The sequence below is a fragment of the Neovison vison genome, chromosome 3 (assembly GCF_020171115.1).
Source record: "Neovison vison isolate M4711 chromosome 3, ASM_NN_V1, whole genome shotgun sequence".
Taxonomy (NCBI): Eukaryota; Metazoa; Chordata; class Mammalia; order Carnivora; family Mustelidae; genus Neogale; species Neogale vison.
Window position 1 is genome coordinate 76,664,562 of NC_058093.1, and position 144,179 is coordinate 76,808,740.

The 144,179-nt window shown below is 37.5% G+C and overlaps 1 protein-coding gene across 3 annotated transcripts; it reads left to right on the forward strand.

Annotated features, from left to right (window-relative positions):
- The first annotated feature begins 2,314 nt into the window (after positions 1-2,314).
- On the forward strand, positions 2,315-90,358 carry UBE2E3 (ubiquitin conjugating enzyme E2 E3). Of its 3 annotated transcripts, none has more exons than XM_044242465.1 (6): positions 2,315-2,654; positions 3,706-3,924; positions 5,727-5,777; positions 83,619-83,751; positions 88,379-88,526; positions 89,720-90,358. In XM_044242465.1, exons 2-6 carry the CDS (start codon positions 3,731-3,733, stop codon positions 89,815-89,817), a joined length of 624 nt encoding a protein of 207 aa, XP_044098400.1. In that variant the 5' UTR covers positions 2,315-2,654; positions 3,706-3,730; the 3' UTR covers positions 89,818-90,358. The 3 variants fall into 3 exon arrangements, with proteins under 3 accessions (XP_044098400.1, XP_044098402.1, XP_044098401.1); XM_044242467.1 differs by lacking the exon at positions 2,315-2,654 and adding an exon at positions 2,967-3,070; XM_044242466.1 differs by lacking the exon at positions 2,315-2,654 and adding an exon at positions 3,157-3,259.
- The last annotated feature ends 53,821 nt before the right edge of the window (positions 90,359-144,179 follow it).

The following is a 144,179-nucleotide window of genomic DNA, read 5'->3' on the forward strand; positions in this document are numbered from 1 at the left end:
TGACTTATACCCCAAGTTGAATTAATAATGCCATTACTGATTAACTGATTTTTTTATTAACTGATTATTAATAACATTCTACTCATCCTGTTCACTCCTTTAATGCAACACTTCTTTCCATAGCCTACATTTCTAACTATCCCACTACCTACTGAACTTGGTAAGACCAGTGCCCATGTTTTATTCCAATTTCCCAGCATCTGGTAGTTCCTAAGTGCCATATTCTGTTGAGTGAATGTTAAGTGGAATTTCATGACTTCAAACTCCATTGAAGAATCATGGAATTGCTGAGCAGGAGGGCACTTGGAACTTTTGCTATCTACAACGTTCTTTCACATATGAGAATTACGTTAGAACAAGTAACTTGCCTGAGGTGACGTAAACCTGGTGGAATGACATTAGAATCCAGTTCCCTTGCTTTTCAGCCGAGTACAGATGCTAAGGAAACGCAAGTAAATATCTTTATTTCCCAATCTCCTGGCCCCACCCAAATCCTATCAGCAATTGGCCTTTGGACCTTCAGGCTATTTCTGAGACATATATTTTCTAAAAGAACCCACTTTTAAATACAGCTTTTCTTTCGAAGCTCCCCATTCCAAACAAAGCCCAAATTCCAAATTGGCTGGCTTGCACTGTAGCATCAGTGTAAAAGTTGAAACGGGGAGGCTTCTGTCTATACTTCTACTAACAAGCTCTTCCCACAAGCACCCTTTGATTCACACAAATCAGAATGCTTTTCAACACACACACCATGCTTTCCTCCCATTTCTTGAGACCATGTTCGATGTTCCTTCTGAATAGAGTATCCTTCCTTCTTATCAGCCTGGTGAACTTTAATGATCTGTTCCCCCTCTGGACTGGGAACTTCTGGCACAGAACAGAGAGAACTGGCTTTAGCTTCACACAGCATTTGGGTGGATTTTGTGTCCAGCACCTAGCAGCAGCGCCCTCAATAAAGTTCACTGCGTGATTCTGTTTGGAAAATTACAGAAATGTAACTTACTCTTCAGGGTTGTAAGCAACTGTTAAACAAAACTTTTCTGTTTAGAGGAAAAATAAGTAAATATGTTGGCTCATTCAGTCGTCTTCTCCTTTTTTCCTTTCAGTCTGCTTCATCTGTTAGGGCTGCCATTCTTACTCCCTCTGTGAACTGCACATTCTCCCAGCACCCCTGCCCCTGGACACTTGTGGGAGAGGAATCCACAAATTCCTCTGGGGCTCCATCAGTGGAACAAGTTCTCAGTAGCTGGAGGAGATCTGGGTTGCAAACAGGAAGTTTTCGTACTTCTGGCTACTTTGTGCCTGGGGCAAAAACTGCAGAGTCCACCTGGACACCGTAAAAGAGAATGACAGAACAAAAGTAACCTTCATTATCCTCATCTGAAGTTTTTTCTGTGTGGACATTCTGACCCAGTATCACTCGGGGCTTCCTTTGCCAGAACTGTTGTCTAGCATGCCCATCAGAATAGACCCGCAGGAAAGTCAGGTTTGAGCACCGCCCCCCCAACTCCCTTCCTTCACTTAAAAAAATCTTGAGCAAGACATATAAAATAATGTTTTGGATTTTTAAGTTTTTAAAGCATTCTGAAGGACTTCCCTTTGGAGGCTGAGGGCCAAAGAGAAGCAGAGATTGGTCCCCTCGTCTCTAAATCCCTTTTTCCTCCTTCAGTGCCCTAGACCCCATCTTGGCCCTTTGGCTCCAAGGGGCAAGAGGCACCTTCCCTCCACGGGCGTTCCTGGCCTCGTCCACGACACCCATTAGTTTCCAGCCTTCTAGGGCATTGGGGGACTCCCGACCACGCGTCCACGGTCCTTGCCCAGGCGTAGGGGCCTCGGGGTCCACGCCGTCCCCAAAGCAGACAGAAAGGATGTGGCCAGCCCTAGGGATGACCTCGGCCATCTCGCCCCTAAAGCACCCTGGCCACAGCCTGCGGGGCGGGTAGCCCAATGGGCAGCCTCGCTCCGGAGGCGGGCTCAGGCCGGAAGCCACCCCGCGGCACAGCGGCCCCACGAGACGGCGCCCGCGCCCCCGCCCTCTCCGGCACGGGCTCCACGGCCAAGGGCGGCAGGGGCCAGCCCGCTGGGTCCCCGCCGCGCTCTTTGTCCTGGCCGCGCGCGGGCGGACGCGTGCGCCCCCCGGGTGAAGGGAGGCGCGGAGAGAGCGCGCGAGAGCGCGCAGGGAGAGCTCGCGCCCGCCGGGCGCCGGGGGCGCGCGCCCCTCCGCCAGGCAAGCAGCGAGCACGCGCGCTGCCGCCGCGCCCGCCCCTCCCCCCCGCGCTCGCCTCGGAACTTGCTGACTGCGCGGCCGGGAGGAGCCCAGCCGGGCGGCGGCGGCGGGAGGCCACAGCGCGCGGGGGTCTCCCGCGTCCCCTCCGCCTCGCCGAGAGCTCGCGCCCTCGCCCAGCCGAGCTCCTACCCCCCCTTTTTTCCGAAGGCGCTGGGCGGCGCCACCCTCCGGCCGGAGCCCGGCACTGCACAACCCCCTCCGACTTTCAATGTTCCACACTCCCCGGCCAGAGCCTCCTCGGCTTCTTTTTTTCCCTCCCCCCCCCTTCCCCCCCCCCAGCTGCCTCCATTTCCTTAAGGAAGGGTTTTTTTCTCTCTCCCTCCCCCACACCGTAGCGGCGCGCGAGCGGGCCGGGCGGGCGGCCGAGGTAAGGCGGCGGGGCCGGGGGGCCGCGTGGGGGGCGGCCGGGGCGGCGGCGGCGGCGGCGGCGGTGGGGGAGGGGGCGGGGGCGGGCAGCTTTGTTCGCGCCGGGCGCCCGCGCCGCCGGTGTCCGCGAGCCGCGGCGGGGCCGGCCGGGCTGCTCGCATCACTTGGCGCCCGGCGCGGCGAGCGCTGCCCGCGGCCCCCGCGCGGCCCTCCCCACAAAGGGCCGCGGAGCTGCGTGGCCGCCGCCGCCGGCCGCGGCTCGCCTCCGCGGGCGCGGAAATTTGTTGCACTTCTTGGGGCTTTGTTTGTTTGTTTTGCCTCCGATTTTTTTTTTTTTTCGTTATTTTGGACAAAATGTCGGTCCGTGATGTAAAAATTGAGCGAGGAACCTTGATGGCATTGGGAGCTTTGCAGAAGGTGCAGTTTGGATTCTGCTTTTCCCAGGGTGGCAGCTCGGTCTTGGCCGGATGAATCTTCGCTGCTGGCCGTGGAAACGGCTAGAGCAGCTTGTTAGTTGATTTTTAAATTCCTAAGTGTTGTATTTAAAGGCTTACGTGCACAGAGGAGGAATCGCCACCTTAAATAAGCATATGGGCGATGAACAGGGTATGTTTTCCTCTCGGAAGGGGAATTTGGTAGCTTTGACCAATGTCAGTATGTAAATATTTAGACGTTATTAGTGACTTTTTAACATTTTCAGCGAGATCTGTTATTTACAGTGTGTCATATGTTATTAATGCTCGTTGCCTAAGTTCCCTGGCAAATCTGTTTCATGCCTTCTGAGAAAGTAGACAATTGATAGATTGTCCAAGGGATGGAAAAAAATGTGAGTGGGTTTTCTAACTTGAGTTCGGTAAATCCTTGAACGCTGGCGTTGCGAGACACATCACCTCCCCTGTAACCTTGCTGTGTGCTGAGATAAGTGTGAACACTTTGATGTGTTTTTCATTAAAATACGACTTCAGGTGAATATCGAGAGTAGAAAATGCAATTGGTTTATTTCTTAGACTTAATATTTTCCTCCCTCCCCCTCCTCCTTTTCTCTTTAAAAGTTTTCCAAGAAATAACTTCACCAAGATGTCCAGTGATAGGCAAAGGTCCGATGATGAGAGCCCCAGCACCAGCAGTGGTAGTTCAGATGCGGACCAGCGAGACCCAGCCGCTCCAGAGCCTGAAGAACAGGAAGAAAGAAAACCTTCTGCCACCCAGCAGAAGAAAAACACCAAACTCTCTAGCAAAACCACTGCTAAGTTATCCACTAGTGCTAAAAGGTAATGTGTCAAAGGATAAAGCACATTATCAGGTTGTCTTCCAAATGGTTGAACACTTTTGTTGGTTTTACAGAGCAGTGGCATTGGTTCAGAAATACTTCGTGATCACTTTTATTTGCACTTGAATGAGTTGTCATTCTTTAGGTGGTATATAAGCCACCTCCCTGGAATTGTACTTTTAAGTGAACTTATTCTGTACTTTGGTAACTTCAATAAGAGTGTCCTTGAGTAGAGCCTGGACTAACATTCTGACAGATTGTTTTAGGAGTTGGCAAGGAAAATTTGGTGAGCCCAAATTAGCTGGTACATTGAGGATGTTCCTTTTTATGAGTCATACTCTTCTTCATTGAAATTGACACTTCTAGAGATCAGCAGTGCTTCTCCATGAAACTTAATGATTAGAACTGATTATGTTTGCTAGAAAAATTGTAAATTCAAGGCCTTGGCTATATTTGAAAGCACGTTTAAAATTGTGCTCCAAATTTGCTTTCAGTTTTATAAACATGACTTGAAGTCATGCATCCCAGGTACTACTTTTTTGTAGTTAACTTATGGTTATGGCTTGTATTCTTGTGAATGCAAATAAAACAAAAAAGTAGCCATTTATGATTTTGGATGGTACTTGGCTATTGAAAACTTCATTATATTTGTGACTCTTTACTCTGAAACTTGTGGATACGCTTGACATGTTAACACTCAACAGCAGAAGAAACATATTTTGTTGGGTATATATGAAAGGTCATTTGTTTTCTGTTGATTTCTATTATTTTTGATGGCAAAAAAAAGAAAAAAAAAAAGATTTTGTCAAGGGTCTCCACTGTAGTAGTAGGGGAATATCCATGAAATCTATTTAATTATATATCAAATGTGTCTATAGCATTCGCCAATATTGACATTTTGTTGATTTTTATTGATCACAACTAAAGGAAAAAGAAAATACAAAAACTGTTCAAATATTGCATTCTGTAGTGATTTAGAAGTAATCTTATTTTTCTATGAACTTTCACCTCTATCAATAACCAAGTATTAATAATTTGAGAATGTTTTATTAAATCGCAGCAGTCTTTTAAATAATTTAGAGTCGTCCTCAATTTGCTGTAATCTTGCTGAGGAACATGTTAAACACATCTTAAGTTTTGAAAGCATTTTAAATTTGAATAAAATCGGAGAACTGCTTTTTCCCCCCTTAAATAGGCTGTCTATCTTATTATTTCTTTCCTCCCAGATTTATTCAATTTTAGGGCTGTAGTTAAGATTAAGGAAACAGAATTGTTTAAATAAGAATGTCAGAGTCCTTTAGAAGTTTTTCACTGATAAAGATGTTTGTAAATTTTAAACTTTTTTTGACATAAAATATTGTCAAAACTGTTAACGTACTCATGTAATAACTTGTTAATTCTTACCTCTGTAAAAGTGACTTGAAGTCATTGTCAAATATTCTACTGCTTTCCCTCCTCCCTTTTTATCTCATTTGCATATAAGCTTGAAAAGAGAATTTCTTTGGTAAAAAGTGTTTTAAAATAGATTTTATATCCTTTATTGAGTACTAATAGAGGACTATTTCTCAGATCAGGTGTGAATGTCATACTTATTTACAGTAGCAAGTGAGAAAAAAGCTGCAAAGTTTCTGTTAAGGGATTTGGGTTATGCCTCTGAGAACAAAGAGGAAGCAGCCATGTTAGCATTACTGAAGGCAAAGCCAGCCTTGCATTTAACTGCATGGTGGTAGAGGGCAGTGTAATTCCCCGGTTATTCTGTAGACTATCTCAAATCCTTTTTGTCTGTTCTCATTTCACTAACAGAATTCAGAAGGAGCTAGCTGAAATAACTCTTGATCCTCCTCCTAACTGCAGGTAAGAAACAAATTTTGTTGTTTTGATGACAAAATGTGGGAAAATATCAAAAGATGAATGTATCGGCTTTGGATATGTGTGCTGCAGAAGAAGCTGCGTTTGCTTCTCTTCAGCTTTGCAAGTGGATTAAATAAAAATTGTCTAAGGTGACTTAAACAAGTTTGGGGGAAGATACTCCTTAGCATGTATCATACATTTTAGATTTTTGAATATACTGATTTTGTGCTTCTTACTGAGATTAGTGTGAATGGTGCTGATTTTTGTTCTGTTGTAACATTTCTGTAGAGTGTTTTCTCAGAAGTACATTGCAGAAACTTCTAAAATTTTCTAAGCTTTAAAGTTACTGCTTGTGTGCAATCTGAACTGACCTTCCAAATTTAGAAATTGCTGAATGTGGTGTTACAAAATGTAAATGCAGTAAACAAGAGTATAGTTTCTGTTTGATATATTCAGTAATGTGCCTTAAGGACAAATTTTTAGGTGCTAAGCTAATGCTTTTAGTTGTTTTCTAGAGAATGCATTGTTGAAATTATTTACATTTTAATCAAATGTCTTAATTACTTGGGAAAATTCTTAATAATTTTGGTTCTTGAAATATGTCTATGAAAAGGAGTAAATGAATTGGAATTTGTAGGAGCAGTTCATTTCAATGAAACTCATGTAGAATAATTTAAAATTGTTGGTTGGTGTAAGGTGCATTAAAAAGTAACTGGTTGACAATTTTGTTTGTAAACGTTTTTTCAGTTGTCATACTTAGTGCTTTATTTTCAATAGTGACTTTATGGCTTCCAAAATTCATCAAACTCAGAAAAATAGTTTTGTAGATAATTTACATACAGATATGTGCTCAAGAGCGATAATGCTGGCTAGAAATAAGGCAGTGTTAAGGTTTGATATGAAGATGTTTTCTTGTCTTACCTGTGTTTTTGCTCTGTGTTGTGTTCACTTGTGATGATCAGACCTATCTCTGCATTCTACTTGAGATATAATTGGGATTAATTCAGTTGCTTCTTGTGTGTATTAACCAGATCCTTAGATAAGGTGATCTGCTCCTGATTTATTCAGTGAATTAACAGTTTTGCTCATATTTATGATCAGCTATTTAGTTGAAAAGGCAAACATGAATGAAAACTAATTTTAAACAGGTAGTGGTATGTCAGATTTCAAAGGATTAAGATCTGTGCTGTCCAGTAATGCCGAGACTAGCCACTTGTGGCTATTGACTGACCACTTCATTTGTCCAAAATGAGATGTTCTCTAAAGGTAAAATACACATTGAATTTTGAAAATTTAGTATGAAGAAAAAAAATGTAAAACACCTTATTGATTTTTAAAAGTATGTATTACATGTTTAAATGATAATATGTTGGATATGTTTTTATATACAGTGTTTTAAAGTTTTATTTTTTTACCATTCTAATGTAGTTATTAGAAAATTTAAAATTATGTGTGTGACTTGTATTACATTTTTTTTGAACAGTGCTGCTTCAGAGAATAAATAAATCAAAATATTCCTTCCAGCCTTCTCATTGGTGTGTCAAATCTATAGCCATTTAGTGAGGTCAAGTTAAATTTGCTCTCTGGAAGAATCACTTAACTTGCAGAGTATATTCTATTTCCCTTTATAAAAGATATAAAGATCTGTCAATTCAATACTCTTTAATGTTTCAAAATTGCATGTAAGGTCAATCATTTTTAAAGGTTGCTGTTGATTTTTTGCAAATGGCAAAAACTAGTGTACATAAATCTAGAGCATAAATCTAGAGAGCCCAATAGACAATGTGTTGAATGCCCTTGGAGCAGAAGTGTAGTGTTGCAGTTGCTGAAGAAGTATGCTTTACGTGTTTAACCCAGGAGTGGTTCCATAAGGTCACTGAGGATTCATCCTGTAGATGAAGTCGAATGTTTCTAGGAGGCATAAAGTTTAACTTGTTTGTTTTTCTGTTTGTATGCCATATTTCATTTCAGTCCATGAAATAATGCTTCAAGTTTAGTGATCAGTGCAATAGCGAACCTGTGGGCTTGGGAACAATAACATGGACTGGATCATCTGTGCTTTCCCTGGTCACAGTTTGGGATGATGGCAAACTTTTTCAAATTACATATTTCAGGGGCACCTGGTTGGCTCAGTGGTTTAAGCCTCTGCCTTGGGCTCAGGTCGTGCGTGATCTCAGGGTTCCGGGATGTAGTCCTGCCTTGGGCTCTCTGCTTGGTGGGGAGTCTGTCTACCCGCCCCCCCCCCCGCCCCCGCCTCTCTGCCTTCTTGTGGTCTCTGTCAAGTAAATAAAGAAAATCTTAAAAAACAAAACAATTACATATTTCAGTTCTCTAGTTCTTTTAATTTTTAAATTTCATTGTGGCTGTGTGACTAAAGAAAAAATAAACAGATAATTATGAGTTTTAATAGGGAACTGGGAGAAATGTCTTACTAGTTTGGGGATGGTTGTTTTCATATGTTTGATGTGTAAAATAGCCAGGTATTTTTGTGTCTTTTATTCTAAGTGTCAGATTTTTTTGGGTGGGAGATGATCTAGTTCTTGTCCTTGACAGGAATTTGGAATATTGTTTAGTGGAAGCATTTTAGGATTTTGAGCTAAATCTGAATTTGTGTTGTATTTTTACCTTCATATCAGATATGTGATAGATTGTGGTATTGTAATTCACAAGTGCATGGGTGAGAATTTTAGCTTTACAGTGATTGTACAGTTTAAATTTATTAATTTATGTTATAATTTAAGATGGGACTCTGTATTAATAAATTCTAAAATGTGTGAATTCATATTGTTTGAATCTGTGAAACCTAATACTTTTTTGACTTTGATGTTTGACTTCCATATGTAGCTAATTAAACAGAATTCCATTATGGTTTTGAAAATAATTTTTACAAGCTCATCAAAGTATGTGACAGATTTAATTCTTCCTTAGGGAAGAAATGTAAAGTATATCTGTGTACATTCAGGAAAAAGTTGATTGAAATACAACAAAACTCAGCAAAACCAAAATTACTCAGATGAGATTAAGAATTCTCTTAGATCCCTTACTCCCTTCCTGTGTTTTATTAATAAAATACCCTTTTTCTTATGTATTTCCTTATTATTACATAGCTGCATCTAATACGTATACACCACGAATGATTTTAGGATAGACTTAACTTTGAATTAAGTGTGTAGCTTAAATAGATTTGAATATATTTTGATAGTAATGATACTTCTTTTCCCGATAGTATAAAATTTGATAAAATGTTATTTCCAGTGATTTGATGGCATTTCAGTTTTTAGGTCTTAGAGTTCCTTATTAGGCCAGAGCATTCTATTTTTTTATAACTTTTTTTTTAAAAGATTTTATTTGTCTGTTTGAAAGACAGAGATCACAAATAGGCAGAGAGGCGGGTAGGGGGTAGTGCGGAGCAGGTTCCCTGAGGAACAGGGAGCCTGACCTGGGGCTCGATCCCAGGACCCTGGGATCATCACCTGAGCTGAAGGCAGAGGCTTTAACGCACTGAGTCACCCAGGCGCCCCAGGGCCAGAGCATTCTCAGCATAGGAATTTAATATTTATGTAGTGGCTTTAATTTATATTGTTTACATATTGTATTCTAAATTATGGTATAAATATTTCATACATCAGTGAGAATGAAGGAAAGTTGTGTTATGGGCATTTCCCTATATGTTTTTGGAGAACGTGATTGACTAGAATTGTTGAGTAATATTCTATTAAGACATTTACATTCCCACTGTTTCCCGGAGGGTGCCCTTGTCCTCTCACAGTAACCACTAATTCAAGTGGCAAATGTTTAGGAAATTGTTGGATTTTTAACTCTACCTTTAATTCTTTCCATATATGAAAAGGTACAAATTTATACTTCTTAAACTATTCTTCAATATATTGAGATTAAAGAATCTGTGTTAAAGTTAGGTATTCAGGAGCATTTGTACATAGTTTTTGGATGTGGGAAAGGTCTTCTCCTTGGAGGGAGATGTAGTAGTATCAGGTTATTAACAGTATTAATAATGTGTGTGCTTGTAGAGCTGAAAGATACTATAATACTTGCACATTTTGCTAACATCCTTCTTTTAAAAATAAAATTAATACAAGAAACAATTAAGTTCTAAACCAGAAGCTGGCAACTCTTGTTTCCTCATAAACCTCTCATTGTCTAACTGTGGGTAAACTCCCTTGTGTGGGTTACCGCTGCTTGCCACCATTTTCTAGGGTAGACTAGAACTTTGCTGCTCATAGGGTGCTCTTCAGATCAGCAGTGTCTACATCACAGCTAAGATTGTTAGAAATGTAGAATCTTGCCTCTGCTGCAGAAATAATGAATCAGAAACTGAATTGCAGCAAGATTCCCAAGTGAATTGTATGTATGTTAAGGTTTTAAAATATTGGTCTGGGTTCAAATCCCTGGTCTGCCTCCTATTATATTATTTTAGATCAGTTAGGATATATTTCTGTCTTTCAGTTTTCCTAAATGTAAAATGGAAATTAAAATAATCCCCCACAATAGGTTTATTGTGAGGATTAAATGAGTTAGTATGTTTTAAAGTTTAGTAATGGTGTAAATTAGATCAGTAAAGTGACCACAGCATAATTAAAGGGAGAGAGGCAGTTTAAACACATGCCCTTATCTTGCTAGCATTTTCTCTAGTGGGTCAGCATCATACTATAGGAATAATTTTACTTTAAGCAGTTTAGTGTCTATTTGAGAACACATCAAACAAAATTTTGTGTGTGTGTGTGTGTGTATGTATATATATATATTTTATATATATACCTTGGAATATATATATTCCTTGGAACTTCAGTAAAAAAGAAAATCTAAGGACATTGGGCAAAGATGAAAAACTAGTATATCCCTTTTAAAGGAATATGCATAGAGTTAATGATACTTAATTCGATAGGGAATGCTCTCACTCTCTCTGAAGTAAATTGTAATGAAAAATTTTAAAATAAGGGTGACAGTTATGTTTTCCCTTTTAAATACCCTGTTAGAAAAATTTGCAGTTTTACTGAGAGTGAGATTATATAAATATTTGTAAAATTAAGATTCTGAATTGATATAGTTTGCCAGTTACCTAAACAGAGCAATTTTTTCCTTGTCTTTAATTTTTGGGAGCTTTTTGTAATAATGAAACGTAATAATCAAAATAACGTGTGATATCTACATAACTTAGTTGCTTATACATCCTTTTATTTTGATTTTATTTTACTTTATTTTGGGGGGAGGAGAGAGAGAGAGAGAGAGAGAATCTTAATAAGTAGGCTCCATACCCAGAGCAGAGCCCAGCTTGGGGCTCAAACTCAAAACACTTAGATCATGACTGGAGATGAAATCAAGAATCTGTATGCTTAACTGACTGAGCAACCCCCTTGTCCCTACAGTGCTTGATTTTGAAGTCTTTCACATTTTTTTCTGATTGTTGTTATTGTTATTAGGCAGTGTATGCTATGTGAAGGAAGATACCTCTTTTGTAAAATGAAATTGTATCTCTTTAGTCATCTAATTCTTATATTTTGAAATCTTAAAAAAATTCTAGAACTCTTTTTTATAAAAATTAAATCTTAATTGGAAGCTCTTTTTTTTTTTTTTTAAGAATTTATTTCTTTATTTGACAGACAGAGATCACAAGTAGGCAGAGAGGCAGGCAGAGAGAGGGAGGAAGCAGGCTTCCTGCTGAGCAGAGAGCCAGATGCAGGCCTTGATCCCAGGACCCTGAGATCATGACCTGAGCCTAAGGCAGAGGCTTAACCCACTGAACCACCCAGGCACCCCGACAGCTCGTTTTCTTAAACAGATAAATATGGAACTACTCTGACTGAAGATGTTTTCCATACCACCCCTCTGTGGTCATCCACTGATGGATAGCTCTTATTATTTTATTAATTAAATATTGGCATCTGCACAGACTCTGAAATATCATGAGGATTTTTTTTTTTTGGAAACTTGGGCATTATTGATAATTTTAAATGATGTTTTTTGTTTCATTAAGCTAATATGAGCTTCTACACATGAAATATGTAATACCTTATGTTGATGCTGTATACTATAATTATTTACTTGTCTACCTCCTGCAATAGTAAAGCATTCCTTTGAAAGGAGGATGGTCTTACACATTTTTGTAACTCTTGCTTTTAGAGTGTTTTGCATTGGAAGATTTGTTATATTAGTAGATAAATTGAAGTCTGTCAAATTGACAGGAATAGAAATTCCAGGCAAAACTGACTTTGGATTGGAGAAGGTCTACTTAAAATTCCATGTAGGTGCACCTGGGTGGCTCAGTCAGTTGAGTGGTTGCCTTCTGCTCAGGTCGTGATCCCAGGGTCCTGGGATGGAGTCTTGCTTCAGGCTTCCTGCTCATGAGGGAGTCTGTTTCTCCCTTTCTGTGATCTGTCTCTCAAATAAATAAATAAAATCGTTTAAAAAATCCCATATATTCTTTTCTTTTTTTTCATAGTTATGATTTTTAGTAGTATAATTATTTGAAGCATTTAGCTCCTGTTTCTGTTATAAAAGGAAATTGATAATTAACAGTAAGCTTAATTATTTGGCTCATACGTGCCAACATAGCAGGAGGACCCAGTGCTATTGTGACCAAAAATTTTTTCCAAAAGAATGACTTGATTGAAAACAATATTTTAACCCCAAAAGGTCACGTTTTTATTAGGGACCTATTATGTTCAAAGCATATAATATAGTTAGAACGTAGGTGAAAACCGTCTATGCATTTACTACCAATTGTTTTGTCACTTTTTATAGTTAACCAGTTGGTACCTTATTCCCTCCTTGAAAAGAGTTGCTCTAACGACAGATGGATATGTTTAGTTACAAGAAAATCAGCAAATTTTTCTTGCTTTGAGTGCAGGGGCATTTGGATTGAGAATGGAGAGCTTGATTTGCCATTTTCATCTTCCCTACAAAATAGAGATAAAAAACGTGATAAAACCACTTGTAGATTGAGAGAAATAGAAATGATTTTTTTCTTCCTATACTGCTTTTGACAGGGAAGTATATTTGACATTTTATTAGAATCTAGAAGAAGAAGGTCTCTTTAAACTTATTCTTTCTTTTGCCTCTAGATCAGTAGTTTTCAACTGGGGGTGATTTTTTGCCTCCATACTCCTCCCTACGAGCTCCACCCCCCTCAAAAAAAAAAAAAAAAGTCTGAGGAACAGTTGTCAATGCCTGGAGACTTTTTTTTTTGCTTTCTCAGCTGGGGGAAGAGGAGTTGCTACTGATACTTAGCGAGTAGAGGTCAAGGATCATGCCCTGCAGTGTGTAGGACAACCCCTTTACAATGAAGAATCATCTGGGCTAAAATGTCCCTAGTGCTCAGGTTGAGAAATCCTGCTGTAGTTACTTTGATACCTTGCCACCTGAATTGTTGCATAGTTTTCTTCTTACCATTTTCCTGTCTTTTTTTTTTTTTTTTTTAAGATTTTATTCATTTATTTGACAGATCGAGAAGCAGGCAGGGGGTGGGGAGTGGGAAGCAGGCTTCCCACTGAGCAGAGAGCCCGATGCGGGGTTGATCCCAGGACCCTGCGACCCATGACCTGAACTGAAGGCAGAGGCCTTAACCCACTGAGCCACCCAGGTGCCCCCCATTTTCCTGTGTTTAGTGATGACTGCTTAGTACATTCTCATACACCTTCCTCTTCTCCCATACTATGGTTTACATTTATTGTATATTTTTTGACATGTGTGTATGTTGTTTTTTATGTGAAACCACAGGAATGGCTACCTTGAATACCTGTTAAATTATGGTCTATTGAAGCCAGAAATGCTTTCGGCAGTATTTTCATTTCTTTTCTGTCTTCTACCATTTAATTATACCTCTGCATGATCTAGCTTTAGGCAGTTGTATCTGTGTTCTACCAGAAATACTGAAGTGTGGTGCAACAAGGAGAAATACCATAGGAAAAATCATTAAAATTCAGCTTTACATTGAATTTTAAACAGGTTAGAAAGCCATGCTCTTGATTTGGTTTTTAGTTTCATCATTAAGACAGTACAGAGATTATTCACTTCTGTTATTGTTCTAAGTCCACAATCTTTTATTTCCAACCCTTGGGGCCAGTTGTGTTTCAGAATACAGAAAATTTTAGATTTTAGAAAGGAAATGTGATATGTTTGCTGTACCTTATGTCACAACTCCAGTGGGATCTTCAAACACATAATATATCTACACCAAAAATGTATGAATATTTATATTAAGTGGATAAACAGAGAATACAGGTAGTTTCAGGTTAGTTCATGTTTGGTGTTTCTGCCAGATTATTTTTCTCCAGACTTATTTTAAAAACCTTTGGTTTTTAGAGCTTTTGGGATTCCAGAATTGTGGATCAGTTGACTGCAGCCACTTACACGAAAGAGTGTTTTGAAGTTGGTCTGCTTTCCTTTCTTTTACCTGTTTCCTAATAGCAGTTTTCAATTTCTTACTTTTTATTTTTGGATAATTGCTTTTGTTGCTGTTGTTATATGACTCATATGTTTAATTAGAAAAAATTTTAGACTCTTGATTTTAGAATTCTTTCCTGTTAAGGTGAAACTGTAAGTATCAGTTTCTTTTTAAGTTGTGTATATTGGATTACTTTTCTACTTGGTTACTAAATATTGTCTTTTAATCATTCCATTTTTTTCTATAAAGAATTATACCAAAAGCAAGACATCCTTTAATACTTAAACATAGGACTTGCGATTTTTATGTATGCATTTTGTCCTGCAGCATTTGAGTACAATTGGGCAATAAAAGGATACATTAAATTTTGCTGTGCTAACAAACCAACCTAGAAGTCTCATAAGCATAAACATAAAAAGGTTTATTTCTCTTGCTCATATGAAGTCTGCTGTAGGTTTAGGAGCTCTCCTGGGTAGCTCTTCCACTTGTGGACTCAGATTGTACTTCTTGCATCTTGTAGCTCTGCCATTTGAAGCATGTGTCCAGGCAAGAGAGGTAAAGGGTCATGTGCCAGCTTTTAAGAGCTTTGGTCTGGAAGTAGACCTGAGTTAATCTCCTGGCCTCAGCTAACAGCAGGGTGGCTGGAAAATGTGGGGGACCATATGGATATTCAGTGAGAAATCAGTTTTTCTGCCAGAAAGGATATATACTTCCATTAATAGATGACTTTCACTCTTACTTCAAAAGAGGAAATAATAATTGAGCATCCAGCCTGACACTGGACTGGATTCCATAGTATAGTACATGTTAACACACTAACTTGTTTCATTCCTAGAAGAACCCTCTAAAAAATCATTCTTGTTAAGATTTCAAACCTGAATCTTAGAGTAGTTGAGAAGATTGCCAAATGTCACGTATGTAGTGCATATACATAAGAGATGCAGGGCAAAAATCTAGGTTTACTTTTTGACATAAAAGTAAGGACTTCTGCTTTTGTACAGAACTGCTTAAGAGATCTGGCAAAAACATTCAGAGTTGATTATGGGTCTGTAGGTGCATGCTTAGTTTAAGTACATCTCCCCTTTGTTTGTTTATAGTTCCTTGAAGGATCCAAAAATACTGCTTGTTGTAGGGTTTTAGGACCTGGTATGTAAGGTCCAGATGGTGAGTTGGAGAAAGAAAAGTGTTTCCTTCTTTGGCTTGGGGGTGCTAGGCTTTCTTACCTTTTTTTTTTTTTTTTTTTTAATCATTTAAGCATTTTTTTAAATAATTTAAGCTCCCACCCCCCCACCCCCCCCAGCCAGGAGCATTCCCCAGTTGTCAGCTCTCTTGCCTTATTCTCTTCTCCTGTAAGAAAGAAGGTCAGAGACTGAGTATAGTCATAACGGAAAAGGCAAATCTTTGTTCTCTGCCTTGTAGTTCTTTGTGTATGACTTTCCTGTGGGCAAAGGAATATCTTTAAATCTACCTCTGCTTTTTTCTCTGGAGTATTGTGAAGCAGTCCATGTTTATGAATTGCTTTGAAGTTGGAAAAAATCACTCTGCAGATAAGAATTCCTGGCTTTATGGAGAAAAGTCCCAATCACATAGGATTTTAGGAGAATTTGAATGCTGATTTCACAACACCGTATGCACTAACTGTTTTTTGATACTGGCACTAGATCCACTTTTTAACAAATATGGCTTCATGTTAGAGTCCTCTTAATTTTGTCTTGTTTTTTATAGTTTCATAGTTCATTTAATCACTTTTTCCTAAATTTGTGGATTTGTACAGAAATTATTCCCAGACAGTAGTATGGGGATTTGCTTTCTTCTTATGAGTCTCTTTGGAAAAGGGGCTGGCCCACTTGGCAAAATAGACCTACTGATGTTCTCAGAGTGACCTGCTAGGTTTATATGGTTTATTTTATATTAATGAAACTGAGTTTTATGAATCAGTCTGTGCCTTGCATTTTGTCTAAAGGCGGTCTTAAAGTTGGATTCTAAAGCTTTGACATTTTTCTGTTGTTGACATTTCATTGGTTTTATAAGGGTGTGTAGCTAAACAGCATAAGCTTATTAATAACACCTGTCTCAGATGTGATGGTCAGTCGGAAGCGATTAACCTCAAGAGTAACAGTAGTAGGGCCAAATTTCTAGGATCATTACATTTAAAAAATGTTTTAGTCCCTTCTTGGTCCTGAGTATATGTTATAATTATTTTAATTTATTGGTTATTTGCAGCAAACAAAACTGAAAGGAATTGCGGTATTTCCATCGTCATTCATTGTCTGTGGTTTAGTCTGCCTGGTTTGGAAGGATTTGGACCAGTTATGCCCTTCCAAAGTTTTTTTGCTACTTCACTGTCCCAGAGCAAATACACTTTGTCATTCTGTTTAACTTCTAGCTTGTCTGGGGAAAAATAAAGACATCTCTTGTCTGAAATTGCTTTTGGGAGTATAGCTCCACATGTTTTGGTCTGAATGAAAGGCCTAGGGAAACATGAATTTTGTTACCTTTTTATTTTATTTTCCTTTACTTCTAAATCATCATGATGATCCTCCCTTTATATCCATGCCTCTCACTTTTTATAAACAACATTCATTCCCTTTCAGAGGGTGGTTATTTGTAGTTCGTTTTGCCATTTACAATCTTATAGGTCCTTTACAAATGGATCATTTTTTCACATTAAATTTTAGTAGGTCAAGAATCCATTTATTCAGGGTCCCCCAAGAGAATCGATCTCAGAAGATTGTGGCTACATATTTTTTATGGCTTCCTATTGCTTTCTGTAGTCTTCTCAATTTAAACAGTAGCAACAACAAAATATAGAGGGCACCATAAGGCCTTGGCTTTATGGTTTTATTTTTGTTTCACACTTGCTTCTAAGGGTATTGGTAATATTTGTTGGATTTGTGATATATATGCTTCTGCTAAATTTACCTGCTATCACAATGAGGAAAAAGCTGGCATTTGATGGGTTTGAACACGAACTTAGATGCATGTGTTCCATGTGGAATTCAATGGCAGTTTTAACTAGTATACCTTTAGATTTTCTTTATTTTATTTACACCACTGTCTGTTTAAAATTTTAAAAGACATTTCTGTTTTATCTTCCCAGATGCTTAATATCCTCATATCCATTAGAGGACTATGCCAAGCATTCATTTTGTTCTTTTTTAAAACCCTAAAATAAACATGTTGCAAATGATTGCTTTCCCCTCCTGCTGAGGTTTCTTAGTTTTTTTTAAATTAACTTTTTATTATGGACGATTTGAACATCTATGAAAGTAAATAGACTATTACGACGAATCCTCATGTAGCCTTTATCTAGTTTCAGTAGTTACCAGCCATTGACTAGTTTTGTTTCATCTGTAAGTTCTTCAGTTTTACCCTCCCGTATTACACTGAATCAGCAAATCTCCGACATCATTTCATCTATGTTTTTATTTTTAATTTTTTTTAAAGATTTTATTTATGTATTTGATAGACAGAGATCACAAGTAGGCAGAGAGGCAGGCAGAGAGAGAGAGAGAGGGAAGCAGGCTCCCCGCTGAGCAGAGAGCCCGATGTGGGGCTTGTTCCCAGGACCCTGGGATCATGACCTGAGCCAAAGACAGAGGCTTTAACCCACTGAGCCACCCAGATGCCCCTTCATTTACGTTTTTAAAGAGCAGATATTTGGCTGTGTGTTTTCAAAAAATATGGACTCTTTAACTTAGACTCTTTTAACTCTTTTAACTTAACTTAGTGTCATTAACACACCTACATTTTTAAAATCTAAGTTCCTTAATTGTTCAAATTTACAAATGTCTCGTGGATGTCCTTGACAGGTGTCCTCTCAAAACTTACCTGAATCAGTATCCAAATAAAGTAGACACAGATATTGGTTGGTATGTCTTTTATATTTCTTCTAATCTGTAAATTCTCTCTCCCCCTGCCCCCCCATTTTTGCAATTTAATTAAAGAACTGGGTGGTGTTTCTGAGAGTCTGGATATTGCATTTCTATGGTGTAGTTTTAATATCTTTATTTGTGTTTAGTATTTCCTTTAAATTTGGGAGTTAGGTCAAGAGGTTTGATCAGATTCAGGTTTGATTTTCTTTCTTTCTTTCTTTCTTTCTTTTTTTTTTTTTTTTTTTTTTGACATAACTGCCTCATAGGTTGTGTGCTTTTCTATCAGGAGACGTGTAAGATCTGATTTTCTTTTTGTGCTGTTAGCAACCATTGGAATAGTTCTCTAAAGTGAATCTTAACCGCATCTTGCATTTGTTTACCCAGTTGGGTGAGTTACCTAGTGAAGGCTGAGTTAAGTGTTTAATTTTTTTTCTTATTTACCAGTTTTATTTTTAGTGCTTTTTCAAAATAATAGTTTCCTAGTATCCTTTTTAGAATCATTGTGAACTCAAATCTGTTGTGTTTCAGTCTGTTGCAGTACTTCTGTATATTGCCATTATAATCCTTATAGACCTTATTAATTTTAAATAAACTTCATAAATTGCTTAAATTGCTTTACCTTAGGGAACTTTAGATGTATAAAAATTGCCTGGACATACTTCATGGTAAAAAATAATGCAAAGGCAAATACATACATTCAACTTAACCATTGCCTTAGATATTATTTAAAAAACTGAATACCTAAGCTATTGTTTTAAACATGTGATATTCTCCTAGCCACCTCTTCATCATTTGTCAAGGGATAATTAGTAAGTCTTAGCATTAGGATGACTGAAATACCTTTATTGGAACTACAGATCTGTTTTTAAGTTCTGAATTAAAATAGATCAAGGTGGAATATAAAGACCTTTATCAGAATCAAATTAATTTATCACAGGAAATGAATTTAAAAATCAACCCCTTTGTAATGTAAATATACAAGATAAGCAGGCTTACTCTCTACTTATAGTGTTTCTCATTAGGGCTCCCCTTCGTATTTTGGTCTGGATTGTGCTGAGCATCCTTGGATTGTGCTGCCTAAATGCTAATAGTGCCTGTCCCAGTATAATGGGCACCAGAAACTACCTTCTCCCATTTCTAAATGTCTTAAGGAGGGAAAAGGGGTTAATCACTTCCAGTTACAAATTACTGGTCTAGATTCCACATTGTAATGATAGCTAGTCATAACATTGTAATAAAATTGTGTAGCATTGCTTCAAATAAGGTATAATAATTTTTAGTAAATTTCTAATGTAGAATATGTCATGATCAAATGTGTGTGAATTTACTGCCTATGTAATTATCTTCCATACAAAAAAATATAGATATTTTCTTCCTCTAGCATTTTACTTTTTATAGCTCCGCCAGATTCTGAACTATCATATTAATCTTGAACTTTGTGCATGAGCTTAACGTACGTATATACACACTCTCTTGAAGATATGTATCTTTGAATATTCTTTTGGTCTTTTTATTATTTAGTGAATTTTATTTTATTTAGCGAAAAAGCTGTATACCTAATGGAATTTTTATGCTGGCCCATTGCCTCAAACTGCATTGTTCTGCTTTCTTTTATTTCTAATCTATGTTAACCTCTCCTGTTTTTCAGAGATTATTTAAAAGCCCATTTAATTCTGTCCTCTTTTCTCTCATTATCTTCTCTCTGGCATCTCATTTATCTTTATTGAGCCATGTATATAGTTACGTCTCTACTTTTCTGTCTTGTATGTATTTTTTTCATCTTTTTGTAATCTGGCTTTTTGTCTTCCATTTTATTTAGGAAATGTCATTTGGCAATCTTAGCTGTCAGTGTTTTCTTCATACAACTTACTTGTAACTTCTTTTTTTGTTTCAAGTGCTCACCTTGTTAACGTCTCTTTACTTTTCAACTTCTTTTCTGTTTTTCATGAAATTTTTTTTTCTCCGAATTACTCTTCTTTAGTATTTCTTCCTACATGTGATACTGTTCTTTCTTCACCTGTGTATCTTTTTTTTTTTTTTTTTAAGTTTTATTTGAAAGAGAGAGCGCACAGGTGGAGAGGAGGGGCAGAGGGAGAAGCAGCCTCCCCACTGAGCAGGGAGCTCTACCTGGGACTTGGTCCCAGGATGACCTGCGCTGAAGGCAGATGCTTAACTGACTGAGCCACCCAGTGGCCCCATGGATGTATCTTTTATTTCTTACCTCCTCTGGGCACTCATGTCACACTGTGTCGGAGGAGCTTTTGATTACAGAATTTCGGAGGAGCCTTTGATTACAGAATTTCCTCAGAAGTCTCAGTGGTTACAGGGCACCTGAGTGGCTTGCTCAGTAGATTAAGCATTGGACTTCTGGTTTTGGCTTAGGTCATGATCCTCAGGGTCCTCAAATTGAACCCACAGCCATGCGGTTCCATGCTCAGTAGGGAGTTTGCTTCAGATTCTCTCTTTCCTCCCTCAGGCCCTCCCCTCCCCCTTCTTACATGTTTGTGTGCTCATTTTCTCTCTCTTTCTCTCAAATAAATAAAAAAAATCTTAGCGATCTCAGTGATCAAACTTTTGTTCATTTGGCTCCTGACTTTTTTTTCCTGTTAATGTATGCAAAAGTCCTGTGCGCCAATGAAAATGGGTCTTTATCCCACCTTCTGGGCAAAACATGGATTTTCTAGGCTCCGCATCTGTGTTTACCTCCTCTCATTGCCCAGACTGGCTTTCATCCAATTACTAGTGATCTTTTAAGGCCCATTTCAAATCTTGCGTATTGTGAAGTCTTTCCTGCATATCTCCTTTTTGAGAGGCTTATGTATTATTTATTCTTTGCTACTTACTACCTCTTGTCATTTGCTCTTTCTTCCCAGCTAGACTGGGTACCAGAATTGGGTATGGGTTTCTTGTTTCTTTGTATTTTCGTCTCTTAGTATAATGTTCTTGCATTACATTTTAGAATAATTTCAGTAAACTTGTTAGTTGAAAGTGGTTCTGAAACTAGCCAAATTCTCAAAGTATGGAGCACGCTATAGAAACCCTTCTTTGACCATACATCCCGGCTTATAATTATTAGTAGCATTTATTTCACTTTCAGAAATTGCCCAGCCAGTATGCTAAGTCATCTTACTCTGGTGCTATACGTGGGCAGTGTTCTGGTTTGGCTTGGCGAATTAAGATTCTCATAATCAATTATCCAGAGCAGAGATTCTGATTTAGTAGCTGTAAGAGTGGCCTGAGAATGTGCATTTTAAGAAGCATGTCTTAGGATTCAGATACTGGTGGCCCTCTAATAATTTTTTGAGAACTAGCACTCTTGAGACTTAAGGTCTTAGTTGGGATAGAGCTAGTGGGGAATGGGCAGAGGAGATCATAAAATGCCATTTATTTTCAGTAGAGAAGAAGAGTTAAGCTCGTGTTTTTTTACTTGATTATAATGGCTAGATATTTTAAGCGTCACCTATACTTTGAATGCCAGTGTCATAATACAAAAGTATTAGTAAAAGTGTGTGTAGGATGAGTCTACTAAACCTAAAGGCTTTGTGTGTGTAACTAATGACTTAATCAAGGACATGAAATTTTAGTGCAAACAGCTGAAAATAGAAGTAAATCAAAACCTAGTAAGATGCAACTTTGGAGGAAGATGGCTGAGCTAATTATGCCAGAGACATCTCTAAATCTCATTCATGTGTTTCTATTTAAAAAAAAACAAAATAAAACAATGTCAACAGTAGTCTCTTCAGGTAATTAACAGAAGATGATTCAGTCAAAAACATTAAATGATTTGTAGAATAATCTTAAAAATCTTATACTTCTGCTAAATAGTTTTCTCTCTAGATTTATGGATGTGTTAAACTTCTAAGCGATAGATATTTTCTTACCTGTTATTCTAGAGCATAGATGTTTTCTTATCTTTTATTCCAGAAATGAAAAACTACCTTAAACATGTTTTGAGGCAAGTATAATCTAAATCCCCAAGCATGACCCCAACACTGCCAACATGACAATTGTATAATCTCACTGAAGACCAGCAGTATTAAAATTGTAAAAACAAGTAGAATTCATTTATTAGACTATTAACCCTACAATCAAAGGATGTCTGTTAGAAGACCGTGTAGAGTGGCCGTTTCTAGTCCTGTGATATATTACTTACCATAGGCTACAGAAGAAAATTACAGAGCATTTTGAGATGTAGAATACAAAATAAAAGCATTTGGTATATTTTAATCCATTCATCATTTATGGACATGTGGGTCATTTCTACCATTTGGCCACTGTGAATGGTGCTGCTATGAACATTTGCGTAAAAGCATTTGTTTGAATACCTGTTTTCGGTTATTTGGGGTATATTTCTAGGAGTGGAATTGCTGTGTCATGTGGTAGTTCTCTGTTTAACTTTTTGAGAAACTGCCAGATTGCTTTGTACAATGCTGTATGTAGCATTTTAATTTCCCACCAATAAATGTATGAGGGGTCCAATTTCTTTATACCCTTATCACACCTATTTTCTGGCTTTTGACTATAAGCATCCTAGTCAACGTGAAGTGGCATCTCCTTGTGGTTCATATTTGCATTTGCCTAGTCACTTGTAATACTGTGCCTCATTTGGTATATTTTAACTGACTCCCAATTTAAACATTGAAGTAGAATTTTCCCTTAAAATAATAAAATATACTGTTCTTTGAAAAAGCCAATATTCTGCTTGTTGAAAATACTGTGAACAGTTCTTTTACATTTGTGGGGAGAAAACCAGGGATACTCCCATTGTGGTTATATAATAACTGTGACTATAGTATAAAGAACAGAGAACAAAGACTATAAATATTAGCAGAGACAGAACCTCTCCACTATCCCCCAAATGTCTTTTTTAATATATCCAAATATATTTAATATAGCCAAGAACTCCAACTGACTAGACAAATAGAAGTTCCCAACTCCACAAGGTAACTGTGAGATTTTTAGTAAGTTATTTAATTTCTCTTTCATAAATGTGGATAATAATCCTGTTTCATCTGTCTTTTAGTGTATTAAATTGTATACCTAGAGTATGTTACACATAATATTAAATAGCAGTTGTTATATGGAAAAGTAAATCAGCATGTTTATGAAAGAGGATTTTGAAAATAAGGTATTAGAGTCATTATGTATAAAGTCTTACGAAATAGGGCGCCTGGGTGGCTCAACAGGTTAAGCCTCTGCCTTTGGCTCAGGTCATGATCTCAGGGGTGCTGGGATCAAGACCCGCATCAGGCTCTCTGCTCAGCTTCCCCCTCTCTGCCTGCCTTTCTACCTACTTGTGACCTCTCTCTGTCAAATAAATAAATAAAATCTTAAAAAAAATAAAAAATAAATAAAGACGAAATAATTCTAGTTCACAAAGAGCAGTGATGAGTGGGATAAAGTTTTAAAAAAATACGATGCATTATGGTAATTGACTTACTCTGTGGTAAGACTAGGAATTCTGTGTTATGGAACTATCTTTGTCATTTTTTATTGTTAGCATGTAGCACAGTTTCTGGCACACTGAAGATATATTATCTGTGTTTTAAAGTTTTGCTGAATAGAGGTTCATATTGAGACTTAGTCTATTAAACTAATACTTTTAAAAATACTCTGTTAAAGTGACTTTCCAAAACATGGGGTTAAGATTACTTGTTATGTGAAATTGGAATAAACAAATAATGTTTTAAAAAATTGTTAATCGCAACTTTTATAATATATGGATGAAATTCTTAAGTATATTGTAAAAAAGTCGAACTGTTGGAAATCTTTGAGAAATGGGCATCTGTACCGCTGGTTGTTCTGGAACATCCACATCGAACGACTGCAGGGGGTATCATTTATACTGTAGTCTGTTGAGCACAGCATAGAGTGTAGTAGACGGGGCACCCTGGAGCTGTGCAGTATGGTGGCTGTGATCAGACCCGAAAATTAACTTTAATTTTTAATCCATAAGCAAAATCATAAAGGTGATTGAAATTCTAATATATATATGTAAAGTAAGAGCTCTTGTGCTATGAAAGGAACAAAATTTTAAACACAGGAAAAATATTCACAGCAGCGTTGCAAAGAATATGTATTATAAGGCACTTATATCAATAATAAAAATATCAAGATTCATAAATAATGACTAGATGAAGGATATGAATTCACACAAGCTCTTAGAGAGGCACAAACTGAAAACAACATGAGAGGGGTGGGTAACACTACCTGGACTGCTTCAAAAACCTTTGAAAGCTATGAACCAACTCTTCAGAAAAATACTTACCCATAACATTTCAGGAAGTTTAGGGGACCATAAAGTTCTTTCTGAGTTCAGGAGTTTTATAAATAATGATTACATCTAATGTCCATTAGTGCAAAGAAAGTAAAATATGTCTGTCACTTATTCAAGAAAGATAGGTAGGAGAGAAATGACTAGATCGCCTCCAGAAAATTGAGAGCTTGCATGTTGAAAGTAGAATTTAAGGAGCTTCTTAAATACCCAGGGAAAAGAAAAATAAAATTATGTTTTGCCTTGAGTCCTGGAAGTCCTGGATCACCTGCCAGTGATCAATGTGTAAGGGAACAAGACGTGGAAATAGAACAAAGGAGATGATTTGGAGACAGGGTAGGTTGAGAGAGTATCTCAAATTCAATGGGGAGTATTAGGCAGAGAAGTAGAAAAAAGCCCAAAGTAGCCTGATGAGTCCTCTCACAACTGAAGCTAAGCATCCCGACATGAAGGGCAGTAGGAAGTCTTTGGAGGGTATTGAAAGAGGAGTTGGGATTTAGAAGTAAAGGAATAGGGGGCCTGGGTGGCTCAGTGGGTTAAGCCTCTGCTTTTGGCTTGGGTCATGATCTCAGAGTCCTGGGATCGAGGCCCAAATCGGGCTCTCTGCTCAGCGGGGAGCCTGCTTCCCCTTCTCTCTCCTGCCTGCCTCTCTGCCTACTTGTGATCTCTCTCTCTTTCTGTCAAATAAATAAATAAAATCTTTAACAACAAAAAAAGAAGTAGCGGGTTAGCCTGCAACTTGAATTGTGGTTAAACAGACTTGGGTAACTAATTGACAAATGGATGATTCTGGGGGAAGAATGGTCCGGATGCAGTTCAACTTGAAATCTGTTAAAAAATACTCTTTTCAGGGGCGCCTGGATCGCTCAGTGGGTTAAGGCCTCTGCCTTTGGCTCAGGTCATGATCTCAGGGTCCTGGGATCGAGTCCTGCATCGGGCTCTCTGCTCATCAGGGAGCCTGCTTCCCTCTCTCTCTCTCTCTCTGCCTGCTTCTCTGCCTGCTTGTGATCTCTGTCTGTCAAATAAATAAATAAAATGGCTCAGTTGGTTAAGCGGCTGCCTTCGGCTCAGGTCATGATCCCAGCGTCTTGGGATCGAGTCCCACATCGGGCTCCTTGCTCAGCAGGGAGCCTGCTTCTCCCTCTGCCTCTGCCTGCCACTCTGCCTGCTTGTGCTTGCTCTCTCCCCCTCTCTCTCTCTGATGAATAAATAAAATCTTTAAAAAAAAAATCTTTATTTAAGAAATACTCTTTTCAAATAGGGATAAGGAGATTTTATAATTTTATTTTTTTAATCCCCCAGTAAGAGTGCTCTCGCTCTCCTCACTATGAAATATTTAGTGGCTAAACAAAAAGATGTGATGCTTGTCCATGTCTGTCTTAGTATTGGAAGTTTACAAAGAAGTTGTGCTTTTCTATTTGTTAGACATGGAGATTCAAAGGCCTGAATATCACAAGCAACAGGCAATACAGTGGAAGCCCAGTTGGCATTAGTTGGAGGTGTATGTAGTCTTCTACACCTTGCTTGCAGATGGAATTCTAGGAAGTAGGTTGACCTATGGTTGGCCTATTACCTACCTCTTGGAATGGATTAATTTTCATGGATTTGTTTTAATGAAAATGTGTATAAGTTATTGCCTGCATGATAAAAACACTAGTTTGCTAGTCACAGCATAATGTTTTCTGATCTATTTTCAAATGTAATCTGTATCATATATTAATATGTTTATTTCATATTCACTATTTTTAGCCAGGCATGCTAAGTGGTTGTATGAAAATGTGTGGATGGGGTACAGGAAATGTAGATTGTGTAAAGCAGCAGATACTTACCTCTTTTTGCTGTTAAAAACAAATTTAGGAAGGATTACAAAAGAAAATTTTTTAAACTCTTAAATTAAGGTGGCATGATTTAAAATAGTGCTATTTAGTAAAAATATAATGCATACCAGCTATGTAACTTTTGTTCCTAATAGCCACATTAAAAATTAAGAAATCTGTGAAGTTAATTTTTAATATATTTTTGTTAACTCAAATGTCCAAAATTATTATTTCAGCATGTAATCAACATGAAATTATTGATGAGCTATTTTAACTTTGTTTTGGTACAATATTATGAAATCTGGTATATATTTTACACTTACAACACACTTTAATTCACACCAGCTACTCTGTAAATGCTTAATATTAAGCACAGGTAACTAGGAGCTACTGTATTGGACAGCATGGATTTAGAATGTTTGCCCTGAGTCCTTCCACATACTGTGGATTAACTTGTTGTTACTTCCTTTACCTCTTTTTATTGTGCATAGATATAAAAAACAGGGGCACGCCCCTGTTTGTAAAAGCCAGGTTTATAATCCTTTTTTTGGCTAGAGGTGATTAGAGGTGAAAGGTCCAAAAGTTCAACAGTCAGTACAGAAATGCAGGCTGTTTTCTAAAGGATTTTGTTTTGAAACATGTCTCTCTGCCCACGCTTCTTCATTATTGGTATCTTATGGTAGTATGTGCATAATTGAGAGGGAATCTCTGTGTTCTTTTTTTATTGGTTTCATTGGTTTTATAAGCTGAAATGTCATTTGTTATGAGTTTGATTTTTTTAAAGTAACAGTTTCTCAACAAACATGAGCTAACCTATTTTAAATGTTCTATCTTGTTAGAGATAATCTTGCCATTAACAATACTCCTATTTCAGGCAACCTGTAATGAGCAGATTTAATTCTCTCACTCTGGACTTCCTTAATTTTTTGTAAATAGTTTTAATTGAAATTATTTATGTCTTTCTAAGAACTTAACTTCTAGGAGGGATAACATTGCTTCAGGATTTAAAGTTGACTTAATCTAACTATAGTTTGTTGGACTTTATTTGATAAACTTGAAATAAGATAGAGTTCCATTTTTTGGATTGTGATTTCTATTCAAACCTGAATGCCATAAGGCAGTTTGCTGTTTTGTTTTGTTTTGTTTTTTAAAGATTTTATTTATTTATTTGACAGAGAGAGAGAGATCACAAGCAGGCAGACAGGCAAGCAGAGAGAGGGGGGAAGCAGGCTCCCCTCACCCCCCGCCCCCGAGCAGAGAGCCTGATGCGGGACTGGATCCCAGGACCCTGAGATCACAACCTGAGTGAAGGCAGAGGCTTGAACCCACTGAGCCACCCAGGCACCCCCAATTTGCTATTTTTGAACACTAAATTTTAATATTAGAAACTTTGCACGTAGTACCTGATAGAACCAAACTGTATTTTCCAAGATGTTTAGCCTTGTGCATTTTTATTGCCATTTACTTTTTTTTGTCTATGTTGAATTATGACAAGTGTTAGTTAATTGCAGCTGTGCATGCCCATTTGAAACAATAGCTATCACTTATTGACTATGCTTAGGTAATTTTGTTACATAATTTACATATATTATTCTTTAGTTCTTTTCGGGATGTATTATCATCTTTTTAGAAATAAGAATAAATCTTTGAGGGATTATGTAACTTGTCTAAAGACATACTAATTAATGATGGAAACAAGATTCAAACTCAGAGTCAGTCTGATCCCAGAGGTCATGCTGTTTTTCACACTGCCTTGATGCTCTCATGACATCAGGTGTGTGTGGGCAGGGTAGGAGGTGAAGAGTAAGGATAATCAGTTTGGACAGTACTTTGTGACAAGAAATACTTGTCAGTTTATGTTTATGTTGTATGCACATGCGTAGAGCTTGTTTCTTTTTAAAGAGGTGAAGGTGGTATAGTCTACTGTGAAAAAAAAGTAAAATAAGTTAAAAAAAAGTAATAGTGATAAGAAGACCACTGTTGCTTCTTGGCCTTTTGCCAAACGTAGTTTTAAAGGCTAGTGTTTCTATGTTAAATCTTAAGGGAGACTCTCTCTTATATAGAATATGTTTTGAAAGAATTTTAACTAAAACCCAAGGACTTCTATTTGCATATACTTACTTGCATTTTGGCAGCCTATAAGCCAAACTCAGCACTGTTTGTGAGTTATTTTTAAATATTGACTTTGAATGCATGTATCAAGACTCATTTGGTTGCATTAGTAGAAAACTCAAAACAAACTGGCTTAAGAAGAACATGTTTGTTGGCATAACTGAATAACGGCACTACTAAAAAAGTTGTTTCACATTACTGAAAAGTTCAGGGGAGAGTTGGCCATTAGGTATATCATCAGCATCTGACTTACCTCTCCATCTGCTAGCTCTGCTTCCATTTAGTTGACTCCATTATGAGACGGGTTTTCTTGTGGTGGTGACAAGATAACTGCTGGTATCACCCAGCTACATCCTTCAGGCTCAGATGCAGTGTAAAATAGTGTGAGATCCTGGCTCCAGTATTTTCATCAGAAGTCTAATTGCATCTCATTAACACTAATTGCATTTACCATTGAATCAGTCACAATGGGGTGAGGGAGTGGAGTGAAGGGTTCTGTACATGTGGTTCATGCCTAGGTGACTGCTCTGTCCCTGAGACTGGGGTAGCATCAATTCCACTGGAGGGGTATGGAGGTATCGAGAAGGGCTGCAGGTGTGAAATGAGTTACTGCAGGTCAAGCGCGTAGAGCTGAAAAGCAAATGCAGTATGCATCTCTTTTGGGGTAGCAGGCATTTTCTATTTCACCATAGTCCTCACTCTTCCCAGTATGCTGGCTTACATAACTAATATGCATTACTTACTTGGCACTTTAGAGCATTTGAGTTTGATTCCCCTGGCTTATAGCTTCCCATTACAAGGACTGTTGGAGAACTTGTAGTTATATAAATGTGTATTTTTCTCAATTTAACAGATTTATTTTTATAGTTTTAATCTTTGGATATCTGTGTCTTAGATGTTCTCATAAGTATGTTTGTTCGAGTTGTGAAGCAGCAAAGTTGTTTATAGGCATACCTCTGAGATTTGGGGGTGGGGGTTCAGTTCCAGACTCTTGCAATAAAGTGAATATCACAATGAAGTGGGCCAAATGGATTTTTTGGTTTCCCAGTGCATATAAAAGTTCTCTTTGCACTATTGCAGTAGTCTGTTGTGTGCCGTGTCATATTAAAATGTCATACCTTAATTTAAAAATGCCTTATTGCTTAAAAACCGTAATCATCTATATATGCTTTAAAGCAAGCCCTAATCTTTTTGCTGCTGGTGGGTCTTGACTTGATGAGTACTGACTGGTCAGGGCGCTGGTTGATGAGAGTAGGGGTAACCGTGGTAGTTTCTTAAAGACAGACAATAATGAAGTTTGCCAGGTCGATTGACTTTTTCTTCCGCAAGCATTTTCTGTGTAGCATGTGATGCTGTTTGATAGCATTGTGCCCAGAGTAGAACTTTTTTCAAAGTTAGAGTCAGTTTTCTTAAACCTTGACTCTGCTTTATCAACTAAGTTTATATAATACTTTAAACCTCTTGTTTTTTTCACAATCTTCTCAGCATCTTCACTGGGAGTAAATTCCATCTCAAGAAACCACTTTGCTTATCCATAACAAGCAACTCCTCATCCCCTCAGGTTTTACCATGAGATTGCAACAATTCAGTCACATCTTCAGGCTCCATTTCTAATTCTTTTTGCTGTTTTTACCATATCAGAGTTAACTTCCTCTGTTGAAATCTTTTGAACCCTTCAGGGTTATCAATGATGATTGGAATCAACATCCAAACTCCTGTTAATGTTGATATTTTGACCTCTTCCCATAAGTCACGAATGTTCTTCATGGCAGTTAGAATGGTGAATCCTCTCTAGGAGGTTTTCAATTTACTTTGTCCAGATCCATCAGAGAAATCACTTTCTATAGCAGTCTATAGCCTTACAGAAGGTATTTCTTAAATAATAAGACCTGAAAGTTGAAATGACTCTTTGACCCATGGGCTGCAGAATGGATGTTGAGTTAGCAGCCATGGAAACACATTAATCTCATTGTACATCTCCATCAGAGCTCTTGGATGACCAGGTTCATTGTCAATGAGCAGTAATATTTTGAAAGGAATCTTTTTTTTCTGAGCAATAGGTCCCAACAGTGGGCTTAAAATATTTAGTAAACCATGTTGTAAACAGACGTGCTGTTATCTAGGCTTTGTTACTTCATTTACAGAGCACAGACATGGTATATTTAGCAAAATTCCTTTAGAGCTCTAGGATTTTCTGAATGATAAATGAGCCCTGGCTTCAACTTTAGGTCACCAGCTGAATTAACCCCCAACAAGAGAGTCAGCCTTTGTAGTTTTGAAGCCAGGTATTGACTTCTCCTTTCTAGCTATGAAGGTACTAGATGGCATCATTTTCCAATAGAAGGCTGTTTGATCTACATTGAAAATCTGTTCTTTACTGTAGCCACTGTCATTAATTATTTTAGCTACATGTTCTCATTTTCTTTAATTATCCTAGCTGTATCTTCTGGATTACAGGCTGCAGCTTGTACATCAGTACTTGCTGACTTGCTTTCTACTTTTACCTAAGAGGAACAGCTTCTGTCCTTGAACCTCATGAACGACATCTGCTAGCTTCAGACTTTTCTCTTGCAGCTTCCTCACCTCTCTCAACCTTCCTAGAAATGAAGAGAGGTAGAGCCTTGCTCTAGATTAGGCTTTGACTTTCGGGAATGTTGTAGCTGTTTTGATCTTTTGTCTGGACCACAAGAACTTTATCCACATAAGCGGTAAGACTGTTTCACTTACTTATCATTAGTGTGTTTACTGAAGTAGTGAGAGACCTGTGACTGTTCCTTTCACCTGGGCACTTAGAGGCCAGTGTAGCATTATTAATTGGCCTAATTTCAGTATTCTTGTGTCCCAGGGAATAGGATGGTCTGAGGAGAGGGAGAAACAGGGGAATGGTCACTAGAGCAGTCAGAACACACAACATTTATTAAGTTCCTCGTATTATGGATGCTATTTGTGGAGTCCCCAAACAATTACAGTAGTAACATCAAAATCTCTGATTACAGATCACTATAATAAATAAAATAATAATGAAAAAAGTTGAAATAGTACAAGAATTACCAAAATGTAGCTCAAAGACACAAAGTAAGCAGATGCTGTCGGAAAAATGGCCCTGACAGACCTCTTGGGGCAGGGTTGCCACAAACCTTCAATTTTGTAAAAAAACAGCATCTGTGAAGCACAATAAAGGGAAATGCAGTGAAGCAAAGCACAGTGAACTGAGGTATGCCTGTATGAGGAGTTAAATAAATTAGTTTTTTAGAGTGAATTTACCAAGACAAGTTTACTTGTTGGTTACACCTCAGCTGGATGTCTTTTGTTTTTGCTTCTGGCAAGTTTTTAGAGGAGCCGGTAGCCAAAGTGGGTTTGTCTGTATAGTTACATCTGACCAAGAGCTACTGATCTAAACACCCAGTGGGTGGGCTGAGGGTCAGGTGGCTGCCATAGCTGGAATGGAGAGGGTCCAGACCTAGATCTTCTGTAGGAACAAAATCAGGAGACATTTCCAGAGTCCTTCACTCTGAGTACAAGCCTGAACTGAAGAGGGTAGAGAGGCACAAGTCTGTGCCACTATTTGGGATTTGTGTCAACAGGATGAAATCATCAGAGTGGGAGCTCGAATTGAGCACAACTAATGAGAAAAAATTTTCTCCAACAAGATTCTCATGAACTGACTTTTGATTCAGAGGCTTAGGGTTTGCTCATATGCATGTCTTTCCTTGTTTTAAAAGCCCACCTCTGTAGTATCTCTATTTACTCTATCCATATTAATTGTGATTTCAGATTTTGTTAACTTCCACTCTTTCTCTTTCCAGATTCTGTGAAAGCTATACTTTTGGGTCTAGAGAGGCCAGATAAAATGCAGTACACCTCATTTAAGCTGAATTTCAAGTAAATAACAAATAACGTGTTAGTATAAGTATGTCCCAGATAGACATAGGATATATTTATGCTAAATATTCTTTATCTTAAATTTCAAATTTACCTGTTATTCTTTGTTTTTCTTGAGTTAAACTTTTTATCTTGAAATAATTGTAGATTTATGTGCAGGTATAAGAAGTAATTCACAGAGATCATCCCGTATTTTTGTTTGCTAATTTGAACTAACTCTAGGTGTTTTCATTGTAAGGTAACCCAACCTCAAAATGATTGTGCTTTGCAAAAAATAAATAGCTGTTAGAAACCTTTGGGGGCCCTCTAATACTTCAGAGGAGACTGATATTTGAAAGAATACTCTCTGAGGAAAGATACTACCAAAAGTACTTAAACATTTATAAATTTCAGAATAAAATTACTTTAAAAGCCATGCGGCGTTTAGGATGCTCTGTGATTCGATCTCCTTTCTAGCAAGATGTAATACATTGGAAATATTATGAAACCAGGAACTGATGTAGCTTGTGTCATCCCTGAGCATTAATATTTTGAGCCAGACGCAGGTCTCTTTCATCCCTTAGTCTTTCAAAGTTGTTCCAACTCTCTTGACCCAGATTTGTAAGAGGGTTATAATCCTATCTTTTCCTGCAGTTTGTGGGGATTTCAGGCTGGAATTATAATTTGAATAAGTCAGATCCTCTCTGCCAACCACTCCTTTGAATAAGATGAGGAAAAGAAAAGAAGTGATCCTTCAGGTTTTCAGAGCTTTTGAGTCAAAGTAGAACAGCTTGCTTCCTTATCCTTTTCCTCATCTGAAGAGTCGGTGGTAGGGCCTAGGAAGAGACATGGCCAGTTTGTTTCCCACACAGCTGGTTAGTCTGTTGCAGCTGTTACTCTCCATTGGTAAATGGGCCTGGTTAGTACTTTTTTTGTTTTACTAAGCAAGTAGACTAAACTGGGAAAAGAAGAGGAAGTGGAACTAAGTAAAACTGAATTAAGTAAAAATTGATTATCTCTTTTTTCCTTTATGCTTGGAAATAACCTGGGCAAATAGCTATAGAACATTATTTTCTAATGGGGAGGTGGAAATTGGAGCTGCATTTAATTAGGCCATCAGACCTTCCAGTGGATTAGTTTTGGTCTCCAGCTTTACTTCCTCTGGAGGAGCACCGCATCTAGATGTTCTTTCTGCCACTGCTCAGTGGATGGCAAGACAGTGAATGGAGGCCAGTAGAGCAGGTGGTTAGTGCTGGAGGGCTTTGTCTATACCAATGTTATCCAAAAGAGCTTTCTACAATGGTAGCAGAGTTTGGTATTTGCCATATGTGGCAATCGAGCACTTCAGATGTGGCTAGTACAATTAAATAACTGAATTTGTAATTTAATTTTACTTATTTAAACATGTAATAACTGCATGTGGCTAGTGGCTGTCATACTGTAAATGGAGTCTGGAACCTTTATCCAAACTTCTGCAGGTATGAAAAATTCATTTTGTGATTATACCCCAAGCATACACTGAAAATAAAATCATATAACTACAGTATTTTGTACTCTGAATATTCTGTAACCTGGCTTTTAAAAATTTTATTTTATTTATTTATTTTTTTAAAATATTTTATTTATTTGACATAGAGAAATCACAAGTAGGCAAAGAGGCAGGCGGGTTGGGGGTGGTGAGGGGAAGCAGGCCCCCTGCTGAGCAGAGAGCAGGATGTGGAGCTGGATTCCAGAGCCCTGACACCGTGACCCAAGCTGAAGGCAGAGGCTTAACCCACTGAGCTACCCAGGCACCCATGTAACCTGGCTTTTTTAAAAGTGGACTTGACAGATATCAAGATAATCCATTTAAACTTTTGCCTTAATAACCAGTTATGACATTGTGGGGTCTCTACAGTACAAACAAATATGATTGCCATGCCAACCAAGCAGTTGTTTTGCATAAATGCATAACCTGAGGTTTGGCTGGACACTTTGCAAATCATTCTGTTAATATTCACTGAATAATTACTATATGCCAGGCATTGTTGCAAGTCTATAGCAGTCTTAGGAATGCTATTTTCACTTTGAAATGAGAAAACAGGCACAGGGAGTTAAAGTAATTTCCTAATATCATATAATTGCTAAAAGGTATACCAGGATTTGAACTCAGGTTCCTGAGTTCATGCTCTTAACTGCTGCACTGCACTGGTCTAGCAAGCTGTTGAAGTGGCTGTGGACATTTTGCTTGTATGCATAGAAGTTGACTCCAGTGGTGGAAAAGGCATTCTTTGTTCCTTCTGAGGTCCAGGGATATATATTCCAGCCCTGACTGTGTCAGGAAAGGTTTCCCAGTTCTAAGCCTTTGAGGGTAGTTTTACAGGCACTCTGGGTTCTAGCAATGATATATTGGACCTGGCTCCGACACAGTGGACAGTGATAAAGGGAGAGTAATGGAGACTGAAGGGAATTCCTCAGTGGCTTTAGGCTGGGCAAAGGGCATACTGTAAATGGGTCAGACAGCGCTGGGCATGCTTAAGGCAGGTCAGCTTCTTAAAAGCAAACATTAAACAGTTACTGAGTAGTGATGGTTTAATTTCTTGAGATCTAAGTTTGAAATAATTGATAGATTATAGCCATGATTGTCCCTGGTAGTCTTTGACAAAGTCAGTCAGTCTCGTATTACTCTTTCCTCATCAGACTAGGCTTTAATTTCTTTTTAACAGAATAACATTGGGTCTTGATGCATTAAATACCTTAGGAATGCTAAAGATGGTTATCCTAAAACAGCATATTTTATACTATTTGCATAAAATAGCAAAAAGGCAAAGGATGTAGTTATTTTTGTAAGCCAACTGACATTTTGTCACCTGCCTGCCCCTTTTAAAAGAATATCCTGACTAATCCCTGATTGTCTTCAGTAATGGTTAACTTAATGCCAGTGTGATGTTTTTCCTGGCCATGTAATATTTTTGATGTTGAGAGATTGGGCACATTACAGAACAAAAGTAAGTGACTTTTTTTCATTATCTATGAATTACTAAATTGTCATATTATATTTGTTTGTTGTAGTGTATAAACCTGTTTGGAGTTAGTGAACAAATATAATTTTCTTCCTTTCAGTATTTATTTTCTTCTTAAGTGCCTGTTGTAAAAATTTCTTAGGCGTCCTGTACTCTAAAGTACATGCTAATACTAATTCCTTCAAGAAATGTACAAAGCACTGTTTTAAGATTTTGTTGATATCTAGAATTTCAAGGTGGTATTAAAAGCAAATTGGCACTTAGCTACTTTATAAATTTTTCTTCTCATAAAGGTACAGTCTATTATTATTTTTCTTGATAAACCATTCCAGTTTAATACATTTGTTTATTCTTCATTAATTGTCCTCCAATGTATGTATATTTTGATACTGTAAATGCTACTACTATTTCCTATTCTAGCCAGATATGTGATTGTAATAAGATCCCAGTCACATCCTTTTTTTTTTTTTTTAAGATATTATTTATTTATTTGACAGAGAAAAAGATAGAGCAGGAATACAAGCAGGGGGAGTGGGAGAGGGAGAAGCAGGCTTCCCACTGAGCAGGGAGCCCCATGTGGGGCTAGATAGATCCCAGGACCCCAGGATCAGGACCTGAGCCTAAGGCAGACACTTAACAACTGAGCCACCCAGGTGCCCTCATCCTTTTTTTAAAAAAAAAACAAAAAGCCAAAAACACTTCCTGGACTGTGGTAATGTTTTACAAACTAGAAACAGAGTAAGAAGAAAGTTGCCCAAAGTTATTACTTCTGCTATAGTACTGGTGTAATAATTAGAAGATAACATATTTGTGGTAGGTAGACTGTATTCTTTTGTATTACTGTGTGTCTCTATATAGTTCCTGTGTTCCTTCAGAGAAATCAGTAAGTGCAGTTTCAGGTATGTTAGAACTGGTTGTTAACATGTTACGGAACTACTGTTTCTTGTTTGTAATATTGAAGGGTTCTTTTTTGAGGTGGTTGCTTTTAACTGATTCTTTTTTAAAATAAGAGTAGTGGTTGATTTTCTTAGCTGTAGAAGTCAAGGGGCTAGTCATGTATTCAGTTTTGCCTATCTGCCTTAATCTTTTTATGTTCTCTTTAATAGAAAGGGAAGGTTTTGTTTTTGTTTTTATTTTGCAGATACTATGCAGGTTTTTAATATTTCTGTAAGATTCTCTTTGCCATGGTGTAGAAGTTCTAGTAGGATTGGGACCGTTTTAGTTAGATTTTGGCAATTGTTTTGTAGCTGCCAAAAACGAATTCAGAAGTTACATGTGAAGTTGGTTTTACAGTTAGATATAAAAGGAAAGCAGCAACAAGTAGAATTTTTCTCAATATCATACTTTCCCTTTTTTGTATTTGGATAAACAACATTTTCTAGTGGGACTTCAGAATAACTAAAACAGCCTTTGACATTAAGGGAAAAAAATGTTTTTTGATAAAAAGAAGTATGATGTTTTAGATTATTGAAAATATATACTTCCTGCTGGTAGTTTGTGTTATATCCTCTTCTTTTTTGCCTTTTATTCTTACATGGATGTGCTTATTGGCAATATTCAAGTATGTCTCAGACTTTTATGTGTGTTTTGAGTACCTCTACAAAAATGAACCTACTCCCTCCCTTATTAGTGGGTGTTGTGAGTTAAAATTTCCTACTCAAGACTTGGTAATTTTCGCCACACATCATAGAACAGGCAGGGCCATTATGTACTTAACCAACTATAAGCCCTCACTTTGTTAGTAAAATCAAGGAGTGACTTAGTGAATTGGCCACAGGATCTTGACTCATTTTAGATCAGAGCCAGAACAAAAGTCCAGATCTCTGGGCTCCAGTCCTATGTAGTTTCTAGTGCTGCTCAAACAAAATTTTCTTTTAGAAAGATAATCCAGAGACAGCAAAGGAGCCATGATATAGAAGTGTCATTTCTAACTATATTAGCTGCCAGGTAGCGTTCTTCCATTTTTCAGCTTTCATCTTAATGTCAGCATTGTATAAGCTATAACAGTTTAATCACTGAGCTCCTCTGGCAAGTAGTTATAAAAATTGGATCTTACCATTATTTATTGTTCTTATTTTAGCTTTTGAAATGAACAAACCATATGTCCTCCTTTTAACTGCTTTTAGGAAGAACAAATGATAAAGATTAATATTTTTTCTGATTATTTCATTTCACTTTATGGACAGTAATTTCTGTTTGTTTGCTTTTAGATTCCCTGAGTAAGGTGTGTTAGGCAAAGTGGACTCCACAGAATACATCATGTTTTCCTGTCACTTTTGTGTTTTCAGAATTAAACTATCATTTTATGTGGAAAGGCAGCTCTGTTTTGCTTCCAGGCAAGGTATAGAGGACTCAGTTACTAGTTGGGAGCTGGAAAAATTAATCATTTACTTTTGAGAGAAAGCACTGTGATTGGTCACTAGCTGCAGATTTGTTTTGCTCCCTGCCAAGTATGACATTGTTGAATAGTATGCATATTCCTTTTTTATTCAGCAGTAGTGTTAGCAACACTAATTAGATGAGTTTTAACGAATCTAGTATATATAAGTGTACGCTGTAAATTTGCATCATAGCTCAGACAAATTTTATTTTATCTTACTCAATTGATAAAAGTCAAGAGGATTTATCATTTACACTTGTCATTTGAAATCAGTATTGTCTTACGATTTACATTATTTCTTAGGTAGTTTGCTGTATATTTTAGGTTCCTTGCTAGACCTTAAAAATCAAACATGGTTAGGGGGTGTGTGTCTGTCTCTGTGTATGTATTTATATACACATGCATACATACGTACATGCATTTTCATGGATTCATGTCTGTGTGTGTAATTGATTTAAGTTATTTATACCACAACCAAACATTGTCAGATAAGCACACAGAGATTTAAGATTTAATGTCTCAAAATAATCTCTTTTTTATGCCTGCCTGAAGCCAGTTTGGAAGATTTAAATAGTAAAATGGGTACAGTATATTTTATGTATACTAATACTTTGATAAACACACATGCAAACACACACCCCTATTTCTATTTGTCATATTTTTATATATATTTATTTATTTGTAAGTCTGTGTTTTAAATTGAGGTATTTGATGGCATCACACATTAAAGGTTTATCATTATAACATGTTTATAGTTATGAATTTAGAGATATTGGTAAACACATTTTTCATTGAATATTTCTGGAGTGCTTACTATGCATTAGCCATTACTTGGTGTCCAGCATGTAACAGTGAACAAATGAGGCTTTGTCTCAATGCATATTCTCTCTTATTTAGGAAGCCACATGCATTATTTTTGTTTAAATTGCAAATATGTTAAGTGTAACAAAGAAAAAATACTAAGTGTTATGATAGTGTACCAGAAGGGTTGTGTTAATTATATATTGCTACTCAATAAATTGCCCCTAACTTAGTAGGCCAAAATAGGAAACCGTATTATCTTATACTTTGTATGAGTCAGGAATTTGGGACAGGATTAACTGAGTGATTCTGCTTCAAGATCTTCCACCACCTTGCCATCATGGTATCAGCAGGCTGTAGTTATCTGCAGTCTTGATTAGATTAGAGGATCCATTTTCTCCATGGCTCACTCAAATAGCTATTGGCAGGAGGTCTCAGTTCCTCACTGTCTGTTGGCAGGAAGCCTTTGTTTTTCGCCACATAAGCCTCCTCATAGGTTGCACAAATGTCCTCATAATACAGAGCTATCTGCCTCAGAATAAGCACTGGGGCAAGCATTCTGAGAGAAAGATTGAGTGAGAGAGAGAGAGGACTAGGTGGAAGCCTCCTTCGCTTTTGTGATCTAGCCTTGGAACTCATACAGCATCCCTTCTGTATTCTGTTTATCAAGTTAGTTCTAGAGTTCAAATTCAAAAAATTCAAAAGAGGAGAGATAGACCATGCCTTTTAATGGGGAATGGCAAGGTTCTAGAAAAGCATTTGCACCAAAAGTATTGATGTGGTCATTTTTAGAAAATATAATCTGCTGTGGAAGGGAGAACAAGAGGAGACGTTAGCAGATCTGTTAACATGCTTCTGGTGGTTCAGGAGAGGTGATGATGGTGCCAGTAGAGATGGAGAGAAGTGGATACCTGTAGGAGATATGCCAGAAGATGGAAAGAAACCAGTGATTGGAAAGGTGTGTATAGTGAAGGAGATGGGGTGTGAGGTATGACTCCCGTGTTTCTGGTAGGAGCAATCAAGTGAAGGTGGTGCTATATCTGGGTAGGGAAGCCTGGAAAAAGGCCAAAGTGGGTATGGAGTTTTGGTTTGGTTTTGGTTTTCAGTGGTTGTGGTTGTGGTGGGTTAAGTTACTGAGAAGATTCTTAGTTCATTTCTGAATAAACTGAGTTTGAGTTACATGAGAAACATTCAGTGGAAATGGAAAGTTGCTAGTCTAGCTCAGAGAAGCAGTCTGGGCTGGACGTAATTAAGTGAAAATTTCAGGTATGTAGATGGCAATTTTAGGTGTGTAGGTATTGATAAAGTTTACTTAGGTGAATGTAGACTGAGAAGATAAATTTTAAAAAGAGCTCTAAGGAATACCATCTTTTAATGGTTGATTAGAGGAGGGTAATCAGCAAATGAGGCTGAGAAAGAGTGGCCTGAGAAGTAGGAGGAAAACCAAGAAGATATGTGTCAGGGAAACCTAAGGAGCATCATCTTTCAAGGGTGTATCAAAGTCAAGTTAATTGAGTATTGAACAATGTTTAGTGGCTTTGGCTCTTGGAGGTGACTTTAGCAAAATTGTTTTTGAAGAATGTTGTGGTGAGGACAAATTGGAATAGCATGAAAAGATGGGTGGGAAAGAAGGCAATGGAGGTGCTAGGTGAGGCAACTCTTAAGTTGGGTCACTGTTGGGAGAAGAGGGACTGAGGCCAGTAGCTGCAGAGGAAAAACAAGTAAAGAGATTTTTTTAATATGAAAAAAAGGAAAATATTTATTATTAATTAATAATTATTCATTATTAATAATGAAATATTTATTTATGTATTATATTTCATATAATTTTCATTTGCAATACTTTTATTTTATTTGACAGAGAAAGGGAGAGAGAGCACAAGCAGGGGGGAGCAGGGAGCGAGAGGGAGAAGCAGGCGCCTGTTGAGCGGAGTCCAACATGAGGCTTGATCCCAGGACCCTAAGATCGTGACCTGAGCTGAAGGCAGATGCCTTTTTTTTTTTTTTTGGTGAACAAGAACAAAAAAAAATTCCATTTTTAAAATGGAAGGAGCAGGCTTTCAATGTTTAAGGATCAAGAGGGAGAGAAAAATCAGGGCAGAAGTATATATATATATATGTTGTCAACTTAGTTTAAAGGGGCATACAAAAGGATACTTAAAAATGAAATAAGGTATTTATGGAGCCACTCCTGCCTATGGCCACAGTTAACCATTTTCAAAATCAGATTTTTACTTAACTTTATTTTATCATGTAGCTTGTATGTGTTCTTCACAAACTAAATTGGGTTTTGTTTGTTTGTTTTCCAGTAAATCTGGAACATTTGTCAATAACTTCAGTATTTATTGAAATAAATCAGGAATAGATGGTACTTGGTGGCTTTTGCAATAAATATGAATAAAGGTAAAGGATTTTATTTTTTAGAAAACTAAGTTGTAAAGTAAATGGTAAAGTGTAATTTTGTGGAAACAAACTAGTGGCAGTGTTAAATGACAATGTCTGCATCGCTTGGAAAAATGAACAATTTCCATTAAAAGATAAAGGCAAAACTACTTTTTACTTTGAATTTATCATTTCAACAGGATAAGAATTGGTAAAAACAAGCTATTTGGCTTAGGAAGTCCCCAAGAAATAATAGACATTTAAAAAACAGATGCTACAATTTCCATCAACAGTGAATGGTAACGAAAAATTGGCAAGTACTTAAAAGAATGCAAAGTAGTCTGAAATGGGTATAATCACTAAGCAATCACTTGGTCCTTGCCCCCATGTTCTAGAGATGAGACTTAGAGAAATTACAGCTAACTATATACTTTAAGAGCCCAGGTAGGAATTGGGTCCTCTTCTTACCCTGTTGAGAATGTTGTATAATACCATGGAGCATGTTACAGCTATGAAAATTGGATTGGGGTAATTGAGTGAAGATTAAAATATGTCCAATTAGCCTAGTTTTATCAAGTTGCAGGAATTATTAGGAAGTAAAAAATACCTGCATGCTGCCTCTGGCATTCATATGCAGGCTTTGAAATAAATGATAATGAACAGTGTAATGGGTTCAGTGTTAGAGGAGCTTAATTTTAATCCTCACTTTGCTACCAATTTAGCCGCACAAACCTGGGTAAGACCTATAACTTTTTTCTGTTTGTCAGTAAAATGGCGGAGTTGGAGACAGGGCTATGAAAAAACTCAAATTATTAAGCAGCATCTGTGTGACAAGCATAGTATCATTTTCTTAAAACTTTCTCATCTAATCCTTACAACCATCCCATGAAGCTTCCCACATTAGCTCCATTTTACAGATGAGGCTAGGTAACTTGAACAGTGATAAAGGTAGAATACCCACCCAAATCTGTTGACTCCCAAACTGATACTTTTTAAACAGTATCAGTGTGTCACAAACTTCATCATTTTTATACCTTTTTTTTTTTTTTTTTAAACAGGGAGAGGGTCAGGAAAGGAAAGCGAGTCAAAACCTTGAGCAGGCTCCACGCCGGTGTAGAGCCTGACACAGGTCTTGATCTCACAATACTGAGGTCATGATCTAAGCCAAAATCAGAAGTCAGACACTTAACCGGTTGAGCCACCCCGGTGCCCCTTTTTTGTACCATTTTAAAAAATTGTTGTGTTATCAGTGTGTCACTACTGCTGTTATTTATTTGATATTTTTCTTTAAATCTGTATTCACATATATTTTTTAAATATTTATTTATTTGAGGGGGTGGGGAGCAAGCGCACAAGCAGGGGGAGTTGCTGGCAGAAGGAGAAGAAGCAGCAGGCTGCAGGGAGCCCAAAGTGGGACTTGATCCCAGAGAACTCTGGGATCATGACCTGAGCTGAAGGCAGACACTTAACTGAACTGAGCTACCCAGGTGACCCTGTATTCACATATTTTAGTCAAATTTATTTCATAAGGAAACTGCTGGATAAATAAAATCAACACTAAACAAACTGACGAAAGACTGAAAAGACAAGGAGCTCTCCCTCCTTCCATAGGGAAAAAATAAAAGGAAGAGAGGTGGGAGAGAAGATGAATGAAAAATAGAAAGAACCAAGCCCCCAGAGAGAAAGAAATCTCTTTGGTTAAAGGCCAGGGGCTGGAAATGCCAGAGCATTTCAGAAAAGTGGATTTGAGACTGGCAATTTCAATCCCATTTGAGAGCTGTTATCACAGCTAAGAAGATGGGAATATGTCAGGAACACCTGCATTTGATTTAAAACAGCTGGGGGTTAGGAGAGAGAGTTGGCCCAGGAGTGGACTCTGGATTATCAGAGGGTCTGGAACCAAGAGGTTGGAATACTTCCTGGGAGAGGGGAGAAGGGTAGAGCTTGAAGGAGGAGCATAAGGACTGGGAGCTCAGATTAAAGCAGGGCAGTAGTCAGAGCTCTCCAAATTGAAGGAGTACTCAAGTGAAGGCTGAGGTCCTAGTAGGAGGCTCAGAAATGGAAGCTTAAAGATGGGTACATCTGAAGTTGGGACTCTAGAGATTGGGTCATGAGTGCCCCAGTTCTGGGAAATTTTTTCCAGGAGACTATATGGTAGTAAGTACACCACCCTTTTGGTAAATATGATTACTTCTAGATTTGATTCCTCTGTCCCTTCTAGTTCTGGGTTCTCCCTTGACAATTTTGTCAAGTACTTACTCTGTTCTGTTACATGTTTATTTAAAAACAGTGCTAAATAAAAGGTTTAAACATTTTAAAAATTTAAATAATACTTATATCTAGAATACTGCTATAGCTTGCCTTTTGTCTTTCAGTTCCCAACTAAAAAGGGGACTTTTGAAAGCATGGGTTAGGAGGGGAATTAGTCTGTCTTTCTAAAGAAAGTGATTGATCTCAGAGACTGAGTGTCCTACTTCGGGTTTTCTGGGTTATAGGAATCCCATCTTTACTGTTGTCAACCATCATCTTCCAGTTCCCTCTGAGTTTGTTTTACTTTTTTTCCCATTGTCTTTCAGTAGTATTTTTACTTCCTGCTTTCTCTTTCTACATATATGTTCACCTTAGTTGATTTTGTTGTTATTAAAGTCTTCACTTAGTTCTACATAAGGAGACTGCCATGTTGACTGTACTTTGGGCTCATTCATTCCTGTTGGACTTTGATTTTCTTTGGTCTTGGTATTTTGTCCGCCATCTTTTCTAAAATTGGTATTCTTGAACAACTAATTAAAAAAATGTATGTTATAGTAGTACCTTATGCTACTAAAATCTAAAGAATACTATTTATGTTTAAAAATTCTGCCTCTCAGAAGAATGTATTCCAGTGATGTTTATATGTACATAAATACATATCACATGTAAACACCCATATTTACACATGTGGTTAATATTTTCATCTGTATATATAAAATATTTGGCCTCTAGGAAGACGTAGTGTGTAATATATATCTACAAGGGTGTTCTGTGTATATATACATTTACATAAGTACATATTTCAATGCAGAGGATTCATTTGTTGTTAGCTTTTGGGTCAAAGGACCTGGAGAATGTAGGTAGTTAAAACTGTATACCTTTCTTACTGCTGACACCTCTGAGTTTTGTTTCAATTTCTAATGTTTGTTCTTTTACTAGACCTTTTAATAAGCAGGTTCTGAAAAACTTGAAGAAGGAAGTAATTTTAATTGTAGGAGTTAGTTTAATTGTGGGAGTTAGTCCTTGTTTTTCATTCTACCAGGATTCTTTGTATTTGATTTGATACAATGGTAATATCTCAATAAATTATCTAGAAAAGCTCATGCCTTTTGTATAGGAGATAATTACTATCCTGATAAACAGTTATTTAGGCTAGGAGCAGAAGAGATCTAAATTCCCTGGTCTCAGATTTTTCATTGTAAAATCAGGAAGTTGGAAACTAAAATTCTGAAATTCCTTGCTGTTCTAATGACAGCAGTTTGGGTCTGTGAAGTTCTTGGTTGACAAACATTAAATCATGGAGCATGTTCAGCCAGTGCTCAAAATTTTCTGCCCATAAGTATCACTCAGATCCATGTTAACTTTGCATTAATCTCTTTCCTTCCTACCAATATAAACTTTCAGACTTTGAAAATACAGTGCACAGTGGCATTTTTAACTTACCGTTTCAGGTTGTTACTTCTGAAAACAGCATAGATTTTGTTTAATTTGCATTTTGAAGGAATAATAGCAACTACAGAACTCTCAGGAGTTGGGAGCTTCATTTGTAATTATAGCACAATTTATTTTCATTGTAGGTCATAATGTACCAGAATTTTTCTTAAGTCTTTTTACTAGTAGTTGTTTTGTTTTGAAGGTTGATGAATTAGCTTCTTGGGCTCCAGTAACAATGTACCCTGAACTGGATGGCTTTAAATATAAATTAATTGTCTCATGGTTCTGGGGGCGATAAGTTCTCAGAGGCAAGGTATGGGCAGGGTCATGCTTCCTCTGAAACCTGTAGGGAAAAATTGTTCCTTGCTACTTCTAACTTCTGGTCTTTGCTGACATTTCCTTGGCTTGTGTATACATCATTACAGTCTTTGCCTCCTTTGTCACATGGCCATCTTCTTGAAGGTAATTGTGTCTCTTCTCTTCTTATAAAGATAGAGGCCATATTAGATTAAGGGCCAACCTTACTTAGGATCTCAACTTCTGCAGTGATTCTGTTTCTAAACATGGTGTCACTTTGAGGCACACTGTAAGTTAGGACTTCAAAACATCTTTGGTGGGGGGCGGGGCCTGGAACATGATACATTTTAACCCATAACAACTGTTAAGGTTGTGTTCCTAAATAATAATGTACTAAACCCAGATTATTGTCCTTTTACTCTCTCATTTCCGAATTCTTTCAACACTGCTGTTACTACCTTTCCATCTGCTGAGCAAATGTTACTGAACTCTTTTGTTTCTGGCATCTAAGATCAGATAGAAGCCCTAGTATAGATTCAGAGGAAATGTTTAAACTGGTTTTCATAATAAAGCTGAGAGAAAGAAGGTGAACAGTTATCCAGGAATTTTTTGATGTTAGTGTCAAATCTAGTGACATGGTTGTAGCTGATCGGTAGATTAAAGTTTTTATTAAATTTTTTGATTTAGAGAATGATAGAGTCAGAAAAAGAAAGGGGGGATTTTATTTTTCCTGTTTCATAGTATTTTATTTGGAAATGTTTCGGTATTTTAACGCATTTGAGGGGCGCCTGTGTGGCTCAGTCATTAAGTTGCCTGCCCTTTGCCTCAGGTCAGGGTCCTAGGATCAAGCCCCATATTAGGCTCCCTGCTTGCCAGGAAGCCTGCTTCTCCCTCTCCCACTCCCCCTGCTTCTGTTCCCTCTCTTGCTGTGTCTTTCTCTGTCAAAGAAATAAATAAAAATCTTTTAAAAAAATTAATGCATTTGAAATTAATGGAAGGGTTATTGCATACTTTGTCAACAATTTTATAGACTACTGTGCATAAAAAACAGTAATTATGTTGAGAAAGGTTGCTTAACGGGTACAGAAATATGGAGTAGATAATTGCTACAGCAATATACCAGTCTTTGTGGACTTGCATGTATAATAATAACATAGTTAAAACTAAAAAACATGAGCTTAGTCAGGATTGTGGTGCTTTTACTGGCAAACAAGATACTAATCCCAGTGGAATGTTGTTTTTTCTCTTGATATTATACATTCATTTAAATTCTACTTCCCTGTTCTTATCCAAGTTTTAAAAAATTAATTATTCAAGTAATTGTAAATTGTTCTTAGAACTTTTCTTTTAGATGTGTAATGTATTAGTATCTGTGGTCATGGTACCAAGTAAAGTGATTTGGTGGTATTTGAACTGATACATTTCTTAATACTCTTTTAGATTAATTATTTCGGGGTGCCTGGGTGGCTCAGTTGGTTGGGTGACTGCCTTCAGCTTGGGTCATGATCCTGGAGTCCCGGGATCGAGTCTCGCATCGGGCTCCCTGCTTGACGGGAAGTCTGCTTCTCCCTCTGACCCTTCCCCTTCTCATGCTCTCTCTCTCTCTCTCTCTCTCAGATGAATGGATAAAATCTTAAAAAAAAAAAAAAAAGTATTAGAATCTAAATGGCAATCTGTATTGATATTTTCCAATTAATGTTTGCTATGGTAAACATACTGTAAGTCTAGGAATCAGGGACCACTTTTTAAAAATGAATGTTTCATAGTTATCTGATAAGAAATACAAACTTTTCAGTAAGACTCTTGAAAATATGATTATCATTTCAGGAAGATTGTTAGATGATTAGTAAAGGAAATTCATTTGATTTTAATTATTTGCAGTGGTTATATTGCCCTGAACACTGAATTAGTGGACGCTGAACCATTGCTCCTAAGAGAAATACAGGGTCATGTTCCTGTGAGCTTCTGGTTACACTTCATCAAATCAGTACATGATGTATGTTTCTGTTTAAAGACACCTTATTTACTAAATATTGTTAACTCATTAATACTGAATATGAATAACTCATCAATACCGAATACTGGATATGTGGCAAGTGACACTATATAACTCATGGCTGAATGAAGCTTTCTTATAGAATTCATGTATTTTCTTGTAAGGCACACAAGAGCTTTCTTGCACTTTTAGGGACACTACATAGCACTTTAGCTGTCAGCTTGGGGGCCATTTCAAATAGTGAAAAGCACAAAAAATGCAAAAATGTACTAAATAGACCATGAAAAGAGCAGTTGTTTACAGTGTGAGAGCTGAAACAAGAAGGCAGAGTATTGCCTTATTCTACCTCAGCGGGGACTCAAATTTTCTGTCACTCTGCGTATGCCTCCGATGACTGCACCATATACTGCTGATACTCATTTGGGTTATGTAAATACATTCAGGGGTAGGTGAACTCACAATTTCAAAGTCTGGGGATGAATGAAGATACTGTATATGGAACAGTGAAAGAATGAGTTATTAAGTTGTTACGGTTGGATTCAGATACTTTTTATCTTAATTTCTTAAATTTATGTTTGCAATAAACAGTACATCCTCTGTCTTTTGTCTTCTAATTTCTCAGACACTGTAGCCACAAAATCTCCATTATCCCTGATATTTGTAACAAATAATGCAGTACCTTGCCCTTTTATTTGATGATAAGGAATCTTCAACTTAAAAGATCCTGAATTGCTCCATGGTGCCAGAAGAAGGAAAGAGGACTTTGATCATTGTAGTGAAGGTGTAACATCCTTACACTACCTGATTCAGTAATAGCCTTGCTTTTTAAGTAACTCCACTCTCTCACACTCCAGGTATTTCTGGGCATAAAAATCAGGGACATTCAGTATAGCAAAAGGGTTAAGAGCATGGACTCTGTCTTGATACCATCACTTACTTGATGTGTGAATTTAGGTCTGTTAAGTTCTTTGTGCCACAGGTTCTTTTATACAGTGAGGGTAATAATAGTATCTGCTTCATGATTTTGGTGGGAGAATTCAGTGAACTGACACATAGAACATACTTAAAATAATGCCCACCACTTAAGTTTTATTGCTCAGTAAATGTTAGCTATCATCATTACTATTATTCTTCTAAATTTAAGTAGACTCTTTTTATTTCTCCCTACCCCTTACTGTCAGGGGTGATAAAATAATTGAAAAATCTGTGTTTTATGATATTTCTCATATTTGCAGCCTCTCCCAGCACTCATGTTTATCATTGATCTGATTGGTTATGCACATCCTCCCCATTTTTACTGTCATTGCAGGAGGTCACCTAAGAGAAGAGACAAACATGTATGTTTAGTCCTCCATTATGAGCCAGAAGTGAATATGGGACTTTAGTAATGGATCAACGAAGGATTTTTTAAAATGCATGCTAATATCTTCTTCTGTCTTCTTCCAAGATTCATCTTTTGACTGAATTGTTCTCAGAAAATGGTTGAGAGTGTATATGGAAGATTGATTCTTAAAGTGAATTATGGATTATGTTAAGACTTCTTAGGAAAAAGTGAGACTGTTCTTCGATCCTGCCATACTATCCACTTGCCTTGTATGAAAAATAATCCAGAGAAGTGTTCAAAAAGGAAGGAAGATTTAATAACGTATTTTAAAAACTGAGTTTCAGTCATCATGCAATGAACAAGCAATAAGTAGGTTAGGTAAAGCTCCAATAAAGAATTCTAAAACTACAAATTACACTTTGAAATTTTTTAAAATTTATTTTCAAACTTTACATTTTGTATATAATGATTTTGTAGTGATGGAATTTGCAGTGTTCTCCTATGTAGAAAAGAGTGTAATCTATTTTTCCCTCAGAATTTTATTATGAAAACGTTTAAACATACAGCACAGCTAAAAATTTTACAGTGACTACCTGTATGCCCACCATTCTAGATTCTGTTGTTGAGTAATTTATTTTTATAAAGGTAATTTGGTGTAGCAGTATTATAAATGAAAAACCATGCCTTCTAAAAAGCAAATATGTGAGGGGTGCCTCAGTGGCACAGTTGATTGAGCTTCCGACCCTTGGTTTTGGCTCAAGTTGTGATTTCAAGATCTGGGATCTCACTCCACACTCAGTGCTCAGTGCAGAGTTGGCTTGAGTTTCTCTCTACCTCTCCCTCCCCATGGCCCACCTGTGAGCACGTGTGCACACTCTCTCAATAATAAATCTATTTATTTATACAAATTAAACAATGAGCCTCCCAATAAATAAATCTCTAAAAAAGAAAGAAAGAAAAAAAATCAGACTACAAAATCTTTAATAGAAATGAAAGGTCATTTGATTTTTTTTTAAACTTATATAATTTGCTTGAATGGCCTCCATGCTGGGTGTGGAGCTTACTTTGAAAAAATTTATTAATAAAGAGTTTTAGAATCCTGCATAACCGTGACTTTTAGTCACATATGGGTGGGTTGTAAGACCAAAGTTGAAGTATTCTTGGAGAATTAAAAATAATAAATAATTTTTAGGGACAACCGTGTTTAGAGGTACAGTTTTGGATTTAGTTTGGATCTGGGTATTAGTCCACAAACCAGACCACTTTGCCCAATGTACTTGAATTCCTAACTCTTTTCACTAGCCTACACACTCCTAAATAGAGCAGAAATCCTGCTCTTGATAAAATAAAGACAGTGAAGTGAATTTGTTTTCTGAATGTATTTTCCTTTTCATTACAACATTTTATTTACAAATGAATGCACTTTTGCAGAGGCATTTTGTTGATTTTCTCAATGAAAATGTTATCTATTTTTGATAATTGTTTGATATTAAAATCCGTTCAGATTGGTAGACAAGATAACTTTAATATCTTTCTCCAGTATTTATTGTGAAAATGGGTATAATTGCCTGGAATGCATGTGTTTAAAGGTATTCCTTAGAACAGTTATCTAAGAGATACTTTTTTTAAAAAATAAAATTTATTTATTTATTTTGAGAGAGAGAGACCACAAGTAGGCAGTGAGGCAGGCAGAGAGAGAGAGGGGGAAGCAGGCTCCCCACCAAGCAGAGAGCCTGATGTGGGGCTCGATCCCAGGATCCTGGGATCATGACCTGAGCTGAAGGCAGAGGCTTTAACCTACTGAGCCACCCAGGCGTCCCTTTTTTAATTTTAATTTTTAATTTTTTTTTTTAAAGAACTAAGAGATACTTTTAATCATACTTATTAAATACTACATGTCACTTTCTGGATTTAAGCAACTACCATGTTGTGTTATTGAACTTGTCTCAGAAATAATGGAAATACATGGTCATTATATTAAGTTAATTCTGGATTTGAATCATATTATTGGCTATTAATAATCTTCCAGAATCAAATCCACATTTATTAGCAGGAAAGAATCATTTTAGTGACAATCTGTTAGTCTTAATAGAAAAGAAAAAAGAAAAATTTAAGTTTACACTTTGTCTTCTGTAAGAGCAAGTCTGATGTCAATGTATAGCCCTTTCTTTTTTGTTTTTAAGACATTCTAAAATAGTACATTTTTTTTTAAAGATTTTATTTATTTATTTATTTATTTATTTATTTATCTGGCAGGGAGAGGGAGTACAAGTAGGGGGAACAGCAGAGGAAGAGGAAAAGGCAGGCTCCCCACTGAACAGGGGGCCCAATGACTCGGGCTCTATCCCAGGACCCTGAGATCATGACCTGAGCCAAAGGGAGATGCTCAACCATCTGAGCCACCTAGACGCTCGTAAGATAGTTCAGTTTTATATGGAAACCGTTTTCAAAAGAACAGGAAATGGATTTATGGACATTGGCACGTAAACTTCCACTCACATTTTATCTAAAAGTGTACAGGTTATTTTTAGTGTTAAAAAAAAAATGTTAAAATATGAGGGGCTCCTGGAGGGCTCAGTGGGTTAAAACCTCTGCTTTGGCTCCGGTCATGATTCCAGGGTTCTGGGATTGAGCCCCGCATCAGGCTCATACTCACTGGGGAGCCTGCTTCCTCTCTTTCTCTCTGCCTGCCTCTCCGCCTACTTGTGATCTCTGTCTGTCAGATAAATAAATAAAATCTTTTAAAAAAGTTAAAATATGAATAATACCAAGAAGTAATTTTATTTCATTAAGGGTGTCCATAGAATAGTTATTAAAATGGTGATAGAACTGAAGAGACTTTGTCATAGGCTCAAATGTATTGGGGCAATCAGTACTTAAATAGTTCTAATTAAAACAGCAGGAAAAACTGGAAAAAGCAAACTCAAACTCATGGAAGATTTATTTAAAAATTTGGAATGTAGTGATTTGAGGTTAATATTTTAGATATTTTCATTTAAACAGAAAAACCGGTTTTTGAATATTGCAGATATAGAGTATACATTCTATAGATTGTTTTGGCATTTTATTCTCATCTGAATTTTTTTTATTTTAATTTTTAAATTTAAATTTAATTTTTAATTTTTTTTAAATGTAAGAATAAGCCTTAGGTAACTCCTTCAGTTAAATTCCCTGAAAAGACAACTGCAGCCTCTCATAGAGCATTTGGATTCCTTTGATTTCTATATCTTTTTTGTCTGAAGATGGGGAGAAGAGGGGTGTGTGTGTGCGTGTGTTTTCTGTCAGCCATTTATTAGATCTTTCAGCCATTTTTTTATAATTCTGAGGGAATATGCCCTCTAAAAGTTGAGGGAAAAAAGGGGAAAAGCTGCATGTAATGACATTAGATAGGCTAATTAGGGTTCTTCAAGTTGCAATAATGCCATTAATTTCAGTGTTTGGCTCTGACCTTTTGGTAGATGAGATATATATATCTTGTGTGTCAGCACTATAGTTGTGTTTAATTAAACCTGTGTCAATGGCAATGCTGGATGTACTGTACATATATTGTCAGCAAACTTATATTAGTTTGATACTGATTGAAATTCATGTCTAACTTTAGTCTGTGGACCATATGACATTTTATATACTTCTTTGGTTGCTATAAAGATAAAGTTTATTAACAGTTACCCAGACAACTGAAATTTTAAATGTTTTGATTTGAATTTCACTAATCAAATATCTTTGTCCATGAAGCTAATTATTTGTTAGTAAGAAGATTTGTGAACGAGATTTGTATAGAATACTCAAACTTCTGATTTTATCTCTTACAGATTTTCACTACATTTAGGAATGTTCTTAATATTTGTTAAAAAATTATTTGTAATTTTTTTGGTCATCAGTACGACTTTAACATGGTATCTGCAACTTCTAAAATTAAAGGTTATGTATTCTGTAACATGTGAATTTCAGATTTGTAACATACATGCTTGTGTGTATAAATTAAATTTTAAAATGAAAGGCAGACTATAACAGAAAGTGTGGGATTATAGTCATGGTATCCTTTTGGCTTTTCTGGGCAATATATTAGTAACTATATCATGGCCAGCTAAACCTCTTTTTTGAAATAAGAGACATGGTTAGCCATAATTAAAAATGCCAAATAAACTTGAAAAGGAGAACTGTTTGACCTGTTAAATGGAAAGATCTCACCAGGAATTCCTAGATGTCAAGCCATTTAATTTGGGGATCTAACTTAAAAAAATTTAAGAATTTGAAAAATAAGAATTCTTTTATGGGTAAAAGTTTTATTACTTGCACATCACTAAGGCTAGAGATTTTCTTTCTTTTATTTGAAGATCTGAGGAAAAATAAAACCCTCATATGTAATTATGAGAAGAAGAACTAGAGCATATTGTATCTTTTTCAGAAGTCTTTTAGACTGACAGAAAAGTCCAAGTTCTTTCCTAGTATCGTTTTTAAATACGGTGTTGAATTTGAATGGAGTTCAGATAGGTTTTATTTTCTGTCTCCCACTTTAATATCACTGTAGCTCTGCTTTCCTAGTCATTTCAGTCTACAGAAAAGTGTATATTTAAGTATACTTTTAAATATTCATACAGCACATAAGGCATAGAAAAGAATAAGTATAACATACTATGAACATAATAATAAAATAAACATTAACGACTCCTCACTTAAGACCTGGAATAAATCATTGAATCTATTTATAATGTTCATTCTTATCCAGGCCTCTGCTTCCCCTCACCCCGAAAAGATTTTTAAAAATTATTTCCTTACTCTTTTTAAAATACAGGTTCTATGTATATTCCTGAACAGTATATTTTTTTTTTTTTAAAGATTTTATTTATTTATTTATTTGATAGACAGAGAGAGATCACAAGTAGGCAGAGAGGCAGGCAGAGCGAGAGGGGGAAGCAGGCTCCCCGCTGAGCAGAGAGCCCGATGTGGGGCTTGATCCCAGGACCCTGAGATCATGACCCGAGCTGAAGGCAGAGGCTTAAACCACTGAGCCACCCAGGCGCCCCCTTTTGCTTATTTTTAAGCATTATATACTTGGTATCATAACGTAACTAAATTTCTACAGTCCTCTTGTCTATCTTTTTTTAAAAAAGTTAATGAGATATAATTGATGTGTAACCTTGTATTAGTTTCAAATTTATAACATAGTGATTCATTATATGTAGATATTGCAAAATGAACCCTGCAGTAAGTCTAGTTAACATCGACAATTACAGATAATTAAAAATTTTATTTTTTTCTGATGAGAATTTTTAAGATTTCCTTTTTTGAATTAAATTAAATTAAAATTTTTTCAGTGATCTGTAATCCATTGTTTATGCATCACACCCAGTGCTCCATGCAATACATGCCCTCCTTAATACCTACCACCAGGCTCACCCAACTCCCCACCTCCATCCCCTCCAAAACCCTCATTTTCTCAAGAGTCCAGTCTCTCATGGTTTATCTCCCCCTCTGATTTCCCCTATCTCACTTCTCCTCTCCATCTCCCAATGTCCTCCGTGTTATTCCTTATGCTCCACCAGTAAGTGAAACCATATGATAATTGACTCTCTCTGCTTGACTGACTTCACTCGCCTCTAAGATTTCCTTTGCTAACTTTCAAGTAGGAAATACAATATTGGTAACTATAGTCACCATGCTGTATATTATGTGTCCAGGCTATCTATGTTGTTCCACATGGCAAGATTTCATTCTTTATTTACTAATGAATAATATTCTCTTGGATATATAAATCACATTTACTTTCTTCATCCATCGGTGGACAGTTAGTTTGCTTACATGTTTTGGCTCTTGTAAATAATGCTGTAATGAACATGAAGTTGGATATATCTACTCAAATTAGTGTTTTCATTTCCTGCAGATAAATACCTAGAAGTGAAATTGCTGGCTCAAGTGGTAGTTGTATTTTTAATTTTTGAGAAACTTCTATACTGTTTCTTGTAGTGGCTCTAGTAATTTTACATTACCACCAGTGGTGCACAAGGGTTTCCTTTTCTCCACATCTCCATTGTTATTTTTTTGTCTTTTTGATAATAACCATTCTAACAGGTGTGATGGTATCACCATTGTTTTCATTTGCATTTCCCTGATTAGTATGGTGGGCATGTTTTCATATGCCTATTGGCCATTTGCCTGTCTTTGAAAAACTATATATTCAGATCCTCTGCCCTTTTTTTTCCTTCCTCCTTCCCTCCCCCCCTTTCTTCCTTCCTTCCTTTCTTTCTCTCTCTCTCTTTCTTGGAATTTATGTACTTATTTTAGAGAGAGAGAGAGAACATGAGGGGGAGGAGGGGCAAAGGGAGAAGGAAAAAACAGACTACCTGCTGAGTGCAGAGCCAGATGTGTGGCTAGATCTCAGGACCCTGAGACAATGAAGTGAGCTGAAATCAGGTTGGACACTCAACCAACTGAGCCACCCAGGTGCCTCTGCCCATTTTTAATTTAACAAAGAAATTTGGGGGGCAGGAGCTTTTGAGTTGTATGAGTTTTTTATATATTTTGGATATTAACCTCATGATCAGAGGAGTGATTTGCAAATATCCTCTCCCATTTAGTAGTTTGTCTTTTCATTTTGCTGATGGTTTCCTTTGCTGTCTGGAAGCTTTTAAATTTTAGTCCCACTTCTTTATTTTTCTTTTAATTGTCCTTGCTATTGTGCCTGGTGTCAGGGAGTTTACTGCCTGTGTTTTCTTTTAGAAGTTTAATGGTTTCTGGTCTTACCTTCAAGTCTTTAATCCATTTTGAGTTGATTTTTGTGGGTGGTGTAAGATAATGGCATGATTTCTTTCTTTTTTTTTTTTTTTTTGCATGTGTTTGTCCAGTTTTTCCAACATCATTTATTAAAGAGACTGTCCTTTCCCCCAATATATATGCTTGTCTCCTTTGCTGTAAATTAATAGACTAAATATGCATGGGTTTATTTCTGGACTCCTTCTGTTCCAGTCATTTCATGTGTCTGTTTCTATGCCAATACTGTACTATTTTGATTACTGTAGCTTTCTAATAAAGTTTGAAATCAGGAAGTGTGATGCCTCTAGCTTTGTTCATTTTTCTCAAGACTGCTTTGGCTACTTGGAATCTTTTGTAGTTACTCCATACAAATTTCAGGATTGTTTGTTCTGTTTCTATGAAAAATGTCATTGGAATTTTGATTGAGGTTTCATTGAATCTGTAGATTGCTTTGGGCACTGTGGACATTTTGAGTCTTCTCCATGAACATGTATTATCTTTATATTTATTTGTTTTTTCTGTTTCTTTCAGCATGTCTTAAAGTTTTTATTGTATAGGTCTTTCATCTTCTTGGTTAAATTTATTCCTAGGTATTTTATTCTTTTTGATGCTATTATAAATGGAATTGTTTTCTTAATTTCTCTTTCTGCTACTTTATTATTAAATATAGAAACTCAGTTGATTTTTGTATATTGATTTTGTTCTCTGCAATTGAATTTACTTAGTTCAAATGGTTTTTTGGTATATATAGTCTTTGGGGTTATCTGTATATATCATGCCATCTGCACACAGAGATAATTTAACTTCTTCCTTTCTGGTTTGGATCCCTTTTATTTATTTTGCCTACTTGTTTCAGCTAGGATTTTCAATATGGTGTTGAATAAAAGTGTGGTGAGGGTAGTTAACCATTGTCTTGTTTCGGATCATAGAGGAAAGCTTTAGCTTTTCTTCATCAAGATTGAGTATGATGTTAGCTGTGGGCTTGTTATTATTAGCTTTATTCTGAGGTACAATCTTTACCCACTTTGTTGAGAGTTTTGGTCATAAATGAATGTTGAGTTTTATCAAATTCTTTATCTCTTGAGATGATCATGACTTTTCTCCTTCATTTTGTTAATGTGTATTGCATTAATTGATTTGCATATATTGAACCATCCTTGCATTCCTGCAGAAAATCTAACCTGATCTTGTATGATCCTTTTAATGTATTATTGAATTTTGTTTGTTCATATCTTGTTGATTTTTATATCTATATTCACCAGGATTATTGGCTTGTAATTTTCTTTTCTTGTGGTGTCCTTGTCTGATTTTGATATCAGTAATGCTGGCCTCATAAAATGAGTTTGGAAGTGTTACTTTCTTTTCTTTGTTTTGGAAGTATTTGAGAAGGATTAGTACAAATTCTTCTTGTAAATGTTTGGTACCAGTCACCAGTGAACTCATCTGGTCCTGGACTTGAGTTTGTTGGGAGGTTTTTGATTACTAATCCAATCTCCTTGGCAGTAATTGGTCTGTTCAGGTTTTTTAATTTCTTCATGATTAAATCTTGGCTAGATTGTGTGTTTCTAGAAATTTTTCTTCTTTTCTTTGTTCAGTTTGTTGATGCATAATTATTAATAGTGTCTTAGGATCCTTTGTGTTTCTGTGGTTTCAGTTGTTATATCTGCTGTTTCATTTCTAATTTTATTTATTTGAGTATGCTTTCTTTCTTGGTGAGTCTGGCTAAAGGTTTGTCTATTTTATCTTTTCAAAAAAACCAGCTTTTCATTTCAGTAATCTTTTCTTTGTCTTTTTATTTGACAGAGAGAGATCACAAGCAGGCAGAGAGAGAGGAGGATTCTTTGTCTTTTTAGTCCCTATGTCATTTATTTTTGCTCTAACCTTTTTAATTGTTTTCTGGCTATTTGGAATTCCTTTTTTCCTTTCTTCTCTTGCTCTCTTTGTGATTTATTTCCTGTGGTGATATGCTTACATTCTTTTTCTCTTTATTTTTTGTGTATATACTTACATGATTTGCATTATGGTTACCATGAGGTTTATGTTAAACAACTTCTAACAATCCATTTTAAGTTGATAGCAACTTAACTTTGAATGAATTCATTCTGAGTGTCTACATTTTTACTCTCCTTTCCTATGTTTCATGTATATATTACCACCTCCTATGTCTTTTTATCCTGTGTATCCATTAACAAAGTATTGTAGTTACAGTTATTTTTGTGTTTTAACATTCATACTGGATTCATAAGTGATTAATCCACCACCTTTACAACATTGGAATGTTCTGAATTTTACTATGTATTTACCAGAGAGATTTGTACTTTCATATGTGTTTCTTTTACTAATTAACACCCTTTAATTTCAGCTAAAGAAGTCCCTTTAACGTTCTTTGTAAGGCCAGTCTGGTGGTGATGAGCTCCTTTAGCTTTTGCTTTCATGGGGAACTCTCATTAAATTCTGAAGAACAACTTTGCTCGTCAAGTATTCTCATTTGGCATTTTATTTTTCTTTCAGCACTTTAATATCTTCCCAATCCCTTCCAGTCTACAAAGTGTCTGCTAAAAAATCTTTTTATAGTCTTTGGAATATGTTACCAGTTTTCTTCTCATACTGCTTTTAAGATTCTCTCCTTGTTTTTTACTTTTGACATTTTACTTAAAATGTGTTTTGATGTGGATCTCTTTGGAGTCCTCTTATTTGCGTCTCTCTGGGGTTCCGAGATCTGGATATCTGTTTCCTTCTTCAGGTTAGTGACGTTTACAGCCATTATTTCTTCAAAAAAGTTTTCTTCTCCTTTATTTCTCTCTTCTCTTTCTGGGGCACTATAATGCAAATGTTAGTTCACTTGATGTTGTCCAATAAGTCCCTTAAGCAATCTCCACTTCTTTTCTTCATTTAGTCTTTTGGGTTTTTTTGTTTTGTTTTGTTTTTTGCTTTTTTGTAATGAGTGTGTCTGCTCTGATAGGATAAATCCCACTGCCTTGTCTTTAAGTCATTGATCCTTTCTTTTACTTCATTTAGTCTGTTGTTGAAGCCCTCTCTTGTATTTTTCACTTACTGTATTCTTACGCTCTGTGATTTCTCTTTGGTATTTTCTTATATTTTCTATCTCTGTTGAAAGTCTCACTTTCTTTATGTATTGTTCTCTTGACCTCAGTATCTTTATGACTGCTATTTTGAACTTTTAATCAAGTAAATCACTTATTTCTGTTTAATTATGCTCTCTTTCCGAAGGCTTATCTTCCTTCATTTGAAATAGTTTTCTCTGTTTCTTTATTTTCCTTGAAACTCTGTGTTGGTTTTTATATATTAGATAAAATGCCACTTCTCCCAGTTTCAAAGGAGTGGCCTAGTTTAGATGAAACTCATTGTTAAACCTTGCTGCAGCTCTTAGTTGTCTTTCAAACCTTGTGATTGTCCATTCAGCTCCCTTTGTTCTTAGGTGCTCCCAGTAATTCAGGGTATGTCAACATTTGTCACTGTTCCAGAGAAGAGGTTCTCAGTCAGCACATAGATTCAGGCTCATTAGAAAGTGAGCTTTTAGGTAGTATCTTTTATTTATTTATTTTTTTAAGATTTTTTTTTTTAAGATTTTTTTAAACATTTTTTAAAGATTTTTATTTTTAATTTTTATTTATTTTTATTTTAAAGATTTTTTATATTTGACAGAGAGAGAGAGAGATCACAGGTAGGCAGAGCAGCAGGCAGAGAGAGAGGGGGAAGCAGGCTCTCTGCTTAGCAGAGATGCAGGGCTCGATCCCAGGACCCTGACATCATGACCTGAGCCAAAGGCAGAGGCTTAATCCAACTGAGCCACCGGGGTGCCCCAGGTATTATCTTTTAAAGTATGTAGTTATACCTCCTCTAGAGAACAACTGGGAGATGGGTGTTCTCTCTGTTCTCTCTCTACTGAGCCCTGGTGATAACCGATTAAGAACTGTTTGTTTGCTGCCATCTGTTGAACCTGTCAGCACAAGCCCTGCTGGCTGTCAGAGCTGGGCTATCAAGGAGGTGCCAGATATGTTCATAAGCTCCTTTCTAGGAGATACCAGTGACCTAGAGTGAAATAAAGGGAGATTGAAGATGATGCCCACTGGCCTTTGCAGTTTTTTGGAGAGTGTTTCCGTAGGCTTCTAGATGTGTGTTAAATAAGATGCCTACCCCATAGGTAGACAGTCACAAAATAAGCACGTAGGCCTCTTAATGAAAGGACTGGGTATTTCAGTCAGCTGCTTTTGTTCTGGGTCCTGTGGCATAGCTTCCATGAATATGGGTGAGCCCCTTAAGACCTGGTTCTCAGTTTGTGGTAGCCTTGTGGATATTGCGGGCATATTCCCTGTTGGCTTTTGAAGTGGATGGTTTGTGGACTTGTCTCTTAGGTGCATCTTAAATGTTGTGGTACCAGATATGGGGTCAAACCTTTGCTCTTTAGAGAGAAGCAACCCTTTGTTTCTCAGGGAGAAACTCAAGACTTGTGAATTTTCTCTTGATGTGGGTCCCCACATCAGGGGTGTGGTGAGATCATGTCTCAGCCTCCTCTGCCTATTTCAGTGTGGGGTTTTTCTTGTTCACACAATGTATAGGAGTAACTCCACTGGTGTTTAGGTTTCTTTCACAGAGCATTGTTCAGTATGTAGCTGTAATTTCAGTGTATCTGAGGGAGGAAGTGAGTTCAGGATCTCCGATATTGCCACCACGAGGCAAAACTTCTTTTTCTCTTAAATCTTGTTCAAGATTTAAGTCATGGCGTGTGGCTGTAGTTCCTTAAATTTTACTGCTGTGTATCATTTTATTATGTGAATATACCTTGATATTGTCCACTGCAGTAGGGAATATTGGGTGTTCAGTGTTTATTTTGTCATGAGCAAGTAACGAGTTTTGGTATATGTGAGTAGATTCTTTAGTTGTATATCTAGGAATGGAATAGGGGTGGGGAGGTGGTTACAGGGTATGTACAAGTTCATCCATGCAAGATAATGCTAAATCGGTGATACATCATTGTACAGTCCCACCAGCAGAGTGTAACTCCTTTTGCTTTGTATGCTTTTCAGCAGGGACAGATTTCAGACCTTTTGATTTTTTATCCTAATCCATGTGTGTAAAAATGGTATCTTGTCATGGTTTAGTTTTGCATTTTCCTGAATGATAATGAGGTTGAACATCTTTTTTTTTTAATTTTTAATTTTTTAATTTTTATTTATTTATTTTTTTAAAGATTTTATTTATTTATTTGGCAGACAAAGATCACAAGTAGGCAGAGGTAGGCAGAGAGAGAGGGAGAGGAGGAAGCAAGCTCCTTGCCGAGCAGAGAGCCCGATGTGGGGCTTGATCCCAGGACTCTGAGATCTTGACCTGAGCTGAAGGCAGAGGCTTTAACCCACTGAGCCACCCAGGTGACCCTTTATTTATTATTTTTTTAAGATTTTATTTATTTAAAAAAAAAAAAGATTTTATTTATTTATTTGACAGACAGAGATCACAAGTAGGCAGAGTGGCAGGCAGAGAGAGAGAGGAGGAAGCAGGCTTGATTGATTCGGGGCTCAATCCCAGGACCCTGACATGACCTGAGCCGAAGGCAGAGGCTTTAACCCACTGAGCACCCAGGTGCCCCTTGAACATCTTTTTATCTTTATCTTCCATTCTAACTTTTATTTCTGCATTTTGTTGTATCAGCCTCTTCTGTAGTCAGCGTGCGCCCCCCCCCTCTTTTTAATGTCATGGTTAAGAACTGTTTACCTGCTATAAGGACTTGAAGATAATATCAATATTTTATTTTTAAAGGTTCGTTCCTCATATTTAGTTTAAGTCTATCAGGAATATTGATTCTTTGTGCAGTGTAACTTAGGGGTCCAGTTGCATTTTCATCATAGGAATGACTGTTTGTTGTAATACCTTTTATTGAATAGTCTTTCCAGTGCCTGGAGTGCCATCTCTGTCATTTCAGGAGTTTGTATTAGTGTGTTTCTATATTGGGTTCTTCTGTTTTATTGATCAAGTTGTCTGTCATGTACAAATACAACATTATACTGTTTTAATTATTGTAATTCTAATGAATCTTGATATCTGGTGGGGCAAGAATCCACATCTCCCATCAAGAGCTGCTTGGCTTATCCATATAATTTGAGAATCAGCTTATCAAATCCTTGAAAATTTCTTTTTGTAATGTTCATTAAAATTTTGTTAAATATACTTATCAAATCAGGGAGAAGTAAAATTCTTAAAAATGTTGACTCTCATTGTACGTGTATGTAGCGCGTCACCCCACTAATTTAGGATTTCTTTGATTACCAAGTTATAATTTATCTATATAAACATCACGTGTATTTTGTTAAGTTTATGCCTAGGTGCTTAATATTTTTGATGATATTATAAATTACATCAGCTAAAAATTTCAGTTCCTATTATGCTGTGTAGGAATTAAGTTGACTTTTTTCTGTTATTGTATTTAAATCTAACACCCTTACTTAAACTCTTACCAGATCTAATAATTTGCTTATATATATATTTTAGCTTTCTACATAGACAGTCCTTTTATCTGTGAATGACAGTTTTATTGTTTTGAAGACCTTTTCCTTTCTTTTTCTTACTGTAATGTTCAGGTCTACAGGGTCATAAGTGTGCTTCCTCTCTTGCTCCAGCTTTTAAATAAGAATGATAAACATTTTCATTTTTGAATATGATGTTTCTTACGGGTATTTATCAGTTAATGAAAGTCCCCCTGCCTTTTTTTTTTTTTTCCTAACTTTCTAAGAAAATATTTTGGTGGTTTTTGCTAGTGGTGTTCTTATGTAAAACATGTATTGGTTATTAAATTTTATCAAATGTTCATCTGCCATCAAGAAATAATCATGGTGGGGGCGCCTGGGTGGCTCAGTGGGTTAAAGCCTCTGCCTTCAGCTCAGGTCATGATCCCAGAGTCCAGGGATCAAGCTCCCCTTGGGCTCTCTGCTCAGCAGGGAGCCTGCCTCCCCCTCTCTCTCTGCTTGCCTCTCTGCCTACCTGTGATCTCTGTCAAGTAAATAAATAAAATCTTAAAAAAAAAAAATGGAATCATGGTTTTCCTTTGTTAATATGAGAAATGACATTTGTAAATTTTCTTTTTCTTTCTTTCGTTTGTGTATTTTTCTAATGTCAAACTAACTTGCATCACAATTTGGTTATGGTATATTATCTTTTTTAAAACTTATTTTATTTAATTTTTATTTATTTGAGAAAAGAGAGAGAGAGAGAACATGAGCAGGGGGAGAGGCAGAGGGAGAACCTGACTCCCCATTGAGCAGGGAACCTGTTGCAGGACTGGATCCCAGGACACCAAGACCATGACCTGAGATGAAGCCAGATGCTTAACCGACTGAGCCACCCATGTGCCCCATATTTTATTCTTTTTAATAAAAACACTCTAGGATATGGTTTGTTATTAGGAGTTTGCATCTGTGTTCATTAATGAGATTAGCTTTTAACTCTGTTTGAATTGTACTTTTAAGGACTTTTTTTTAAAATACCAAACTTATATTGGGCTCAAAAGAAATTTTCTGGGAATTGGAATGATCTATTGCTTAAAATTTGTTAGAACTCTTCTGTAAAGTAATATTTGGATCTGGAAGTTTTGCATTTGGGGTGGTTTGAGGTAGGGAAAACATAAAGAATAACTACCAATCCATTACATTTTTATTATAGCAGTATTCTCATAGTCCTTTCCTTTTGATAACTTACATTTTTCTAAGAATAGGATCATTTGTCTAAGATTTATTCATGTCTGTGCCCTCTTATTCAGTCTTGTCAGAGACAAGATATTTTACAAAAAAGGAAAAAAGAAAAAAAAACTTAATCTTTCTTGATTCTGTATTTTGTGTTTGTGTTCTGTTTCACAAATTTATACTCTTACCTCTGTAACTTCCTTTCTTTTTTATAACTTAATACTGTTGTTCTTTTTGTAGTTGTTAAGGTTTGGCGTCCAGCTTGGTGATCTTAAGCTTTTTTACTTTAAGCCTCTAAACTATAACTTTACCTTTAATTACTGCTTTTGTGGTGATTTTAAATATTTGATGAAATTTGTTTTTTTGGCTTAATACATGGTTGGATTTTATAAGTATTGGTAGTATTTTTGAGAAAAATCTGTCTTTTCTAACTGTTAGCTGTATAAGGTTCTATGTGTCTCCATTATATAAAGCTCTGTATGTCACCATTGTATTAACTGTGTGGTTCAAATATTTTATATTTTCAGATTTTTTTCCCCGCTTGAATTACCAAAAATAAAACAAGATGTGTGGGAATGTATGCATTTGTCTAATCTTTCCTGTATCTTGAGGTTATTCTTAATTAGGTAAAGCAAGTTGAGAATGATATGCTTCAATAAATTGAAACATTTGTCTTCTTAGCTTTTGTTTTTTATCTTTTAAAAATACCATATTACTGTGGTATGTGGGTGGGTGTATGTGTCTGTCTGTGCATTCAGTTTGACAGTCTCTGGAAAGTGATCTATTTATATTGTGGTTGGGGCTTGTTTCTGCCATCTACTTATTACTTTATCTTTTCTGTCTCTATCTTACTACCTCCTCCCCCCCTTATACTTTTTCCTTCCTCCCATTACAAATTTGAAGGCTACAAGTAAACTTGTTTATTAGTTGTTTTTTTTTTTTTTAATTTCAAATTTTTTCCACATCCATTTTAGAAGATAAACACTATTTCAGTTTTCTTATAATTCTTTTGAAATTTTACCATGCCTACTTAAATCCTGATGGTATCTTAATCCCTTCTCATATAACACATGGATGTGGAACAGTTTAATTCTGGTCAGCTTCTTCCCTGATTTAAATCATTCCAGACTAATAACTTTCTAAATGCTGTTGTTTCAGTCTAACTCAAAGTTAGCCAGGCCCACAGATGCGAACTTGGAAATGCCAAGTAACCTGTTCTTAACTTCCAAAAGTTATTTTCTACAATGGGGAATCTTTGTCAGGGAGGTACTCCATTAACCAAACCTGGGAACCAAAAACTGCCAATAATCACTCTTCTGAGGTTTTTATTCTTTGAAGAAGCAGAAGCTTCCATTGCTACTTGGAGCAGGTTCTATGCCCAGCTTTTGTTGGGAGACATCTTTATGTTGGGAGAAGCTTTATGTTTTGAAGTAATATCTGATGAAAGCTAAAGTGAACATCATTATTTCAGAGGAGAAGAGAATAGAACTTGGCCTTACTTACTCATCTGGTAACAGTTGTATGAAATAACACATATTCAACATTAATATTTAAGTGGTGGCATTTATTTTTCTGGAAATCAGCTTCTGCTATGTGATAAAAATGTGTATTATTCTTGGATATATAGAGACTACAGAAAAACCATTTGGCTAATTTATTCATATGGTCCCTATCAAAGGGAATCTCTAATGTAGATTTGTGAATGAAATAATGAAGTTTCAAAAGTAGTATTAGAGCGAATCATTCCGTATTTGAATATGTTCTTTGTATCTTAGCACTTTCTCATTTGTACACTTTGTTTTGTTAACTCTAAAGCTTTTCTTTTAAGCTGGTATTTTTCTAAATAAGAAAAATTCAGTCTGAAAAATAAAATAAAGTTTTAAGTGTATCATCATAATTTGGACATACAAAGAAAATGAGACTGAAAAAATACTATTTTTAATCCTGCTTACTTATTCCCATCTATGATTCAGAACCACTGAAATTTATGAGCAGACATTTGAAGTAATTTTAAGTTTATCTAACACTATCTGAAATTGGTTGCAACTATCATATTGCAGTATTATTTTATGCCCCACTCCAATTATAGTATGTCTATCAACTGTACTTCATTTCTATTTATATTGATGGTACAGAAGAGGTATTGAAAATAATAAAATGTGGCCTTCACTAGGTAAAATGGTTTGAGTATTAGAAAAAATGAGAATTTGAGTTTAAACACAACTTTATCATTGTCATGGAAATTTTTCTAAAGTTAACATTTTTAAAGGATATGTGATAACATTCAGGGAAGAAATTTTGACCCTTGGGATTTATGAAAGGTAGAGGAAAAAAAGAAAGGCAAAGCACTAGTATTTAGATTATTTTAGGTAGATAAATTCTACTTAGATAAATGACAAATTCTCATTTAGAAAAGCTATGTAATATCTATAATATAAAAAATCATAAACTTTCGGCGCCTGGGTGGCTCAGTGGGTTAAAGCCTCTGTCTTTGGCTCAGGTCATGATCCCAGGGTCCCGGGATCCAGCCCCATATCGGACTCTGCTTAGCAGGGAGCCTTCTTCCCCCCATTCTCTCTTTGCCTGCTTCTCTGCCTACTTGTCATCTTTGTCTATCAAATAAATAAAATGTTTTAAAAGAATCATAAACTTTTAGAGTTATATTCATAATTAATTTGTGTGTATTAAGGGAAAATAACTTTTTCCCCAGTATTTGTATGCATTCTCTTTAAGGAACAACACCATTTTCAATAGTGAAAAGTGAAATCTTCAAAAAATTTCTGGAGTACATATTGTTCTGTGATTTGTGTAATGCAGGGACATATATGGAAATGTATGTAGATGGGTAGGTATGTAAATAGATTAAGATATGTAAGAGTATATAAAGGGGATAGACAGTGATTTCGATATATATATATAATAATATTCCTTTCCTGAAGTATTTTGGGCATTATAACAGTCCTTATAGCGACTTTTCTTTTTCATATGCAGGAATTATTTTATTGAGTTTTAAACGTGTTTTTAAAGAGTATGAATTAGTTTTTAAATAATTATTATTGCTAATACAAATCTTACTCCATATGTTCTCAGGGTTCTTGCCCTGGGGGAGTAGGGCCAAGAGGAGGGTTGTCTAATAGGCAATGTAAGCTTGTAATCATTCTTTTGCTCTTTTAGTAGTCTGCTGTCTTAGGGTTCAGGATTGATTTTATGTGAAATTGAGTTCTTGATATATGTTAAAAAAGCCTCCAGTATGAAATCAATAAAATACATTCTTTTAACAGCAGAGATATGTCTCATCTTCTTGAGTGGTATTTTTGAAATAGAATTTATTTAGATTTATGTATTTATTTTAGAGAGGGTGAGCAGGTGGAGGGGCAAAGGGAAAGGGAGAGAAACCCCAGACATGGGGCTTGATCCCAGGGCCTTGAGATCATGACCTGAGCCAAAATCAAGAGTCAGATGCTTAACTGACTGAGTCACTCAGGCACCCCTAAAATACCAATTTTTTTATTGAAATGGACATGTTAAAGGGACTGGATCGTGTCTCGTACCATTTTGGACATTCTAACTTTTGAAAACAAAACAAAACAAAAAAACAGGAGGACTTGCCCTATCTGATTCTAAGACATACCATGTAAAGCTACAGTAATCAAGATAGTGTGGTATTGGCAAGAGGAAAGGCCTATAGATCGGTGGAACAGAGTAGAGAGCCCCCAAATAGATCTACATATAAATGGTCAGTTGACTTTTGACAAAAGTGCCAAATTGCTTCAATACGGAAAGGATTTCAACAGATAGTGCTAAAATAACTGAATTTCCTATTTCTACCTGTAGAACAATGAGCTTTAACTTTCGCCTCTCATTGTACACAAAAATTAACTCAGTGGGTCATAGATTTACATGTAGAAGCTAACATGATAGAACTTCAAGAATAAAACATGAGGGACACCTGGGTGGCTCAATTGGTTGGACAACTGCCTTTGGCTCAGGTCATGATCCCGGAGTCCCTGGATCGAGTCCCGCATCGGGCTCCCGGCTCCATGAGGAGTCTGCTTCTCCCTCTGACCTTCTCTTTGCTCATGCTCTCTCTCACTGTCTCTCTCTCAAATAAATAAATAAAATCTTAAAAAAAAAAAAATAAAACATGAGAAAGTTTTCATGACCTTAGTGCAAAGATTTCTTAGGATACCAAAAAAAAAAAAAAAAAGGAAAAAATGGGTAAATTGACCTCATCAAAATAGAAGATTCTGTTGAGAAAATGAAAAGTCAAATTATAGACAGGGAGAAAATATTTGCAAAACCTGTATCAGATAAAAGACCTATATCCAGAACGTTCAAAAAAATTCTGACATCTTAATTGTGAGAAAAATCCAAAATGGGCAAAAGATTGAATAGACAGGTCACCTTCAAAACTTTATAAATTTTAGTGATGCTTAACATCATTAGTAATAAAGGAAATGTGAATTAAAACCACAGTGTGGTACAACTACACATGGACTTTAACATTTTAAAAAGAAAAAAACACAACATACCAAGGGTTAGGGAGGATGTGGAGTTGCCACACATCGCTTTTGAAAAGGCAAAATTATATCATCCCTTTGAATAATAGGTTAGTATTTTGTTATTGTAAACATGCACTTACCTTATGACTAGTACAGGGGGTTAAGTTGTGTCCCTCCAAAAGGGTTTATTTAAGTTCTCTGCCCCTCAGTACCTTAGAATATGACCTTATTTGGAAATACGGTCGTTGCAGCTTAAAGTAAGGTCATATTAGAGTAGGGAGTTCTTAATACAGTATGATTTGTGTTCTTACAAAAAAGAGAGAGCCACAGAAGACATGCAAAGGAGAGATAGCCTCATACAGAGACATAAAAAGAGAATGCCATGAGGATGGAAGCAGAGGTTAGTTATGCAGCCTTAAACCACGGGCTACTGGTATCAGTACTGTAGGAGAAGCTAAGAAAAAAAAACATAGAACAGATTCGTTCCTAGAGGCTTGAAGAGAACATGGCTCTACCTTATACCTTGTCTCACACTTCTAGCTTACACACTTGTAAAAGAATACATTTCTGTTTAAAGCCATCCATATTGTGATACTTTGTTGAAGCCTTAGGAAGCTAATCTACTCAGTAATAGCACTTACAGGCATTTACTTAAGAGAAATGAAAGCATGCATTCACAAATATGTGCTTGAATGTTCGTAGTGGTTGTTTAGTCCTAGTAGCCAAAAGTTGAAAGCAATCTACCAGTGTCTACTGGTAATTGAATGAATAAACAAATTGTGACATACTTGTGTGATTGAATGAACTGATACACACCACATGGATGAGTGTAAAGGGATTATGCTCAATGAATGAACACAGTTAGAAAATTCTATATACTGTATGCCGCTAGTGATAGGACCTTCTGGAAAAGACAGGACTGTAATGGCAAAGTAGGTCAGTAGTTCGAGGAGCCAAGGTAGAGAGAAGAGATTAACTGCAAAGGAACACCAGTTTGCAAAGGAACTGCAAACTCTTCAGATTGTAGAAATGTTCTATATCATGATTATGGCAGTGATGTAAGATCGTATATGTTTGTCAAAACCTGTCAAATTATTTACTTCAGAATGGTGAATTTTATTATAAATAAATTCTACCTCAACAAAGCTGATTAAAGCAGTTAAAAGAATGTAATAAATGGTTATATTGAGTATTTAATGAATATACTTTTAGGTTGAGTGGAGAAAAACATTGATCTTAACATTGTACAAATGATACTTCTAGCTGATAAAATTTTTGATAACGGCATTAATTGCACAGTGAAAAAGTGCTGCATCTCAGTAACTTAGAAGTGAAGATAATGTACTCTGGAAAAGGATTCTAGTGATGATAATGACACTAAACTCAAGGAGTTGAATAAAATTTTAATGAAACAGTGCAGGAAAGCATTATTTGCAAGTTAATTTATTATTATGTTGGGTGATTTTAAGTATCTGTAACTGAACTAGTTATTTGAAGTATTTTCCTTGGCATTCTAAAAATCATACATTTAAGGTGGGGGCTTTTTTTCTTTTTTACAAGGAAAATGGGAGGATTGCCGAATATTTAGGCATGCACAGAGCTTCCTTTTATACCCAGTTACGCAGAGTTGATTAAATCCTCTTTCTTCCTTGCATGGGTCATTGAACTGTGTCTAGTTCTGCACCTGTTACACTGTATTGGGTCTAACATTTCCATATCTGTTAATTTAGTTAGGTGATATCTTATTTATCCCTACCACAGTCTACAGTACCTGGCTACTGGTTTACATAAAGTAAAAAATTGGATAGGACAGAACAATTTTTACAAAGAATCAGTCCTGTGCCATCATGCCTTTTATAGCGTTTGGTATTTATTCAGCAAGCACTTATTGAGTGTTATGTGGAAACATTATACTAGCTGCTTTGGGACATATAAAAATGCTGTAACAGCTAAACTTTTAAGGTTAGAATAAAATGTAATCTCTATTTAGTGAAAGGTGTAACAAAAAGGATGAGGGTAGGTAATCACTAGAATTTTTAGGTAGATCATAGTTTAAAAAAAACTGGAAAAACTGTTCAGTTGGATGGCAGAAGAAATCACTTCAGCCATAATATTCAAAACGTTCGCAGGTTAAATGTCATTTAACAAAACTCTTCCTGGGATTTTTATAAAACCATTCTCCTTACTGTCATATTGTTAGGTTGATCAAAAAAATTGGACTGTGCAGTAAATGAAATACTCTTCACCTTAGAAGAGCGGAAGACTTGAATTTTCACAAGTAGGCTTATAGTTTCCTTTTAATGCTTCAGCATATTTCCTTTTCTCTAAAGAAGTATAAGAAAGAATGGTGCATCTAAGATTCACTGTAGATCTCAGTCTTCATATAGGGTGCCAAATAGCTATGAGACAAAACCTTTACCTCTCCTCCTAGGGGCATTTAACAGGAAATAGTAGCTTAGTATGAAGTATTTTTTTATAAATGATCATTATAGCTCCAAACTAATTGTTAAAATGGATGTCAGTTTTCTGTGAATGTTGTGAAACAGAAGGATTCTTAATACTGCAAATTGTAATAAGCTGTTGTCAAATAGAATTATTCATGGCCGATGCGTTCACTCAGAGGATTAAATGAAAACCAACCCTTGGACATGAAGGGTGTGGTCCAGACAGAAGCGCGAGCGCTGGAATGACCAGGTGGAAGACCTCCTCTCTACCGTCATAAAGTGGAGGGTCATCTCAGTATTTCTTAATACTGTTGACTTAGTACAGTACTGATGCCAGTCCCTTAGGCAATAGAAAGCAATTGTAAATGAGAAATCCTTTTTGAAGGCTTCTGCTACATTTGTCAAAACTAATTAATACTAGATGATTAGAAATTAATATTGGTAACTTACTATTAGCCTAACTCTAAGCTTTATTCATATATTACCAGTTTTCACTAATATCCTTTTTTGATTCCAGGATCTATTCAAGGATACCACATTGAATTTGGTTGTTAGGTCTTCTTGGTCTAACATAGTAATTTTCAAGTACTTAAGTTTTGCAGATGTCTGAAAATTAATGTTTGCCTGTATTAGGAAACAGAATATGTGCTGAACATCACTCAGTCTTTTCTTGTTAACTCAAGGCTGTATTTTGAAACAGGTTACCATTCTGTGCCTTCAGAGGTCGTTTACATGTTTCATGTTTTTTGCCTTGACATCAAGCCACCTTGCGCTTCTTCTAGTTGGCCTTTTGTCATTGTATCCTAACCAAAAAGCCAAACAGCAATACCAAAGAAGTTGAAAAAGAGGAAAGAGTATTGTGGCATTATGGAAGGTCTTCTATTTATTAATGAATTCAGATAGAGTATTGAGAGAAGCAGGGTAATTACGGAGGTAGAAGAAATGACACGAACAGAGGCTTGAGAATTTTTGCACGGATTCTGAAGGACTTCCGTGCCTTTTCAGTACAGTTAGTTTGCTACTACCATTCTTGGGATATAAGAAGGTTGGCACAAAAGCACGTCCTGAATGATTGGATGTGGGGCCTAGTGAGGAAGGAGGCTTAAAACTAAAGTTTTGTGTCTGCACTGAAATTATAAATAAAAGTGCCATTAAAAAAAAAAAACTTTTTTTATTATAAAAGTATAATTATCATAAATGTTTGCTAAGACACAAAGGCAAAAAAATACATAATAAAAGCAACTGAGTTTACTGTAGTTAAAACCACTGTTGATGTTTTTATACATACACATATTTTATAAATTTAGATTACTACTGATACACAGTTCGTTGTTTTTTTTTTTAAAGATTATATTTATTTATTTGACAGAGATCACAAGTAGGCAGAGAGACTGGGAGAGAGAGAGGAAGAAGTAGGCTCTCTGCTGAGCAGAGAGTCTGATGCAGGGCTTGATCCCAGGACCCTGAGATAATGACCTGAGCTGAAGGCAGAGGCTTTAACCCACTGAACCACCCAGGCGCCCCGGATATACAGTTCTTGTAACCTTTCTAACCTTAATCCATCATATTTTTCCACACCATTAAATAGCCTTCAAAAACTTTTTTGTGGCTACATCATAGTTTGTTGAAAGCCAGAAGTGATTTAACTATTACCTTTTTGTTGGACATTGAAGTTGTCTTGATTCTCATTGCTGATAATATTGCTTTTAGCCTCCTTATAGAAAAGTCTTTATCCACATCTGTATTTATTCTCTTAGGACAGTTTCCTAGGGGTGAGATTACTTATCAAATGGGTTTTATACACATGGCTAAAGAACCTTTAAAATGTGCTCCTTTCTCCTTCCACTGGTAGTATATAAGCATCATTGTTCCTCTCACACTTTGGCTATCAAATACTATAATTGTAGGACTTTAGAAGGGCCAGGTTTGATTTGAAGATTATTTTGACTTTGTGGAGTTTCAGGTGACAATTGAACAGACAAGTAGAATGTTTAGTAAGTAGTACTAGAAGAATCAAAGCGATAAATGCAAATATATAATGCTACAACTGAAGATTTAGAAACTCTATGTATAGTTTTATGAAATGGGATATTTCTAAGCAATAAAAATATATAATATGGGTAATTATATCTGTGGCATTACATATGGCAAAAAGGGGGAGCTAAAGACTGAAATTCAGGGAAAGCCCAGGTAATATAGGATGGAAGTGGAGAAAAGGGTCTTTCAAAGTCAAAGACAATGCAGGAGATGATATAGAATGTGGGTTTATATTAGCAGCAGGTTATATTTTCTCTAAGGCCTATCCTAAGGAGTATTTGGTTTTAGCTTACTGTATAGCAACTGCTTTTATAATTCAGATTTCTGACCCAACCGCCATATTCTACTGTTAAACCAATAAAATACTTTCATGTCACATGGATTAATATATTCTTGATCTTTCTAGTGAATCTTTGCTTCTTATATTCTTTTAGATGGTAAGGTATTACTGAAGTCCTTGAATGGCAGTTACAGGCCTCAAAACTGTTCAGTTCTTCGTAAAAGTATTTTATAACACACCGGTCATAGCAGTAACTAGTGATGTTACTGGTGCGTATTCTAGACTTAATAATTATATACTATGTATAATTAATATATTTTCCCATTATGTAACATTTTCTAAATGTTGACTATAAAGTGAGAGGATTTAATAAATGTTTAAGTAGGATTTTAAAGTAAGATTTTACCTGTTTCTGATAGCTCTGCTTTGTGTTTATGCTTTTAATTCTTTCTGCTTTGTAGCAGAAAGGCAGGGAAAAGGCAAGAAAGCATAGAGCAGAAAGAGCAAGGATCTTAAACTGTGGTAACAGCATTTTACTTTGTAATGACAAATGTTGTAGGCAAAACTACTTGCACATTATGTGAGTAAGAGTATTTTTGAGACCTTTCCTCATTTGACCAATGTTTTGAAAAAAGTTGTTGTATTCTGCTGGTTATCATTGCACCTTTTTGAGATGATGATAGGGAAGTTGTCCAGGAAGGCTGGCATGCACCTGGCTGAGCCTAGCAGAGCAGCAGCATTACCTTAGTAAATTCACTGTAGTCCAAAGACCGTAATGAGTTTTGGCAAAAAGTTACTATAGTCTCTTAACATCTGTCTACCCAGTAGGAGTAACAGTTACAGAGCCCAGGTAGTTATGCCATATATGAGAACTGGAATATTTTCTTATGTTCCATTCTGTCATTCCCCATCCTTCTTGCATGTCAGATCTCTTCTTTCCCACAGTTGTTTTGAATCTCAGCTGCACCTGAGAGTTTTTAAACCTCGCTAAGCTTGGCTCACACCTGTTCTGAGTAAATCAGAATCTCCTAGGTGTAGGACCTAGGAATCAGTAATTTAGAAGCTCCTTGGGCAGCCAGGGTTTTGATTTATGATTTTAGATGTAGTAATGCCATCAGTGAACTTCATAGTTCTTAAGTGGGTTGTTTATTCAAATCACCTGGAAGATTTCTCCACAGTGTTCCTTCCCTCCCCTTTCCCCTTACTACTTGAGTGAACCAGTGTTAACTGATGGGAGTATAGCCCCCGTGCCTTTAACGAGTTAGGACCAAAAAATCAAAGAATCAGTATGTTAAGTACTGTTTTCCTGTACTCTTTTTGGTAGATATTCTGCTTATGTGAGTGACTTTGCATTTATCCACATATTAATGATTTTGTGTTCACTATTTGCATATTCTCATATCTGTTCTGTTCATCACTCTATTTTCAGTACTTAACAGTGCCCAACACATAGTGGGTTCTCAGTAAATGTTACAAGAAGGAATCATTAACACTGAGTTTTGGGAATACCTATTTTATGTCTATATGCACTACCTACCTATATTATTAAGCTTTATAATTATATTTCCAGTGAGGAAAAAGATCTGTAAAGCAGAACATAAACAGGAAATAGATTTATTAAATTTTGAAAGTCCTTTTCAGGTCAGGGATTCTGTGTGGACATTATTAAGGTTTGAACAGAATTGAGCTTACAATACAAACATTTCCTGGTAGAAGTATGCATTTGCATATTTGACCCTCTTATCAACTGTCAAACCAAAACGTATAGAAAAGCTAGTGAACAAACAGGTACTCTTAGAGTCTGTGCTTAGTTTAAACTGCATGATAAACTGGACTAGAGTCTAGGCACATGTATCAGCCTGTTAGTTGTACTTTACCCAGTCATAGTCTGTCTTGTATAAGGTGGAAATTAAAAATGAGGTGACCCTGTCCAATGTATTTGATTTGTGATACAGACTTACAGCATATTAGCAAAATGGCTTAAATTTTGGATGAGCCCTTAATTTTACAGTGTAAAGAATGGGGTGAAGGTACCAAAGAAAGTGTAAGTAGCTCTAGCCAGCATATCTAAAAGCTCTTCTTAAGTCTACGTTATTTCAGAATTAAGGAGTCTCTGGCACCAGAATTCTCCAGTTCTAGAATTGAGGATAACAAAACATGTCATATAAATTCGCTCTCCGTATTTAAAATCCTTTATGGTTTAGATTTTCTTCTGTAATCTTTATTAGTGCTTCAGTGATATAAAACTCACTGGGAATTTTCCCCGTTTATTTTTTTAAAAAAAGAAACTAAAACAAAAAAACCTTTTTTTGGACAAGTAAATAATCAGAAAAGTGGGTTGAAATAATTCAGTGAAAAGTGGGTTCCTTTCTATCCCAGAGTATCAGATCCTTCCTAGAGGAAACCACTATTAGGATTTTCTTGTTTATCTTTCCAGAGAGAGTCCATTCTTATGGCCAGAATACACATGCAGATAGCTTTTGTAGTTTATACTGTAATAGAAACATTGATATCCATTGCTTTACACTTCCTTTTTTTAAAATTTAATAATATGTCTTAGATACCTTTCTAGATTACTTTTTAATTTTCCTTATTGCGAGTTGGTACGGTCTCTGTATCTTTACTAGGTGAAGTCTTCTCTACTTTTTCTAACATCCCTTTCAAACCCAGCTTCTTCTTATATCTCTTCACGTAGTTAATCTCTCCTCTGCTTTGCTTCCATTTACTTTCTTCATCTTTCTCTTAAACACTTTTCACAGGTCTGCCCCTTCATGACTTCTGTATGATTCTCTCATCCCAGGTGTCCCTTATCTCAGTGGTTCATCCCACCTTCAGTACCGAGGTTTCACAAATATATATGTATAGCCCAGGCCCCAGTTACCGAGTTGTCAATATGCATCTCCTTGACATATCTATTTCTTGTATATCTCTGAGATCTCATAATCCCCAAATGTCCAAAATCAGCTCCTTTTTCAGTGTCACTATCTTAGTAAATGGCATCTATATCCATCTCAGTCGTATATTCCAGAAAACTATGAGCTATTCTTGATAGCCCCTTCTCATGTCCCATGTTGCAAAAACATAACTTTGGTTGATTTTTACCTCCTATATCCCTCTCAAATCCATCCTCTTCTGTTTGCCCCTAATACTGCCTTAGTCTAGCCTACCATCTTCCCCTGGATTGCCACAGTAGTCCACCCATAGCCCCTCTGGTCCTCTTCCAGACCATTCTCCACACAGCGATCTGAGGAAGCTTTCAAACTGTAAATACTGTATGACACCCCCCCCCCCAAGCTTAAATTGTTTACTGACTTTCTGTTGCTTTTAGGATGAAGCCAAATATTTTTAATATAGCCTGACAAGGTCCTGCATGGACATCCATTACTATTTCCCTCTTTCCTTATCTCCTGGTGCACTCTCCCTTTGTTCTCTTTGTTCCTGCCACATTGGCTTTATTTCTAGTCCCTGCTACACCACCTTGCTTCTTACTGCCTCAAAGCATTTGCATATGCTATTTAGTCTTTCCCAGCTCTTCCCTTTTACCTTCTCCTAGTTAACTCCATTGGGTGTTTCAAATATCATCTCAAGCATTGCTTCCTTTGTGAAACTTCCCTGATCTTCCTAACTAGGTCACTTCCCCTGGCACTGAGCAAGGTATAACCCTCCTTTGTAGCAAATTTTCTATTTTGCTTTTTTTGTGTGTACACTTATATTTGAATAATATTTATAGCCCCCACTAGATGGTAGTCTCCCTGAAGGCAATGGCCATTATATCTTTAGTTTCCAGCATAGGAGCCCAGCACAAAAGAGCAGACAGTTACATCTTTAGTGAATGAATGAATTTATTTCTATTTTTTCCATTGAATCTACTGCGGAAAGTATGCAAAGTGCTGTACTTTGCATATCGTAAAAGCTCAAATGCATTTTTCAGATTCAGAGTGAATTCATATGCTGCACAAGGTATAGTATGGATTAATAAGCAATAAATACCATCATTTTCCAGCAGACTTCACAGGTCTTATATTTACTGGAAAGAAGTCATTTACTGGAAAGAAGTCATTCTGGGGGAGGGGAGTAGTAGGAAGATAAAATAATTGTGATCTGGTAGCAGATAGCTTGGTCTCTCTTTAGTTAGTAGAATTATTTCCTTGTATTGTTTCCTAAACCATCTCCCCTCTCCCATTGTCTTGTATCTCTCTCTAATAAGTCGTGAACTCCTAATTACATTCAAACTAAAGAACTATGACTGTTTCCAAAGCACTTAGGAATAGCACTTGGTTACCTAAAACAAATTTCCTGAAGTCTGGAAGGAAATATATTGATGTAGTTAGGCTCATATCCTTTCTGGATAGAATCACTGTTGATGAGAAGTAGCTTTATTCTGTTGTTTTTTGCCCTAAAACATTCATCCCTCCATCCCTCTCTGGATAGAATCATCTGCCTTCCTCCTACTAGCCAGAAGACTTTAGGGGAAGCTGCTTAGCTGTAGTGAGCTTTGGTTTTCTTATCTGTGAAGCTGGGATAGTTATAGTGACTTCTCTTTCATTCTCTTGACATTGTCTTTTACAGAGCAGAAGATTTTAATTTTAATATAGTCCAGCTAATCAATTTTTTTAATAGACTGTGTCTTTGCTGTTTTAGCTAAAAATTCACTGCCACACCCAAACTCATATAGGTTTTTTCTTACGTTCTCTTCTAGGAGTTCTTAAAGTTTTGCATTTTATAGTAGTTCTGTGATCCATTTTGAGTTAATATTTGTGGAAGATAAAAGGTCTCTAACTTTTATATTTTTTACATGAGGATGTCCGGTTGTTTCAGCACCATTTTTTGAGACTATCTTTATCTTTGCTCCATTCTCTTTCCTTTGCTCCTTTGTCAAAGGTCACTTGACTTTATCTATCTGGGTCTATTTCTGGGCTTTCTATTCTGTTCCATTGATCTGTTTTTCTGTTCTTTTGTCAATACCACACTGACTTGATTACTGTTGCTTTTATACTAAGTCTTAAGAGTTGTTGGGTAGTGTCTGGCTTGATTCTCCTTCAGTATTGTGTCAGCTATTCTTTTGCCTGTCCATATAAACTTCGTAATCAGTTTGCTGCTAGCCACAAACTAACTTGGTGGCATTTTGACTAGGATTGTACCGAACCTATACATGAAGCGGGGAGGAACTGACATCTTAACACTTGAATTATCTTACCCATAAACATAGATAAAGTATCTCTGCCTGTATTTAATGCTCTTTTTTTGTTTTATTGTTATTTTTAATAGGTTTTGTATTAGTATGTTAAAACTCAGGGAGGGGTGGATAAGTCCTATCGAAGTTAAATCAGTATAACATCTTAATTCAGGCTCTTCCATTATGTAACCCATGCTTCAATAAGAACTTTGTGTTAGGTTTTTTTTTTTATTTCAAATGCATCCTACATTGTATATATTCACACATATGCAATATACATAGGAATATTCATTTTAACACTGTAATGATTTTGGAGGGGTGCACCTGGGTGGCACAGTGGGTTAAGCCGCTGCCTTCGGCTCAGGTCATGATCTCAGGGTCCTGGGATCGAGTCCTGCGTCGGGCTCTCTGCTCAGCAGGGAGCCTGCTTCCCTCTCTCTCTCTCTCTGCCAGCCTCTCTGCTTACCTGTGATCTCTCTCTGTCAAATAAATAAATAAAATATTTAAAAAAAAAAAACAACACTGTAATGATTTTAAAATGTGATTTTAAAAAATGATTTTAAAATGCACAGCATTATACCACAATTTTCACAGTTATTTCAAGTCTTGACTTAAGTTGTTGTTATGTCCTTTTCTCTTTGAACTTAGTTTAGCTCATTTTAAGATAAAAGTTTTTTCCATAGGGATAAAAAAAAACATAGAATTTTAGTATAAATCTTTGCATTTATCTTGGTGGGGGACTAAAAAGTTGTGTGTGTAAAAGCATTATTTAAACAAATGCTTATTTATAGAATGAATCAATTATTAAATTGAGCACTTGAAACCTTGTATTGAGAATCACTCCAGTGCTGGAAAAGGATAGTGTTAATGACCCTTGAAGTGATCGTAATTGTTGAATTAATATTCAAGCAATGAGAAAATGTATTTTGCTAAGATATGAGTCCTCATGCTGCTAATGTTTAAAGTTATGTCACTGGTTAACAATAAGAACAACTAGTAACAGAAAATTTTTAGGTTAAGTTTGTTGCTATATAAGGTTTTTACCTGCTTTTTACTTTTGTTGTTTTGTGTAGAACATACAATAATAGCTTATAGGAAACATGGTATTTAAAAGAAGGGATGAATGTTTGTAGGGCAAAAAACAATAGAATAAAGCTACTTGTCACTTTCTTAATAGCATTTAAACCAAAAATTGTGTCCTCAATTATGGAACTTAATAATTGATTTTTTTTTTTTTTTTACATTTGTGCACATTGAAGTTTCAGTAAACAAAGCCCCTGTTAATTTTGTCTCTGTTTTCCCATAACTTCACTTAGAACTGGAATAAATTTTACTTTTGCTGTATCGATGAAGTAAATTAAGTAAATGAACTCTTTATGAAGGTAATATAAGAAAACATTCCCTTCCCCTTCCATCACCCTCCCTTCCTTTCCTTTCCCCTGCTATTAAATTGCCTCTATGGCATCTCCCTTTCTTCTTGGGCAGGTCCTGCAGCTCTTCTGTCACTTTGAGTTACTCAAATACTTTTAACTTTCAGGGCATAAAAAGCACAATCCACTGTAAGTTGTAGAGCCCAGTCTATATCTTATAACCTCTTGAAGCTTACATTCTAGTGAGACAGACAGATGATAAGTAAGATAAATGGGTGAACTATATAATATGTTAGAGAGTGATAAGTAATATGGAGAAAAACATTGAAAGGAATACATAAAATGTGTGGAGCTCATGTGTGACATTTTTAGATAGAGTGTCCAAGAAAGGCCTCACTGGAAAGGTGACTTTTTTGTCAAGACCTGCAGAAGGTGATGAACCCAAACCATGTTGCCATCGTGAAGAAAAACATTCCAGGCAGAGCTTCATCCCTGCAGAAGCCCTGCAGTGGAAATGTACACTGTGTGTTGGAGAAACAGGTTGCTACAGCCAGTTGAACAAGGAAGAGAGGAGCAGATAAGAAGGATATTGGTAGTGGTGGTGGCAACAAATTGTTGGGCCTCAACATTGCATTGTGAGACTCATAAGGCTTTGACTTGAACACAGGATAGGGTAATAAGCCTTGGGAAAGTTTTGACCAGACTTATATGATCTGATTTACTAACTATTGCTTTGCCTAATTGTCATTTGCAAATAGACTACCACGGTAGAAATAGGGCCAAAAGTGGAAGCAGAGAGCTATTGTAACTAACCAGGAGAGGATTCTAGTGTTTTGAATTAAGGTTGAGATGGTAGGAGTAGGGAGAAGCAGTAGAATTTTGAGTTTATTTTGGACATAAAATCAGCAGAATTTGTCAAGATACTGGATGTGGGAAAGAGTATTATCAAAGGTGAGGTCTTTGTTTTTGTTCTGAGGAACTAGAAGAATGGAGTTGGCATTAACTGAAACAGGGAAGATTATATGAGGAGTCCAGGAACTTAGTTTGGAACATGTTAAAAATGAGGCACTTTTCAAAATACATAGGTTTTGATATATTAGATTTCAAAATAAAAACTGTTTAGTAAGCATTTAGATGTATAGCTCTGGAACTCAGGATAAAAAAATCTGGTCTGGAGATAGAGATTTGGGAATTGAGAGCCTTCTGGTGCTGTTGGAAGCCATAAAACTGCATGAAGTCAGCAAAAGAAGGGTTGTGAGTACAACAGAGAAGAGGTCCAAGCACTGAGTTCTCAAGGACTGGCTGTATTGTTAGATTAGGGAGTTAAGGAGCTGTACTTAGTGGTTGAGAAGGAAGGACCAGAAAAGTTAGGAGGAAAGCCAACAAGTATGTTATTCTAGGAACAAAACAGACAAGTTATATCAAGGAGGAAAAAGTGATCAACTGTGTCTAATGTTGTTGGGCCAAAGAAGATGAAGATTGAGAAATAAGGATTGGGTCTCCTGTGAGGTCATTGGTGACCTTTGATGAAGGCTGTTTCAGTGTAGTGAAGGGGAGTGAAAGCCTGCTAAGAGATCATTGAGATGGGACCTGGAAGGCATAGAGTAATAGATTTTTTTTTTTTCAAAGATTTTATTTATTTATTTGTCAGGGATAGAGGGAGAGAGAGAGCGAGCGAGCACAGTCAGACAGAGAGGCAGGCAGAGGCAGAGGGAGAAGCAGGCTCCCCGCCAAGCAAGGAGCCCGATGTGGGACTCGATCCCATGACGCTGGGATCATGACCTGAGCCGAAGGCAGCCGCTTAACCAACTGAGCCACCCAGGCGTCCCTAGATGTTTGTTTTTTTTTTAAAAAAGGTTGGGAAGATAGTATTGTGATATTCTTCTGAACATGATTCACCAGAGAGGGAAAAACAAATGATCTAGGATGGCATGTGTAACTGCTTGTGTAAAAGAGAAAGAAGGTGAACCAGTGAGAAGGTATAAATAGTACCTGTCTTGAGATTGTTAGCATTTATCACTCACTTTCTACTCAGCTGTGACGCCTCAGTGGCAGATCAGATGCTAGCCTGTAAAATCCTTTGCTTGAATTTGAATGGAATCATCTTTTGCATCCAGCATCTCACCCCCTTATCCCCACCACCAAGAATGTCTTGATTTGCAGATGGCACTTTTATGGGAAGAAAAAGGGCTCCTTACTCTAAACAACGCAGCTTAAAACAAGGGCTGGATTTTAGCTGTCACTCACTCTAGGCTTAGTATTCTTGGAACAGTAAAAGAATCATACTGCCACAAGCTTCTGCCTTGCTCAGTCTCCCCTAAGACAAGAAGGAAAGTCACATTTAATATTCTGCTATAATAAACATATCCTTTGTCCTATGGCAAAACAGCGTAAGTGAGAAGAAAGCAAACTTAAGAACGGGTACGAATTTGGTTTAGGAATCCCAGTTCTGCCAACTGGCAGAAAGGATTTAAGATTCATCATTTGCTTTCTCTGTGTTGGCTTTTTCAAGTATAAGGGGCAGGGGTGGGGGTGGGGTTGGCTTCTACCAGATTCTTTTCAATCTGAAATTCTATGATTCATTAAAATACAGTAAAACCCAACTAAATTTGAATGTATCCCCTGAAGCATAGCATAGTTCTACTGAGAACTAATATCACTGAGGAAGTTTGTTTTGGGGTTTTTGTTTTGTTTTGTTTGGATAACAGCACCCCTTGGATTCTTACACAAGTAAGTATCAGCAGTATTTGGAGATTAAATTAGGTGTAGTAGCACTGACATTAATAAGAGGAAATATAGCATACTATTGAGGACAATACAGACTAGTTCACAGACTTTGTCTAAGTTCTGTCTGAGTCATTTTCTGGCCATGGGACACATGGAAAATTATTTAACTCTCTGAACCTTTGTTTCCTCATCTAAAAATAGGAATGTACTAATAGTACCTACTTCATGGATTTTTAAGGAGAATTAAATGAGTTATATGCTATGATGCTTTGAACAATGCCTGGCATGTAATAAGGATGGGCTAAACCTTAACTAATGTTGTTACTACTACCACCACCACTGGGTGGCACATGTAGTTTAGAATCATTTTAGTAAGATAGCCACACCATAGATGTCTTTGACACTATAATTTAATCATATAATAATTACCTTAAGTGACCAAGGGAAAAATTAACTTGGAAAGGAAAATGCTTTTGAATCAGGTTAAACCTTTTTTGTTTGTTTACAAAATTAGGACTCAGTTTGATGTTTTTAGTACAGTAAAAATTAACTTAGGGAATATACCTGATTCTCAAATGATGACAGAACAGTGAGCCATTATTGTAATTAGTTTGTTTCTGTGTATACTTGAAACATATAAAGCACTATTTATTTTGAAAATGTTTTTCCCTAAATATTCCAAAATAGTGAGGGTTTTATTTAAGTACCTTAAAGATAGGTCTTTAAAACATGCTGTAAACATTTTGATTATACCATCAAGTTTTCTACACCCTTTCTGTATGAACTGTTTTTTCAGAGCACACATTTGATTATTGATAGTATCACTTACCATCATGTTTACAATTCTCAGCTTATTTTACAAAATTAATAAGATACAAATTATTGTAACTATACTGAAAGTCCTGTTGTGATTAATGTGGGTGATTTATCAATGCTGTTTACACTTATTTTAAATTAAACATGCAGGTGAATTTCTAAACTGGTGGTTACTTTTAAAGAAGAAATGCTGTATATGTATTATCCGTTAGTTCAGAAAGTCAATATAATTCATGATGGCAAAGATTAGGGAAGAAAGGAAGTCTGAGGGTAAATTGGAAGAGAATTTAAGGAGCAGTGGATGTGCCTTACCAGCAAATAATTGTGAGGCTAGATTATTTTTGAATTATTTCTCGTTTCGAATTTTATAAGTGAAATGATGTATTGTTAAGCACAATGTAATGTACCTGGGACTTAATAGCATCTAGCATGCAGACTTTGGTTTCTAACATTCCCTGTGTGAGAGTAAAAGGAACCAGGGCTCCCTGAGGAAATGGCTGATTCCAAGGCTGGAATCCTGGGACATCTAGTTATGGCAGAAAGTAAGGAAGTACTCCTAACATCACAGCAGCCTGTCACAGGAGTAGAGGGGCGATTGGAAAGGGGCTCTCACTGGCCAAATTTGTCATCAAAAACAGTTAAAGGTAGTAATGAATTATATAAATCATCAGGGGAAAAAAAATCCATGAAAACCACACCAGTAATACACATATTCATACAAATAGGAAATGAGAGGGATCAAGGGCTAGCTGATAAATGTAGAAGAAATACTGAAATTGGAAAAACCATGATTTTATCACCATAACAGTATAGTTTATATACTGTGTCTATATATAGTTTATATTTTATAGCTTGGATGTTAAATCTAGGAGAGAAATTTTGATGAAGAGCAGAATGTTTGCATCGTCTTAAGTGTCTATCCAAATGTTATTTATTAGTTGCAGGGAAAAAATAGTAAGCAGTAGGAGAATCAGACAGCACTTGATCTAGATGATAAAAATTAACATCACCAATTAGGGATAGGTAAATGAATACCATGGTAGCTGGAGAACACATCACTTACATACTATTTGGCCGGGAATGCACTGTCTGCATCTAATTATGAGGAAACCAGATAACTCAAAAAAGATGAGCATTCTATTAAAAGAAGAAGGAGGTGATGGGGAGGAAGATGACTGTATTCTTCCAAAATGTTAATGTTTGTTATAAAAGTCAAAGGTGGAAAAAACATAGAACAAAAGACATAGAACATAGATGATCACAAGATGATCACAAGAGTAGATTCTGTATCTGGAGGAAAATTAAATTTTTAAAAAGACATTATTTTGCAGATTATAAGTTAAAGTGTTTTATTAATATATTTACTGAGGTTGTAGCTATATTGTGATTATATTGGAGGTTAATTTAGGAAATGTGCACACTTAAGTATTTATGGGAAGGGGGCCAGATGTATTCATTCAGCTTATTCTCACATGGCTCAAAAAAAGCACTGTGTGTGTGTGTATGTGTGTGTGTGTGTGTGTGTGTGTACATGTATATATATATACACGTACATAGAGAGAAAGCGGGGAAGGGAGGGAGAAAATGAAAGAGTTGATGGGTGCAAATGCTAACAGGAACAGTCTGGGTAAGATTATACTTGTGTTCTTTGTTCTTGCAGTTTTTCTGTAAATTTGAAATATTTGCAAATAATTTATACATACATGTATGCGCACACTGGGACTTATATTTATCTCATTGTTCTCGATTGCTAATTTACTTTTAATACTTAATTGGTTTTAGATGTTAACATTCATTACTTACGGATGTACACATTGATTTTTAATTTCTTTTAAATAGTGCTGGGCCTAAAGGAGATAACATTTATGAATGGAGATCAACTATACTTGGTCCACCAGGTTCTGTATATGAAGGTGGTGTGTTTTTTCTGGATATCACTTTTTCATCTGATTATCCATTTAAGCCACCAAAGGTAAGAACCTTAGAAGTCCATTCTTTAATATTTATCCTTTTCCAAAATTCTAGAGGTTAAATGTGTATTGATGTAATCATTTTTATTTCATTATTTTTCATGAATTGATACAGAAGCTCTCATGTAACCAAGAACTTTAAAACTGAAAGAAATTGATTATTGCCTATACAAATAACTTTATAATCAGCAGGAAGAAAGTTTGTTAATTGTAAATAAAAGTATGCCACTTTGCATACCAGTAAAGCAGGTACATTTTAGATTTATAAGGGAAAATATCCTATGGACTTTCCTTGAGAAGCATATTGGGGTTAAAAAAAAAAGTAAACCTGTTGGACAGCTTGCAGAAATAAGAATTAAATAAGTTGAATTTTATGCTTATACCTTATCTTTACAGATCAGCAAAAACTAGAAAAACAGCAAAGAAGAGGGAAACTACTATTATTTAATCAGCTTACTCTGTGACCTCTGTAGATATGATGTAGTAATGGGAGTAAGGGTGGCTGGGTGGCTTATGTCTCAGCTGGCTCGCGATATTAACTAGATGGATAACAGAAGGGTTGAGTTGTACCTTGTAATGACTGGCAATTATTTTTCAAGTCTTAAACATAACAATTACCTGGATGGTTTCCTCCTCTCACTTCTCATTATAAAGTGGTCAAGCCAACAGGTAAAAATTGCCAGTGTTAAGCCTGAACATAATTATGGTCTAGTTACAGAGACTTCTGATATGTCAGGGGAAAAGTATGTTGTTATCAAGCCTTGAACTATGATGAAATGTTTTTCTTTTCAACATAGTTCCTTATGTTCCCTACACTATTTAGAATACATGTAGCAATTTAATGCCTGCGTGGCAATTCAATGCCTGTGCTCACTTGCATGCTTGGGTTGGGGTGCTGGAGAGTAAAAATTAAGGTTTTTTGTTTGTTTTTTGTTTGTTTTTAGACCTGGGATTATTTCTCCCATTATCTAATAAGATAACAGTTCCACCTAGTGGTATTTACCTCAAAGTACAGACACCAGGGTTCCCTATCACCTAAAGGTATTTTGCTGTGAACTAGAGTTATCAGTATTTTTTGAGTATTATACTATGTGATCCCATTAGAATTTAAGATTTTTAAATGATTGTCTTATTGAATGTGCTCACGTATGTAGAGTATATCTTGCTAGTTCAAATGAAAGGAACAGGGACGCCTGGGTGGCTCAGTTGGTTGAGCGGCTGCCTTCGGCTCAGGTCATGATCCCAGCGTCCTGGGATCGAGTCCCACATCGGGCTCCTTGCTCAGCGGGGAGCCTGCTTCTCCCTCTGTCTCTGCCTGCCATTCTGTCTGCCTGTGCTCGCTCTCTCTCCCTCTCTCTCTCTGACAAATAAATAAAATCTTTAAAAAAAAAAAAAATCTAAAAAAAAAAAAATAAAAACAAATAAAAGGAACAAAGCCTTCGTGTGAATAATACTACAAATTGTATTAACATTCAGAATGACACATGTTAAGTGCTGGTGTATCACTAACTGCTCAATTTGTGTTCATTGGTTAAGTTTCCGGTATTACAGAAAACAAAATCATAGCCGTCTTTGATAAATAGTGATACTTATTTCTAGATGCCTCATTTTTCTTGAAATTGGTTTTAATGTGGTAGCAAAATTAGAAAAAAGTTTGCAAGATTTATTTTTTGCAAAATTATTTTTATGAGGGAATATTTGTTAAAGAAAAGGACTTTCCTATTTTTCTTGGCCTCTTTTAATGTTAATTAGAAAATGACTAACATAAACCTTTCAAACCGTAATTCTATGTATGATTTATTAGTTGTTTTGGTTAATATAGTGGTTATGTTTTAATTTAGCATTTAATTTTTTTGCTGAAGTCTCAGTATTTCAATTTTCTAATCCTTCCATGGTGAATCATTCCTCTTCCCTAAGATACCTGACACAGTATTATGAAGCACTATCCAGATCTGTGGTTGAACAAGTGAGAAAGAAAGAATACTGCTGTTATTTTGGTGTTAGATGCAATTATTTCTATACAATTCTGCTTATTCTTGAAGTTCAGGTAAAGTGTTGAACTTCTTGAGGAATAATAAAAATTTAATTCTCTTCCGTTCACCAACTATTAATAGTTGAATGGATTCGAAGTATTTTTTTAAGATTTTGTAAAATTTATTTGAGAGAGAAAGTGCACACGCATGCACGTGCCAAGAGCGAGCAGGGGGAGGAGGAGAAGCCACTCCTTACTGAGCAGGGAGCCCAACTCAGTAATTGATCCCAGAACCCAGGGATCATGACCAGAGCCAAAGATACACGCTTAACCTGCTGAGCCACCCAGGTGCCCCAAAAGGATTCATATTATTAATTGTGTTTATAAATCACGCATGTCTGTTGAGTAGTCAGCTCTTGGTGATCTAAACATGTATTATTCCCATATTCTAGAGCAGAAGCATCTGACAGAAATCTAATGCAAGCTACATGTGTAATTTTAAATTTTCTATGAGCTACATTATAAAGGGTAGAAAAAGGCAGTGAAATTAATTTTAATAATATCCAGTATATCCAAAATACTCTTTTGAACATAAAATCAATGAAAAAATATTATTAATGTCAGAGTTTCATTCTCTTTTTGGTACTGTGTCTTTGAAATGTTGGTATGTATTGTATATTTTTAGCTGGTCTCACTTCAACAAGCCATATTTTAAGAGCTATAAAGGTAACATGTCCACTCTGTTACACAGAGGTTCTGGAGGTACAGATTCTTCCCTTTTTCTCCCTTGCTAGACCACTGGTTTCTTTTTTGTTTTTAATTATACATCCTTATCAGAAATATACTTTTGAGGGCTTTTATTTAATTTTTTTTTTTAAAGATTTTATTTATTTATTTGGTAGAGAGAGATCACAAGCAGGCAGAGAGGCAGGCAGAGAGAGAGAGAAGGAAGCAGGCTCCCGGCTGAGCAGAGAGCCCGATGCGGGGCTCGATCCCAGGACCCTGGGATCATGACCTGAGCCGAAGGCAGTGGCTTAACTCACTGAGCCACCCAGGCGCCCCCTTTTGAGGGCTTTTAATTTTATTTATTTTTTTAAAAGATTTTATTTATTTATTTGAGAGTGAGAGAGAGCATGACAGGGGAGAAGGTCAGAGGGAGAAGCAGACTCCCCGTGGAGCTGGGAGGCTGATGCGGGACTCAGTTCAAGGACTCCAGGATCATGACATGAGCCGAAAGCAGTTACCTCACCAACTGAGCCACCCAGATGCCCTTTAGAGGGCTTTTAATATTTTCTTTCTAGACTCTACCAGAGAGATCATATAGTACATTGGTAGTTCCAAGAGTCAGGAGCTGTTTATTTTTTTTTTTCTCAGCTACTCTAAATTAAGAATTAGCCACCCCATTAGTATTTGTGACTTTTTTTTTTTTTTTAAGGTTTTATTTATTTATCTGACAGAGATCTCAGGCAGGCAGAGAGAGAGGAGGAAGCAGGCTCCCCGCTGAGCAGAGAGCCTGATGCGGGGCCCAGTCCCACAACCCTGGGACCATGACCTGAGCGGAAGGCAGAGGCTTTAATCCACTGAGCCACCCAGGCGCCCCTTGTGACTGTTTTGAAACTTGCCAGTATTTGTTCCTATGATTAACCCACTTTTTTTCATATATCTAAGAGATAAATAGTTTCCTTTATTCATTACCTTATGACCTTACTTTTATTTCATTTTACTGTCTTAGTCTAACAAGGCACTGAACCAGTTGCAGAAACAAAAGGCTAAAAAATAGACTGGTGATTTCATCAACCATCCTCTAAATCCTTGTCCAATATTTTCTGATACATGACAGGACATTAGCTGAGTTGATACTGATCTTTTCTACTAAGAAACTAATGTAACTTTTGTTTTATGGTAAAATAATTTCTTCCTGAGTTCCTTCTTACCTTTGACGCTAAAACAGAGCTGTGCGTGCACATGTGTGCATGTATATATGGTATATATATATATATATATATATATATATATGGTCACACATACACAAAATTATTTTGTGTCATTTGTTTACAGTAAACCAACCAAATCAGCTGCTTACTTTGGTGTAAAACTGATATGGTACCTAATCTGCTGGGTAAAAAAATCTCAACTGAACTGAATAAAACCATTTCCTTTTTTATTTTTCCTTTTTAAACTAGGCTCCACACTTAGTGTGGGGCTTGAACTCACTACCCTGAGATTAAGACGTGAGCTGAGATCGAGTTGGATGCTTAACCCAGGCGTCCCAAATAAAATCATTTACCTTATTTTTTTTTAAGATTTTATTTATTTCTTTGAGAGTGAGACAGAGAGAAAGAGAGAGAGCATGAGAGGAGAGAGGTCAGCGGGAGAAGCAGACTCCCTGCTGAGCAGGGAGCCTCATGATGCGTGACTTGAGCCAGGGACTCCAGGATCATGACCTGAGCTGAAGGCAGCCGCTTAACCAACTGAGCCACCCAGGCGCCCCTAAAATCATTTACTTTTTATATTAGTTAAATCTGATATTTATTAGCTCTTCAGTAAATTATTTTCTATTTAGTGTCTATGATGTATTGTACTTTACTTTTGCTGATGAGAGTTTTAGTAGGTAATAAAGCATTCTTTTTCTTTGTTTTTAATGGAATTGCCCTTAGGTTACTTTCCGCACCAGAATCTATCACTGCAACATCAACAGTCAGGGAGTCATCTGTCTGGACATCCTTAAAGACAACTGGAGTCCTGCTTTGACTATTTCAAAGGTTTTGCTGTCGATTTGTTCTCTTTTGACAGATTGCAACCCTGGTAAGCAAACCTTTATTAACACACGCAGTGGGGCTACAGAAATCATTGTGTTCTTGCCTTAACTATGGATTTGAGGAAGTAAATGCTGTTGGTGGAAAGATAAGCATAAATCATTTTGCAAGGAAATTATCAAAGCCATTTCATTTAGAATAGACCAGAAGTCTCACAGTAACTTTGTTTAGTTTATTAATGGCATGCTACCTATAATTACTTTCTTTCTGTCGTTGATGGACTTTTTTCTAAATAATGTCGTGGTACAAACCCTGTTTGATATGAAGAAAGCCATGACTGGCACCAGTGCCTCCTTTTCTAGCTCCTTCCATGCTGTCGTGTGCTCTAAAGCAACTGCTTTCTTAGTAATTAATGTATGGCTTCTTGTTCTCCCTTCTTTCTTGGATTATGGTTAGGTTTTATAAGTAGTAATAGTGGATATTAAAGTGATAGTTGATGTGTTGGACTAGATTATGATTGTATTAACTCAGATAAAGTCATTAATAACATAGTTCTAACATTTTCAAGAAATGCTTAATTACCACATATTAACATGTGTAGTTGACTTGAAAGAGTGATGTTTAAGCCTGGGATTTTACATATGTTATCTTACTAAGTTGTCATTTTTTAAAAAGTTGAATTACTTTTTCTACATATTGAACTAATCACCAAAGGCTTTTACTTTTATTGTAAGCCCAGCAGTTTTACCTATGCCCAAGAGAATTAAAAAGGGTGAGGCAGCTCTAAGTGAACTGGTAGGGAAAGAGCAAGGCACTGAAGGAAAGTACATATGCTTAATAATATTTTAAATGCTTGTGAATGTGCATTCTATCTAAGTAGAAATGCTGTAAACTATATTGTAAGATTTGCATTTTTATTTAAAAATCACACTTTTTTAAACATCCAGAAGAAGGTAGGAATATAATCACCAGCCACACTTCCATTGCTGAATAAAATGCAGAGCAGTAGTATTTAAAAAATCAAGTTTATTAAGTCAGCATGTATTTTTTAGTTAAAAGGGCTTTTCTAATTTGAATATTAAAATATACAGATGCTTATGTTATTTAAAGCATTTTAATCTTGAAAATTTAGCCATTATATAAAAAGATGCTGCTGAAAAATTAGTGTTTTGATTTAATAGAGTATTAAAACTGTAATAAGACACTGTGTAATATCTCTTACTGTTCTTTCTATTTTTCCAGCGGATCCTCTGGTTGGAAGCATAGCCACTCAGTATTTGACCAACAGAGCAGAACATGACAGGATAGCCAGACAGTGGACCAAGAGATACGCCACATAATTCACAGAATTTGTATGCGGTGTGAAGGAGCAGAGGGCCCCTTCCCACTGTGCTGCAAATCTTTATAGCCTTTACAATACGGACTTCTGTGTATATGTTATACTGATTCTACTCTCTGCTTTTATCCTTTGGAGACTGGGAGACTCCCCAAAAAGGTAAATGCTATCAAGAGTAGAACTTTGTAGCTGTAGATTAGTTATGTTTAAAACGCCTACTTGCAAGTCTTGCTTCTTTGGGATATCAAAATGTATTTTGTGATGTACTAAGGATACTGGTCCTGAAGTCTACCAAATATTATAGTGCATTTTAGCCTAATTCATTATCTGTATGAAGTTATAAAAGTAGCCGTAGATGACTAGGAATTATGTCATTTGTATTAAACCCAGATCTATTTCTGAGTATGTGGTTCATGCTGTTGTGAAAAATGTTTTACCTTTTACCTTTGTCAGTTTGTAATGAGAGGATTTCCTTTTACCCTTTGTAGCTCAGAGAGCACCTGATGTATCATCTCAAACACAATAAACATGCTCCTGAAGGCATAGTTTCCTGTCGTAATATTTTAAGTCAATCTTGTTAGAAGGTGTGTCTGAGATGATTGTTGATGAAACAAAAATGCGGATATGAAGATTGACTACTAAGGACCAGTACAAATAAAGGAATTGTTAAAGTGAAAACATTTGAAATCTTGTTAAATGTGTAGTTTTTTTTTCCTTGAAGTACTTACTAATGAGAGCATATAATGAGCTTAAATATGTAAAACTGGATTTTAAATCATTGATCTCAAAACACACAATGCTCTACTTCCATGATAGTTAAGCAAAAGATAATGTAAATTGTGACTCATTCAGGAATCTGGTATTAACTTATGGAACATTTTGTTTCCCAAGTGGTGATTTCCATCCACCATCAGACAGTGTTATCAGATAACTTTAATCTGATAATACTTCTGTGTCATTGGTACATTTGTTACTTTGCTACTAATCCTGGTCTTGAATTTTCATGGTGTATTGAGTGTATTACCATTCTTTTTAGGCCCTTAGCCAGCAGATAATAGCTAGAAGCAGAGTTGAACACAGAAGCTGTTGTCTGGCCTGGAGATGGGACAGAACTCTGGATTAGTGTACGGATGTGGCATTTTTTCCTCATTTGAAAAAATAACTAAATTTTAAGGGTTTTACAGGTTACTTCTTTTTGGTTATAGTTATCAAATATTAGATTTCTTATAGGAGAATTACTTTGCAATATTCAGGTTTGGTAAATGTTATAAATGTGCTTAAATTTTTTCTATGACTATGATAATTATTGAGGTAGTTCTCCAGTCCTGTAGCCAAGGTTGTGGAATGTGGTGCAAATGTCTTCTCTAGTCCTAAATAAGGAGTTTAGCGTACCATCTTAAAATTTATAGAGTAGAGTTATTAGCATAAGAATACATTGCTTTAAGCTAATAAAGTAAAACATTTATAGTAGTGCATACCCTCACAAAGTAATGGGCCTCCTACTTGAGAATTTTCAATGGAAGTCTTAAATTGTCTTACTCCATCTCTCCATATTACAGAGGAACACTAAGCAAATAGGTAGTATTTTGAAGAATTTAGGCTTAGGTCTATGAAAAGCTCTGAGCCTTGACTATTTTAGGTGGTAATAATCGATAATGGAGTTCAAGTCAGTGTGATGTAAACTGTAAGGATTTCTGTGTAGGTGAGCTGCAAAAGGTGTTTTTTTCCCCACTTCCAGTATTGTATATTCTGCATCCTAAAGTAGTGAACCTCTCTCTTGATGCCAGAAAAGCTTTCATCATAATGAGTATTAGGATGTTTGGGATGCTATCATTAGACTTTCTTTATTTGTTACCCCCTAATTACTACCACCAACCTTTTTGCTACTTTTTAGGCTTACTTGAGTCAGAGAAGAAGGACGTGGTTACTTAAAAATGTTCCTGGCTCTTTCACAAACTACCTTTATGGCCTTGAGTAAGACACTTTAACTTCTTTGAGTTTTAGTTTATTCATATATGAAACAAAAGTTGATTCTGATTATCTCCTTATTCTCTATTAGCCCTCAAACTCAGTAGGTCTAATGCTATAACATTTGTTACCCTTGTTCTGCTTTCTCTTTCAGGAAACAGGCTAAAATTTCAAAGGGACTGAAAAGTAACAATTGTCATTTGGCTTTTACTATTAGTTTCCCTTAAAATCCTGAATATTTCTTTTTACCTTGTTTTCTATTTCTGAAAAACTGTAGGTCCACTTTTCAGTTTTATAAGTATTCATCTACAAATAGGGTGGGGGTTTTTCCCCCCATAAAACTTTGCTCTGGATGTAAATTATGGTATTTCAGAAACTGGATTTTTTTTTTCTTGCCCATTAAGAACAAATTATATAAGTGAAAGTCCAAATATCACTTTGTAGGTGTTCAAGAGTAGTCATGGCCTTGAGCATCGCATTGAGCCTGCCATGCTCAAATTCTGGTCCAGTGCTCTGAGAGGAGCCTTGCAGTGTGCCATGCAGGGCCATGTAGCCACTGCATGCCAGCCACTGCTTAGCTACTGAATGTCCCCTGCAAAGCTCATGAGAGGAGACCCTCTGACCATGTTTGGTTGACAGAGTGAAACTGATGCACAGGTGGGTTCAATAACTTGCCCAGATTACATGGCCAGTACGGTGGGGGAAGGTACAGTCTCCATTCTTCACCAGGTTGTGATTTGTAACATCACAGTTAATATTGACTGTATCTATGTAACAGCAGATATTCATAGATTGATAACTTCTGAAAATGACTCTCTAGAATAAAGTACAATTTGCATCTTAGTAAATTCTTATTTTAAATTCTGATTTAAAGTCTTAAATGTAACCTTACAAAATAAGGCTTTGTTAATTGATTCCAATGAAGATGAGATATGTTTGTTTATCTTCTGCCTTAGATACTTAAGAATACTTTTAACATCACTAATTTCCCTTTGTTAATTGGGAAGATGAGATAAATGTCATCTTAATTTTTTTTTTTATTTATACATCACATAACCCATCAGGAAATTTATATTGATAAATATGTATCAAGCATTTAATAACTACCTTTTTTAAGCTAACAAGATGTATTAGTTATCTAGAGGTGGCTTTTTTTTTTTTTTTTTTAAGCAGGAAATCTTAAGTAATCACAGGGATGAAATTGTGTAGGCATTTGTGGTTTGGATTGACCCTAAGAGTTCTAATAAGAACTTCAAGGTATTGGACTTAAAGAGTCAGCCCACTAATCTATCTAAATATATTATAACAATACAAGAATGACTATATTATAAAATTTAAGTCAATTTCGATCCTATGACTTCACATATTAACTTGCAGTGTAGTTATGTTAATGCAGTGCATTAACACATTTTCACTTGACATTTACATTGTGGTCTTTGGACAGAATTATGGCATGATATGAAAACATTATTTTTATAAAACCAATGCAAATAATTTTAAGAGGCTGAGATAATTAATCTACAATGATTACATTATCCACATATTTCAGTTAGTGTTCTTTATTTTAAATGAGTAGAGTATATAAATAAATAGATTTGTTTCATGTCTAAATACATTACTAGGTTTTTCAAGTAATTCACAAATAATAGAAAAGAACTCATAATTACACTTTGATATATAGGCATTATTTGAAACATCAATTTTTTATAACTAATTTGTCAGCTCTTTTGGGAGTAAAGTTTGTCTATGGTTTTACATAGGCCTTTCAAAATGATGTTATAAAATGAATTTCTAAAAAAAAGAATTTCTGAGACTAGTTTGTAAACCAAATTGCCAGCAGTGATGGCTAGTGTTAGAGCCTTGTCGGACAGAATAAACCTTGTTAATTAGGAATGAGAAATGATCCTCTGAGGTGCATGCATATTGCCACCTGTCCTCACTGACCTCTTTTTCTCCCTGATACTCTCCATACATTCACAAGCACTTCTCTGAAGGGGATATCCTGGATTTTGAGCAGGGTCTCTTGTTTTAGTTTGCCATCTGTGCTCTCAGCTTCTTGTGGTTTCTTGTGCTCATATAACAGGAAGCCCTAGGTGATTTTTAAGTGATAGTATCCTATTAGCAATACCAAACGTTCAGATGCTAAGTTTGGAAATTTAAAAAAAAAAAAAGATCCAGATTGAAGTACACAGACAGTATTAAAACATTTATTATTTGATAGTATTATCATTAATTTCATTGTCTATGAGAAAGAGGAATTTAACTCTGATTAGGCAGCAGAGTTCTGGGTCCTAGCCCTGGATATATTCAGAAATAAACAGAACTATGGTAGAGCAAAGGAATTGGTCAAAAAATCTAGATATTACCAATGAGTATATTTGGAGATAATTTAAATTCACTCTAAGTCTTCCACAGCTATTGGTTACCTTGTTGAAATCCACTAAGGCTATAAAACCGATTATGCCAGTCTTCCCAACACAGAACATTAAGAGCAGTTTTTCCCCTAAATCCTCCAATACCTAAAGTTTATCTCAAGTCCAAATCCTTCCATGAAACCCTGCATTTTACTATCATGTACTTTTAGTCCGTCTGTTTCCCTGAGAAACCATGTGCACAAACCTCAGATATAATAGAATTTAAGCATGTGTGTATTTCCAAGTGCCAGGAACAAGCCAGGAGCGTTTCTTAGCAAGAATACTTTTTTCTTTTTCTTTATTTTTTTTCTGTTGGAGGGGGTCTAGGTTGGTTACATTGTAGAACCCCTTAACTGACCTCCAGTTCATTTTACACATTTTAGGTGCTTGCTAATTGAAGATCCTTTCAGGCACAGTGATGCATACAGAGATGAATACATTGTCACATCCTTAAATAGTTTATCATTTTCCTCTCCAGATGAGATTTCCCCCTCATCTTAGCAGAGGAGAACACATCTTTGCTAATGTGTATCTATTTTCTGTTGAATAAAAAATTGAGCAGATGTCCCTGCTGATTTAGTTATGAAAATATTGGTAGAATAATTTCGTAAGTTTTACCCAATCTATATGATATTAAACATACTTAGTACTATTTGGCACTTTTAAAATAATTAACTTTCTTTCAGGCTACTCTTACTACCCAGTGTCTATAGTGTGCATTTTGGCATTTTATTACATTCAGTTTAATACCTTCCACATATTTCTGTACAGTGAGCTTTTGGAGGATAACTATACTCCTTGTCTCTGTATCTCAGTGTAATATCAACATGATGTATGTTTGCTGAATGAATTAATATTATGTCATAGGTACAAGTTTTCCAGATGGTTATCGAGAGACCGTAAGAAACAAATCAGTCATGTCTTCTTTAATTCCCTGTCGTACTGATTCAGTGCTTAATATGTAGTTCGTGTTGGATATAGTACTGTTAACTTGAAATATCTGAAGTAGCAATGGGTTGTTCCAATAACCTACTTGATATCTGCTTGTTTAAAATGGAGAATAACTTAATCTTGTAATTTTACAGTCCTCAAATATACTGAAATGCATTTTGTCCTATAGAGTTTACATAATTTTCCCATGTTATTACTCTCTTCTTGAATTGATGTATTTTTTATTGGTAAAAAGAAAAAAGACACAGAGGAATAAATGTATCTGTTTACAGTATTCTTTTAGGAAAATTAAGAAAAAATGAAAAGTTACGGCCTTTGAAAAAAATTCTGTTAGGATAAATATTTCAGGGGAAAGGAACTAGTATACTATACAGTAGTATGGAGGGGCAGTCCTTGAGGAGTGTTGCAAGTTGGTTTTTGAAATATTATCTCTGTCTTCTCATTATTTGTCTTCTCCACTTCTAGCTTCTGTGAGAAAGGGAATAGGATAAAAAATCAAAGAGGCTATTTTTTTTTCTTTGTTGCCCTATGTTATTGAGTAACATGTAATGTCAGTAGGTATAATTGAAAGGTGAGTGGGTAGAAGCTCCCCAATTTCAGAAATGTAATTCCAGCAACTTCTCACTCATTGTAACGAGAGTATTTCGTAGGTCAGCTGAGTAAGCTCAGGTAGGCTAGCTGCCCATTACACCAGACCCAGCTCAGACCAAGGGGATATTGACACCAAGAGAAATCCTGACAATTATGAGGCCACGGCTATAAGGAAAATTAGATTCCTTAGTAGGTAAAGTTCAGTGTTTTGACAGGTCTTTATATAAACATTAAATGTTTTCATCTACAAAGTGATGAAGAAAAAGTAACTTAGGAACACAAGGCAGTGAAAAATAAAGTTCTATGTCAGTGGGTCACTGGCATCTCTTCCCTGATTTCCTTTATCATGTTTTTAGAGCATTTTCCCCCTCTGCTAAACTCTCTGGCCACTCAACTCCCAGATGGTAAAAGTCATTTAAAATACACATGTGAGATGATTTTTTTTTTTTTAAGACTTACTTATTTTGGAAAGATGGGGAGAAAGAATGTGTCGAGGGAGGGCAAAAAGGGCAGAGAGTCTTAAGCACATTCCATACAGAGCCCTAGAGCTTGATGTGGGGCTTGATCCCAGGACCCTGAGATCATGACCTAAGCCGAAACCCAAGAGTCGGTTGCCCAACCAACTAAGCCACCCAGGCGCCCCAAGATGATGTTTCTTTTCTTTCTTTCTTCTTTTTTTTTTTAAGATTTTTATTTTATTTATGTGGCAGAAAGAGAGACACAGTGAGAGAGGGAACACAGGCAGGGAGAGTGGGAGAGGGAGAGCAGGCTTCCTGCTGAGCAGGGAGCTTGATGTGGGGTCGATCCCAGGACCCTGGGATCATGACCTGAGCTGAAGGCAGATGCTTAATGACTGAGTCACCCAGGCACCCTGATGTTCTTTTTAATGACACATTTTATTTGTGTTTTGTGTCATCTTTTTTGATCATGAGCTCCTAGAGATCAAGGATCCAATGCACTTCACTTAGTCAATAAGTTACTAGTTACATACTCACCTAAATATTGTAGGTGCTTAGAAATAGCAGTGACCAAAGCACATGAGAATTCCTTTCTTTATGGTGTTTATTTGCCATGGGAAGGAAACAGACAAAAGTTTGTGGGTTTGTTTGTTTTTTTTTTTAAGATTTTATTTATTTGACAGAGAGCATATAAGCAGGGGGAGCAATAGAGGGAGAGGGAGAAATAGGCTCTCCGAAAAACAGGGAGCCTGATAATGGGGCTCTGTCCCAGCACCCTGGGATCACTATGTGAGCTGAAAGCAGAAGCTTAACCAACTGAGCCAGCCAGGCTCCCTCAGACAAAAGTGTTTAAAAAGTTAAGGAAAAAAAAGTGTGTATTAGATGGTTAAGTGCTGTGGAGAAAACTAAAGCAGGGAAGGAAAAGAGACACACTGTGCTGAGCGGGAGGAAGGGGAGGTTGCATTGTGGTTATAAAATGGGTAGTCCAAGAAGATCTGACCAAAAAGGTGAGTCAGGAGCTGAAGATGGGGAGAGAGAAGCCACATGGGGGAAAAGTATTCCAGGCAAAGGGAAGAACAAATGTAAAACCCAGCGGTGAGATCATGCCCAGTGCATGCAAAAACCAGCAACGGCTGTGGAAGGTGGACAAGAGTGAGCAGCTAGGGAAAGTGGAAGTCAAGGTCAGGACTGTGACAGCTGGATAGACTCTGTAGGGTCTTGTAGTCCATTGTAGGGAGTTGGGTAGATTTCTAAGTAAGAGGGAAGCCATTGGAAGGTTTTTTAGCCAGAGTGATAGGTTATGGTGTGTTTTATTAAAATCTCTGATTACTGTTAGGGAAGAGAATTGGTGGAGGGGAGAAAGGAGGGAGCAGGGTAAAAGATGTGTGATGACATCTACCTGGGTAGCAGTAGCAGGTGCTAGTAGTAGTAGGTGGTGAGAAATGATCAGATGCTGGTTGAAGGTGGGGCTAACAAGATTGGCTGATGATGCATTTAACTGTGTGGTGTGGAAAAGAAATCCATTTGGCACCAGAGCAAATTAGAAGGCTGGAGTTGCAGTTAACAAAAATGAGGAACCTAGAGGTAGAGCAGGAATAGGGAAAGTTGAGAGCTCAGTTTTTGACAGGTGAAGTTTGAAATACCTATTCAGTATGCAAATGCAGGTGTCAGAGTAGTAGATAAGCAAATCTGGAATTCAGGAGTGATCTGGGCTAGGCATGTACATTTGGGACTCCTGCGTTCATAGGTGATGCAGTTATGAAACTAAGATTCATCAAGGAAATGAGGGCTGCTAGAGAAGAAAGAAGTCTGGGCACTCCAACTTTGGAAGCCAGGAGATGATGAATCAGTCAAGGAACCTGGGAGGGAGCAATCAGAGAAGTAAGAGGAAAACCCCAGGGGCTTGTGGGTACCTGGAAAGGGAGTGAGGGGTTTCTTAGAGGAGGTGGGAGTGATCTTGTGGATCTAGTGCCAACTGGTAAGTCAGATAAAATGAGGACTGAAGTGTCCATTTTATTTAGTGACTGGTGGGTAGTGGACATTCGTGACTTTTATTAGCAGTCTTGTGGAGTGGGAGAACCAAAGCTGCACTGGAGTGGATGCCAAAGATCATGGAAAGAGAGAAACTGGAGACATCTGACAATTTTGTTGTGAAGTTGAGAAATAGGGAGTAATTGGAGTTTCTGGTGGGTTGTTGTTTTAGATAGAAAAAAACGACTGATTGTTGATGGGAAAGATTAAATAGGAAGAAATGAATGAGTGGGGCAGAGAGGCAATATCCTGGAGACAATCGTCCACTCCACTTTTCCCTGCGGGTGTTTCCAAAGCTCTCTGCACTTGCCTAGAACATTCCTCTCTATCTGACTGAAGAACCCTTTGGGGAACAGTATCCCCACTTACAGCAGTCGAGGCCTTCACAAAATTCTTGAATTCTCCTAGGTAGGCAGGAGGGGATGGGATCTAACACACAAGCAAAGCGGTTGTCCTTTGCTGGGAACTCAGACATCTCATCCCATCTGGAGTCAACAAGAGGCAGAGAACACAAGGATAGGGCCAGGTTGGAGGGGAGATGCAGCTATGAAGCTTTCGTGTTGTTCTTATGCCTCCCTGGACTAGGAGGTGGTTATAGACTGAAACCGAGGATGTCAGGACAAGAGCTCATGTGTTTGTGTGACTCCTCTGTGCCCTGGAGAATCAATGTATGACTAAGTGATTTTTGTTTATCTAGATGGGCCTTTAATTTCATGGTTAACATGATAAGAATGAAGTAATTTAATCCACCAAGTATGGTCAGCAATTTAGTTGGTTTCAATCTTAAGCACCTTAATATTTTCTTTCCTTCAAATGATTTTCCTTTTGTCACTGAAGAATCTACTTTGACACCACATTTAACTAGAGGAATTTAAGTGTGTATTGAAAGCTAATACTGCTGTACATGTTGGAAGGAGAAGAAACTTAGGTGTCTTAAAGAGCTCATCATAGTCTAATTGGGAAAAGGATGTCCTAGGTAAGTACAGAGAGCTTTGGAGAGATGATGTGGCAGAAGACTTTTTTTTTTTTTTTTTTTAAGATTTTATTTTTGAGAGAGAGCAAGCAAACAAGCATGGGCAGGGTGAGTTGGAGAGGGGCAGCTGAAGAGAGAAAGGAGGCTTCCTGCTGAGCAGGGAGCCCTATGTGAGACTCCACCCCAGGATCATGACCTGAGCTGAAGGCAGATGCCCCCCCTCCCCACTTTTTTTTTTTTTAGCATTTTATTTATTTTGCAAAAGACTTTTCTTAATTGGCACCGCAGAATGGTTTATCAGAGATCCCTTCTTGCCCATACAGATGATTCTAAGAAATTGAGCATTACCCCAGGTCAGCTTTGTGGATGTGATGGTCAGAGAAAGACAGAGTAACACCAGCTCCTATTACCCTCACTTCTACGCTAGTCTCGTGGGAAGACACTCCCAGTTCCAGCCTGCGTCCCTTTGGATGAAGCCTTCCCTTGCCCAGGAAGTAGGCAGTTTGAAGAGCAGGTTTCATTTCTAGAGAACCAAAGGGGCAGTGAACTAGGGCTCCCATCTTCCTGCTGCTCTTCTGACTTCCTGGTTCCCAAGGATCCATGCCGAAGACAGGGGGCGCAGCTTAGCTTATTTTCACTGAAAACCTAGTCAGGCCTGATTCATCACTGGTTCAACCACTTAATTTTCTTAGAGTCAACAAATTGTTACAAGTTGCAGGTTTTTGTTTTTGTTTTTTTCCCTGATTGAGTCTTTCTGGGACAGTACCTTTGCTGTGATTATTGCACATTTAAACCTAGCTATACTTAAAGATCTGAAATTAAATAGGGCATGACTCTTCTTTCTCAATGTCTTTTAGAGTATTTCATATATCCTATACGGGCTAATGGTTGCTGTCTCTTCTCCTTATTTCTGGAGGACATGTTTTCATGTTCTGTTCTCCTTCCCAGTTCTAATCTCTATTTTATTTGTTTGTTTAAAGGAAGCTCCACACTCAGTGTGGAGCTCAGTGTGAGGCTTGAAATCTCAACCCAGAGAGAAAGACTTGAGCTGAGATCGGGAGTCAGATGCTCAACGGACTGCACCCCTGCCCTCAGGTGCCCCTATTATCTTAATGCATTGTTTAAATTTAGATAGCCACTGGTTCCTGTCCTTGTTTTATTCAGGCTCTCACAGTCATCCCTTATCTCTAGGAGCCTTTTAAGTTACCCTCCTGTCCGTACAAAGGACTCGTGGTCTCCTTCACACCCCTATCACTTTAATCTTCCCAGAGTAAGCGCTTTATCAGGATACGCCTTGCTCCTAAGACTAGTTCAAATAGTTGCCCATTGTTGACAAAGTGCAAACTCCTAGAAGCCTTGCTTTTTGGTCAGGGACAGCAGTGTGCTCCTGTGATGAAGCCTGGTCCACTTTCAGACCCAGCTTTTCGTAGTGAAATCCCAGAGCCACTCTGGCCAACGGCAGCAGTGCTATCTCCCACTTAAAAATATTTTCTCAGAGAAATAGCAATAGTGACTCATTGAGAACTCTCTTAATCCTCTTCCTCTTCAAGGCTTTCTGCTCGTAGAACTACAACGCTTGATGCTCTGACATTTTTATAATTTCCTTTACAACTAGCAGCTCAGAGTATGGGTGCCTGTAACCTTGTTGTGGGCCATGTTAAGTTTCAAGCCTCAGAAAAGGGATTGCTTAAGAGACATTGCTGGGCGCACCAGTATTTTAAATCTGAATTGATACACTTGGTGCTTCAAGACAGATGGTGCATTGCTTCTGTGCTAAGAGCATTTGGCAGTGCTGAAATTGAGCCTTCTGTTCGGTCCAGAATAATTCAGTGATGAGTGGGCAACTTTGTACATTTTTTTCTGCTGGATTTGAATATTTGGAAGTGTTATAGCTTATATATTAACGGTAAGTGGCTTTCTCAGATGACGTTACAGGTGCAGGTAAGTACATAACCAACGGATAAGCGCTGTGTGTCACTTTGGCATATGGCACCGCTTGTTTTTATTTTCATTACAGTGATTTGTTTCCAGTAAGATTAACAAGTATTTGGCCACATTTAAACATAGGCATATCAAACTTTGCAGATTTAAAGCTAACTGTTAGCTAGGCTAATGTCAGTGAAGATCCAAAGGGAAGCTTCCCAAAGGATATGGACAGGAGTTTAAAGGAGCAGAGGTTTTGAAGTCTCCTGTTGGTCATTGTCCCAGGTTTCATTTCATTCCCCTGGTTAACACCTCTTTTCAGGCCCCTTGCAGACAGCATTTCCTTATTTAAGGCCTGGCTGGAAGACTGCAATGAGAAACATCTCTAAAGCCCTATATTTTGTTACTTAAAATTAGAAATCATTTTGTATTCCTTTTGATGTGCAGCTTGTTAGAACCTTCTTGGTGATTAGCTAGAAATGTACTTTTTCTTCTTCATGTGTTTTCAAAGTAGGGCTTATGTAACTCTGTGGTTATCCTTTGGGGAACACTGGGTGTTAAATATAGGATGCCAGAAGCCCACAAGATGACACACCAATGGGGATCTCTGAAGAAAAACAGCCAAAGCACCCCTATTCGGCACTAGGTGGTGGGTTATGATGTTGATGGAGAGCAATGATCTTTGACTCCTGTACGGTGAAGAAAACGCCAGACCGTTTAAGCTTTGGGAAAAAGCATACACTTTTGAGATTGAGTCAAAAATTGTATTGCCTGCTCTCATAACCTGGAAGATAACAAGATCAATAAAAATTTCTTCAGATCCTGTAATCAGACTTGTCTCTGTTTTCTCTACATTTCCTGGGAAGTCAAGCCCACAAAGATTGGTGGATTCTGGTGGTGGGAACATTAGTATTGGTTCTGTAGTGTTACTGTAAGTTCTTTTTCTAACATAAAATGTATTGTGCACACATTGTACACTGACCATTCCTCGAGATTTGTGTCACTTTTCATACCCGGGGACTGATCTAGTAAATTGCCTGGTCTTGAGCAGCTACAGCATTGTGCATGTCTGGAAGACTCTGTTCCTATGTATTACATAGTGGCATATGCATACTTCGGGAGCATGGAACTAGAAGAGTGACTGATGAGGACACTCCCCGCCCCCCAAAACATGCAAAATGACCAATGACTTCTCTGGAAAACATGGGACTCTGCTTATTCAGCACAGTAGGGTTAGTGACCTTAATTTCAAAGTTGGGGTCATGCCCAGGAATCTTTAAAATAATTTCAAATATCATCAAATGAAATCTGAATTACACATATATGAGAGCGAATTACCAAGTGTTGGAGCCTGACATATTTTGACACTTTCTCTTGAAAGAAATGAATATGGAGATCACGACTTTCAAATTTTAGTTGTATTATCACTTACAGTAAATAGAAGTCATTGATTTATCACAACAGTTTGTGTGTGAGTAAAACACCCAATAATTTCAGTTGCAACTTGTGGGTCTTTAGGATACTGAACTCTAGAGCCATAAGTTTAATTAACCACCAGCCTGCAGGAGAGTAAGCTTTCAAATTCCATTTTTACTCTCTTGCTCTCTAAGGAGGATTTTCGTTAAAAAAATAAATTTCTTTTTTTTTTTTTTTTTTACTTCTCTGGGCCTGAGTTTTCTTAATAATGAACAACACTGTGGAAGTATTATAGTGATTGGAAAAAATTGGTAAAACATGGCATTATAAGGAATCTGGAAAGACTTTTTAAGCAGTAAAGACAATTGCAAATTGTATGAATAATTATATGTTTGAGTGCAGTATGAAGCTTCACGATCAGAACATTGTTTTTGCTTGTGCTAATAGGTTGTGTCATATCTTTTTTGTTGTTGTTTTTGTTTGTTTTTGTCTCTGGGCTTGGAAGATTGGAGTGTACTATTAATTCCCAAGAAGGACATAAGTGAGTATATTTCTTCTTTTAAGTTTAACACCACCAATGATGGGTACATATTTACTAGAGGGTGTTTGGTTATGATTAAGCAATGTAGCTGCCTTAAGATTCTTTGAGGATTTTTACATTTGGTAGCTGGTCTAGTTTAATCATTTCTAGATGATTCTTCTGATTCCTAGACATAAATGAAAGACTGAAGGAGTTAAAGAATTAAGCAGCATTCTGGGTGTTGTGGGAACAAACTCACGCACATTCTTCTCAAGAGAAATATCACGCATTTCCTAATCCTTGAGGTTTATTTTAGTTCTGTGCTATTTCCTCCAGTCCGAAAGTAAGATGTTTTCTCTTCCTTTTCTTTTTCTTTCTTCCCTCCTTCCGCCCTGTCTCCAATCCTCTCTCTTTTCTTTTTTCCTCCCTCCCTTCCTTCCTTCATCCTTCCTTCATTCCTTCCTTCTCTTTCTTTCTCTCCCCACCCCACACCAGAAGAGGTGTGGTGGTAGTAGAGGGTCTGTCAGAACCAGAGGCTAAAAACACAGCAATTAAAACAAACAAATTAAAAATCTTTATTCTAGCTTCCAGAATTCCTCTTCTTCAACCTTCCCTATTTAATGAAATAATGAAGCCGTTAAGTGGTCCTGTGCAGAAGTCCCATCCAGTGGCTGAAGCTTGGTAGAAACAAAGACGAAGGCTTGTGTAGATTGAGCATTCAGTCCTTTCCACAATCACTAAAGGGGGGAGAGGGGACAACATTTAAATGTAACTTGTCCTGTAGTTCACATAATGAGATGGTGACAATGTTACAATGAGTGTTTGTGATCTTAATTTAAATAATCACATGTTAAACTTTGCAGGTGTCAAATTGTCTTTCTCCTAAAGGCACTCAACATTATTTCCTGTAGCCTCTGGAAAGGACAGAGAGGAAACAGAGCCACACTTCACTGACGGTGCTAGACATTTGTGAAAGCCCAGGGCAATAGAAACATTTTATATATTTATTTCAAAGTAAATGCAATATATTTAGACGACATGTTTAGATAAATTCATAGTGTTAGGTGAAAAAGCTTACACATATATTTACTTAAAGGAAATTTATCTTTGGATTTAGTAAAATTCTTACCACAGAGAGATATGGAAATTAATTCAAGGGACGTAATGAAAAACCTGGAAAACTTAACTTCTTCCATGTTTCCCTTCCCATCACTTCTCCTCCCTAACCCTTCCCCGCACTCACAATAGAAAGAGAGCAGGTGAACACACACTTGCTCTTTCAAACTGAGTCAGAGGAAGGGTTTGGGGGATATCTCACGACTGTAACGCTAACCAGCTCTTTGCCACCCTCTCCTATCATCCCCTAACTTTTCAGTATCTTGTGAACTGGACAGTGTTTTTAATTCAGTAACAAGCAAAATACAAATATATAAGAACTGTACCTTTATTTTTTAATTCATTTATATTTTTTCTTGATGCTTTGCAAAAAGGCCAAAAAGAGCTTTTGGTTTCTCTCTGGCCCCACTAGGACTGTGAAGTTAATTTGGGGTGTGCAAGCATCCCATCCCATCGTGCACCATAAATCTCCACTAGATGTCAGTGTGTCATTAAATGAAACTGGTTCGGCATGCTTTCCAGATCTGTTCTTGAAACACACCAGAAAGGAACTAATTTATGATTTGTAATCAGAATGATACAGAGAACTTTTAGTATACAGGTTAGTAATAAGTTATATTTGTCTTAGTCAATATTAATAAGTGAATTCTTTTATTTAAAAAATCCAGTACCTTTTATCTGAGGATTTCTTCCCTTGTATTCTCGTTTTGCCATCATATCCTCAAAGCGATAGAATGCAGATATTCGTTTCACATTTTCCAGTAGCATAAGCTGAAGTACATGAGGACAGACAGAATGATTGGCCCGAGATCACATAGTTGTCGTCTCACCCAGTCTACCTAGGTCATGCTTAGGTGTGAACGTGTATTTAGCTGCAGATTCCCTTTTTCTGCTGGTTGTATTCGCTACCTTGCCTCTAAAGTGAGTTCAAAAAGAGTAGAAAAATGATCATTGTGGTTACTGGTTAGGTTAGTATGGGGTTATCAGAGATGTAATTTTACTATTGTGGCAAGATTGTAGAAAGACAATGTGCTCAACAACCAAGATGTTAACAGCCTTATTTTACATATCCTGTTTTAGAGAGGATGAGCTCAGATTAATGTGAGCCTCATCTTCGTTCATGTACGCAAGTGGAGAAGGAAAGAAAGGCGGTTGTAATTTGGCCATCAAGTTTTAAGCCCTTGGGTATTTGGGGATTACGAGGCATAGTGTAGGTTTTACACTGTGTAATTGCCTTAAAGAGGAGTCTACATATAATCCTGTATATTAGTATTTAAATAGTGATTTTCCCTAAATTGTGTAAATACGCAGGTTATAACTATGTAAAAATTGTGTTTGTGGATAAAGATTTTAAAAATCCAAAGAAGAGATTTTAGGGTGGTGGGTTTGTGGGTAAATCTTTCCCTTTATGTGGTAATATTGTTTTTATAATAAATAAAAATAGAGAAACAATGATTTCTCCTTTCTTGTCCATCTTGTAAAGATTTCTTGTGATCTCAGTTTTAGAAAGGCTTGTTTCATATCGATGAGCTACATTGTAAACAACCAAAATTCAAGAAGATTTGATTTGGTTTGTTTACTTCAACTGTGTCAGTTAAATCAGAAATCAAGCTTAAACTGGCAGAAGTACAGGGTCATGTTTTCAAACCTAACTATGAATTTTAATTGAAAATAAATGACTGTCCAAATCCCAGCAGGCTGTTTGCTGTAGTATTTAGTGTGCTGTCAATGTTAACTAAATAGCGATGAAGAAGTGTTGAATAAATGTAGCTCTCCTCAGTCTGTGTTTTCATTTTGAAAGGCGCAAGATTAGAAGAGTTACAGTAAGGTTAGAAAATTTTTCAAAATTAAAAATCACAATAGCCGCTGATTTTACATGCTTAGACCTATGTTCTGACTTAGAACTTGTATATATCAGATCATACATGGATTTCAGATTGAAATATAAAGTAACTTGACATATGTGAAAGAAAACTTGTACTTTTATGGTACATCTCATTTCAAGTAATAACAGTAGTCAACATTGAATTATGTATGAAGATTTCATGGACAGTAGCAAAACTTACACAAATGATCGGTGATTATCAGTTGGAGAAGTGGGGCATGTGTATCCGAATCACCTAGAAAATTTAAACTATATGTGTTTCCCTGCCACCAGCCCCATCCTATAACCGGAACATTTGGAAACCTGGATTTCCAGATGTGGTGCTGCAGTAAGTGGATGGAGGAAGCAAGAATGTGCAATTCCAGGACTTTTCAGGGCGCTGCCAAATACTGGTGCATGTAGTATATGCATTTATTGGTGCAAAATCACCCCACCCCAGGTGTATGCTCAATTTAAATTAATTCTTGGGCCCTGGGAGCCACTAGAATGTTACTGGCCTAAAACACCGTGAATATGGGGCTCACAATCGTCTGGAGTTAGGAGATCGTTAGAATATATCTAGGTGGTAGGTTAATAGAGGTGACTGGATTCCCAATGGGGGTGAATTCTTTAACATAAAGGAAAGGTATGCAAGGAAGACCAAGACCCGCTCAGCCTACCTCCAGTCTGATCTGTGGCATATCAAAACTGTAACTTCCACAAAACCTTTGTTTTCTCTACTGGTCTCTCACTATGCTTTGAATCCCACCATTAGAAGTTCATTCTTTGGCTTAACTTTTAACTTATAATCATCTCATCTTTTCTTTTTACTACTGATACTACAGGAATCAGTAGCACATTGAGTTGATCAGTGATTATACACGAAAGCTCATGAGCTCAGAAGAATCACCCCCTATCCCCGACCACACTGGCTAAGCAAGCTGTTGGGTAAATGGAGATTTTTGACAGGAGAGCATGAAACAAGCCCAGAGGCCTCCCAGCGTCTGCTCAAGAGCCAGCAGGGCTGACTGGAACCTCCAGGAGAACGGAGGAGACGGACTGTCAACTACAACGCAGAATCTGATTCCATAGGGCGGGGGCCGGAGATTCCGCCTGTCTAACGTGCTCCCAGGTGACGTCCAAACTCCTTCACCTGCTTGTCTGTAGGGAGACCTACACCTCGGCCCGCATTGGTCCGTTAGAACGGAAGTTCCTGCGCCTGAGCGAGACCAGGAATCACGTGGGGAGGTTGCTGGCCCCTCCCACAGACACTCTGCGTGCGTGAGGACCCGGAACTAGTCCGTCTGGCGTCTGAGGCCCAGAACTGACATGGAGGCGCCGCGCTCGGGATCGCCCGCTCACAAGTCGCGTCTGCGTGTCCGGGAGAGCTCCCGATCTCCCTCCATATGCCACCATGTGCCGACGTTCCAGGTTCTGGGTGCTTCAAGACATGCTGCCGAGGTGAGGCCGGCTTTCGTGTTTTTGCCAAAAACATACCAGCGAGGAGAGCTCGTCGTTCAAACTCTCATGATGGTTTTAGTTTTTGGCTTTTGTCTTTGTAAGCTTAGCCACACGCAGTAAGGTCACGGTTTTGTATTATTGCCTTGCATACTGAGTTATAGGAGGATAAAGAATAGAATTTCCATAGGCACAGGACCTCAAAACTATGTCAGTTGCGGTTGCCTGACCGTGGTGGGGCGAATTGCTTAAAATCCACACCTTGCTTCAGGATAGTTGGCAGGAGTTAGGAATGATACGGTTTTCAATATTTCAGGCTTTTCTTGGCAAAATCTCTTCAAAACTTTGATAGAAGTGTTTTAAGAATTCAACATTTTGTATCTTTAGGATAAATACCCAGTAGTGCAATTGCTGGGTCATAAGGCAGTTCTATTGTCAACATTTTGAGGAACCTCCATGCTGTTTTCCAGAGTGGTTGCACCAGCTTGCATTCCCACCAACAGTGTAGGAGGGTTCCTCTTTCTCCACATCCTCGCCAGCATCTGCCATTTCCTGACTTGTTGATTTTAGCCATTCTGACTGGCCTGAGGTGATATCTCATTGTGGTTTTGATTTGTATTTCCCTGATGCTGAGTGATATGGAGCACTTTTTCATGTGTCTGTTGGCCATCTGGATGTCTTCTTTGCAGAAATGTCTGTTCATGTCCTCTGCCCATTTCTTGATTGGATTATTTGTTCTTTGGGTGTTGAGTTTGCTAAGTTCTTTATAGATTTTGGACACTAGTCCTTTATCTGATATGTCGTTTGCAAATATTTTCTCCCATTCTGTCAGTTGTCTTTTGGTTTAGATACAAACGTAGTGATCCGAAGGGGCACATGCACCCGAATGTTTATAGCAGCAATGTCCACAATAGCCAAACTATGGAAAGAACCTAGATGTCCATCAACAGATGAATGGATAAAGAAGATGTGGTATATATACACAACGGAATACTATGCAGCCATCAAAAGAAATGAAATCTTGCCATTTGCGACAACGTGGATGGAACTAGAGCGTATCATGCTTAGCAAAATAAGTCAAGCGGAGAAAGACAACTGTCATATGATCTCCCTGATATGAGGAAGTGGTGATGCAACATTTGGGTTTAAGGGGGTAAGAGAAGAATCAATGAAACAAGATGGGATTGGGAGGGAGACAAACCATAAGTGACTCTTAATCTCACAAAACAAACAGGGTTGCTGGGGGGAGGGGGGTTGGGAGAAAGGAGGTGGGGTTATGGACATTGAGGAGGGTATGTGCTTTGGTGAATGCTTTGAAGTGTGTAAACCTGGCGATTCACAGACCTGTACCCCTGGGGATAAAAATATATTATATGTTTATAAAAAATTAAAAATTAAAAAAAAAAAAGAATTCAACATTTTGGAAAGTACTGGGGAAAAAAAGATCCGTAGAGAAACTGCTGAGAAGTTTGTATCTGCTTAGAGTGATGCTTATTCTAAAGTTAAAGGGTAAGGATGAGGCTAAATACAAAAGTATTGTAACTTACTAAATAAGTTACCTTGAAAGGAATTTCAGTCTTAATCATTATTGGGACGACTTAAAACACTAAACTGTGACTCAGATTTTTATTTTCCAACCAGCATTTCCCTTTCCATTTTAATCAGCTCTCTTTTCTTCAGTATCTTTGAACGTGCTATCACCATCATTATGAGAAATATGGTTACAGTTCTTTAAACTTTACATAGCAGTATTTGATAATAATTGTTTCAGCTTAAGGGTCATCAAAATTTAATTTGTTTCAAAGATTAAATATGGTAAATATAATGTTCAAAAATACATTTGAAAACGTGTTAAGGGAAATTTACTCCTTTCATTTATACATGGCCATTCTATTTGAACTATACTGTGTGCTGCGATTTGTGAAATCTCTTTCAGTGGGCATGAATTTAAGAACATTAGCTTTCCTCATCGGTAATTTGTGAGACAACTGATAAATAATCAAGTATCCCGTGCCACAGCTGGGTATTACAAATGGAAATAGCTAAGAAACCCTGGTTTCATAACAACTTCTTTATGAATCTATAATAATAAGATTCATCAAATATTGTGAGATGCTGGTGCTTAGCAGTGCAAATCAGAACAAATCTAAATCACATTTCTTTTTCTTCCTTCCTTACAGAAACCTATAGGTCATCGACTGTAGTGGATGAATTTCTTAAATAACTTTCAATGCTAATAGTTCAGTTACTTCCATACTGTTCTATTACTATAAAAGATTTTCACGTGGGAAACCCTCATCATCACACCAACCCCCTTGGGCCAGTTTTCTTTGTTATATTCTCTCCTATAACCAGACTCTTTCCTTAGCAGAAATCACTTCAGTCTGCAGTTAGGCTCTATTCCCATGTGCATCTATTTGGCTGTAGATCTTCCCCACCTGAGCATCTGAAGCCGTGAGCACAAGGACTGGCCTTCTTTATCTTCAGGTCATGCTTGGGGCCTAGCATGGTGATAGCTCAAGAAATACTTACCAGTTATTTGCTATTTTAAGTGCCTCTCCACTCCTGCGTAACAGATATTATTTCCCAAGGTCCTTGGCATTGGGGGCCAATCAAAAAGTGTGTTAATAGTTACTTTGTCTCTTGGTTCCTCAGATTTCTCTCTAGTTAATAAAGGACAGATGATTGCTTGGGAAGTCTCCCAACAGACTTTTGTTAAAATGTGACTCCTTTGGCTTTCTCTGTCTCATCTCCCAGGGCCAGCCTGAGAACCCACCGGCCATGGCTGTGGCCGCTGCCCTGTCCCCTCTAGTACCTGCCTCTGTGCCCTGGGTGCCAGCCCTTCCCACAAAGGCTGCCTCCTCCATGGAGGTGGGAGCTCTTGCATGCAGAGCCAGCTTTCTCTGGCATATCTTGAAACCATACTTTCCTGTTTCCATTCCCGGTGAACTCAGCAGCCCCCCAGTGCTGGGGACTGTTGAAAATCACATTGGTCTCCTCCTAGATGATAAATAGGCTCCTAGGAAACAGACTTGTCATTTTTCTGGACTCTGTCTAACATGATGACTGTCATATTTTTGTACCTTTACTAAATTCTTGTGGATGAAGCATAATTGGGGGGGGGGTGTATTTTCTACTTTAGTGCTAGGAACTTGAGGCTTTGGCTTTGCTCCTTCTGGTAAAACTGAACACCCCCCGCACCGCCGAGAGCCTGTCTTCAGAGGGGCTAGCTAACGAGGCACAGTGTTCGCAGTGCTTCTGAAGCTGTTTGAGGAGTTGTTTCTTACCATTCTCAACCCAACCTAGCCTGAGCATTTTCTTCTTCCCCTTCCAGGGAGGTGTTCTCAGTCAGGCTGTATCCTGCCTCCTGTGTCCCAGATCCTCTCCTGGGCTGGCCACGTGTCTCTCATTCCCTGGCATAGTTTCCTGTGGACAGGGGGTGGAGATTTTTTACTACAAAGGTGCTCTTTCATATCTTAAAATGTGACATTAAGGAAATAGAAGCAAACGTTTTGCATCAAATTTATTTCTCCATTTAGTATTGTTGCTATTTGGCAAGGGTTGTAGATATAAAGTGTTCTAAGAGTTTTATGAGTTTAAAATAAAAAGATGTTAACCAGGTCTTATATTTGTACTATCGTGGTCCATTTGCTCAGGATTAATTTCTTTTTGTTTTTAGTAGGACAACTTTGTTTTAGACCTCAGAGACATTGTTGGCTCTTCCACACCCTCATTTTCATCAAGATAGCACTTCCCTTTTCTTTATTCTTCTGGTATATTTTTCAGACTTTAATTCACTTATCTGGACTAATTACATCCTTAGTTTTATGTTCAGGAGAAAGAAAGAGTTGATAGTTACCTTAAAGCTTTTAACAAGATTGTGTCTCATTTTGCTACTTTATGAGAGGAAGACAAAGGTGATTAGTCAAAAGGAATTTCAATATTACATGGTAAGACTGACCATACCTATAGTGTGGCAGTTAACAACACGGGCTCTCTACCTCATGCTAGCTGTTTAACCTTGGGTAAATTACTTGACCTCTCTGTGGTTTAAATAATTCATCTGTAACATGTATATAACAGTAGTACTTACTCCAAGGATCGAATGAGCTACCATTCACCCAGCACATGGCAGGTTCTCCGTCAATGTCCGTTATGGTTTTTGAATGTACACAATATCAAATGGCTTCAGAGAGTCTTATTTGCAGAAAAGGCACACTATTTTCCAGACATCCTGACTAGCCTTGCTGTCATGATTACCTGTACCTACTTTACCCCCTTATAGGAGGCTCGTTTCTTTAGTTTCCATAAGCATATCCAACCATAAATAAACTTTAAAAAATACTACTGAAGGATAATAAAACAGTAGGTAACTTGTGTCCTAGAAAATCCTCCTTATGAATTTGCAGAAGCATCAGTGTTTCCACCAAAGTCCCAGAACACATTCTTGTAGTAACCTCATGAAGCTGTCTTTTATTAGGCAAATGCTTGAATAAATCTCTTAATCATTATAAAGTCCTGAATGTGTTTTAATCCAGTTGAAGACCGCTCTTCTGGACTACACATGATGGACCAGTCCCTGAGGTTCACACCTGCTGCTTTTCTTTCCCTGCTAGTTTCAAGTTGGTTACTGCTGATTGTATGACTGTGCTGTCAATCATGGACATTGGAGCCTTCAAAACTTGGTTCCTGGAACAGGCAGCAGCAAGACCAAGGCAAGAAAATTCTTCTTGGGTTTTGTTTTTGTTTTTTACCATCACTTTATATTTTATGTAATTGTACTCTTTAATACCTAGATCTATCATCTATATATTGATTTCTGAACTTCACTTATTTAACAATGTTTATGGATTTATTGGTTTCCTAAAAATAGTTCTTGGCGTTCAGCTTTGAGTAACTATTTGCAGAAACCCAGGTAGGGTGGTAGAGTAGCTGTGCTTCAAGATAAATCATTTGAAATGTTTTTCATTATTTTTTTAAAAAATATTTTTATTTATTTATTGACAGATAGAGATCACAAGTAGGCAGAGAGGCAGGCAGAGCGAGAGAGAGGAGGAAGCAGGCTCCCTGCTGAGCAGAGAGCCCAACATGGGACTCCATTCCAAGACCCTGGGATCATGACCCAAACTAAAGGCAGAGTCTTTAACCCACTGAGCCACCCAGGTGCCCCTTTCATTCTTAAATACGTAATTCAGGTATTAGAAAGAACTCTTTTTCTCTGGAAATGTCTCTTGATTTCTTGTTGTCTGGATGTCTCCATTTCTAATTAGCATAGATGATCTTTATATCTCAATTCCTTTTGTTAACATACACTCAAAAGAAAAGCCCTTTACTCAAATTGAAACAATGGTGTCATTTATCTGACCCAAGAGATCTGTGCAAGGGGAGATTCAGGTGTCTTTCCTAAGAGGTGAGCCCGGGGTAAGCAGGTAGTAGGCGTTGTTTTGCACAGATGCAGGTACTGGTGACAGATATTAAGGATGACATTTATCTTCAGTACTCCACCAGAGCTTATGTGAAAAGGTCACTCTGTAACCCCTTCAGAAGGGATCCAGGTGAGGAAGGAGCTCCATCATAGGGAGGAATCCACGTGTAGAAAGAGAGAGAGTCACAGCTTTGACTGTAGCACTGTGTGGCGCTCAGCTGCCTTATGACCCTTGGGAAGCCCATGCAGCCCTGAGTGATCAAAGGCATTGTGACATTCTGACAGCATGAGACACCCCTCTCCTACAGAGGAATAGAAGGGGCAGAACATTCTAGATAAAGGAGGTGTCAGGGATAAAGGCCTGCTAGAGCAGGTGGCAGTCAATGAGGTTTTCAGGAAGAGAGCTGAGAGACCTGGTGACTAATTGGATAAGAAACTTGAGGAAGGTCATTTTTAAAAATGACCCTGAACCTACTTTGGAAGACTTACTATGTAGTCATACTGTCAGTCAAGAAAGGAAATGCTACTAAGAAAAGGAGTAAGAGAAAGTGTGCACTCACTACTTCTGGGCCCTGTCCATATGAGATTTCTCTGATTCCTTAAAAAACCACAGTGCAAGAGATTTTATTGAGCTGAATTTGCTCAAGGTGGCAACGCTAAAGTGTCAGAATCCAGATTCATACTCAGGGCCCTATAACTGCTAAGCCATGGCCTTTCGTGATACTATAACAAAGAGGAACACAAGATACCCTATCTTAGAGAGGAAGTTCCTTATGCTTCTTGTACCAAGCCGCAATTCTAAGAATGATCCTATGGACTGAAATGCCAGGAAACCCATCATACTTTCTGTTTGCATCAAATGCTAACTATTTAATTGAAGAGAAACATATCCATACAATCAAATCACTAAAAATCCAGCACCGACATCCTTCCTTCCCTAGTGCAGCACACTCTCTGACCTGATGAACTGCCTCAGAGCCCAGATTGGCTCAGATCCAGAATGATAACTGGGATGGAGAGAGGAAACCCAGCAATATTATTTCCATTTCTCATTATATAGAGAGCATAGGACTTATGTTATCCAAGATCCAAAGCAGTGTTTCTTTAAAGTGTGGTCCCACAACTCATCTGGCTGGAGAGCTGATCTGTGGGTGCTTGGGCCCCACTCCAAAGGTTCTCTTAACAGAAATTACTGCTGAGTGGCCCAAGAATCTGCATTTTAATAATGTCTGATAGGATTTTCATGTACACTAACGTTTAAAACCACTGGTCAAGAAGTTTGTAGAAAAGCCATTGTTGGAATATAGCGTCATTGACTGGATGCATTCCTCTTAGGGTAACAGAAAAGAACATGCCTTTAGAAATGTTTTTCTATGACCACCTATCATTCATTTTTTAAAAGATTTTCTTTATTTGAGAGAGAGAGCATGAGGGTAGCAGATGGGTTAGAGAGCGAGGGAGAAGCAGACTCCCTGCTGAGCAGGGAGCCCCATGTGGGGCTTGATCCCAGGACCCTGAGATCGTGACCTGCGCTGCAGAGAGATGCTTAACCAACTGAGTCACCCAGGCACCCCTCATTCATTTTGTTATAGACATCCAGAGATAGATTGGAACACAAAAAGTCCTCCTTTTTATTTGTTTATGATCATTGCTGCAGTCAAGATACCTACAGTATAGCAACAGTTTCTAAAAAGATGTCTTGGGGTGCCTGGGTGGCTCAGTCACTTAAGTATCTGTCTGGGATCAAGTCCCAGGTCTGGCTCCCTGCTCAGTGGGGAGTCTGCTTCTCTCTCTACCCCCCACCTCTCCACCCTTGCTTATGCTCTCTCTTTTTCTCTCTCACTCACTCTTTCTCTCAAATAAAGAAAATCTTTAAAAAAAATTAAAAAGATGTCTCTTGTTGGTTAAAAGGTTATGTATTTTAGTGAGGGGGTGTATCATATTGTGTTGAGTTTTCATGGTATGATTTAATTTCTGTAGCTGTAATCTGCAGTGGTTTTTGTTGGAGTTAGCCAAGAATATTTTCCCCCCAACTAATGCTCTATTACAGTGCTGTGCAGTGCTACCCCAATATAATGTTCAGCAGTGCCCCTGGAAGCAAAACTATGTCTCTAGGGAACACAGCATGCTACCAGCACTCTGATTTCTTGAACAGTATCATAGGGTGCCAAAAGCGATCAAGAAAAAGCAAAGCAAAGTGTTTCTGTGAACAGCTTTGTGGCTCCGGAATTCCATTATTTCTGTATTTATAGAGTGATCAATAAAACAATTTGATGCACCTATCCATGTTATTATAGGTGTGAGATGTTGATTGAGGACCCTCAGCCAAAAACATGTTGTGCACAGAGAACTATACTTAGTACTAGTAGGGAGTCCTTTCCAAGAGGTACTTCACTGAGCATCTAATCAATACACACAGTAGATTCGCTTTACTCACCAGGAGAGCAAAAGTCCTACTTTTCCCAAATAGTACGTTTTGTTCTTTGTGATTATGATGGTTAATTTGGAAGTATTAGCCAAAGCAATGTGACATGGAATTGGTATAAAATGTCAAGTGAAAGCTAACCTGATTTTTATGCTTCATGAATAGTTTTTGCTTAAAACATACAGCTGAAAATTGGAAACACTTGGACAAGTTGACGTTTGTCTCTACAACATTAAACAATTACAGGTTACCCTGTTATGGGTTATTTTTACTGGATTTCCTGCCCCATCTCTGCAGTGGTCTAGAGACTAAGGTATATGATTATGAAAAGACAAGGATTGATCATCAAATGAATGATACACACAGAAGTACTGAAGACAGTAAAGTGAGGGGTAGGATTGGCGATAGGGGCTCTGTTGGAGTACTAAGAAAGCTGAAGTGAAGAAAGGACCATTGAGCTGAAACTTGCTTAAAAATTAAATAAGGAGAAGACAATGAGTGGTAAGACCTGTAACAATAAAAAAGGTGCATTTGATAGGTGATGTACTGAGAAATAGTTGTAGGAGAACAGTTGCATTGAGAGGGAGTGAGAAATAAGTGAGTGGAATAGTGTATTTTTTTTTTTTTTTTAATTAGAAAGAGAGCACCCAAGTAGGAGGAAGGATAGAGAGAGGGAATGAGAGGATCTAAAGCTGACTCCTCACCCAGCATGGAGCCCAATTAGGGGCTTGATCTCATGACCTTGATATCATGACCTGAGCCGAAATCAAGAGCCAGACGCTTAACCAACTGAGCCACCCAGGTGCCCCATGGAAAAGTGAATTCTTAAGAACTCGTAGTTTCCTTGAGACTTATGGGGCACATCCAACACCTTCTACCCTGGGGTCTTCAAAATGCATGCTCCTGAAAATAAAAGTACCATTGTACAGAGGGAAGCCCCTCTCAACGTCCATGAGCTTGCTTACGTTCCTCCCACAAAGGTTGAGAGGGGCCACAGTGCAAATAGGGTCTTGCGGTACCCCGGTCTCCAGCATGCTATGAAGGTGCACGTGTTCCTTGTGTCTTCTTACAATATCAACTTTATTTGATCACAAGGCAAGGTTAACATCATTGTAAAGCATATTCAATATTTCCAACTCAATGACATTTCAGTATGCCTATTTATTTAGTAAGTAAGCAACTAACCTGTACACCCAATTTGGGGTCAAACTCAAAACCCGAAGGTCAAGAGTCGATGCTCTTTTGCCTGAGCCCCCCTCACTACACATCTAAATTGGCTTCCTACCCATCACACAAAGCAAAGCTCAATACAAGTCACATAACAAACAGGGTAAAGCAAGGGCTAGGAAGTTAACCAAATGTGAAGTGGGTCCCTGCATGCATGGTGGAGGTGAGGCCTCGGTTCTGTGTCCTGGACGGCTCTCTCCACTTACTGCTGCTTCTGTTCAAGCTGTGGAGGGTCTCTTCTGCTCAGAGATCACTTGGGCGGAGCCCCCAGTGGCAGTTGCCTTTCTGATGTGGTCGGAAGTGAAAGGATCTGCATCTGGAGAGTCTGACAGTGTGCTGCAGAAGTTCTCCCTCTTCGAAGGAGTTTTGTCAGTTTGGGGCCTTTGCAGGCCTCTTGTGGTTCTGTGCGTTGTTCTGGGCATCTTCAGCCTGGGCTGGTTTTGGAGATATCTGGTCTTAGCCGCAGTGCCCTTAGCAGCCTGCACTGATGCCTGACATGAGTGACACCATCTTGCTGTCTATAGCAGCAAAGCAAATCCCCTAAAGTTGCACAGTCCCTATCAGGCATTCCCTCTCTGGTCACGCCACCACCCCTTTGCTGACTCCTCTCACCTCCTCCCAGGTTTTTCCCATCTTGCTGATTTCCCCTTCCTCCTTCACTCTGACCTTTCCTCAGTCCACCGAGAGGGGAAATAAAACAAGAAATCTCTCCCTTTGAACTTCCCTGTCCTCACACTGTGTTGCCAGCTAACACCGTGCTCTGTGCCAAGGTGGGAACAACCACACAAGCACATTTTCCTGAATAAAGACAGTCTCCTGAGGAGAAATTCTGATGCCAGCTATTAAAGTCCTACAAAAAAATTAACCTCATTATACCTACAATGACAAATGAGGATTATAACAAAATGTATTTTCTCCTCTTCCTCCTCACCTTCTCTTGTACCTCAAGCTCTCTGCCTCCACTAACTTGTACACTCTTCCTACTTTCTTTTTCTAGGTAGCTGTCTTTTTATTTTGGGTGATCAGGGTCCTCTCTCTATCTCCCTCCTTCCTTCCTTCTCTTTCTCCTCTTCACTTTCCTGTCTCCCTTCTCTCTGTGGTGCTGGGAAGAGAGCTATGAAATTCCCCCTGCCAGCAAAAGTCCCTTAAGACTCGGTGTCCTTTAAAGTGGTCCCTGGAAGCAGCTAATTTTCATTACTTGTTAATGACTTCTTGCCCAACATGATGTGAGTTTTATATTCAAAGCATCCTCTTATTTAATCATTTCTATAATCATGTGAGAGAGGTATAATTATCCCCATCTGAATTTATGAGAACACAAGATGGAACCCAAATGGGAAAATGGTTCTAAGACAGTACAACAAAATCAAGGCAAAATAAGGATTTGAAACCCACTGTCTCCAGACATTTGAAAGTAAGTTCATATGATTCCTAACAACTTTCTACTATTTCAGCTTCTCTTCCAATTTTTTAACTCGGTCTTTTGCCCGAGTGAAAGAAGAATTGTAGCTGTGTGAATGTGAGCATAACCACCAGCATGTCATATCTGGAATTACTATTAAAATTTAAATCCCTGAACAAACATGCCTCATATTAATGATCCCTTTTATGCATTTTTCTGCACCAAAATCACACAAAGCACCTAACCAGTTTATCTTTGCTTTTCCCTTTTCTAAGACTTTCCTAGAGAGTATCTTCTGTTACTCAGTTCAGACTTCTTCCTCTCAGCTTTCACATCTATTCTCAATATATCTTTAAAAAACTATAGTATTAGGTCCTCCCGAGAAACAGAACCAATATGATGTAGGGAAACACACAGATAGATCAAAAACAAGAAAGGTTTATATTAAGGAATTAGCTCACATGATTTTAGGGAGGATAGCAAAGGCAAAATCTGCCAAGGAGGCCGGCAGGCTGGAGACCCAGGGAGGAAGTGCCTTTTATGGGGATCTCATCCTGTTTTCTCTTAAGATCTTCAACTGATTGAATGTTTTCTCTTAAACATTTTCAACCTATGGGGCATCTGGATGAATGAAGGCCACTGCCTTCAGTTCAGGTCATGATCTCGGGCTCCTGGGATCGAGTTAATCCCAGTGGGTTAAGCTGCTGCCTTCGGCTCAGGTCATGATCTCAGGGTCCTGGGATCGAGTCCCGCATCAGGCTCTCTGCTCAGCAGGGAGCCTGCTTCCTCCTCTCTCTCTCTCTGCCTGCCTCTCTGCCTACTTGTGATCTCTCTCTGTCAAATAAATAAATAAAATCTTTAAAAAAAAAAAAAGTCAGTCACTGAAAAGCTGATGGGAAATTTTTTCTTGTGTGGTTGTGCTTCTTGACGGTGTGGGTTTCACCAGAGGATGATCAGGATTTTCAATGGTAAAAACTGGTGAAAGGGCTAGTATATGTAGGATTTTTCTTTTGGGTTTAGTTTACTAATCGAAAGAACCTTCCAGTTCAGTACAGGAGGATAATCTTGCTTGCCAGCATCTGAATGCAGAGTGGAGTATGGTGATGTTGGGGGTGGGGTGAGGAGTGGACTATTGCTACTGTTGTTAGGCATATACTTTATTTAGTATCCCTATTTTCCATAGATATCTCACCCTTTCTTTAGTTGTTGTTGTCCTGGATGCACTTACAGTATGTGAATAGTGGAAGTTTTTTTTTTTTGTTTTTTTTTTTTTTGCTTTTAAAGATTTTATTTATTTATTTGACAGAGAGAAATCACAAGTAGGTGGAGAGGCAGGCAGAGAGAGAGAGAGAGAGGGAAGCAGGCCCCCTGCTGAGCAGAGAGCCCGATGCGGGACTTGATCCCAGGACCCTGAGATCATGACCTGAGCCAAAGGCAGCAGCTTAACCCACTGGGCCACCCAGGCGCCCCTACTGACTGACTCTTAAATATGAACAGTCAAGAAGCACGAGGCATTTAAGGGAAGCTTCTGATGTGAAAGACAGAAACAAAAGCAAATAAACAGGAATGGTAGAGTTTTGAACAATCAGGACAAGGCAGTAAGCACTGCAGTAAGAAGAATGCAAGAAGAGAGAGAAGACAGTGCATTCATGAAAAGGATACCATAAAAAGAAAGGAACATACAGAGAGTAATAAAGAGCTCCTGAAAACAAAAAATATAACAGATATAAAAGATTCAACAATAGTCAGGAGGTAATGTGGAAGACTCTCGGAAAATAAAAACAGCTTTGCCTCTGGGATCCCGACATGCCATTCCGACTGAGGAAGACCTGGAAACGTAGGGGCAACGTGAGCCAGGGACTCATTGTCAAACACAGGAAGCACCAAGCAGGCCAGGGTAATGTTGGTGGCGGGCGTCACCACAGGGTCAACTTCAATGACTATCACCAGAGTTACTTTGGAAAAGCCAGTATGAGTCATTACCACTGAAAGAGGAACCAGAGCATCTGCCCAACTGCCAAACTTAATAAACTGTGGCCCTCAGTCAGCAAAGAGATGCAGGTAAATGCTGCCAAAACCAAGACTGGAGCTGCACCTATCACCGAGGTGGTGTGATCAGGCTACTGCAGAGTTTTAGGGGAGAGATGGCTCCCCAAACAGCCTGTACTCATGAAGGTCACATTCTTGAGTAGAAGAGCTGAGAAGATTAGGGGTGTGTGTTTGTGTGGAGGGGAGGATGCACTGTGGCCCAGTAGCTCGAAGCCCCACGGAGGGTGGTTCATTAAATGGTAACAAATACATTTCTAAAAAAAGAAACAAGAAAAAAACAAACAGAAAAACCTTGAAATTAACAGAGAAGAAATAACAAAACAAAACAAACAAGAGAGGAGTTCCCATATCCATTAATAAGAGTTCCAGAAAACTAATTCAGATAAAATGAATGAGGAAGAAATTATTAAATGATAAGTAGTATATGATTCAGAATGGAATGGAAGACAGAGTCCAGGAGTGTGGATTTTAAAGGGAGAATGGAAACTGATCTGTTAGCTATGTGCTAAATTCTAGAAAGAGTTTTAGAGATCTACCGAACAGTTCGAAAATGAGTTAACAGTGAGAACATAGAAAAGTAAACCATATATAATTAGGGAATTCTCAGGGGAGAAAAGTTGTATAAGAAAGGAAATGTAATCACACACTATTATAGTGCTTTGCTGTGGAAGACTTAAGCTGCCATAATACTGTAACACTGAAGAGATAGTTAAGGCAAATGTGACGTGGTCTGGGAGAATGAAATGAGGGAAACCCGAGGGCCTGTAGGAGGGTGACGGTAAACTCCATGTTCCACGACAGAACATCCTGTCAGGAGATAATGTCTCAAACTGGAAAGCCAAGAAATAGCAGTATAAATGTGCTATTGGAAACAGAGTTCAAAACCAGAATGAAAGAGTTAAAAGTCAGTGTCTGTGGGAACGGGGAATGGGTGGGGCCTATGAAATTCCCCATTAGCTTTGTAGTATTAGTTTATCCTAACGATATATATGCGTTATTTTGACTCAAAACTAATTTGAAAATACAACTAATATTAATCCCAATGCATTCTTAAAAAAAAAAAAATGAGCAATGCAGAATGATACTACCAAAAAAGTAAGTCTCTCCCCCTTCCCCACTGCCTAGGGTGACAAATCCCCGCTCGTTGAGATGAATCTGGTGTGGATGTTTCAGGACTTTTTTTTTTTTTCCTACTTTTTTTCTTTTTCTCTTTTTGTTTTTTTTTTTTTGTTGTTGTTGTTGTTGTTTTTTCTGTAACCTGAGTAAAAGCAGCTGCTCAGGGGTAAGTAGCTGTTGTGGTTAATTTTATGTGTCAACTTGGTGAGGCCACAGTACCCAGCTAATTGGTTCAACAGTATTCTAAATGCTTCTGTGAAGAAATTTGTCGGATGGGCCTAATATTTAAGTCAGTAGACTCTAAGTCAAGCAAATAACCCTCCATAATGTAGGTTTTAACCTCCATAATGTAGGTTAAAAAAAATTTTTTTTAACATTTATTTATTTATTTATTTGATAGAGATCACAAGTAGGCAGTGAGGCAGGCATAGAGAGAAGGGAAGCAGGCTCCCCACTGAGCAGAGAGCCCCATGCGGGGCTCGATCCCAGGACCCTGGGATCATGACCTGAGCTGAAGGCAGAGGCTTTAACCCACTGAGCCACCCAGACACCCTGAGATTGTCCTTCTTTTCACTACATCTGTATCTTTGGGGTAAATACCCAGTAGTGCAATTGCAGGGTCATAGGGTAGCTCTATTTTTAATTTCTTAAGGAATCTCCACACTCTTTTCCAAAGTGGCTGCACCAACTTGCATTCCCACCAGCAGTGTAAGAGGGTTCCCCTTTTTCCACATCCTCTCCAACACACGTTGTTTACTGTCTTGTTGATTTTGGCCATTCTGACTGGTATAAGGTGGTATCTCAATGTGGTTTTGATTTGAATCTCCCTGATGGCTAACGATGATGAACATTTTTTCATGTGTCTGTTAGCCATTTGTATGTCTTCTTTGTAGAAGTGTCTGTTCATGTCTTCTGCCTGTTTTTTGATGTGATTATCTGTTTTGTTTTGTTGAATTTGAGGAGCTCTTTATAGATCTTGGATATCAGCCCTTTGTGTGTACTATCATTTGCGAGTATCTTTTCCCATTCCGTAGGTTGCCTCTTCGTTGAGGCAGGAATCCATCAGAATCCTAGAGGAGGACATAGGCAGTAACCTCTTCGACATCGGCCACAGCAACTTTTTTCAAGATGTGTCTCCAAAGGCAAAGAAAACAAAAGCGAAAATGAACTTTTGGGACTTCATCAAGATCAGAAGCTTCTGCACAGCAAAGCAAACAGCAGAACAAAGAGGCAGCACAGATACCTTTACAAGAAAATTCTACTGAATGTGTAAAGAAAAAACTCATGCCAGTTCTATACAGTGTCTTCCAGAAAAGAGGAGATGAGGGAGTAATTCCAATTAGTTTATATAAAGCTAATAATAACCTGATACTAAAACAGTGACAGGACAACAGCAACAACAACAAAACTACTGATGACTAACCTTTATGAATATAGACACAAAAATGTTTAACAATAAATATTAAATGAAACAGAAATATCTAAACAGAATTCATGACTAAATGGATTTCATTCCAGGTATGCAAGCCTGCTTCAATATATGAAAATCAGTCAATATAGCCCACTATATTGACAAACTAAAGAAGAAAAAAAATCACATCATATCAATTGATGCAGAAAAAGTACTGGATGAAATGTAACAGCCATTCATGATTAAAAATCTCAGAAAAAGAGAAATAGAGAACTTCCTTAGCTTGATAAAGATAACCCATAAAATAACTACACTTAACATCATTAATGATGAAAGATTGAATGCTTTCCAAGAGCAAAGCAAGGATATCCACACATACCATTATTCAACTTATTCAACTATTCAACTAGTTCAACTAGTTCCAGCCTGTACATTAAGACAAGAAAAGGAAATTTAAAAAGGAATGCAAGTTGGAAAAGAATAAAGCTGTCCATACTTGCAGATGGCATGGTTGTTCATGAGGAAAACCCAAGGAATCTACAAAAAAACTTCTAGAACTAATAAGTTTAGTAAGTTTCACAAGATATAAGACAAACATAAACAAATAGATTTCTATGTACTAACAAATGAGACTATGGACATAGAAATTCAAAATATAGTATGTAAAACCACTCACAGGGGCACCTGGGTGGCTCAGTTGATAAGCATCTGCCTTCAGTTCAGTTCAGGTCATGATCCTAGGGTCCTGGGATTGGCCCCAAGTCGGGAGCCTGCTTTTCCCTCTCCCTCAGGTGTTCCCCTTACTAGTGCTGTCTCTGGTTCTCTCTCAAAAAAATAAAATCTTAAAAAATAAATAAATAAAATCACTCACAAAAAGAGAGAAACACATAAATCTAACCAAACACGGGGGATCTGTATGGTGAAAACTACACACTGATGGAAGAAATCAAAGATCCATATAAATGCAGAGCAACACCATATTAACAGATTGGCAGACTTAATGAGCAGACGTCCAGTCTCTTCAAATATTTGTATTTTAACTCAATTATCGAAATCCCAGCAAGTAGACATAAGAAATATTATTCTAGAATAAATATGGAAAAACAAAGGAACTAAAATATCTAAAACCATTTTATTTATTTATTTATTTATTTGAGAGAGAGAAAGAGAATGAAAGAAAACATGAAAGGGGAGAAGTCAGAGAGAGAAGCAGACTCACCACTGAGCGGGGAGCCCAATGTGGGACTTGATCCTGGTACTCTGGAATCATGACCTGAGCTGAAGTCAGTTGCTTAACCAACTGAGACACCCAGGTGCCCTGAGCTAAAACCATTTTGGAAAAGGAGAATAAAGTGAGAGGAATTTGTGTACCCAATTTCAAGACATTATATAGCTATGGTAATCAAGACTGCAGTACTGGCTGAGGAACAGAACCTAGAAATAGATTCACAGAAATATGCCCAACTAGTTTTGGACAAATGGGCACAAGCAGTTCAATGGAGGGAAGATAATGTTAAAAAAACAAAGGATGCTAGAACAACTGAACATCTATCTGTAGGCCAAAAATTGAAATTTGAATTACATATTTTTACAGAAAACACTTTATAGAAAAATTAAATTGGAGAATGTACTTAAACCATAAACCTCTAAAACTTACAGGTTTTTTATTTTTAAATATTTTATTTATTTATTTGACAGACAGAGATCACAAGTAGGCAGAGAGAGGGGGAAGCAGGCTCCCCACTGAGCAGAGGGCCCCGAAGTGGGACTCGATCCCAGGACCCTGAGATCATGACCCAACCTGGAGGCAGAGGCTTTAATCCACTGAGTTACCCAGGCACCCCTAAAACTTATAGGTTAAAAAAATGCAAGAACATTCGGAATATAGAGCTAGGCAAAGTGTTTTTTTTTTTATATATATTTTATTTATTTATTTGACAGAGAGAAAGAGATCACAAGTAGGCAGAGAGACAGACACGGGGCGGGGGGAGAAGCAGTCCCTCCCACTGAGCAAGAGAGCCTGGCAGAGAGCCCGACGTGGGGCCCAATCCCAGGACCCGGAGATCATGACCTGAGATGAAGGCAGAGGCTTAACCCACTGAGCCACCCAGGCGCCCCAGGAAAAATTGTTCTTAAACTCGGCAGCAACATCCCAATCCTTAAATAGAATTAGATTTCATCAAAATTAAAAAATAAATCTTTCAATTTGGGAAAGACCCCTGCGAAGAGGATAAAAAGACAAGTACAGACTGAGAGAAAGTATTTACAAACATAACTGACAAATAACTGATACGTAGAATACATAAAGAACCCTCAAAAGTCAACGTTTAAAACAATCCAATATAAAAATTAACAGAAGGTGTGAAGAATCATTTCACTGAGGATATACCAATGGCAAATGAACACAGGGAAAGATGTTCTAGCTAGTTGGGAAATGCAAATTAAGACCACAGTGAGATGTCACTAGACACAGCAGTAGGTCAGCTAAAATAAAACAGTGACCATATCAAATGATGGCAAGGAGTCAGAGAAACTGAATGGTGCATGCATTGCTGGGGGGAATGTAAAATGGTACAGCCACTCTGGAAAGCAGGTCGCATTTTGTTAACAAAACGCAAAAAAACAAGTGTGCAACTACAACACAACCCAACAATTGAACTCCTGGGTATTAATCCCAGAGAAAGAAAGAGTTATATTCATGCAAGAACTTGCACACACATAGTTAGAGAAATTTTACTGGTAATGGCCTCAAACTAGAAGCAACCTAGATGTTGTGCAGTGTGTTTTTAAACAAACCATGGGCCATCCGTATGAAGGGATATTACTTAACAATTAAAAGGAATGAACTATGAGTATGGAAAACAGCTTAGATGAATCTCCAGAGAATTGTGCCAAGTGAAAAGAACCAGTCTTCCAAAGTTACATAGTGCGTGATTCCATTTATATAACCTTCTTGAAATAATAAAATTGAGAAATCAAGGACAAATTAGTGGTTGCCAGGGGTTAAGAAGGTGGTGGGGGTTGGAGAGCCCTGGTTGTGGCCATGAAAGGGTAGCCTGAGTGGTGTTTTTCTTGACGAAAATATTCTCTATTTCAACTGTATGTCACTATCTTGATTTTAATTTTGTGCTACAGTTTTGCATTATGTTGCTATTAGGGGAAACTCGGTAAAGGGTACACAGAATCTCCTGTATTATTTCTCACAACTGCGCTTTAATGTATAAAAATCTCAAAATAAAAACGTGATTTTTAAAAAATTAAAAACCGTTGTTGAAAAGAGTATGTAAATTTAATGGAGAACTACATTTGTTATATTGTTTTCAAGTGTCAGCACCTTGAGCAATGATTTTTTTTTGATGCATTTCTGTCCAAAAGCTTTGAGGCTGTACTAGACTGGTGAGAATGTCTCACTTTGTTGGATTGTTTCTTGAACACATCTTCTTCCTCATACCTTTGCCCGAACTGAACCTGTCCCTTCTGATTATTGAATATTCTAAAACATTCAGTAATACTTTTCGGTATTTCACATGTTAGGTTTACAGAATGCATTAATGCAGGATATCTTTTACCTTCATGGGATATAGTACCTATTTCGTGCCAAGTCCCAGAAACTATTTGTAGTTTAAAGTCTAAGTATTTTACATGTTTACTTATTTAAGAACTTTCTATAGAATTTAACACCTGCAAAAGTACCTGTATTAGAGTTCTCCAGAAAAACAGAAATAGGGCACGCGCACGTGTGTGTATGTTTGTAGGTAGGTACGTAGGTGTTTGTTTATTACAAGGAATTGATTCATGTGATTATGGAGGCTGAGAAGTCCAGGGCCTCGTGTAGTTACGGTGTGAAACTGCAGGGCTATGACCTAGGAGAGCCCAGGGTATAATATAACTGACCCCAGACCCCAGACGTGTTCTGCTCACTGCACGATGGGCCAATGAGCTGAGAGGCCAAAACAAACAAACAAATAAACAAACAAAAAACAACTTTATTCAGAAAGCCAGCAAACCGAGGGGATGGCTGACTATTGTCCCAAAGAACCACCTGCCCTCTGCAGGAAATCCAAGCTGCTTTAATGTCTGAAGAAGGGGGAAAGAGGGAAGGGGTTGGAGTCAAAAGGTGACTAATGTCAGTAGACATCTGAGGAAGGTCGTGCAGCTTTGTCCTTGGTGACCTTTGCATGTGGGAGTCTGGTCTTGTCATTCCTGTAAATCTTAACATGGTGTAGTCATTTCTAGACATACTTCCTTTTCTCCTTGGGCAAGTTTGGTTTTGGGTAAAGAGTGGTTTTTCACAAATCTCATCTGTAACATGACTCCATGCACGGCTAAAAAGTTTTTAAACTAAAAGTCACAGCAGCAGAGGAAATAGGAGCAATGTGGAATCAGATATGCCAAGTTTCTCCCAGTAACTTGCGTTCTGAATTTGGGTCTGGAGGCAGAAGGTTGATGTCCCAGCTCAAAGACAGGCACAGAAAATTCTTTGTTACTCAGCCTTTTATTTTATCAGGCCTTCAAGTGATTAGATGAAGGCCACCCACGCTAGAAGTGTAATTTGCTTTACTCATTAATCGTATCTAGAAACACCCTCACAGACCTACACAGAATAATATTGAACCAAATATCTGGGTACCCCACAGCCCTGTCCAGTTGGCACATAAAATTAAGCTGATATAGTGACCTTTCAAATCTAGTGAATACAATGAATATCAACAAAAGAGGCAAATCAATAGTAGAAAGTTTTTAATGAGTCATGAAAGAAAAGTCAGGCATTCCGATGCATTTGCTTTTAGGAGGGCAGTGGGCGGAAGCAGCATGTCCTCTCCTCTCCCTGGCCTGTGCAGGGCTTCCTTCCTTTCGTGTTCCCATAAGCCCGCCCTTCTCTCAGCCTGTGACCTCAGTTTCTCCAATCTCATCCAAAACCTGCGGTTTTTTCCCTTTCTAAACCTAATTTCCAGCTTCCCCTGAGTGCTTGGGATCTTCTCCAGGACTTCCTAGAGATTTTCTTTCTGTGAGGCAACCAGAATAATAAAAACAAAAGAACTGCTAAGTCAGGAGCACAGAAATGATATGCGTTCATGTGTCTATTTAACGAATGATTATTTTAACACAGCAGCTTACCATGGACCTTATTCTTCTGCCAGTTACATCTACCTCTCTCTGCCGCTAAGGGCATCGTCCCATTGGGAGGATAATGGCTGACCTGAAAGAGCACAGTTCCTGGGGGAGGTTGAGCTGAGTCCAAATGGGCCTGGTCTCAGTTCTCCGCTACTTAAGATTTCATACACCTTCCCTACTTCCCTATTTCCTAATCATTCGCCACTTTTCTACCTTAAGACGTCTGATGAGCCATTAAGGCTCCTGCAGCATAGCTTCCTAACCAGCCATGCAGTTCAGCCCAGAGCATGGAGGGCCCCAAACTTCCTGACTCTCCTGGCAAGAGTAGGCCTCAACTCAGGTTTGCAGAGCTTGTCAAACTGTGAGTGAGATGGTTGTAGTATTTCATTAATTTTATGCCCTTTACAAATAATTTCTCCCCTCTGTACTACAGTAGTCTTCTCCTTCTATAGAAGAAAACAGAAGCCAGTTTTTGTCACCGATACACTAAATTTACATTCACATTCAATGTGACAAATATTTCTCCAAATGAAAAATTTCACAGGTGGTTTCATTGATTTTTTTTTTAAAAGCCACATGTAATGGTTTCTTTTAATAATTTATTATTTTTGATGTTTAAAATTTATTTAGTTTTGAATGGGGACTATATCCACATGGTTTAAACTACAAAATATCTCCCTCCCACCTTGGTTTCCATTTCACCCAGTTCCCCTCTGTGGATGTAATTTTTTTGGCTTCTTTTCTGTCCTTCCAGAGAGACTGTATACTCATTAACGAAGTCCTGTATTTTTATACAAGTGGTAGTATTCAAAACACATTGTTCTACATGTTGCTTTCCCCCCACTTACCCAATACTTAAGAGATTGTTCCATAATAAGATAAAGATCTATTTTATTTTTTATGTCTGTGCCATAAGTTATACAAGCAACTCTACTGACCAATGGTGATGCTCTCACAAATAATTATATCATCTTAGGTCAGGATATCTGTAGGTTCTATAGTATGGGAAATTCTCTAGAAATTCACCCACCTTTTTCCTTTTTTTTTTTTTTTAAACAGGCAGTTAAGTCAACATAGAATTTCTATGTACTTGATAAATGCAAAAATCAAAAATGGTTTTTTAAACTATGTTTTAACTTTAGCTGATAACATTCTATGAATTTTATGAAGAAGTAGATCATAAGACCTAGAAATTTTATGTGTATTTGTTTTTCTTTTTTCTTTCCTTTTTTCTTTTTATATTCTGTTTCTTTTTCTTTTTCTCCTCCTTTTCTTCTTTTCTCACTCCTTCCTTCCTTCCTTCCCTCCCTCTCCTCTTCCTTTATTTCTCCTTTTCATTTTAAAATATCCCAACAGCTACTGTTTGGTTTTTATTAATGGGCCAATTGAGAGCTATGTAACCACTAGGTGGTGGTACGAGAACATAGGGAAAAGTATTTTCGTAAACAGACATGGAATTAGTTTTGATTTCCTGCTCAGTTTTTAAATTGCTATACACTTGGGCCCTCAAATGCCTCCTAAGGGATGTCATTGTGATTGCTGTTTAGCAGTTGAGCCGACATAAAATTGATGTTGAGCTTTACAACAGCTGTTCTGGACCACTTTATGTTGATGTTGAGACTTCTTAAAAATGCTCATTGCTTGAAAATGTTAACTCTTCCGTAGGAATCTGTTAAGTTTTCTGAGTGATTTGAAGGGCTTGCTTATATTTCTGACTGATTTACACATCTTACAATGTTACAGTGGAGACTACTTAGAATTTATAATCCTGCTTTATTTAGCTGACTGAATTTTCAGTAAAGAAATGACAGTTTCCTAGCTACTTCCTATGGAAACGACAAAAGGCATCTGCTTACTATGGTTTTACCCTATTGATGGCAATCTGGTGTTTTATTCAACCTCGCAACATTGATCTTCATCTAAATGAGTTAAACATGTATTTAAAATGATTTCAGAATTTGATATAAAAATGTCTTCTGTGTGCAGGTTAGCTTAATTAATTTTTTAAAGTCTACCTCGTTCCTTTTAACTAACTGAACCACCCAGCCACCCCTCTACCTTGTTGCTTTTAATATTCTGAATCTCTGCTTAGAAATTTTGGATTGGTTAGTTCCCCTTAAATCACACACACACAAAGGAAACCAGCATAAATATCGAAGATCTCTGCTTCCATTGATGTCATCTGATCGTTTGCATATAGCTTCTGCTGAAATTCTGTATCACAGATTCAGTAACAAGGTGTGGTTGCAGCTACCTGGGAACAGTCTGCTTGGAAGCTGGCATGTGGATGCCCTCATCCTGTTTTTGTCCCTGTTGGTTCTAAGAGGTAGATAGACAATGGCTCCCCTCTGTCACAGTGTATCTTGTCAAGTGGCAAATCCTCATCTTCCTGGGAAGTAACCTTCTAACAAAGTTCCTACAGACTTGTTTTTTTTTTTTTTTTTTTAAAGATTTTATTTATTTATTTGACAGAGATTACAAGTAGGCAGAGAGGCAGGCAGAGAGACATAGGAGGAAGCAGGCTCCCTGCTGAGCAGAGAGCCCGATGCGGGACTCGATCCCAGGACCCTGAGATCATGACCTGAGCCGAAGGCAGCGGCTTAACCCACTGAGCCACCCAGGCGCCCACCTACAGACTTGTTTTGATGGGCTGGCTGTTTTTGGACAAGCGTCGAGGCCCATCACCTCATTTCCATAGCTGTGGATAGTTGTACATACCAGTTTTACTAGAGCTTGCTGGGTTAACCAATGAAGAAGCAAACATTTTAGCTCAATTATCTCACAGGTTTTGATGATAATAGTGCTGTCTTGCCATTTAAAACGTGCGGTCTTCCTAATGAAGTTCTATGATCTGGTATCCAATCACGGTCTATTAGAACATTACACCAGAAGCTTCATGTAAGGCATTTGGGGTTTAACTAAAAGGAAAAATGGCTTCTTAGTACCTGTTAACACATTAGGGGGAAAAAAAAAAAAGAAAATCACAGAGTCCAATTCAGTGGAAGAGCACTAATTTTAAAGAAGCCTCCCTTAGATAATGAAAGTGTTACAACATTGTTCGAGGAAATAAAATCAACTACAGCCGATTCCGTGGTTTTATTAAGAAAGACAGCCCATTCTGTGATCTGTAATGTTTAAATCAATTGAACGATCCTGAAATCTCTCCCCTGAAATGGCTATGACACAGCTTGCAACCTTTTGTTCAAGAGATTAAGTTTGCATCTCCTCACATTATCTCCTTGTAATTGGAAAACTTTCATTTTGACAGAGAAAATGTGCCAGTATCCCTGTGAGCTTTGCCACAAGCCAATGCAGAATGCCATCTGGAGGGTGCACACCCAGGCCCCACAACTGCCTCCTGTCGGGTTATATCTGGAACTTTGCAACAGAACAACTAATAGCATCTTAAGCTCCATTTGTCTAGCTCGCTAGTGCTCTTGGCAGAGGTCATAACCAGCAGTGGCTTTGCTGATTTGCTGCATCAAATGTAATTAGGTTAAAGCACTCACTGACAGAGGGCTCTGATAATGGCATTGAAGCCTCAGGCTTCAATTTACCCATTGTGTCCAATTGAAGTTCAGATCAACAAAGACATACCAGTTTCATCACTGTGACAACAGAACTTAATAATTTTTAAAGATGCTTATTGTAGACAACAAGGTTTTTTTGGTTTTTGGTTTTGGTTTTTTTGGACTTTGTAATTGTTTTCTTTTTTCTTTCTTTCTTTTCTTTTTTTCTTTTTTTTCCTGTTTCTTTTATTTTTTAGTCACTGGCTTCCAGTGAAGTGGTTGGTCTTTCCTTCAAGTGGTTGGTCTTTCCTTCAAGGAAAGACCATGTCATCTGGATACAAGCCGTATGTCCCTTACAAACCTTACCTTTGAGTCCATGATGGAAAATGATAAGCCATTTTTTCAAGTTCTATCGAACAACTTTGAACTCTGTGAAACTCAGCAGTTTCATACTCATAAGGGGAGAGGTAACGTTATTACTGGGCCTTTAACTCTTGCTTAGTGGAAAACTCCCAATAGTGTCAGAAGCCTCTTTATGAATGAGTCAGTTTCAGGTTCTGAGTAAGTTAGAGAAACCATTCCTCGGGGTTAAAGTTAGGGCAAGGGTGGGCCCAGAGCATAAGATAGGCTTTAGCTGTTTTTAAGAGCCATAAGGAAACTACGAAAGTTTTCTGTTTACCACAGAGAAGAACAGTTCAGGAGAAGTATGGTTGATCAGTTTCATGCATAAATGTTGTCAAACAAGTGACCAGGGACAAACAAGGACTAACACAAGACCAACAAGTCTTGTATTAGGGAGATTTGGGGCCTGGTCTCAGCAGGAGGGTTGGATTTCCCTGGAATGGTCCTGCTCGGGATCTGGTTGAGGCTCTTTGAAGAGCTTAGCAGAGGAGTTAAGTATGATGTCATATGCAAAATAATTGTGATATGTGAAATGCCTTTTTAAAATCCACTTCTAAATTTCCTCTCACTTTTATGGGTTCTTGACTATACCTCTGATACTAGATCTTAGAAAAAAATCACTCTGAAATTTCCAGGGGGTGGCAGTCATTTCTGTGGACTTCGTACCATGTTGTGGAAACTGCCTTAGTTGGAGCTTTCCAGGTAGGCTGCTTTTGATAAAAGCAGTAGGCATATGTGAGAATGAGGTTAAGTAAGTGTTTATTTGAGGATTTAATATCGCATACACTCTAGGAGTAAAGCAATTATCATGCTGTTAATTTCATATTCATGTATGGCTTATTTATTTGTTGTTTACCTCTCTGCATAATGAAAATGCCATGGAAATCTGCTTCTTCTGGCGCTCTAATTTTAAATGAAGCTAAATGTCATGTATAATTTTAAGTTACAGATTTCTAATTCCATTCTATTTTAAATACTCTATGAGAAGCTCCTTTGTTCTTCCAGAATCCTTTTTAAGAAGAATTAAAGCATAATTGTCTAAGTAATTATAGAATAGGTAATTAATAGATTAAAGGATGAATCTGAGGCAGTATAGGCAAATTGTGAACCATATAGCTGTCTGCGCCTTTAAGTGCATGTGTGCATGTATGTGTATTTCTAAGATTCAAGACCTTAATTACTTTTCTGACAAATATAATGTAGTCAGAAAATAATAATACACTGCCTCAACTGAGAAGCTCTTTGTGTCTGGCCTACTTGTAATCTGGTGGCAGTCAGTGTTTGGTGAAATGCTTTGGAAACCTCCAGGGTAAGGCTGTTGTCATCTGTTTACCTGACATGATATTTTTAAGAACCAGTCACTGGAAGAATTCTAAGTTCATCTTCTGGGAATGTAAATAAAAAGGGAAAGGGAAGGGAAGGGGAAGGAAGGGGAAAGGAAAGGGGGAAGGAAAGCAAGCAAAGAAATCCACGTCAAGTGCATTTGAAGTCCCTCTTGAGTCTGTGAATCCACTGAAGTTACATGCCTCAGATTCAGCTTCCTGAGCCGTCCTGCTCTTCTCCGCTTAATACTAGATGCATATCGGGAAACAGAGTGGTGTGCCATCTAAGTTCTTCTAAGTATTTTATTAATTGGGCAAGCATCACTTTGGTCCACCATATGCATAGATAAGGTCCCTCCCTACCCCTGGGTGGCTGTAGCTGTAGGCTGATTGAGAAGAGAATGTACAGATGTGAAATATTGAATAAATAATACTGCAAGTCAGTATACATTTAAATACTCCAAAGGCAGAAATTGTTGAGGAAATTCATTTCTGAAAACCCTTAATACAGTCTGCAAAGCTTGGTATGTGCCAGTTGTTCAATTTCCATTGTTATTTACAAAAGTGAAGCTTTGAATTAAGAAAAAAAAATGCACCATCTGCCTACCCATGTAATAATGCTTGGTTTTATTCCCAAGCATATCAACCACTGGCTTGGCATTTTAACTAACTGAAGCACTTTTCTCATTAGAGTGTGTCTGTGTCTACAAAGGGCCTTTTCTCCTGGTTGCTCATTTCTGTATTTTTGCCTTCTTACTCTGCGTTTTGCTGGACTCGAAGCCTTCTCTGTATTATATAGCAAGCTTGTCAAATGACCTCTGCATTCCAGGGTCCTCATGTGCAGGCTACACCTGATGCCTCTCTTTGGCCAGTTACTTATTCCATCAATTTTTTTTTATCAACTGACTGTATAATCTGTATTATACTGAATGCCTGTTTTCTGTGGACACACAGGGCATATACAGCCCTTTAAGGACACAAAGAAGTACACTGTGATACCGGCCCTTGACTAAATTTCAGCCAAAGGAAAAAAATATATAAAAATATTCCATTTTAAGCAGAATTTTCTAAGTGCCAGAGTGAATGTTACACACTTACTCATTTAGTCAATCATTGACTCAACAAATATTTATTGAGTGTTGTGATGTGTCAAGTACAGTGTGATTCACTAGAGATATAAACATGAATAAATCATACATGGTGCCTGTCTGCTCTTCTTAGAGGAAGTAGATACCCTCGTAGGAAAGAATTTTTTTACTCAAAGCATAGCCACAGATCCTCAGCTCAGGCATCCCCCAGTGGCTGGTGAGAAATGCAAGATCTCAGGCCCAATCCAGATCTATTGAATCCAGATCTGCATTTTAACTAGATGCCCAAGTGACTTGAAATTAAGTTTTAAAAGCACTGGCTACAAGGAGTATAGAATGCTCTGTACAGGAGTTGAAATAAAAAGGCACCACCAAGTCTTACTAAAAGAGGAAGGAAGGCAAATTGAGGCAGGTTAAGGTCCTTTTCTTACTCTTATATCAGAATATCAGACCGGGTGACTTTGTAATATAATATATATATTAAATACATAATAAACAACAGAAATTTATTTCACACAGTTCTGGAAGCTGGGATTCCAAGATCAAGGCACCGGGAGATATGGTGACTGATGTGGGCTTGCTTCCTGGTTCATAGACCTCTGTTGTCTCTGTAACCTCACAGGGCAAAAGGAGCAATGGGACTCTCTGGGGTCTCTTTATAAGGGCACTAATCCCATTCATGAGGGGTCTTCTTACATGACCTCATCACCTCTCGAAGACCCTCTCTTCTAATACCATCACACCAGGGAATAGGTTTCAGCATCAATTTTGAGGGGACATAAACATTCTGTGATACCAGAGGGGAATAGATATAATCTGAATACAATTAAAGAAGTGAAGTTTTGGAAGCTAGCTCTTTCATGATCCTGTAATTTGTGATGATCCACAGAGAATAGAGTTTGATAACATGATAATAGGAAATTCAAAACTGGGAGGGAGGAGAATGGTTTAGATTCTAGACACCAGAAGTAGGGATGGGTTGCCAATGGTGATGCAGTCCCTGGTAGTAGGAGTTTCTTATCCAGATCCTGTGTCGGTAACTGTTAATACTCTAAAAGGTGACTTTTAAATTAATTTTTTGGCCTGATATTTTTGAATCCCATAATTATAGTGTTAGTTAATAAGTGGATACAAATCAAGGTATAGCATTTTTTTTAAAGATTTTATTTATTTATTTGACAGACAGAGATCACAAGTAGGCAGAGAGGCAGGAAGAGAGAGAGGAAGGAAAGAAGGCTTCCCGCTGAGCAGAGAGCCTGATGTGGGGCTTGATCCCAGGACCCTGGGATCATGACCTGAGCCGAAGGCAGAGACTGAACCCACTGAGCCACCCAGGCGCCCTGGTATAGTATTTTATAAATACCAATTTTTCTAAAACACATCTAATTTAGTAGACCTTAGGTATGGGAGAAAAAGGAGGTATTGGGATCTGTAGTCTTGCTTCTAAATTAATGAAAGGTGTTATTCAGGGGGAAAAGACTGTTTACATTTTTACATAGAGGTCTATCTTTATAATCAAGGGAGGTCCTCCACAAGAGTATGAGAAAATGAATTTTATCTGTAATGCCTTTATCTACTTCAGTCATCCTTCCTTTTACGTGCCCCACCCACCTACCCACCCAAACTCTCTCGTCTTTAACACAGGAGAAAATGAAGATAGCATTATGGCAAAGGCCAATAAGGGTAATACAGGGAGGGACTGATGACCAAACCAAGTACATCTTTTTGAACTACATTGTGCCACATGGTTTCTGCCCTCATGTACGGTCTGTCCTCTACACAGGGACCCTTCCATTCTCAGTTTTGTAAGAATTTGAGGGGCCGACTCCAGTCAACCCTGTGAATGTCAAAAAACTTTACATTTGCTTATTGGGTTCTTAAGACCACCTCAGCAGATCATTTTGTTTCTGAGATGTTTGAAAATGACATCCATATCTCATGTTCTGTGGACATCTGTTAGTGTGGCATTCCATGTGTTTTACACACATGACTTTTCTGCACACAAACCTGAGCTGACAGGGAGAAGCCTGCAGCTCTCCAATAAATGGCTGACTCAATCAGTGAGACGTAGAGCCTAGAGCAGCATGCTGGACAGAGTTGACCTTACAGAAAGCTCAGAGAACACTGTCTGAGAATTTTCAGGGCTGTTGTTTCAAATGTATCAGCAGAATGGTGAGAAGATATTCTTTACTCTAGTAGAATGTCTCAAAACAACTTTAGCCACAAACACAGGAAGCTGGAAAAGTAAATGTGACTATGTAGGGGTTTGGAAGAAGAGTTTTTAAATGGAGGTCAGGTCCATAGGTGACAGTTTTGTAGCAAATTGCAAGATTAATTGATCTAATAATTTGAAATAGTATCTTCAAAGTAGAATTATTTTATTGTAATTTAGATAGACTCTGTTTTTGGGTGAACACTGTCTACATAGCCATAGAAATGTCCCCTCATCAAATGAATTAGTAGCTATATTGAACATTAGTAAATGGATAGTGTTTAAAGGCCGATAATACGTGTCATAATTTTGAGTTCCATAGAAGGCGTGTTGCACTACAAATATGAGCTATGTGGTGGGTGAGTATTTTGCTGGTGGCTGTTCTTTGATATTTAAGGTAGATTAAGATTGTTATTTTACTTATGAAGATCATCTGGAGCCATGTATGAAAATTACTTAGGTGGTCAACTTCTAGCAAACTGTCTTAAGTCAAAAGAAAGATGGAAGGAAGGGTGAATGAAAGGAAGGAAAGAGAAGGGAAGGAAAAAAGATAATGTAACTATGAAGAACAATTTTATGTATGAAAATTCTTGCTTATTTCCAAATGGTAGCAGCATTGCCTCACAATTCATTCCAAAGAGACTGTGATGGCAGAAAACAGTTGAATATACCTCTTTCAGTGCATTTGTCGAAAATAGGTTTCATTGTTTATCAGTCAGATTTAATGCATATGAATTACTTAATTTTGGCAAGCATTCAATTACAATTTTTATAATGACAGCCAACTAAATATACACGTGAACTATATCTATCATTACTGATAACAGAAGTTCTAAGGTAGATTTTTTTATGTATGAGAACAAGAATTTACAACACTTTGTGTAATTGGAAAGTACAGAGCAAGTAAGAATATTTTTTTTAATTCCTCAAAGAATCACTGCATTTTATGAAGTAATTCATTTAAATCAACAAATATAATACCATCTCTGAAAATATGAAGGTAGAGTCCATTCTTTGCTAACAGAAACTCTGAGGCTATATTTTTTCCCTGTCTATACCGGACATCCTTTGGCTGAGTCTGTCAGCTCTGTATTTTATCTGTCTTAATGCTAATATTTGGTGTCAAGCTTCTTTCCCACCATGTCAAAGTCCCACCAGTGAGAATGACTCAAAATAGCTTTCCCAGTCAAGGAGAATCAAAACACAACAGAACAAAAAATGGGTGCTGATAGAAAGGCTGCATTGTGACTGGCTGTTGGAGTTCAGCCAGTGAAAGAGAAAAATGTAGTAGCAAAAGTGGCACCATGTGAATGATTATTGGTGGAAAAAATGTCACACATCATGTGGCCTCTGTCTGTTAATTTAATGTGATGCACTTGAGTGTAAAAATAATGGGCTCTGTCAGCCTTATTAATTATCTATGCTTGTTCTGGAAGTCGGGATTGTGAAATGCCTCCGAACCACCTGATGTAATGGGCCATTTTTGACCTTTCCATGCAAGCCTCTGCATGAGCAGTTGCAATCCCAATGGCTACCTCATCTGCAGTTAGGGATGTGGTACTGAGCGGGACTCACATAATAGCAATATTGGCCACAAGGTGATGGAATAATCAATCTTTCTATAGTGGATTTCTTTAGCCTGGTGTGACAAATTTCCTACTTAATGATACCATTCTGATGCTGGGGGCACTTCTTGAGCTCAGGCCGCCTCTGTTTGTCCATTATAGTTTAAATATACGGCATTTATTTTAATGGTAGAAGCAAATTAGTCTGTTATAATTCCTCGTGCACTTCTTTGGTGTATTCTTTAATATGGCCCTCAGAAAGCTGAGAGACAAGCTAGCCAGACAGCGCTCTCACCCTGGGAACTACTAATACTTTCATGTCTGAGAATTTACTAATGGGACATTTTAAGAGGGAAATGTGTGTGAATGAGAAGCTGTGAAAAAAGAGCTGGCCGTGGAGGGCCATTGTTTCTTTCATTCTTCAAGCAAGCTGATCTATTTTGGGGTGTGTGTGTGTGTACATTTACACTATGAACTGCTGAAGGATAAAGAACATGTCTCTTCTTTTCTGTGCTGGATCTTGATACCATGTTAAGTACCCAATGGTTTTGTAATATGTGTTTGTGAGGGGATGGGTGTTCTAGTGAAAATATGTGAAGATTGAGATGATGATGATGTTGATGATTTATTAAATAGACTTTAGGATCTGATCTAGCCCTATAGATTTTAATATTATGTTGACCTTTCTTACAAAGTTTAGGGGAACATTTTATTGCTAATCTTTTCTGCAGCTATCATGTATCTTGTACTTAAGCAATAGAGTCTTAGATCATTCAGGAAGGAAAAAATCATTATGAAGGGATAAATTTGGAAACTTGATATCAAATATTCAGGTCTGCATGCTATATAAGAATTGTGAAACATTCTAATTAGGTGAAAACCATTATTTATATGGTTTCTTCTCATAACTAGATTGATAACCAGATTTGGTTATGCCACCTAGATGTATGTCTCACCAACATGGAGTAATTAGACAATGTACACCAACAAAGCTTTTCCCTTTACTCTTTAACTGTGAAAGCTAATTGTTCAGCTTAAGTCATGGGACATTGAGGGAGTCATTTAACACACCCGAACTTTGGTTTTTATTGTATAGAATAAGGGAGTTATGTTTTATGATCTCTAAGGCCATTTTTAGCTCTGAAAGGATTTGGCTCTGTGATTTTGTGCGTTTCTGAGTAGGTCGTAAGTGAATGATACTACACTATTTACACCAGGGAAAGAATCATCTTCAGCTATCTGAAATGGCTCTTTTTAGTCAGTTATTCTAGATTATATAACATATTCATTTTCTTTATAGCTTTTACCACAGCCTATAATTATCTTGTTTATTTGTTTATTCTCCTGTTTGGGGTTTGCCTCTCCATGAGGCTGGAAACTCTCTTGTTCACATATTGATGCCCAGTGCTTAGAAAAACTGAGTGCCTGCCACATGAGGAATCCAAGAAATATTTGCTGAATGAATGAATGAGTATATGAATTCAGCCCTGTCCCCATAGTACAGCCTCTTTATCCTTTAAAACAACTTCGCTTGGAGTTCAGTGGCATAAAGATGTGGTTGAAACTACCATTTATGTAAAATAATTACTCGAAGATATGATTGAATGTTTTGCTATATGTATACACACACACACACACACACACACCATCTATATTTTATTTATTTATGGCTTATCACTTTAGCTATTCAAAAGTGGGATTTTCATCAGTAAGTTGTGTGTTTTGTGTTTTTAGCAACTAAATTTAATTAGTCATTTTGTTCCTAAAATTTATGATTAATTAGCTGTCATACCTGAATACATGATAATGTCTAGGTACATTTTTGGATGATGTAAATAAATTTGCCTGTTGGGGGTATGCATTTTCATGTGCAAGAGGAATTTTTAGCACCACGAAATGTGAATGGTAGATTTTAGAATTCACCGTGGAAAGTAGTACATCTTGTAATCTACTAGCAAGCTATTAGAACATCACCTGTTCTTCCATACTTCACTTATGTAATCTCTCATAACGTGAAAACGTTGGAAAACCTTACCATTTATCCTCATGAACTGGCTGAATTACTCCTTGCTTCAACATATGTTCAAGTTAAGGTCAATGTGGATGCTGTTTTCTGAGCTGTGAATTTGTGGCAAAGGTAGACCTTTCTTTGTGAGACATTATGGGCCTTACCTCCTAGGGCAGTGAATCCTTTCAAATGAGAAAAAAAAAATGTCAATTATGTTAGGATACAGGATTCTAACAGCAATGACAATAGAGTTTATTACTACCCTTATAGGACTCTATAATCACGCTTTTGAACAGTTAAATGGAGCGTTATCTTTCATTGTCCTTGTTGTTTATACACAACATGAAATAGTTTTTCTCACAATGTTCATTTAATCTATGAACTAACATTTTTTCCTTATGGAAGATCTGTCAGATTTTGATAAAAATGTATTTATGACAGTTTATTGGAGACAAACCTTTGCAGCCTCTGATTATGATTCGCCCCCTCAGTAGATCTGGGAACCATTCCCCACAAGTAGAGCTAAACCCATATGGGTTTCATAAGCACACTTGAGATTAGAAATTCTTCAGGAGGTAAGAACAAACCCAGTTGACGTTCTAAGGAACACAGATTTTGGTGGCATGGTCAGGAAAAAAGAGGGAAAATTATTTGCATTTTTTTTTGCCTATAAGACCTTTGCTGTGCCTCAGCCACTGTGGGCAAACATGCTCATCAGTACATCCTTGCTGTGTAGCAGGAGTCGAACAAGAGACTTTCATCACAAACTTCAGCCAGTATCACACATGAGTGTATATGTATTCCCATGGACTTGGATTTTGATAATTCTGGAACGGCAACCCATTGCATATTAATTAAGTACAACTGGTTCTGAATTGTCTTTAGAAAGGTGCAAATTATGGCTTCAAAGTGACCCGATAGAGTGCAAATGAACGTTAGCACAACATTTCTAAAATAGAATCGTTTTAAATATACATATATAGATGTGAATTCCGAGTCCGTCTACTTCATTTTTTGGTCGGGAGTTTACTGCCTTAAAATGGGAAATAAATGTGTGAATGCTATCAAGGGTGTGAAATCCTCCATTTGTACAGACTGGAAACTTGGTAATAATTATGAATCTAGAAATAGCAGAAATTATACAAAAGTTTAGCAACATTTTAATTTTAAATGCGAGTATTTCAGGGGAAGAGTTTAAATCTGCTTGAAGAGCTTTTCTTGAAGTCTTTGATACTAAAAAGTTAGGGATTTCCAACCAGCTTTTATAAATGCTAATTTTCTTGTAATTTTTAAACAGAAAATTGCCTTGACTAATCTCTTTTCTTTCAAAAGCTGCTTATTCTAAGTGTGTCTGAATCTGATAAACTCGGGAGCCCCGACTTAACCTAACCTAAATGAAACTTAACCTTTTCTCCCTTCTCACATGAGTGGACAATGGGTCTCAGCTGCACAGAGCATTAGAGAAGCTTGCCCAGTCTCTAGGCCAGCTGGAAGGCCAGGCTTTCCTGCTTTTCAGCCAAATAGATGCTGGCGCTGAGTTACCCTAGGGCAGAGGTTTAACACGGTTTGAATGAAGCTTGGATTTTGAAGTATCCATCCCTTTAGGTTGATGTCACTGGGAGTCCAAGACTCCTCTTTCATTAACTGGCCTCTCACATCGATGGCAATAGTGACACAAAACAGCCAACCACTAAAACAGTTGGTTCTCTTTTATTATTTGTAATTTTGTCTATTTGCATGAGAGCCTGGCAGCATATGGCCTGATGAATTAAAAAAAACAAAACCCTGTAAAGTCTGATCTACGGGCCAGAGCCTCCAGCTCATGGCACTAGCAGGGGCCAGTGGTGCTCCACCTGCCACTTGTCTGGAGGGTGGGGGCATAAACTGATGACCTACTAGGTTTCCACCGCCAAATAGAACTCGGCTGATGCCATGATTTAATTCCTAACAGTACTGTCACAAATGGCTAGAAGTGGCAACACCCACTGTTTCAGTGGTAAATCCGATTGGCAAGCTACCTGCTCTTTGCCCTACCTTGTATTCTATGCTAATTATGTCCTATCAGGTTAACAGCAATAGAGGAGCAGAAATGCTTCTAACCCAATGCACACAAGTCAGTTTTGAGGAGAAGAACGTAGGGATGTAGGGATGCACGGTCACATTTTCACACCCGGCTAAAGGGATGATCAGCAAACCAGGGGAAAAAAAGATCTTGGCAATGCATCTGTTTACTTTTTTTTACACACTTGGTCATTTCAAAGTCAAAAATTTATATAGATCTTACGTGTTGGTTTTTCTGAATTAGCCATTTTCTTCAGCTGTCAAGTTGTGTCAAAGGAATATATTTTATGGTTTCTTCTGAGAACTGAACATTTCTTTGCCTGAAACAAGGAAATTAAAATTATTTGGATTCCTACTTCAGAGTTAAACCAAATTGCAAACCTTATTGTTTCCTTAATATTGTATGTATGTGATCCTATAATGTCAAACAAACCATATACACATAGAAACAATGTACAGACTTTCACTAATTTGTTATGAAGGCCAAAAAAAGTCATCTTCAAAGCCAAAGTCCATTTGCTAACCCATTTTGATGTAGTTTAGAAATCCTTTATTTCTCCTGCATTTTAAGATTACTAAAAACATGCGTACTAAAGATGTGTGAGTCAGAATTGCCAGCAATCAATGAAAGGAAGAGGTAATTTGGGGGGAAAAGCTTCTATGATCTTATGAAGTGAGAAATTTTCTTGATAAGCCACAGCAGACACATTCAGCACTGTGAGGTTGAGTATAGATAGAACAGTTGACAGCATAGGACACAAATCCCTGCTAAATGTTAAGCATTTCTTTCCCACTAAATCCTAAGAGTAACTGCGAAGTATTTTATGTTTATGATTTTATGTGTTAGAAGCAGTAGAGCAGGGGCACTGACCAATCAGAATAGCAGCACTGGAGTTAGACTCCCAGAAGTCTCTCTGCCTGGTGAGGTTTGACCCTTTGGTTCCCAAATTTGGGGGAGGTCCCCAGGATCCTGGTGTAGGGGGGAAGGTATGGGGATTGGCAGGATTTGAGCAGTAGCCATTTACCAATATAGGGAAGTGCTTCAATTATTTATTAACTGTATCAACTCTGGTGGCTGAACATCCCATAGGTAGGTATTATTTTACAGATAAAGACACTGTGGCTTAGAGAGGTTAATTAATTTATTCCAAATCACACAGATGATAGGGGACAGAGCCAGAATTAAAATCCCTACCTGTGTCCAAAGATTGAATGTGTGCTTCTGTGTCATGCTGCTACTATAATGCTTCCTGGAAATTTTGCACTAAAGAGTTGAGTTAAATTTTTGCTGATATTCCATCTGAGTAATGTGGGTAAAGATATCAGATATGCCCTAGCAAGTGATGAAGCTTGCCTGAGAGTGAAGAAAATCTATTTTAAACTCAGTGGCCTCTAACATTAGATTGGTGTATGTTCCTATGTGCAATTGATGCTTGATAGTTTGTTAAATTAGAAGAAAACTTATGTTGTTGCACCTTCATATAGAGAGGTGTGTAGGAAATACACCAGCCATTTTTTAGATAAGATACAATTCTAGGTAAGGGCAAGCTATTAAACTAAACTAAAAACATTACTTGTTTCCAATTGAGGTGATTTAGTTTAAACTGAGCTAAGTGAACAAGTTTTATTTCAATTCAAAATGAGTATAAGTAACTAAAGCTTCAATTAAAAGGAATACTTTAAGGTTTAAAATTTTCATGTGTGGAAGTGAAATTTTTCCAGAGAGATAGCATCTATTAGGTACATGTGGTAGTTGATTTCTTCCCAATGAAACAAAAACATTCTGCAAAGAAATTGGAAAGCGATGAGGGGCACCTGGGTGGCTCAGGGGGTTAGCTTCTGCTTTCCTGTCAGGTCATAATCCCAGGGTCCTGGGATGGAGCCCTGGGTCGGGCTCTCTGCTTGGCGGGGAGACTGCTTCCCCCTCTCTCTCTCTGCCTGCCTCTCTGCCTACTTGTGATTTCTGTCTGTCGAATACATAAATAAAATCTTAAAAAAAAAAAAAAGAAATTGGAAAGAGATGAGATATTAAGCTTGGTCCCTTCTTTATGGGCCCAATTAAGGAAAGACTAGAGATACACTCAAATGTTTAGCCATATTCTATCTAGAAAAATAAGTTCAAGAACATTGATTTTACTGGATAAAATGTAGCTGGGAACATTCTCTAATATATGAACAGACTGTTCCAAATGTTTATTTGTAATTTGGTATTCAAATTTCCATATATAAAATTCAAATGGTAGTAGTTTTGTTCTCAGTCTAAATAGTAAAATTTATTTTACTTATAATTTACCTATTTTTTTAATTTTACCTACAATGTTTTAGGCTCTACTTTCTATATATTGT

Coding starts and splice junctions, on each gene's coding strand:
- UBE2E3 (XM_044242465.1), top strand. CDS start 3,731: ATGTCCAGTGATAGGCAAAGGTCCGATGATGAGAGCCCCAGCACCAGC. Junction 3,925..5,726: donor TTATCCACTAGTGCTAAAAG/GTAATGTGTCAA, acceptor TTTCACTAACAG/AATTCAGAAGGAGCTAGCTG. Junction 5,778..83,618: donor GATCCTCCTCCTAACTGCAG/GTAAGAAACAAA, acceptor TCTTTTAAATAG/TGCTGGGCCTAAAGGAGATA.